General features: G+C 38.2%; 3 protein-coding genes across 6 annotated transcripts; 1 reads left to right on the top strand and 2 right to left on the bottom strand.

Annotated features, from left to right (window-relative positions):
* Window positions 1-1,024: 1,024 nt before the first annotated feature.
* Window positions 1,025-68,472, top strand: PPP4R4 (protein phosphatase 4 regulatory subunit 4). 2 transcript variants are annotated; one of them, XM_017829837.1, is made up of 25 exons: window positions 1,025-1,237; window positions 1,719-1,792; window positions 26,612-26,714; window positions 35,003-35,150; window positions 35,834-35,907; window positions 36,348-36,454; window positions 39,000-39,107; window positions 43,424-43,545; window positions 44,567-44,689; window positions 46,896-47,065; window positions 48,075-48,194; window positions 49,694-49,771; window positions 51,164-51,247; window positions 52,506-52,688; window positions 53,419-53,524; window positions 54,295-54,442; window positions 56,724-56,868; window positions 57,733-57,774; window positions 57,866-57,940; window positions 59,941-60,016; window positions 60,462-60,542; window positions 60,867-60,960; window positions 61,397-61,467; window positions 62,246-62,384; window positions 67,320-68,472. In XM_017829837.1, the coding sequence occupies exons 1-25, from the start codon at window positions 1,124-1,126 to the stop codon at window positions 67,342-67,344; spliced, it is 2,610 nt and encodes an 869-aa protein (XP_017685326.1). In that variant the 5' UTR covers window positions 1,025-1,123; the 3' UTR covers window positions 67,345-68,472. The 2 variants fall into 2 exon arrangements, with proteins under 2 accessions (XP_017685326.1, XP_017685325.1); XM_017829836.1 differs by having other exon boundaries at window positions 62,208-62,384.
* A 2,348-nt stretch (window positions 68,473-70,820) lies between these two features.
* On the bottom strand, window positions 70,821-79,542 carry SERPINA10 (serpin family A member 10). The gene is made up of 5 exons (XM_017829838.1): window positions 79,257-79,542; window positions 75,625-76,365; window positions 74,408-74,681; window positions 73,534-73,681; window positions 70,821-71,105 (listed from the first exon to the last, which is right to left on the bottom strand). Exons 2-5 carry the CDS (start codon window positions 76,331-76,333, stop codon window positions 70,914-70,916), a joined length of 1,323 nt encoding a protein of 440 aa, XP_017685327.1. The 5' UTR covers window positions 76,334-76,365; window positions 79,257-79,542; the 3' UTR covers window positions 70,821-70,913.
* A 16,993-nt stretch (window positions 79,543-96,535) lies between these two features.
* LOC108504621 (alpha-1-antiproteinase 2-like) lies at window positions 96,536-106,161 on the bottom strand. 3 transcript variants are annotated; one of them, XM_017829841.1, is made up of 5 exons: window positions 106,055-106,161; window positions 100,567-101,232; window positions 99,351-99,621; window positions 97,400-97,547; window positions 96,536-96,789 (listed from the first exon to the last, which is right to left on the bottom strand). In XM_017829841.1, the coding sequence occupies exons 2-5, from the start codon at window positions 101,213-101,215 to the stop codon at window positions 96,595-96,597; spliced, it is 1,263 nt and encodes a 420-aa protein (XP_017685330.1). In that variant the 5' UTR covers window positions 101,216-101,232; window positions 106,055-106,161; the 3' UTR covers window positions 96,536-96,594. The 3 variants fall into 3 exon arrangements, with proteins under 3 accessions (XP_017685330.1, XP_017685332.1, XP_017685333.1); XM_017829843.1 differs by lacking the exon at window positions 106,055-106,161 and adding an exon at window positions 105,467-105,568; XM_017829844.1 differs by lacking the exon at window positions 106,055-106,161 and adding an exon at window positions 105,189-105,319.
* Window positions 106,162-122,427: the final 16,266 nt, after the last annotated feature.

The raw sequence follows: 122,427 nt of genomic DNA, 5'->3' as shown, positions 1-122,427 counted from the left end.
ATAATTTACTGCTATGGATGTAAAAGATTTTTTTCTTTTTTTTTTTTTTTTTTAAGATTAATATAAAAGCATTCATTGGAGGAGGAACCTGCTTTGGACTTTTCTTTAAAATCAGCTCATCTAGAGGTTTGTCCTGTGTAGTTCTATGAGAGCAGGGCAGGACACTGGTGCGGGGTCCCAGCACCACTGGCGGGGGACACCGCCCTGCTGAGGGGATGCCGCGCCCCACCGGGGAGGCCGCAGCAGCGGACGAGGAGCTTCAGGGAGGCTGCAGCTGTGGGAGGGGAAGCCAACAGAAGCCACAGCTGTGGACAAGAAGCCCCGCAGCAGACGGGGGAGCCCGGCGGGGCAGGCTGGGCTGCGGCTGCTGGGGCACCCCAGGCGCGGTACCGGCTCTGAGGGGGCGGCGCCCCCCGCGTGTTCCGACGGTGCCGCGCTCGGGCGCTGTTCTGCCCCGCGGAGGCCGCGGCAGCGCCGCGTTGCCCCGGCGACCGGCGAGGCGGTGCTGGGGCTGTCCCGGCCGGGGTCTGTGGCGCTGACCCCCGCGACGCCGGGGAGGGAGCCCAGGGGGCCGCGCCGCGGGACGGGGGCGGGGAGCGTCACTGCACCACAGCAACCGTCCCTCCTCCCGGGGCGGGGGGGAGAGGCGGCACCCGGGCGCCGCGGCGGGGCTGCTCCGCTACCGCGTCCTGCCGTGCCCTGCCGTGCCGGGCACTGCCGGTGCGGAGCGAGCCCCGCAGTCCCGGGTGCTGCGCCGGGGGCTCCGCCGTGCCCGTCTGCCGGCCGGGGGCAGCGCGCTCCCTGGCCCCCGCAGCGGGCAGGCGCGGCCCGCGACCAGGGGAAACTTGGCTCGAAACTCCCGCCCGCCGAGGCACCAGCAGCTGCACCGGCGCTCCCGGGGCTGCGGGTGCCGGCCGCGCTCGCTGCCCGCCCGGGCCGAGCGGAGAAAGTTTCCCTGCAGGAGGCTGGGCGGAGGCGGGCGGCGCGGCGGGCGCTGCCGCAGTGAGTGCGCCGAGCCCGGGCTGTGCCGGCGGCGGGAGCGCCCGGAGCGTTCGGTCCCGCCGCCCGCAGGGCGATGTGAGGCTCGGGGACAGCGTCGGCTGCCGAAGGCTTTAGGTGTTACATGCGTCCGCTAACCTTCTCCAAAATGGATTTTAGTCAGAGCAATCTGTTCGGATACATAGAAGACCTGCAGGAACTAACTATTATAGAGAGGCCAGTACGCAGGAGCCTGAAGGTATATACCTCAAAAAAGAAGGATGCTTTAAAATCCGTTTTAAATTGTGTCTGTTTTATTTATGCACAGCTAAGTGAGTAGACAGTCTATTTTTTTTTTTTTTTTACGACAGCAGGATACTTAAACATTAAACAGACTTGAATACTACAAAGCAGGGACTTAATATTTCCAGTATAAGAAAATTAAACTGGGAAAAAAATTGACTAATTTAGGTCTTTAGATTGATTTATATGTGATTTGCTTTTACTTTAATAGTGATAATGCCTGACATGGAACTGTACTGCTCTAACGTTGCATCTTTTCCTGGTGAAAGATTTATTTGATTGAATTTGAAATGTTGGCTAGAGATTTCATGGATAAATTCAAGTAACTCATGAAACTGTCCCTGGATATGTGGGGAGGAAGGACTTGTTTTAAGAAGATCAAAATAGTGAAATAATAAGGCACTGGCAACTCATAATCTCTATTTCACGCTTGACAGACACCAGAAGAAATAGAAAGATTGACAGTTGATGAAGAACTCAGTGATATTGAAAGGGCTGTTTATCTACTCAGGTATTTCCTAAAATATTGCTCTGAAACATTGCTGACCATCATGTTTGCATACAACTTTTTTTTTGTCTTTCAGTAGTTTTTTTTACCTTCCACTATGTTAAACATATAGACAAGATAAAAATAGGTACTGTAATTTAAAAAAAGCCACCCTGGAATAGGGTGCCTGTGTACATGTATAAACATTGCTGACTTTTTAATATGGCCTTCACCAGCACAGTTGTACTTAATCATCTTTTTCCCTGCAGTTGATTTTGCAAGATTTCGTGAATATTAACGTTAAAAACACCAATCATTCAGGAAGTTCATATTCCCTCAAACTGCCCACTCGTGGGCAGTTACCACAGGCTGAAAGCAGAGCTGTTCTAGCACCCTATATATGTTTGGACTTTCAGAAGAGAAAACTTGAGAGATTAGTTTTATAGTCCTTAGGAATTACTGTAGAAGACACTGTGTTAATACTTCTCACTGTTCTGGTTTTTCATTTTACCTCCTTCTTCTTGTTGAAGGTATTGATTTGCAGCTACTTGAATAACTTAAATTTTGGTAGTTTAAAATACAGATCTTTCAATTACTGTGTAAGTCATCTTTGAAAGTACAAATGTTCTGAGGGATTTTGAGTTGAATATGCATTTTTAAACAATACCTAGTAATTGAAGAACCAGCTGCAGCTACCTCTCAGTTTGCTTATTCTGCTATGTTAAGTGCTTTTCTGATCTATGCCTGTGCTCAGTGTTTAGAGTTTTGGGGTGCATGGCGTTATTTTTAGGTAAGCATTTTTGTCCACTAATACTACTTTTGATATTGTGTTTTGTTTATATATATATATTTTTCTAATGCTGGAATTTACTAAATAGAGGATTTTAAAACTTGTTGTGCGTTTCTGTAATCAGAGCAGTCTGTTGACTCTGGGGAAATTCAGAGAAAACAGTTTGTATGTTGTGCATATCAATGCATATCAGTTTTGGTTTTTACCTCACAACAATCAGCATAGCTGACTTCTTTTTCTTTCCCCGTGTGGCAGCAAATTTCTTTGCTCTTTTCCCAATTAAAGATCCTGTTTCCAGCAATGTGTGTTAACTAGCTCATTCCCTTGTTAAATGATGAATGTTCCACTTCATATCTTTCCTCTTGACAATTGCTATTCAATCTGGCCTTGACCTTCTCCTGACATCTTTATTTGCTTTCTCTCTACTTGAGCAGCTGTTCTGGGGACATAACATTCTTTTTCTTTTGATGAAGCTTTCATTTTTGCCTCTGCATTGTTCTCATTGCTGAAAGGTAGCTTCAACTCTGCTTGATAGGCATTTTGTAAGGTAATCAGTTGTTTTCCAGGTATGTTAATACAATAATCGAGTGGAAGCTTTTGCTGTTCAATAGTATATTGCCTTCCTGGTACTTAGTGGAGTAAAAACAAACAGTTGAAAAGCTGCCTGTAACACAGTATCTTTTACATAATGTACAAAGGTATGTACTTTTGGTTTGTCAGGAATTTTTTAATCTATTGTAATAGCCTGTTGCTGTTTGACAGTAATGTCAGTCTGGTCTTTTTGTGCCTTATTTTCTCCAGCAGATGCATTATTTGCTGGCCTTCAGGTTGTCCCTTATGTGGGATGCTCCTTGATATTATCCAAAAAGCCACTGCCTTTTCCGAAAATCCAACTATAAAAATAGCCTTGATGAGATCGAAAGGAATTGTTAATGATGACTGTGTTATAGCACATTTGAAAAGGACAATGTTATCTCCATATACATTAAAAATATTCAAGAACAATATTAGAAGGTAAATCTCTTACCTTTAAATATCTACAAATAATATCAAAATACTACTTCCGTCACAGTGTCATTTATATTGTCACTTATGGAAGCCTAATCTGCAAGTTGAGTCAGAATCACAGAATATTCTGAGTTGGAAGCGACCCACAAGAATCATCCAGTTGAGCTCTAATGTGAATGGCTCATACAGCGATCAAACCCACAACCTTGTTGTTATTAGCAGTGTGCTCTAACCGAGTTGAAGATGTTAAATTTACTGAGAATATCTTTAGTGTTGCTTGTACAGTGCATTAGAGCTAACTAAGCTGAATAAAACCTTTGTATGCTACAGCAAACCTAGTGTTTACTAATGTTTTTCTGTTGAAGTTCAGGAAGAGTCCACACACTTTAATGGCTTTCATTCTGAAAGAAAAACCTCAACCACTTTCTTCTCTTTTCCCATCGTTTCACTTTAAAAGCTGCCCCCAGCTTCTCCTCCCCACCCCTGAAATTGAATACTCTGGTTTCCTTATATGCAGAGTTGTTCTGTGTTTACTAGGTACTTGTGTTTTCTAGAGTTCTGCTCCTGCAGTCTTTTACTATTTAAGTCTAAAAAATGGGTTGACATCTGAGTTAGAATAGTTTTCTTTTTTTTTCTAGCGACTGATTCTTGCTTTGCTGTGTATACGGGAAGGCAGAGATTTCCCAGCTGTCACTGTTTCATCAGTTCATTCTTCTTTTTTGACTTCTTGTGCTCTTCACTTCTCATTTGCCAGTAATACTGTGGACTTTGGGGCATGGTCTTTTGCTTCTTGATATTGCAAAGTTAATTGTTTTACTCATCTGGTATTTATTTGTAACCATCTAATGATTATTTTGTATTTCCACAGTGTCTTGTCTGTGTCTAGACATGATGTGTGGTCACAGATTTTGTAAATTTCTGTTCATTGTCTTCTCTTAAATATGACATAATTATATACCTCTGAATGTTTTTAGCTCATGGTAAGTACCTGGACACAATAATCCTGTTTAAGATCTCACTTTCATAGGACATGATTTCATTTTGATTGTTTTTTATTGTTACCTATCACAGTTTGGTTTCACATTCTAAAGTGATAATAGTAATTTTGATAATCCTAACAAGTTTCTCTGTCTCTCTTTAATAGTTATTTGTAGCGGATGACTTTGCTTTCAGTCTTCCCTTTTCTGCTGGTACTGTTTTTCAGATCACTGTGCAATGAAGTAGATTGATAAGATGATCTAGCTAAGGCTGATCGTTTTTAGTGACATTAATTTTCAGCTAAATCAACTCCTTGATTTGCTGCATCATGGGGATGTAGAAACAAGCGAAAGGAGAGGACGTAATAGCTCTCCTGGTGGCTAAAGTCACTTTATTGTGACAGAGTGAACTTCTGCTTTAGATCACTGATGCCTGGAGAACTCAGTTTTAATTAGGTGACATTCTGCAGTTAGACTGAGCAAATCCTAATTAAATAAAAATGTGGTAACAAATTGGACTGTCATCTGTTTTAATCTCAATTAACCTTAATTCTTGTTGAGGAACTAGGCTTCCTTAGACCCAATTGTCAGGGATGTTTATGAACTTCCCATTGAAATCAAATGGATTTAGGTACCTGAAGAGGGAGAGGCACTGGAGTGTCTAATATCGATGTTTTAGAGCTTCAACCTGTGTGTTTGGTGGTTTCTGGAGGGTCTAACAGGAATCACCAGAGGGTTGTATTGTGCCGGTGTTTTGCACACTGCTGGCCCAACAGAACAAGAAGGACAGCAGAATAACTGTGCACCTCAGCCATGTCAGTGTCAAGATTGATGGCTTATCATAAAACCATCAGCAGATTAAGACAGGATGCCAGACTACACTGAAACAATTGAATAGTTTGCATTCCACCTCAAGGCATCATGACCTCTGTCAGGACAGTGGCAATAAGCAACTCAGGGACAGTAATTTTTATTCCTGCTGTGAACTTTTGGCTGTAGTCTTAATTTCCATGTTTTCTGATGTTTGATTCATGTTATTACTTATATTAATTTGTCTAACTGTAGCTCATTGTTTTGGGGTATACGGCCAAAGTTATGTATTCTTTGCCTGATGTGAATCTGGTTTTGGATACAAGGATGCTTACTGGCATGTGCACTGCAATGTGGCTTGTTTTCTGAGGGCTTTCCTGATAGATTTCCCTAGGGCTTTTACATTGTTGTGTTGTATTATTTTGTAGTCAGCTACTTTTTTTTTTTCATTTGTGCCTGTTCAGTGTTAAAGCTTCTAGACCTTGATATGTCTGTCATACTCAAAATAACAGGGCGATAATGAGTTATCAAGGTGGAAGATTGAATTATTCAACCTTTTGGGAACATAGTGTACTTTGGGTTTGGAGAGATCCTATCTATTGGTGTAGAAAATAACACAGCGCCTCTCCAAAATGGTTTTTGAAGACACAATAGATACTCTATCTAGACTGGAAAGTGTTCTATGCCTCTAAACTTAGCACAACTTAAAAAAACCCCCAACAACAATAAAAAAGTTGTACTTTATTGTGGCCATGCTTGATTAGCTAGAGTATTCTCAAATTCCAAACATCATTTAATACATTATATGTAGTTAATTGTGAATGTCAAAACCACTACTATTTAAAAGTTTCAGATTTTTATTTTTTTGTCTAGTTTTTAGTCATCATGTTAGTTTTGGAAAATTTCTCTGAAGGTGAAGGCAACTACCCTTTGATTTTAAATGAAAGCTCTCATTTAAATGTAGCTTTAGAAGCTGATTGTCTACACTGTGTAGGTTTTTTTGTATTATATAATCATGAAAAATGGCTACTCCATTCTGATTATACAGCTTCTGGTCCTGATGCATACATGGTGTACTGGAAGATCCAGGTATGATGCTAAGCATATTGGAAAATTATTCTTCCATCTATACTGCCAAGCTGTAAATATTAATGTAAAAAGTATTTCTTCAGTCTTCTTCATCTTTTATTTTGTAAATTGCAACCTAAATTTTATGAAAGTTTAATTCTGATTCACTTAGTTGGACAAATAAACTATTTGCTTGCAATTGACAGTGTTATACAAGTAAGTTAATGTATTTGAAATTGATTCTTTCACCCTAAAGTGAAAGGTGTACCCACAGGCTCCTAAAGTGTTGTAAAGTCACATACTTTTATTTAAATTTGGATTTGTGCAAATACTTCTGTTAATCATATTTGCTGAGTTGAAACTGCAGCTGAGGAACCAGCTGTGAATATACAGAGCAGAGTTAAAACAGTGCTTTAAGAAGCCTCAAAAAAAAAAAAAAAGAGAGGAGAGAGAAAAATCTACATTTCAGTTTTCTTTCTCAGGCCCCAGTCAGTGCAGGAAGATGGCAATGCCACTCCTCTCCCTTTTCTAGTGATTGTGCTTTGTTTGCACTTGTGCCTGCACAGCGCATTGGGGAATTTATCTGAGGCAAACCCTGAAAGTGATGGTTAGTTTTAAAACAGATTGATTGCGTGATCCAGGACTTTGTGCACTTCAAAAAAGACCAGTGCCAGCACAAAGGAATTGGATAGCATCATAGGAACAATGCTCATGAGTGGGTGAAATGTCTTTGAGACTTAGCACTTAATTTGACTGGCTTATGGTATTTATGAAGCTACGGTTTCCTGGTGTCTAGTTTCACAGTCAAACTCTTGTCCTTTCTTTATGTGACTGCATGTTCCTGATAAGTTTTGTGTACCGGCACTAGTGTTGTTGCAGCCACGGTCTCGGTCAGATTAGGGATTTGATGCTAATTCTAACATTTTTCAGATGCTTGCTTCCAACAAAATGTGGAACAAAATACAAGCAAGTGCTCACGCTACCATAAGGGGGAGCATGAGCAGAGAAGTCACAGCTGATAGATGGCTCTCCCATCAATAGCAAAGCAGATTTAGTTCTGATTACTCTAATTTTGAATGTATACTTTGAATTTGTGAAGTCAAGTACTGGTTGAAATGACCAGAGTATCAACTGTAGTGTATTTAATGAGCTCTTTGACATTAAATGGACTTTAAGAATCATTAAAGTTGGACGAGACCTCCAAGATCATTGAGTCCAACCTTTAACTGAACACTACCATGTCAACTAAACCATAGCACTAAGTGCCATGTCCAGTTGTTTTTTAAATGCTTCCAGGGTTGGCAACTCCACCACTTCCCTGAGTAGCCTTAACCATCCTTTCAGTGAAGAAATTCTTTCTGATGTCCAACCTGAACCTCCCCTGGCACAGCTTGAGGCCTTTGCCTCTTGTCTTGTTACTAGTTGCCTTGGAGAAGAGGCCAACCCCCACCTGGCTACAACCTCCTTTCAAGTAGTTGTAGAGGGTGATGAGGTTCCCCCTGAGCACCCCTTTCTCCAGGCTAAGCGCCCCCAGTTCCTTCAGCTGCTTCTCACAAGACTTGTGCTCCACACCTTCACCAGCTCTGTTGCACTTCTATGGACATGCTCCAGCACCTCAATGTTTTTCTTGTAGTGAGGGGCCCAGAACTGGACACAGGATTTGAGGTGTGGCCTCACCAGTGCTGAGTACATGGGGATGATCACTGCCCTGGTCCTGCTAGCTACACTTTGCTGATACAGGCCAGGATGCCATTGGCCTTCTTGGCCACTTGGGCATACTGCTGACTCATGTTCAGCTGCTGTCCATGAGCACCCCCAGGTCCTTCTCTGCCAAGCAGCTTTCCACCCACTTGGCCTCAAGCCTGTAGTGCTGCCTGGGGCTGTTGTGACCCCAGTGCAGGACCTGGCACTTCACTTTTTTGAACCTAATACAATTGGCCTCAGTCCATCAATCTGGTCTGTTTAGATGCCTCTGCAGAGCCTTCCTACTCTCCAGCAGATCAACACTCTCAACCAACCTGATGGTGTCTGCAAAATGACTGAGGGTGCACTTGATGCCATCATCTAGATCGTTGATAAAGATATTAAACAGGACTGTCTCTTGAGCCTGGGGACCCCCACACGTGACTGAATGTAGCACCACTGACCACCACTTTCTGGGCCTGGCCATCCAGCCAGTTTTAACCTGGCGAAGAGTGCACCTGTCCAAGCCATGAGCTTCTCTGGGAGAATGATGTGAGAAACAGTGTCAAAGGCTTTGTTGAAGTCCAGGTAGACAACACCCATAGCATACAACACCACTAAGTGGTTCAGCTTGTTGTAAAAGAAGATTAGGTTCTGGAAGTCTGTGTGATAGCTTTGATATGTGCGTTCAGTAGCTCTTCCTTATGCAATGTCAAATTCTTCTCTGGAGATGTCAGTTGTGTTTCAGAGCATCTTTACTCATGACATAATTAGGAGAAGCTAGGTAGCTGTGGGGATGTGTTTTTTGATATTAAACACAGTTGGAAAATCTGTGGGTTTTCTTAACTTCTAAAAATTGTACTGTTGCCCTGGGAAAATCTTATCATCCTCTCCTAGAAATGTTCTACACAGGAATATCCAGCTAAATATTTCCCATGTTTCTTTCTTTTTACATGACTGATCCCATACAGAAATAGCATGTTGCTTAGCAGGAGACTGACTTTCTTCTGTTTTTGTTTAGATGAACACTGGCATTTAATAAATAACAGCTGTATGGTTCATTTTGAGATGGCATATAATTAATGTATAAGTATAATAATTCTCCTTTATATCACCTTCCTTAGAAAGTTACAAGTGTCTGTAAGAACATTTTGTACTTCGAATGAGCTTTTATCCTCATGCTTGCTAAGTATTACTAATTTATGCTTTTATCCTTTGCCTGATTTGGCAAGAGATGATAGTATTGCACTAGTTTATGTCAGGACCTGGAAATGCATCCAGTGGAAACTCCATGAAGGTGTAGCTGGGAAAATGTAATATTTTGTGTTAGAATACATCAGAGGTACAGACTCCTCAAACAGTAGGTCAAGCTGTCCATTTATGGCAAGTCTGAGTACGCTTTCACACTATGATGCCCTGTAAAATAATGACTGTTGTATGCAAGTGGTTGAAGCAGTCTAGCCTATTTTCATAGAATCACAGAATGGTTTGGGTTAGAAGGGATAAAAGATCATCTTATTCCAGACCCTCTGCCATGGGCAGGGACACCTTCCACTAGACCAGTTTGCTCAGGGCCTCATCCAGTCTGGCCGTGAACACTTCCAGGGATGGGGCATCCACAACTTCTCTGGGCACCCTGTTCCAGTGCCTGAGCACCCTCACAGTAAATAATTTCTTCTTAATATCCAATCTAAACCTACTCTCTTTCATTTTGAAGTCATTTCCCCTTTTCCTATCACTACGTGCCCTTGTAAAAAAGTCCCTCTTCAGCTTTCCTGTAGGACCCTGTTAGGTACTGGAAGGCTGCTATAAGCTATCCCTGGAGCCTTCTCTTCTCCAGGCTGAACAATCCTGCTTCTCTCAGCCTTTTGTCATAGGAGAGGTGTTCCATTCTTCAAATTGTCTTTGTGGCCCTCGTCTGTTCTTGCTCCAGCAGGTTAAATGTCCTTTCTCTGTGGAGGAACCCAGAGCTGGACGCAGTACTCCAGGTGAAGTCTTACTAGAGTGGAGTAGAGGAGCAGAGTCACCTCGACCTGCTGGCCACGCTGCTTTTGAATCAGCCCGGGTTATGGTTGACTTTCTGGGCTGTGAGTGCACATTGTTGTCCAGCCTCTCATCCACCAGCACCCCCAAGTCCTTCTCAGCAGGGCTGCTCTTGATCTGTTCATCCCCCAGCCTGGATTGATACCAGGAGTTGCCCTGACACAGGTGCAGCACTTTGCACTTGGTCTTGTTAAATCCTGCGAGGTTCCAGCAACACTCAGCTTGGTGTTGTCAGCAGATTTGCTCAGGGTGCCCTGGATCCCTTTGCCTGTGTCATTAATACAGATACTAAAAAAACCCTGGTACCCGTACTGGTCTCAGACCTCTGGGGGACACCACTCATCACCTGAGCCAACCACCTCTGGATGCAACTATCCAAACAATTCTTTATGCACTGAATATGTGTTTCTTGCAAATTCATTCTGGTGTTTTGAGAACCATGTTGTAGGCATGGGAAGTCCTTCACATGTCATGGTGTAATGCTTCCATGGCTTTGCGCTCTGACTCCATTTGTTGCTGACAAAAAGGAGAAGCTGCAGTTAGTACTGGTCTGGCTATTCTTTCCCTAAAAGCAGTACATTATCATGTCCCAAAAATCTGAATACTCTGAGACTCTTCAGAAGAATGATTCTGAGTGCTGATAAACCACATACTTTTGCATTCAGATCTATTTAAATGCTCTTCTGAATCTCCACAAGGCAGAGCAGATAATACTCCATTTTCACAGAATCAGAATATGCTGAGTTTGAAGGGACCCACAAAGATCGAGTCCAACTCCTAACTCTGCACCCATTCCCAGGAGTTACACCATATGCCCAAGAGTATCATCCAAACGCTTCTTTAACTCTGTCAGGCTTGGTGTTGTGACCACTTTCCCTGGGGAGCCTGTTCCAGTGCCCAACCGCCCTCTGGGTGAAGAACGTTTTTCTAATATACAACTTTGCCCTCCTTTGGACGCTCTCTGATGTCTTAATATCTCACTTACATTGTGGTGCCCGAAACTGCACACAATATTCAAGGTGAAGCTGCCCCAGTGTAGAGCAGAGCGGGACAATTCCCTCCCTTGACCAGCTGGCGATGCTTTGGACAGGACATGGTTGCCCCCCAGGACATGGTTGGCCCTCCTGGCTGCCAGGGCACTGCTGACTCACATTCAGCTTGCCATCAAGCTGGACCCCCAGGTCCCTTTCCACGGCACTGCTTTCCAACATCTCATTCCCCAGCCTGTCCATACATCCAGGGTTGCCCCATCTCAGGTGCAGAATCTGTCAGTTCCCCTTGTTGAACTTCAAATGTTTGATGATTGCCCAGTCCTGTAATTTGTCGAGGTCTCTCTGCAGGGCCCCCTGCTTTCAAGGGCATCAACAGCTCCTCTGAGTTTTGTGTCATCTGCAAACTTGCTTAGTGTCCCTTCCAGTCCTGCACTGAAGTAATTTATGAAGATGTTGAAGAGCACGGGGCTTAAGATGGAGCCCTGCAGAACCCCACTAGTGACAGGTCACCAGTCTGATGTTTCCCCATTCACTGTTACCCTCTGTGCTCCACCCGTGAATCAATTGCTCACCCACCACATGATGTGTTTATCCAGCCCTGTGCTGTATCGGATCATATTGCAGCACTTTGTAAACTTTATGTGAAGAGAAGATGCTTTACTGAGGTGAAATTCTGATTGTGATTTAAGGACTTCAGAATTTAGGACTGCAAGCTTGTATCTGTGCCTCAGAAGATATGCTATGACAAAATAATTTGGAATGAGACAAGAAATAGCTTTGTTGAGATTAAAATTAATCCTGTTCTCTGGGGTAAACTTGTAGAACTGTTCATTTAGCTATTTTTAGAGTTGACTTTAGTAATATTAGTATTTCTGTCCTTTTTTTACCAGCTGGTACTCTAAATGCCAACACTGAGTTACCCTGGAATTTGTCAAGCCTTGGAACCCAAAGCTTATTGTCACAGGAAAAAAAAATAGGATTATTTAATCACTTAAACAGAAATTTTTATGCTGGGGAAAGAAATTGGAAATGTAGACAGTTCTGGATACTAAGCAACTCAAGGAGGTCTTCATTATTCATTGATAAATTCTTGAACTTTGTTAGGGGCACCTTATTTAGTCTTTTAGGGGCAGTTTTTCTATAAGAGAGGTTCTCTTTGCCTCTTGAAGACAAACTGAAAAGGAAATTGAAGTTTCTGTAGTAAGGATTTCTATTGATATAATCTGGCAAAACCTGTATTACAGCTAAGAACCAACTGTTTAAATTCTGCACAATTATAGGACTCTGTACTTGAAAAAGAAGGTCGCTTCAGATTCCAAAACTGAGACCAGAAGTCAAAGGCAGTTATGTCCTCAGGGAAAGATTTTTAAAGGTAGACCAGTGAAACATAAGTGCAGTGACAGGAATTGTATGTAATTGAGTTGTTCTTGAAACCCGTCCTTTGAGAATGAACATGTCACTGGCATTCTTACATCTTGATTCTCCTCCTTCCCCCAATGTATATTTACCTTCCTAGATCAGGTTGTGTATGGGCCTTTCCAGTCTGAAGAGTAACAGTATCCTTTGCAGACTTTGAAAAAAAGGGTTCTCTAACTCTTGTGCCTCAGTCTCTTAAAATTAGTTTTACATGGCTATCACATTCACTGCAGTTTTTGAAGTTGCTCCTCTCTCTGTGAATAGCCTTGCTGCTCTCATGGAGATGCTTTTTGACAAGATGGAATCTTTCCCATTGAATGCTAATTCCCTATAGCCTATCAGATGAACACCCCTATATATGGAAGAAAAATGTCTGTCTGCTTTATAAGTAGTAATTAAACAGAATGAGGTAAGAGACAAAGACCCAGTTGGAAACTTCTGCTAGATTTCCTGGATGCATCTGTCTGAGACATGGTTTATTGCCTCTGCCTGATACTTTTACAAAAGTAGGAAAACGTACCATATGTTTCATACACGTGATTATTTGAATGGACTCTTGATGATGCAGGTATTCTTATTTAAATTCTTCAATTTAGCTTCTTTTGCATTCAAATAAATATTTCTCTTTGCAAAACATTACCCTACAAGGGGTTAATGTTAAGGAATAAAAATACCAGGCTCTGGATATATGTCTCCGTATCTTGGTAGCAGTTGTTTTAGCAGCAGTTTTCTTTAGTCCATGTTACGTGACTGTGGGTTCTGAGAATTTGTACAACTCTCATGTACAGATTAGCTGAGTCATTCCTTGTCGGTTGTATCAATTCAGAGCAGGACCAAGGGGAATTGCTATACTTTATTGAACTCATTAACTATAGTTGGAAATGTCTTGCCCATCTACCCCTTACATACTAATGGGATTTAGGTAACTACCCCTTTCTAGCAGACTGCGGATAGACAGTACTTCTTAGTCATTGCTTAATTCCAAAATTACAATCACTTTGTTTACAGAAACGTGCTACAGTGTGATTTTAGCCCCAGTGTTTCTCTGTAATGCCTACTTTTGTGTTCTTCCACTGTTCTTAAATTTACTCTAGCATAAGAAAGATTCAGGCACTGTGTAAGCAGGGGTAGATGAACTGGCATGAATGGAATTGCATCATTTTGAGTGTGTATGAATCCAAGTCGAGTATAGTAACTAGGGGTTTGTTTTATTGACTTAATCTACTTCAAACAGCCAGGAAGGTGTTTGTAGGACTTCAAACATTTTTTTTTAAACTTACATTTTTTGTAAGATTATATAAATAGAGATGACCAGAATAAGTCAGAAAAATGTATAGTGATGAAGAAAGTCTGAAGCCTCAAAGAGCATAGTCTTCCATGCTTTCTAATGGGCACAAAACTTAATTTATGCATTCTTCTTGTCCTTATCTGTTTTTCAATAATCATCCAGTTTAAGAGAATACTTCTGGCTTTGCAAATAGATCAATACAGATAGTTTTTCCTAAGGCATTTTTCTCATAGGTTTTTAAAATTAAATCTTCTATTTGATTTTTTTTCTTTCCCCAGTGTATCTTAAATCAGAATGATAATTTGTTTTTATTTCTTTTAAATGGCAATGCCCTGTAACTTTGAATAAAATTACAGGAGTTCCCACAGGGTTTTCTGTGACAGTCCGGGTGCGTGAGGAATGGTATAAATGGAAGATCTTGAAGGCCTTGTTTTTTTGGCTTATGGGAGTAGCTTTGTGTCCAAATTGTCAATTATGGTTCTAGTAAGAAGTCTGCATTTCTTGAAGTAAAAACAGTGAATTAATTTGGGTAGCTATCAATTAGCTTCTCCCCCTCTCCCCCACCTCCACCCCATAACTATTGTTGAACAACAAAGAACATTAAGCAGTGGAGCCACCAGTTTATGCTATGATTAAATAAAAGTTACTCAAAGCTGCTTGTGTAACTCCAAAACATTTCTCTTTAACAGGGAGAGCAGGAAAGTTGGATTCAAGGTGGATCAAAGCATTTGATGATGCAACTGATATTAACAGAGCTGCACAGTAACAGCAATGTTGCACTCAATAATACCATTCCATTTTGCTTGCTGTGGTTTATGTTTACAAAATGGGATAGTTTACTGTTCGTCTGTGCTGCATGAGAAGTGCAGCTGACCAGCTTGTGGTCTGACTTTCCGAAGTAGTATATATTCTTCTTTTCTCCTCCCTAGTGAAATTGCTTAGTAACTCCTGTTACCAAGAGTATATTGAAAAGGCTGGACTAGGGACAGGAAGAAAATGCTTTAAACATGATAACTGTGTTTGTGTTGTAAATGGAAATTGATTGTATTGTCTCTGACAGAATAAACATATGTAAAAGAGAAATGTGAAAGGTGTCTGCTTTAATATGCTTATTTACATGGTAATATTATTTACATTGTTGGGCAGGCTTGGAGATAAAAATGCTGTCTTTAAAGGGAGAAACAGAAAAGATGCCATTTTCACTGCTGAAATTGTAACTGAGCTTTTTGAGGGGGAGGATTTATGTCCATATTAAATAGCAAAACATGAGTCACTGCCTCATTGCTGCTTGCACCAAAATTCTTATGTTATAAACAGTTAATCTCTTTTATGTAATTTCATTTCAAAGCTCAGAATTAGGATACCTATTTCTCTGCCATTTTGGGAGCTAGAAGTTAGATTATAGTCTTCAGGGTGAGATTCACCTCTTCAGGGTGAGATTTATTTTTGGTTTTCACAGCTGCATCAAGTGCTACCCATTAAATCAATGGAGAAAAGAATGACCATTTAAAATGAACATGCTTCTTTACTACAGGTTTTAACCACCATGTGGTTACTTGTAACTTCTTTTGAACCTTGCATGCTTCTTGTATTATACACAAAGAAAATACTTGCGCCATGAGTTTGTAATTATTAGGTGCCTACTTACATGGAAAAATCAACTCTAAGGACAGATAAATACACTTATGCTTTAATCACTTAAACATCCTGCCTATTGAAAATGATTTGTTAGAGAGTATATAGACCAAAAAAATTAATATCCAGATCTTTCTGTCTTACATAATTAGTGCCAATTACAAAGGTATTCATAAATACTTTTCAAGTGCCTCATCTTACTTCCTGATTAAATGAAGAAAGTGTTTTTGGTCTTTTTAAATGAACAATCGGAACGTGGCGGCTTTTGGATCTATTGTGTGTAATGCCCCACACCTGTAAGACCCATGAGTTGAAAAAAATTCGAAGTAGATTTTAGTACCTTACTAGGTCATTTGAGATGTTCATGACTCACTTTACCTGCTTTTTGGTGAAGGATGCAAGTATTGGGGTTTCTTTTTTTGATTCTTTTGCTCCCACTTTTTAAGTCCACCATACAAAAGACTGATCTTTTCCCCAAATGCAATTTCTTCCCTTCCATCTTATTTTCCTTTTCTTTGCCCTCATCCCTATGACTGAGGGTTTGCCTTAAGTTCATCATCTTCAGGGCACTACACACTGGATACCAGTTGAGATGGTTTGTATGACATCTGTGAAGACTGTGTTGGCCTATGGTACTTGTATAGAACTTCGGAGTTCTTTATGCACTAGAATAACATTGGTATCTTGAGCCCTGCATGCTGTGTTTAAGGTGAATTCTGCCAGTAGATATCCATTTGCATGAATGCCTCATCCGATACCTAATAAAAGTATTGTTCGTGAAAATAATATGTTGTGTTAATATTCCGCCGTGGGTTTATACTAAAAATTTATTGTCTCACACCTTTCAGTTAATGATATTCTTCTTCGGTTAAAAACCATAGGGAGTAGGAGGGGAAAATGGTGTGCAAATGGTATTGCATCAATTGTTGCCTTTTTCCGTGTAACTTTTTCTTCCCCAGAATGATATTGATACTAACACAGTAAATAGATAAGCCAGATATTTCTGGTGGTTAACACTGAGTATATACTATGAAGGATCTATGCATGAGCACATTTGACATGCATTCAAAGGAAAGAGATATTCTTTTCTTCCAGAGATGATTCTGTACTAATTTTAGTAAACGTGGGTGGAATTACTGGTAAATGCTTTTATTTATTCTTTCCACTGCAGAACGTCAAACTCTTTTTAGGATAATTGTACCATTAGAAGTAAGTTAAAATATGAGTATGCGAGGAAAAAATAGTCTAACAAAAGACTATTTAAGATTATTGTAGTGATTTTGAAGGTAGGGAATGTTATTAGGATTATAATTACTTAAACATAATTGAGTAGTGTCATGGTTTAACCTCAACAAGCAGCTAAGCCCTATGCAGCAGCTTGTTCGTTCCCCTACCAGTGGGATCTGGGAGGGAATAGGAAGGGTAAAGGCAGAAAACTTGTGGGCTGAGATAAAGACAGTTAAATAGGGAAAGCAAAAACCGCAGACACAAGCAAAGAAAAGCAGGGAATTCATTCATGGCTTCTCATGGGCAGGCAGGTATTCAGACATTTTCAGAACAGGGCCCCATCATGTGTAACGGGTGCTTGGCAAGACAAATGCCGTCACTCCAAATGTGCCCTCCTTCCTTCTTTTTGCTCCCAGTGAACATGATATTATATGGTATGGAATGTCCCTTTGGTCAGTTTTGGTCAGCTGTCCTGGCTGTGTCTCCTCCCAACTTCCCATGCAGCCCCAACTGCCTCGTACTGTGTGGCAGTACAAAAAGCAGAAAAAACCTTGGCTCTGTGCAAGCCCTGCTCAGCAATAACAAAAACATATCTGTATTATCAACACTGTGTTCAGCACAAATCCAAGGCACAGTCCCATACTGGTCACTGAAGAAAATTAATTCTAACCAGCCAAAATGAGCACAGGTAGTCAGGAGGATTCTGATGGTATGCTCAGAATGATTTTAACAGGAATGCAAATACAGATTAGTTATCTGTATATGTAACGCTCATTTTTATCTACTGTTTGAAATTATTCTGCCAGAGAGATGGAAATTTGAAAGACTTGTATCATCATTTCAATTTGTTTATTATGTTAATTGTATTATCTATTTTGATTGTCTGTCCACTCCAAGCTATATGGAACAACTCATGTATTTTTGAGAAACATGACTCTGACTCTTTCTTTTCATTTTAATTAAGTAGCTGAGTTTCATCCTGATTCCCAAAGTGAACGTGAATCAAATAAAGCACTTTTTTGTTTGACAGAACATGAATCAGCAACAGCTTGAAATTGAAGCAATTTTTTAGTTACTTACATGTTTACCTCAGAAAGCTGCCTTTGATTGATGGTTACTTCTAATGGATGAGAAAGCAGCACTAGAGTTACCTTTTTGACATTGTAATGCTGATGCATGTAACTGCATCAGTCTGAAGTAGATGTACAATACTGCTTGAAAATATGAATCAAGAGCTTTAAACCCTTGGGTTCAGTCTCTTTACCCTTTTTATATTTATTTTCCATGTGACTTTTCATTTATTCACTGTACTCATACACTGTACTTTCATTCTGTACTCAGAGTTATGTCTGTATGGGTCTTTTACATTTGCATTTTCTTTTGATCCAGAGTGTGTGATTTTGAAAAGGGCTGGTAAACTCGTTTATGAAGTATGTTTTATTTACCATTTGTCTGTGTTTTACTGTTTGATGCAGCAAGTTAGATTTTTTTGTTATGGAATTTATAACCCTATTTTTAAAGTTTGAATTTTTTGAAAGACGGGTAAAAAATTCTACTTGTACTTTAATTCTTAGAAGGTTATGATTATTTCAGGCTTTTACTGTAGTGTTACATTTTCAGATTAATTTTATTCTATCTTGTTTTCAGCAGAGTTACAGAAGCCTAAAAATAAAGTTTCTTCTCTTTATTTGCTCTGGCTAGACAGGTAACAAAGAAAGAGAGGGAAGGAGGGAAGAGTTAAAAGATGGCTGCCTGATGCTTCTTTGACCCCATCACAGTCTTGGACTTAGGCGGGTTTATAGCCCTAATCTAGAATTTCCATAAATTTCATACATGTAAAGTCTTGTATACATAAATGTTATAGTGTATTAGTACGTACAGAAAAAGGCCACTGGCTTCTAGGAAAATTTAAATTAGTTTTTAGGTTGATACCAGTGGTGCCCAGCTAACTGTGATCTTCAAAAGGTTTTCTGACAAAGAAGAAAGTGCCGCATTTACAGTTTAGGAGCCCACTATTGTATTTTAATACATAACATTAGTTATATAAAACAGTTAATATGATACATAGATCTATGTGTGTGTGTGTGTGTGTGTGTAAATGAATAATGTTTTTTAAATTCTTGCACTAGCTTTTTTTTTTTTTAGCATTTCCTGTACAATGCCAGAACTATAAGCAATTTGCTACATGAGATACCTGATTTTAAAAATATGTCCCAAATATTGTGTGTTTGCAGTTTCAAGTACTAGGGCAAGTTTTCAGATAAAAGGTCATTTTGATTCTGGATACTTTTTGTTTGAATTAGCTACATGGTGGAGGATAATCATACTGTACAAACAATTTTGTATAGCACTTATGGTCTGTAAAATCTTGTTTGTAATATATAGATTCAAGACTATGTTAATAATTGTACAACTCACAATTCTCTTTGTCCAACTGAGGCTCTTAAAGGAAGTTATTTTAACAAAATGACAGATCTTTCCATGGGACTGGTTCTATTTATGATATCCTTACTACAATAAATGTCAAATAGATGTTCAGACACTCCTGTTACATAGTTTATGTTTAAAGAAGTATAATTGAAAAGTAAGCATACATAACATGAAATAAAAGGAAAGTTACTGCTTTACACCAGTGTAAAGAAAGGATTGTACTTTTACAGAAAATACCAGATTGTATTTTATCAAAGGAGTATTAACCTTAAAATAAAATGAAAACTGGTCTTAAAATGACACATCAATATTTGTGATTTCAAGACATTTTTCTACTTTCTAGATTTCCCCCTTTTTCTTACTAAAAGCCTTATACTATCCAATCAAAGACAAAAATCAAGAAAAAGCACCCTTGTAAAAGTGTTAACTTTTACTTAGCAAGAGCAGTACCTAGAAAGCAGTGTAATAAATTTTAATTCTGTGTCTACCCACCTGCATAGGAAAGATTGCAATGTAAAAATTTTCACAATAAACTAAAGGAGATTCTCAAAGGAAGTCTTATGGGCCATGCACTTTTATGCTATTGACAGAAATACTTATCTGCATTTCTAGTTTGCCTTGGCAACAGTAGATTGTACATGAGAACAGAAATCCTGGAAGAAAAATTGAAGTTGAATCATTCTGAATAGGGTAAATCCTGTTAGATACTGAGCTTTTATACACATAGGAAATTAAGTCTAGGATTTATGAATCCCAGTCACAGGATAGTTTAGGTGTCAGAGGACCCCTGGAAGGCATTTGGTCCAAAGCCCTGCTTAAAGCAGGACCGACTTCCAAGTCTGATGTAATTTGGTGTTAGATCAGGTTGCTCAAGACATTGTCCATGTGAGTTATGAATGTCTCCAAGGATTCCCACAGCCTCCAGACACCCTTTTTCAAGTTTCAGTGTTCTTCGTGAATTTTGTTTTCCGAATACCCAGTTAGTTACTGAATACTTTATTCATTTTTTTAATCTTACTATTCTAAGACCTCACTCATTGAAGTTGGTAAATTTTTACTTCTGTTTTCAACAAATACAGATTTAGACAAACAGAGAACATTTTAGAATCTTGCACTGAAAATAATGACATTTATGGAGTACTAACACTGTAATCTCCTGCAGCTGTCCATCAGAACTTCTAGGTTTATAAAACTAAGTTACACAAAGCATGGACTTGAGTTGTTGATTCACCAATGGCTATTTAACAAGTCATTTTTGCTGAAGTGGTGTAGTTAACCACAGTGTTAAAGAAAAGTCTGTTCCCAAATGGGGCTTTAGTTAGAGCTTGGGTAAACATTGTACCTCAGTCTTCTTCACAATACTGTATTCTGCACCTGTCATTGAATTTTTCAGGCTAGTGTAAATAAAGGAGAGATGGAAATCTAGCTTCTTTTTTTCAAACTCCTTTGTGGTAATATTGTCTTGGGGAACATTCAGTGACTAATCTTTCTTCATGCTGTAGAAGGAGCTGTAGTCCCTCCATCCATTTCCATTTCCAAATACAAATGTTTCTAATTGAGTACCCAGGGACTTTTTAAATTTTCTTTGTTATTTCGTAGAATCTGTTTTGAAAAATGCTTTAAAAATTAGTCTAAGAAATCTTATTGTCTTCCTTGAGCTTGATGAAAGTTTGCAAAATTGGAAACACCTATCTTGAATGTAATCATAGTATAGTTGTTGTGGGAAGGGACCTCTGGAGATCATGTAGTCCACCTCCCTACTCAAAGTAGTGTCAATTAGAGCAATATATTCAGTCTTGTCCTGAAATCAGGATTTTGAATCCTATGAATGGAGACTATACCACCTGTGTGGGCAACTTATTCCAATATTTGAACACAGACATAGAAGAACTTTTGTTTTTTAAGGTTTAAGTGGAACTTCTATGTATTGAATTTTTTCCCACTGCTTCTTGTCCTGTCACTGGGCACCAATGGGAAGAATCCACCTCTGTCTTCTTTACTGTCTGACATCAGATTTTATGCATATTAAATAAGGCCCCTGAGCTTTCTCTTCTCAAGATTAAAAATCCCTGTTGTCTGAGTTTCTGCTCAGATGTTAGGTACTGTAATCCCTTAATTTTAGTGGCCCTTCAGTGGACTCACTGGTGCCTGTCTGCAAGATTCTTGTGTTGAATAGAGAAGAAGAATCGCCTCCCTTGAGCTGCTGGTGATGCTCTTTTACGTGTAGCTCAGGATGCTGTCAGCTACCTTTGCTGCAAGAACACATTGTTGGCTACTGGTAAGCTTTGTGCCCACTGGGACCTCCAAGTCCTTTCCTGCCAAACTACTTTCCAGTTGGCTGGCCTCCAGCCTCTACTGGTGCACAGGGGTATTCCTCCATGGCTACAGAACTTGCATTTCCTTCTGTTGAACTGTGTGATATCCCTGTTTTGTTTCTCCACCTTGTTGAATCAGCACAGTCATGTGGTCTGTCAACTGCTCCTGGTTTTGTGTCATCCGCATATTAACTGAGGGTGCACTCTGTCCCATCATCCAGGTCATTAATAAAAACATTAAACTATTACCCCCAGTAGACGCATGAGGTAAACCACCTGTGGCTGGCTTCCTTGCAACTCACCACAACCCATTAGGCTCAATAGTTCATTCAGTTTTCAGTCCACATCCCTTTCCATTTCTCTAGGTTGTACTTTATCAGTTTGTTTATGGGGATATAATGGGAGACAATGTCAAAAGCCTTGCTAAAATAAGTTAAATTCCATCATCTCAGCCAGTCATCATGTTGTAGAAGACTGTAAAGTTAGCTGGTCAGGCATGATTTCCCCTTCTCAAATGCAGGCTGACTACTCCCAGGGGTTTTTTTGTCCTTTGTATGTTTGTCAGTGGTTTCTAGGAGGATTTGCTTCAGTCTCAAGGCAGTCCCAAATATCATGTGGACTTCATTTTATGAAGGTTGAAGAAATAGGTAAAACCAAACGCAGGGGCTAGTGGGAGAGGGTTAGTGCTGTGCTTGTGCTCGAGAAGTGTTCAAGGAGTGCTCTTCAATGGGTCTTGCAGTTAGACCAGCTCTGGTACCGCTACCCAGCAGTGAGCAGCTGGTGTTGCAGAGGCAGTAAGTATGAGGACAGAAGTGTTCAGACACGAGAACTTTCCTCCCTGCTTGAGGATTCCCAGCATTGGAAAGTCACTGAGCTCTCCTGTAGGATGAACTCAGAAGATGAGTCTTCGGGTTTTATATTTAAATGATATTATGTATGTGGATTTTGCTAGCACAAAAGAGGTTGAGCTAAATTGCTTCTAAGTATAGGGCTCTGCTGTGTTCTTCTATAGTTAGCACTTCATTATATTGAGCTTACTGTGACTGAAGATTTAGCATTTATTTTAACTTGTTTATTAATACAAAATGTCTACATCTGAGCATTTAGCAATAATTCACTATCATTCTAAAGTCTTCAGTGTTTAAAGCAAATCTATGGTGCAGCTCTTCTGGTAGAAATAGAAGAAAAATCTTCTGCAGTTGGAAAGTTACAGACTGTGTAGGTGTTGAAATGCCTCCTGCTTCATATTCTTAATTGGCAGCAAGCCAGGTACTGAGAATTTCTGGTTTAAAGAATTTCTTTACATTACAATGAATAAAGGCAGCATTTTGGTTGCATTTTTTAGCAGTTAGGATTTCCTCCATCTCGATACAAAATGAATAAAATTTTCAGTTAAATAACTCCATCAAGTTACCTTGAACTTGAGCATGATTACACAAAGGTATGTATTCCTTTCAAGTTTTATCATAAGAAGTTGTGGGCCTCTTCCCATCTGTGACCCTTTTCCACTCTGGGTGCTCTGGATTTCTCGGTTCTGCTTTAAAGCTTCATTGGAATTAGCATGTGATACTCAAGAGAAATTTTCCATGAACATGAAAGACTTCAGAATTCATGGCTTTAAATTAGTTAATAAAATGACTTTGAATAATGCATTTCAATGTTTCAAGTTGTAAGTATATCAGTTATTAATCATTAACTTAAGTTCATTTTCAGTAGTTGACAGAATACTGCCCTTTCACTGAGTTTAGTCATTACTGGGAGAAGTTTTTTATTGAGAGCGCTCATACATGTTTACCAGTAAAGATTAGGGGGATGCTAATATTAAAATCAGTCTGAAAAATCTAAACTCTCATCCATTCTTGCTGGTTTTGAATGGCATTAAAAAGGGCTTTGGTGTAGCTTTGCCCTATCAAAACTGGTCAACATTTACAAACAACAGTTAAACATATAGTGGAGTGTATATAGTTACTAACCAGAAAATTGGTTCCTAATGCTTTTTAAGAAAATCACATCAGCTTAATTTTACGTAAGTAGGTAGTCTTAACAGAGGATTAAACCACGGAAAAAATACTGATGTATTTTCTCTTGGAATACACACTGTATTAAAACACTACAGTGTTGGATTAGCAATTTTGTGTATTCCTAAAGTAAGATAAATACTGAGAGTAAAGATAACCCATATTCAAAAATACAGGAAATGGTGATTGTTTTTATGCTTTGTCAAGCCTTTTTCTCTTCCCCTTGAAATGATATATCTGAAATTTGTCTTGTTTTCAGCCAGGTTTTTTAATTAATATTTTTGTTACTACACTCTGATATTGTGAATTTCAGTGTAATTTTTTTTCCATCTGTGTTGAGCTCCATCCCCAGCTAAAATTTTTGTTTGCTCTTTATTGTTGTAAATGTATAGGCACAATAAAGGTGAAGTGTCTGCTCTTGGAATGATTTCCAGATTTTGCTCAGTGGCTCAGAATGTCGCAGCCTTGGTGACAGCAATGTGTGATAACCTCAGTACAGTGCTCACAACTTTCTGCTCACTTGTTACCCATCTTAGATTTAGAATAAGTCTTCTATTTGCATTCTTATTTATCTAATACTTAAGGTGTATATGATCCAAAAGAAAGCAAAGGCAAAAATACTAGTTCCTCGCATTCATGGTGTGTAGCATTTTTATAGAACAGTTATTACCATTACTAGGTTTTTAGTGGATTTGACCCTAGATTAGTTCAGTTGGTTAGAACGTGATGGTAATAATATCAAGGTTCCAGGTTTGGTCCACGTATGGGCCATTCACTTAAGAGTTGGACATGATGATCCTTGTGGATCCCTTTCATCTCAGAGTATATGTGATTCTTGATTGCTCTGGGAAGTAGGAGTGTTTCATTTTGTCCCAAATTAATTATGTTAGCTGATGTAATCACACGAGCATTTGTAAAGATGTTACTTCGCGTTCAGTTTAGACATAGGAAAAGGTTCTTTGCTGAGAGGGTGGTCAGTCACTGGAACAGGCTCCTCAGGGTGAAGGAGTGGTCACAGCACTCACACAGGTGGTCACAGCACCAAGCCTGTCAGAGTTCAAGGGTCTTGACAGTGCGTTTGGTCATATTATTTACTTTTAGGTAGTCCTGTGAGGTGCAGGGGTCGGAATTGATCCTTATGAGTCTTTTCCAATGTGAGATACTGTATGATTCTAATACATTACTATGTGAGAAATCAGTGGAACTACTTGCAAAGGTGAATCTGAGCATAAACCTGAGCACCTGTAGGACTAAGGCTTGTAATGTGTGTCTGTGGGTAGGAGCCAACATTTACTTACAGTGCTGCTATACACACGAGTGCTAGTCTTTGTGTCAAGTGATAAAGGGAAACAGGCACTGCAGGGGCACTGTCCATCTCATCTATTTAGGCTGAGATAAATTGCTTTTAATTGTCTTATTTTTCTCCATTGATTGATTATAAAGGAAGTTTATCTTAGAGGCAGACATGCACAATCTAAGATGAAGTTAATTCCATCATATATGCTTTAGTCACATACTGTGAGATTACAGACACTTTGTGTTATTCTGTACAAAAATAGAAGGAAAAAAAAAGAGAGACATATCTGCCCTTTCTGGAGGGTAAAGGTTTTGTTGGGGCAGAGGTTTTCCTATGTTACTGCCCATATACAGAGTGATAGTTTGTAATTGGTGAGTTAGGTAATTACACCTGTGTGCAGAACGGAAACCTAAAACATAAGTGAACTGGGGGGAGGTGTGACTCTCCACCTTGCAAAAAGGATTTGAATTCCTGCCATCAAGCCTCTACTTAATCTTCTAGAATGTACTGCCTTCTAATGTGGAAAATTATCTTTGCAAGGATAGTAAAGAATACTGCCTTTCAAAAATTTTTACATTGAAATTGAAGTTTGCTAGATACGATTAAGTTAATATTGATGATACCTAATTGCAGTTTGAAATTATAGAGTGCAAAGAAAAAAATCTTTCTAGAAAGATATTACAGTATTTTGGTTGGAGTATTTTAGTCTCTGTAGATTTTAAACAAAGATTTTACTTTTGTTTCTGGCTTATTATACAAATATATCCTTATTTTTAAAAGCATATTTATATATATTTAACAAAATAGGTCTAAATTGGCCTGCTTGACTGTACCTGTAATTTCATTTGAGCTTCTGAAAGACATGAATGTTGAAGATGATGTAGAGCATTAATGGAATGTGTAAAGATCTTTTCAGCTCTAAATGCTGCAGAAAGGCTTTACACCTTAACCATGAATTCTCTAATATGCTTCAGAGACAGAACAAAACTGGAAGATGATCGTGCAAATCTATCCTGTGACTATTTATGTATCTAGTCCCTTCCAGAGGTCATATGTTTCGCTAAGGGAAAAAAAAAGGAAACGGATGTGTTGATGTTTAGTTTTATTTTTAATTTTGGCGTCCAGACCCTTTCTGTTTCTGATTCTATTCTAGAAGTTTATCCACTTTAGTGATCTTTATTTTCATCTCATGCTTTTTCTCCATTGTTGCCTACCATTTCCTTCCTATCCTACTTTTTTTCTTTTCCTTTTTCAATTGTGGGATACCATTGAGAGAGACAGGATGGGGAGAAAGGTGGAAGATCTGTAACCAAGTTTTTACTTCCTTTAATCACGATTGTCAGTATGCATCATCTGATTATATCTCTGATTGTTTTCCCTACAAAAAGGAAAAAAATGATAGATTTCTGTTAAAATGTTGTACATCATGTGTAGCTTTCATGTATATCTTCTATTTGTCCCCTACCTATGGTTTATCCCTTTTATTGTTATAATACAAAAACTTCCACGAAACCACTGCCTTGATCATCCAGTTTGAAAAGATCTTTTGAAAGTTTTATATTTTTCTTCAAAGCTATACTAAAATTAAAACATTCCATGTAAGGAACTATATATAACAGCTTTTATGGTTGCTGTTTTTTAATGCTGTCTTCTGCAATGTATTTTGTAAAAAAAAATTCCTCTCTTTACTTACATGAAAAACCAGGGTAGGGTAGGTTTGTTCTTGTTGGTTTTTTGGTTTGTTTTTTTTTGTTTGTTTGTTTGTTTGTTTGTTTTTTTTAAATGAAAACTGTGAGTTTTTAATCATGATACAGAGTAATATATTGTGTGTGTTTGTTTTTGTAAGTTCTGGTCAGGATATCCAAGGAACAAGTGTGGTGGCAAATCTTCCAGTCCTGATGCGACAGAATCCTGCTGAAACACTTCGTCGGGTTTTACCAAAAATCAGAGTAAGTTTTGTGAAATGAGGTTTGAATGTGTCTTTTTCTGCAAGTATAAGTATTTTAACAAAGCCAAAAAAAAATCCCACTTTTATTGCAACTCACTCTTCAGGAGTGGTATGTCCAGTAGGTCTTCCACATTAATTCACTGAATTTATGAAGTATTAACAGGTATTATATTTTTTTAAAAAATGTTACAACTGGGAAAAAACCCAGAATTAATACTACTTATGTGTTCTAAAGGTTTAACAATATTTTGACAGATTTTTGAGAATTCTTTTTGGGGACCATCTGGTCATAATGGTTCATTTTGACCTTCTCGATCTCCTTCCATCCAAACATTAAGATTTTCATGCTGCTGTCCAGAAGAGTATAGTTTGCTTTTAGCTGTCTGTGAAATGTCACATGCTGCCCTCCCCACATTTTTAGTTAGTTGTGGTAGAAGCATGCTGACCATGTAATGTTATACAGTAATTTTATATACAGATATGTTTGTATAAAGGATACTTGGGTTGTTCAGTCTGGAGAAGAGAAGGCTCTGGGTAGACCTTATTGTGACCTTTCAATACTTAAATTATAGGAAAGATGAGAACAAACTGTTTAGCCTGTTGAGGGTAATGGATGTAACTAAAGGGTAGATTCAGACTAGATATAAGGACGAAATTTTTTGCCATGAGAATGGTGAAACACTGGAACAGGTTGCCCAGAGAAGTTGTGGATGCCCCATCCCTGGAAGTGTTCAAGGTCAGACTGGATGGGACTCTGAGCAACCCGGTCTGGTGGAAGGTGTCCCTGGTCGTTGCTGCGGGGGTGGACTAGATGACCCTTCCAACCCAAACCATTCTATGATTCTGTGATTTTAAGGAACATGCATATCTCTCATGTATTTCTGCTCTGCCTCAGATATGAACCCTTGGCTAGAAGAAATGTAGAAGTTCATTTAAGGTGTGGTTTAAGGAGCAGCTTCAACCAAATCTGCATCACAAATACAAATGCAAAGCTTAATAACTCTATATGAGGCTGCAGTAGGAATTATGACTTTGATAATGTTAGCCTGCCTGTCAGAGTGGTTTTCGGTGATTTTTAAGGCCACCAGCTGGGTGGAAAAAGATTTGTTTTGGCTGTCAAAATATCTCAAAGTTTATTTTGGTACACAGCAAATATCTGAGTTGTTTTTGTTTTTTTTTTTTTTTTTTTATTGGATTGGTCTTCTACCAGTACCATTGGCAGATTTTATGTGATTAAATCAAAGTTTTGATTTAGAACAGTCTCTTAACCTGGTCTCGTGCAATTGATCACTTTGATATAAACACAGTCCTAATTTATACAAATTGTCAGCTGAAGGAACATTGTGTTTATTAGCAGTTATTTCAAGATTTTCAAAGCATTGAGTTATGTTAGTAATTTTATGGACAGATTCAATTTCCTTGTTCCCCGTGTATTTTCAGAGATACATTTGACACTTTCAGTAGGGTGATTCAGCCATGATTTTACCAGGACACTTTTCGAATTCAGTCAGGTTTTTTCCCATATAATTTTAAATCTCTCCCTTTTTAACACAATTTGCCAATAGGAGTGTTATTTTCTTCTTGGAAGCAATTAATGCTTAACAAGAATATTTAGATCACTTGAGATGGGAAGAATTTAACTAGTTACTGACTGAAGCTAAATAATAGTTTGATAATCTAAAATACATTGAAATGAAATGTAGAGTTATTTTAAGAGTCTCCTTGCTATGTTGTCCTTTCTATCTCAAGAACATTAGAGTCGAGAAGAAATTTTCTGTAGTAGCTGACGTGAGTTTTCTTGCTGTATCTGTATCAAATTCTCATTGCCAGGTATAAGAAAGCATTTATTAGTAAGAAGAGTGAGATGGCTGACTCACATGCTTATGTTATACAGTTTTCTATATACTGAGGAGATGTTTACTAAATAGCAGAGTGGGCCCATGCAAAAATTATATTTGTTTGTTTCACTAAATTGTCATTTTGTTTCATTGTTTTCTTTGCTGAAGTTTTCAAAAAATCACTGCTTTTGTTGAAAACCTGTGTGGATGTGTATCTCTCAGCTTTTTTTTTTTTTTAAAGGTAGATATCATAACATTATATTAATAAAAGAATTAAAAAGAGTCATATTATGAAAAATTACTTGGTATATTTCTTACTGCCTGCGGAATTGGTCTTAAACTGAATCCTCCCTCTGTCTCCTAATGTTAAGGAAGAGGCTGCTCCAGGGACAATTCAGTATTTGTGAAAAACTAATATAATGAGTCATATCCTGCACATTGTTATGAATTGATAGACTGAAAGATGAGGAACAAAAGTCCTTACCATGACTACTTAGCAAATATTCTTCTGTAGGGTACTTAAATGCAAGCCCTGATGGAGGGAGGACTTAGGTTCTGTGTGGTAGATGTACTCCATAAAGTTCTGTGCGCCAGTATGTGCTGGGGATCACCGAGCTGGAAGGCTGCTTTGCAGAAGAGCACGTGGTGGTCACCAAGTTGAACATGAGCCAGCAGTGCTCCCCTGCAGAGCAGGGCTCCCCGCAGAGCATCCTGGGCTGTGTTAGTCAGGACACTGTGAAGAGTTCAAAGGTGATCCCTCCCCTCTACTCCACGTCCTACTCTACTCCATCTATAGCACTTATCCAGTTCTGGGCTCCTCATAACAAGAGAGGGCTGAGACTGTTCAGAAGACCCCTGTAGAAGAAAGGCTTGAAGAGGATCTTATCAACATATGCAAATAAATGAAAAAGCCAGACTCCTTGCAGTGGTACCCAGTGACAGGACCAGAGGCAATGGGCACAAACAGAAACACAGGAGGTTCCTTCTGAACATCAGGAAACACTCTTTCACTATGAGGGCACTTGAGCACTGGCACAAGTTGCCCAGAGATGTTACTGTCTCCCTCCTTGGAGGTATTCAAAAGCAGTCTGGGCATGTCCTAGCTCTGGGTGGCCCTCCTCAAGCAGGGGGATCAGACAAAATGACCTACAGAGAGCCCTTCCAGCCTCAGCCATTCTGTGAATACCAGACATCATCTCTAAACTTCATATTATCTCCTGAAACTTCTGTGATCCCAGGGAGACTCTTATTTCTTAAGGGGAACTAGTCCATTTTTTGTCTGATTATTTAAATTCAGTAAATGGTCAAGAAATAGCTCTCCTCAGAACTAAGGATTAGTATAGACTAACAGATTGTTTAGAAAACATTGAAGTGCTTTCTAGTTATGTTCTGTGCTATAGGAGGCAGATTAATATGCATTTTGTTTAAATATATATGTGTTTAAAAATGTTTTAAGAAGAATGACTTGAAGTTGCAAAGTAATTGGAAACCCTTCAACTTACATGAAGTATGTGCAGTTACTGCCACGTTATTCTGACGTAGGTAACGCAATCTTTCCTAAAGCAACCTAACTGGCTTCAAGAAAAGTTGATTTGGTTTTTTTATGTTTAACATATTGAATCCATTTTTTGCCTGCAGTGTTTCTACTTTGAGAGCAGAATTCATCTTGAAATGAAGGAGAAATAAGAAACACTAGGGATTTTTTACCCTTATTTTTCAGGGTGTAGAGAAGTGCTGGTTTTGGCCTGTCTTCAATAAAAAGTCTAATATGGGAATACATTTTTTGATTCTAGTCTTATTTTTTTTTTAAATAGGGATGGAGGAAAAATTTAAAAGTGTGATCATTAGCATGAAGAGGGCCTAGGGCCTGGAAAATATTTGTATAGTGGGAGTTGGATCTCAGTGTGATCTTAGATCAGGTAGTACTTAATGACTTTGTAAAGTATCTTTCTGTATAACATTAAAGAACATTCAACTGAAAATAGTACGTGAAGAAAGAAGCATTAAGAATATTAGAAATGAAGCAGACAACTTTAATAATAAATGCAATCAATCTTTGATCAAATTACTGAGAAAAGTAGTGTGGTTTTCATCTTACAGTGTCATTTAAACCCAAACTGGATGCCTTACTAGATGATGAATTAAATGAAACCTAAGTTAATGGGCTCCAGGCAGGGGTAAAAGAGTAAAATGTAATGAGGTCAGTCTAAATCTGAGCTCTCCTTTCAGGTTTAAACTTTATAAATTGAAACTTTCTGATATGAGTTAAATTTCTTTCTGTGGCTTTTATAAAGCCAGTTTTTCAATGGTGTTCTGTTATCTAATATTTATTTAATCTGCAGTAGAAGTACAGTTCTGCAGCCATGTGCATTGCACTTTTAACTGCAAAACAGTATTTGGCATCATTAACTTGATGTATTTTTTTTTCTTATCCTTATTTTTATTGGAGGAATTTTCCTGACTATTAAATGGAAACTTTAATAGTCTGTAGAGGCATAATTGAACTCAACTGCGATTAGAGTCTTGCAAATGTAATCTGACATTGCAGGGAAATAAGCTGATTTAAATTACTGCACTTGGTTCCACTTCTTAAGACAGGGAAAAATCATTTGTGAATTCGTATTGGCACATGAAAAATGAATTGTGTAGTAGTTTCAGAGGGCTATTTATTTGAAAGTATTGTCAGCATATAACTGCATAAGGAAACCAATGTACTTATTCAGGATACTTGCAGAAACTCAAAGCAAAAATAAATGCTGTTTTTATTAGAGCTGAGAGTAATGCAGAGAAAGGAAGAAATAAATGCAAGGAATGTTCCGGCTGGATACATTACAAATTTGTATTTCATTCATGAGAAATTGATAAATATGGTTACTTCTATAAATATAGAAATGTGTATATGTAAAATCTAATTAAAATTATTTATGTCAATGGCACTTTATATATTTAACATAATTGTATCAGTATGTCAATAAATATGACATAAGTGATGATTGAATTAGGTGTCAGTATTTTGGGTATGCTAATAAAGCAAATACGCTGTATATAATTTAGATGTTAATGTAGGAATGAGATTATGAAATATTTTTCTTTAGTTCTACACTTAAAATGAAGTGGCATCCTTGTACGGGTTCTTTTGTATAGAGGACCCCACTCTGGATTTCTGCATGCACCTCCTCATGAACTTTGGAAGTCATTGAAATGCAGATTTAGGGAAAGCTTAGACATTCTTATCAACATTTCTCTTCCTACACCAGATGGCTCTTTTCAAATGATGTTAATAGTATTTTCCCTGTTTTCCATCCTTGGGATCTGCAACCAAAAGTGGTGGAGGGAGATTGCAGGTATATCTGACTAATCTGACTAAAAGAGATTTTTCCAAATGCAGCAAGCTATGGCTGTTCTTGTTGTAGTGTATACATCAAGCTTTATTTAGTGTTGTCTGATTAATTTCAAACTCATTTTCACAGTTACTTATTTTCCTAATCTGTCAGTCTCTTCTTGAAAGCTTTTCTTTTTTCATAATAGATTTTATTGTTTAGGAAGAGGTGGGGTGATTTTCATCCTTCTTTATACCTAACATTGGTCTTAAGGTCCATTCTCATTGTATCCTTGAGTTTCTGTAATTTTCATTATTTCTGTGTCTTTTAGTCTTAAAGGAAAATTTCTGTCGTATCAACACAATTACTAAAATGGTTTGACTATGTTCCTGCTTGCAGCATTCTTTAAACTAGAGGTGAATTTTCTTTTTTTTACAATTAAAGGAATAAACCAGGCTTTCTAAGTTTTGCAAGTTTTGATGCCTGAGTTTAACTTGTGGACATTAGAATAGTCAAGAACATGCTAATAGTCTTAAATTCCATTAAATACACTGTCTGAATAAGATAGGAAAAGCTTTTTTCCTGCAGTGAAAATCTGTGGAGTATCCATGTGTAGAAAAATACATTACCTTCTAAATAAATACATTTATATTAATTAAATTTAAGTTATCCAGCTTGAGTTAAATGAAAATGGAAAGAGGAGACCCATACATTTTCAAATGCAGTTCTGAGTGCGAACATCAATGCAGACAGGTATGTAAGCAGTCTAGAAATTTACATTTCAATGTCTCCCGAGGTCCATGAGAAGGCACATCCAGAGAATGTGTTCTCACACATGACTATCCAGAGTTGTGTGGATCTGTGGAGGAGACTATTTGGAAACTTTGTTTGTTGGTAAGTAACCCTGTTTGTATTGCGTACAAAGCAAATACGTACGTAAAACTGAATTAAAAGAGTCATAGAATCATTTAGGTTGGAAACAACCTTTAAGTTCATCAAGTCCGACTCTTAACCTGGCACTGCTCCATTATTTTGTGATCTCTGTTAGCTTCTACTGTGTGTAGATAGTGCTTTTGGGGATGTTTTTTTGAACAAGTGTAAGCCAGAATCCCGGAACAGTATGGACAGATATTCTGATCCTAAAAATATTCAAAATACAAAATAAGGTGTCCTTATTCTTTCTTGCCTGTGGATGTAATACCAATGGAGGAACAGGGACAGAGATAGGTTGTGGAAATAAGAGGGCAGTCTCCATGGCTATTGAATGCCAATATTTTATCACACTTCGGTAAGCAGCTCAATGCTGTTTCTTTTTTTCATTTGGGGGAGTAAGGACACAGGGAATCCTTTTAGAAATAAACATGGCCGTAAACTGAGACAGATCTTGAGAGATAAGTAATGGTTCTCCTTGAAATCAGATAGACTAATAATTGCACATTTGCACATACAAACTGGTTGACGCTTGTGGAATGAAAACTTCTTGTTTTTTACCAAATCTGCTAAAAATTTCTCAGATGTTCTTTACAAACCCTTTTGTCAGAAAATTTCCTCTGCTATGTAATACCTAGAATCATAGAATCATTAAAGTTGGAAAAGTCCTAAGATCATCGAGTCCAGCTGTTTACCCAGAACCACCATGTTCACCGTTGAACCGTGTCCCCAAGTTCCATATCCACATGCCTTCTGAATACTTCCAGGAATGGTGACTCCACCACTTCCCTGGCGGCCTGTTCCAATGTCTGACTGCCCTTTCAGTGAAGGAAGCCACTTCCCAGGCACTTTGCCCCAACCTTTACTGCTGTGTGGGGTTGTTGTGACCCAAGTGCAGGACCCAGCACTGCCTTGTTGAAACTCATACAGTTGGCCTTGGCCCATCAGTCCGTCCTGTCCAGATCCCTCTGCAGAGCCTTCCTACCCTGCAGCAGATCAACACTCCCACCCAACTCGGTGTCATCTGCAAACTGACTGAGGAACACCACTTGTGACTTTCTGCAAGCTGGATCTAACTCCATTCACCACCACTCTTGGGACCCAACCATCCAGCCAGTTTTTAACCCAGCAAACAATGTACCTCTCCAGTCCATAAGCAGCCATACACTTAGGTGCATAATGAATATTTTCTTAATCTGATCTAGGCTTATTTTTATTTTAAATTAAAAGACCAGATTATTTTTGATTTTTGGCAAGTGATCTGAGAAAGCAGATCTGTTCATCTCAAGCACTTTAAAAAAGAAACAAAACCACATATATAATATGTTATGTAAGAAGTATGGGTTTTAAACTCTTACAGAGTTTGGAGTGACTTGTAAAATGAGTGTAATACTTTAGTGGTAGAATAATGAACTTTTTATTTTCTCATGAAATAGATACATTTAGAGAAGTAAACAAATGGAATGTTCATGTAGTTGATATTTACAATTACTACTAAAAATGAATGTTGTGTCATAGATTGCATCGTGTAAGTTCTGTGCATAAATCTGAAATTTAAAATGCAAATTGTCTTTTTGTTGAATTCAAAAGAATTAGTAATATTTCATCCCCTTATTTTCTTTGTTTAGCTTTTGAATTGATGGTTTTAAAGACAGCCTAATTAATTATATTCTTTTATGTTAAAGCTCATAAGTACTAAATGCTGAGTTAGCTAGATAAATATTCTAGTCCATTTTGCCTTGTTCTTAGGACTATATATATGTGCTTTTTAATTTGCATTCCATGTTAGTTGTCAAGGGATGAAATTTAGGTTGCCTCCTGCTATTTTATTATCTCTCACTGAATGAATGAATTACTTCTTTTTAATTCATGTGCATAAACAACAGAAGTGCAATTGTTGGTTGATCTGTATTCACCCCTCATTCTGTAAAGTAGAAAAATCCACACATACACATTGATGAAACTGGAAGTCACAAAAAATATTATAATTAACTTTTTTCCTTAAAATATCCATACTATAGTATAAGAAAATCTAATATCTGCAAGAAATTGCTGTTAACAGAAAAAATAATTTTACAGAGAATTTTGTAATTTACCCAACTTGTTGCATTTTAATTCTAAAAGTAAATGCAAGAATTTGGGTGTTCTTTCAGTACATTTCTGCCTCATGCTTTATATTGATATAATTTGTAATTATACAGGAGGTTCTGCATGTTGCAGGAGTGGAAATGCAGTTAACAGCTGCTGTTTCATTTTTGACTGTTCTGCAAGAGGAGTCGGTGTCCATTCATACATACTCCCACTCCTTCCTACACATCATTCTCCAGAACCTGGAACACAGAGATGCAGGTCAGAGCTGTACAGCTACTCTGATGACCGATGACTTCTATATGTTTTGTTTCCTTAGTGACCATACAATACTGGGTAAAGCAGTGAGTGCAATAACTGTGACTTTGTATCTAGACTTGCATGAATGAAAAGATGACCACTTACATAATAATATTTAAATGTAATTCTGATTGAAGCAAAAAAACCCCACTTTGACTGAAGGACTAAATCCAGAAGTTGTTACTGGGTTGGAGCTTCTCTTGAAGTACCAAAATTTTGTGGCTGAAAAATTGGAGGGAGGATGCTTGACATTTCTTCTGTGTTGATCCGTTTTTCTTAATTTCTTTGACAATATTTTTAGAATACAAAGGAAAAAAAGGCCTTTTGTAAAACTAGAAAGTTTTAGTGGGCTAAGGACAGAATATGCTTCTAAATAAGGGGAATTAGCTTTACAAAACAAACAGGAGCATTATTAATTTTATACAGGAATTGAAAAGGTACAAGGAATGGGGACCGAATTTGCTTCTCACCTATCCTACTTCTTAGTTTGAAGTCTTGGGTGTTAATTTAGTGGCTTTTAGACACATAGCTCCTTGAAGAGATGTGTGTGAGAAATTAGAACAAATTTTGTAAAACTGATGTCTGTTTTGTTGTATATACAATATAACATGGATTATAAACTTATAACCATTTCTTTGGAACAGGTGTCAGCAATGCATGGTTAGAAACTCTTCTTGCTGTAATAGAAGCTTTACCAAAAGAAACTGTCAGACACGAGGTAATAATAATCTCTCACTTATGCTAACAAAAATAAGATTAAGATTGCAAGTTTTATTACAAGTAAATTTTAGATTACAAGTTTTATTCACTTCTGTAAGATTTGTGGCAGTTCTATACCTGGCAAAATGGTAATGGTTGTGGAACATACTGTAAGAGAGGAATGTGCTGTTATAGAGGATCTGTGGCTGTGATTTGAACCATAAAATGCTATTTGTGCCAGTAGAGGAGTTTAATATTTTATAGTAGCACTGAATATTGAATACAGGTTTCCAATAGACTATTAACGTACATGGGCATCATTGCTGTTAATATTGATTAATTCCATTAAAAGGTTAATGACATCTGGGATATGTTTTCCTGGGGTTTTTTTAAGAAGAGGAATACTTAATTTAATGCTCACAGTTCTTCTGTTCATGTTTCTCTTTTTTTTTCATATAGATCCTGAATCCACTTGTTTCCAAAGCACAGCTTGCTCAAACACTTCAGTCCCGTTTAGTTAGTTGTAAAATCATGGGAAAAGTAGCTAACAAATTTGAAGCCCATATGTAAGTAAACTGAAAATATATTTTCATTCCTTAGTATAAACCAGTATTTCTTTGTTAATGGACAAAAATTACTACAAGAAAAGTAGACTTGTTGAAAAAATTAAATGCTTTCTTTTTATAGATCCCTTTATAATTAATTTTATCAATTAATTATTGATAAAAAATGTTCATTATGTAACTAGCATATTCAGCTATGCTTATGTTCATCAGTTCATAACTTCAGTTTGTATGTTCTCCCACAGGTTTGAATGGATATGCTTTTCATGCCATTTTTTCATATAATTTTTCTTGCTAAAAATAAGCCTAAGAGTGGATTTCTCTGCAATTTACAGGGACAAAACACAACTTCATTACCTTAGAGTTTCTTGTCATAAACAAAAGAATTCCATTCCTCACTTTTTTATTATCTAACCAAATTTAACATGTAGGGGTTTTTTTCTTATCCCACTTATGTGGAGATATATTCAGGAACCACTGTTGTTCCCAGATATTGTCCAGCCCTCAGATTCAGTGTCTGTGGTGGTGAAGAGGGAAGTAATGATGAAAGTAAATCTGAATAACTTACCTGCCCAAAGTAGTTGGTATGGTATGGTAGTTGATATGGTACATTCCTTGGACAGTTTATCCAGGCTTATGGTAGTAGGGCCATTTCACCAAATGTGTTTCCCATCCAGGCGGTTGGCCACATGTGATTTTGAATTACAGAATAAATCCACTGAGGGCTACTAAATGCACAGAAACCGTGTCTAGCTGAGGAAGTCCACTCTAATAACGATTGTGATCTGCCCCAAAATGTAAGAATTCAGCATAGCAGAAAAGAAGAACAGCAGGATGATAAGACATTTAGGACTAAATTTCTTTAGATTATGTTTTTTTTGTTCAATAAAAAAGAGCTAGAAGCAGCCAAAAGGAACCTATCTACATTTTCATTTGCTATTTACACTACATTTGTTGGACATGCAAATGTTAATGAGCGTGCTAGAGTAGCAGTTTTTGACAATGTTACCAAAGTCTTCAAAATCTTTTTATTCCAAATTTATAGAATTCTGTCAGAATAGCAGTCACATTTATTTATTTGAAGTTACATTCTCATGAAAATAAGTAACTTTGCAGATAGCTTGGAATCTTACGTGAGAATATAGGAGTATTAAGCAGTAGCTGTAATAGTCATACTTTCTTTTGTTGGGTTTCTTTAATATGATTCCTTGCTATTCAGAAGTAGAAACCCCTCATTTCAGTGAACAGATAATAGCTCCTTTTCTGCATTGCAGCTACGTGTTAAGAAGATGGCTGAAAATTTTCTGGGACATATTGTTCATCTGGTAGAGAGCTCTGAGTGCAGTTCAGAGGGCTGAAAAGAGACGTCAGTCCCCAGGTTTACAGTGTGGCAGACTAGGATTCCTGACACACTCTTGTTCCCCTTGCAGGAGGGCTCTTGGTACAGGCCCAGGAGACATACCTGTCCTCAGGAGTAGGCAATATATAAGCATATCTTCACATTCTTCTTCAGAATAGCACAATTTTTCCTTGTAAAATTTATACTGTAATTAAAAACTTTGTATTTGTATTTCATGTTAATCCCAGGTTATTTTATAGAGTATTGAGAAAGTCCTGACCTGATTATATAACATTAGTTTTTCTACCCTCTGTTCCAGAGTTCCAACAGCTAATTACAAATTTATTTTTTTTTAAGTAGCCCTTACTTCAGAGTATTCTAAAATGCCAAACTTTCAAGAATTTGTACAGTTTTTGAAACGTAAGGCCAAATTTTTTTGTAAGAAGTAGATTAATTTTCACTGGAATGAGTGGAGGATGTGCAGGCTGGCTTGAAAATTTGCTTGTCTGTGACTATTTCTCTTGAGTTTTGCAACAACATAAGAATTTATACAGAGATATTTTAAGAATATTCATGACAGCATCTTGGGCAATGAGAGGAAACACAATGGCTGATACTGCCAAGTTGTAGTATGTGTTTTTACTTAAATAGAAATCAAAATTGTTATTTTATATCTGCCATTGATTTAACATGAATACTTGATCTGCTTGCATGAAGGTATTGCAGTACTCGAGCTTTTAATCTTAAATTCTTTTTCTCCTTTCTTCTCAATTACCTCTTTGGTGATACCTGCATAGCAAAGATGAGGTATTACAGGCATTTAATTGGGATTTGCACTTCATTTATGTAATTCCTTATATTCTTTCAGTGGCTGTTCAAAATTATGCTGAAGATGGTTATTAAATGAGGACAACATCTCTAAGCCTATCGACTATTTTTGTAGTTTAGAAAAAAGTAGTAGATGAAATATGAGAAAATGATAATGACAGTAAATAGTCGTTTTCCTGTTTCTTTATAGCATATATTAGTGTCCAATGTACAGTATTCTTTTATAATTGCAAATTCTCAGAAAATCAATTTACCATATGTGATAAATTAGTTTTTTAAAAATTACCATTACAAGTAATGTATAAGTAAAATTCGAGTACTGCTGGGTGGATTTTACCCATTCTTGTTCTGTATATTAATAAAAGGTGTTCACATTTTTAGTATTAAAAGAGAGGTTCTTCCACTGGTGAAATCACTGTGCCAGGATGTGGAATATGAAGTTAGAACTTGCATGTGTCGGCAACTGGAACATATAGCTCGAGGAATAGGGTGAGTACAATTTGCCAAACTGAGTCTAAATGCAAAATCTTTCTCTAAAATATTTAATGGTAACCTAAATCTCCTTTTAAAATTGCTGAATTCATGCATACTCAGTAATGAATTTGGAGTGTACAGATGTGTTCTTAGGAATTGGCTGTTGGCAGTTGGCTGTTTTCCACTTTTAGATTTTGCTTCCTCTTTTATAGTAAAATTGCTGAACCATAAAACTGACAGTTTTTTGTAAATAATGACTTCATCTATAGCTTCTTGAAATCATCTCAGTTATCCATTGATGGTATTGGGCTTATTTAAAAATGGAAGAGGATTATGGCAAGTATTAGCAGTTTCTAATAATTACTGTGCAGTTTTTTGAGAAAAGATGCTAAATTGGTTTTGTAAGCAAATTTCAGTTCAGTATCACTTTTACTCTAAGATTAAAGACCTTCAATATTCACATATAGGAATGGGAAAAGTCTGGAACTTTTATTTTAATAAAGAACATGTTATGGTAATAATGAACATCTTAACTATCCACATGGAATTGGTCTCTGAGTGAAAAAATATTTAAAAATTAGAGGTCTGTACACCTATTAGTGTGTCAGGGAGTAAAAAAAGCAATAACTTCTTGCACAGACTTGAAGAAGTTATCAAGAAGGTTCCCTACCCTGTGTTAGACAGCAGGCCTAGATTAGACCTTTAGTGTCCCTCTGTTTATTAAAATTGTAAATGCATGAGAAAGTTCAAGGATGAGGATGAAACTGAAATGTAATTTGAAAGATGTGGCAAGTATGTACTTCAGTCTGTTAGTACAACTGTTTGCGAAAAGAATGCCTTTCTGTAGCTGTGGAATGATTTTTTTTTGTTGGGGACTTCCTTTTTGCTTTGGTTTTTGGTTTTTTAAAAAAAAACCACCAAAAAAACTCCCCAAAACAAAACACCAGAAATTCCTGAAGCAATGTGATTTACTTCTCAGCCATGGACTACTGGAAAAGTGTATATTCGGACTGTTTTAGCTTACTCAGTTATAGGGAATTCACGTCAAGAACTAAGCTTTGCTGTCATGTGCTTAATTTGACTTTGTTTTAGTAAGGTCATGCAGGTTAGTAATTTCTAGATTCCTAGAAAAACTTGGTTTTATTGTATACAAAATAATCTTATATACATGCATTAGGCACCTCTTCTGCAAGGTCCTTGTCCTGCAGAAGTTCAGAGGATGTTATGACTCATCTCAGTAAAGCTGCACATTTGTTTTTGTATGTATTCTCTTTTGTATCAAAATGTAGGTTAGCATGTTAAATCATTCTAACATTTGCCATGTTGAATGGCTTTGAATATAAAAGAACTTGTGATTACAGAAAAGAAAGATAATATTTGTCGGTATTGTTGATATTTGTAAAACAAGAAATTTAACATGCGTTTTACTAAACTGAATTACTGAATAATTTGAACTTGCATTTCTTTTTACTGTATTCATGTGTCTCATGTATCTTTATATATCACAAAATTCTGTTTAATGAGAGATTAAAGATGAGAGAAAGAGAGGGTTCTGTTTATTTTCTGGGAGTAGCCTGGTGTTTTTATTCCATAACTACTGAGTTTCAAAGGGCAAGATGGTTCTACCTGTCATATTAGTTTGAGGATTTTTGATACCACCAAAATGGAAATCCACAGAAACATGTTTGCAATTTTTAAAAAATTTCTTCCTCTTCCCCCCTGTTTCTGGGTTTTGATTTAGGATGTTGTCATACCCTTTTCTGCCATGACCATTCTTAGGCTGTATATTTTTGTCTCTGTCAGTCACCTTTGTTCCTCTTTTCTCATTTGTTCTTCCTCAATCCCAGGAGATTTTTTTGGTGTCTTTTTTGAGATGCTGTCTCCGTTTCCACAGGTTCCTCTAACTTTCTCAGTTAACCTCTGCTTTAGCCGAGACCTGAGAAGTAAGCATATGAATTTGGCTTTGAAAATTATTTGCGATGCATAATATGGCAGTTTATTTTTTTGAAACAGTAGGAGTATGTTATTCTCAGTAAAGTACCTCTTATCCAGGATATGCATATAGTTAGAGAATATTCTTGACAGCTAAGAAAATTATTTTGGTGGTAACCTTAAGAAGCACTAACAGTTTGTACTCATCTGTGTGACTTTGCTTTCAGCAGTTTTATTTTACGTTTAGGATAGGTTTGTGTACAGTCAGGTGTTAAAATAATGACTAAATGTTATTATTAATAATATTAATAATAACTAAATTTGTGTTATTTTCCTCAGTCCTTCTCCAAATGCAGTTTAAGTTCAACAAATACTAAACCATGTTAAAGAAGAAGCAAAAAAGTTGTTTTCATTTGTAACAAGGTGACTATATCTTATACTAATAAGTGGCCTTATTGGAACCAAAATTTTCTTAAATTTGTTTAGTGTCTTTACAGTCAACTAAATTTCATTTATTTTATGTGAGAGATGAAAGTTTTAAAACAAGATAGGTGTTAAGCAGTGTCAAAGGACAGTATTACTGCTAATTTACCTCATCTTAAAGTGGTGGGTTTGATAGGGGCAAATACTTTGTTATCAATTAGTGGTCGGTCCTGTGTATTTTAATTTGATTCTTTCTTCACCAGCTTTTATTTTTACCATGGATGTATAGACTGTTCTCTCTCTGAGGTGTTTGTCTGATCCTGTCCCAGTGCTTTAGATGCTTTAGTCTCAGAAGAAATTGTGAACATTCAGTATTTTCAGTATGAAAGCTATTTCAGTGTTTCATGTGGAGGATGAATAAGTAGTAGGTAAATAAAGACAATTAACTAAACAGAAATTAGTATTGTTTAGGTAAATGTTGAAGGTATAATGTGACAACAGTCCCAATTATTTTTACTAGTTAGTGATATTACCACTAAATAATGCATCATTTTATTGTAATTTTATTTGAACATTTAATCATTTGTTTCGAAGAATACTGTTAAGGTACTGCTTGATTTGCTTGTAATAGTAATAAACTGTAAGGTGCAAATCACTTTGGTGATGATTATAAACATTTGAAAGTGTTATTGTTCCTATTGATTTACAGAAGGGACAGCTGTTACTTCTTTAGTCAGATTGGAAGGGATGTTTTGGCCATATTTATTTCAGCATCCTGGAAGTTGTAATCAGTTCAGTATTAAAAACTGTGATTGAAAGATCGAAATGACGGTCTAAGCTCTACGTACTCAGTTGCTCAAAGTGTCGTATGTAGTTTCGTTTTTGTCATCTTGGTTAATGCTCGTGCAGCGTAACTTTATCAGAGTGTTTCCCTGTAGTTTTATGTCTTGGGCAGTACAAATGTTGAGAGCCAGATCTCTTGCTATTAGAAGTTGCTGAGGTCCCATTCTTGAGGTGTGGCACTTCAAGTCCTTTCACTAATTGACAAGCAGACCAAGAGCTCGTCTGTGAGAGCAGGACAAGGTGGCCTTCTTAACTCAAATGCAGACAAAGTCAAACACTGGAACTTGACTACCATAAATAAAAAAATGAGCATGACAGAAAAAAAACCAGTGAAAACAGTGGATATGCCTTCCTAGTTCTTGATAGTAGGGCTATACTAGAAAAAATTTTTCTGGTCTCTTAGAGTAGCCAAGAATCAGTTATACACTGGGACATGGAAAATTATGCTGCTCAGTAGCTTTTACAGAAGCTATACTTTTGCTCCAAGAAGCAAATCTCTTTTCATCTTCTTAATGCCAGGAACAAATTTTTCTGTGTCAAGAGTATTTCACTTCTCCTCCCTGACCTCTCTGATTAAATTTTGATTTCTAAGACAGTCCCTAATACAACAATCTGCTGCCACTTCACTGATTCCAGTTCACAGGATTATCACACACAGAGGCAATACCAGTAATTACCAACGTAAAAAAAGGCAAGCAGAACCCTTTCTCATCTTTGAAGTATAAGATTTCCAGACACTTCAGTCCAACATGGCTCATACTTAGTAATTTTTGGCTTTAGACCATCATATTGAGCATATTTGATCAGGAGAGTTTTCTTAGTGAAGTACCCATGCTCCTTTGATTTTTTTTTCAGACTACATTTTCTCTCATTTATTTTGAGCTAATTTGAATGCTTTTTTAGTGATAAAGTTTTGCATGTTAAATTTGCAGGTTTCTTTGGCTGACAAAGAAAAAAGTCCTGAGATTGACTGGAGGTTTTTATATAATTTTCTTTTCCGTAGAGCTTTGTCAATTTTTTCTTCTTGACTCTCCAAAAAATAGCTAAATGAGTATTTCAAGGAAGAATTCTGTTTTGCTGTAGAATATTATTTTACTGTAAGTTTTCTTTTGACTGCTTGCCTCACGTTGCAGGACAGAACTAACAAAAACTGTGGTGCTTCCTGAATTAGTAGAACTGGCAAGAGATGAGGGCAGCAGTGTGCGCCTCGCAGCTTTTGAGACATTAGTGAATCTGCTTGATATGTTTGATGCAGGTAAGAATTTAATTTAGGCTCACTAGCCAAGTTCTTAGTGCATCTTATAATTGTATTGTTCTGTCTGTGTTCTTCAGACATTTCTAATTTGATTTTTTTATTGTTTTATCCTTTATATTTCCTTATATTTCATGTCTTGCAGTGCTTTATACATAGAAAATTTTAAGGGAGGTGAACTAGTTGTTAATAAAATCAGTTATCGTATTCCAAGTTTCTAATGTAATGTGGCTAAATGGAATGAGTAAAATTACTGCATAAATTACAGGACTATTAGGTTGTTTGTATTTAATTAATTTAATTAATTTAGTACTATTAATTCACAATACAAAATGTTAGCTCAAAAAATATTTACTGTGTGGGAAGTTGGTATGAATTACTACAATACATTGTTGCATTTTAAGCCATATGAAGTAGTAGATAAAGAAAAAATAAGATCGTTTTGGGGAAAATACCATAAATGGACTTTTTGCAGTTAGTGTTTATATCAGTAAGTATAATAGTAGGCTTATTTTCAAATAATTGAGCCTCTGGGTTGATGCTGTCAAGTTTGTGCTTCTCTTCACACTTCTTAGTCTTCACTCCTCCTCACCCACCCCTGATTGCTGTAACTACTGCTCTAAGCTATTGTAAAAAGCTTAGAGAAAGCAATCAAGGGTTATCTACAGGTTTTTAAGGAATATGTTTCTAGAAATTCGGGTTGTGTGGTTTTTGCTTTCATGGCTGAACTAGAAAATGAACATTTTTGAAAGTAGATGACCCAAAATTATATCCAAGGGTTTCTTTCCCACAATATCAAAATATTTCTTCTACTTTGTTTAGCCATAATTATTTGATGAATTTTGTTATTGATATATCATTTAGAAAATCCTAATCCCTTTAAAACTTGAACATTTTAATGGAATTATTTTATTTAAATAAGTGAAAATGCATAAATTTCTTAACTAACTACATAAGTTCAGTCTCTGTCCTCTTTTATAAGTGTTGACAAATGGATAACTGAAAATTTCTTTTTATTTTTCAGATGACAGGAGTCAAACTGTTCTCCCATTAGTGAAATCATTCTGTGAAAAATCCTTCAAAGCAGATGAATCTATCCTAGTTTCTTTATCTTTTCATTTAGGGAAACTGTGTAATGGATTATATGGTATGATTTAATTTCTTTTTAAAAAACCTTGAAAATGGGGGAATATTGGAGAATATAAACCCCTTGAAAAACACAGATTTGAGTGTATCCAGTGAAATGGCAGTTAGTAAAGGAAATATGGAAGTAAAAGTTTGACATCGTATGTTGCATAAATACCGGATTTCGGAAATTTCCTCTTTGGGTGATCATCTGCTTATTGTTTGTTGTTGTTTTTGTTTTCTTTGCATATGATCAGAGATGGAAGCATGGTGGTTTATGTTTACTGGTTTGACTGATTTATTTGGGTATTCTGGAGCTTATGATTTGGATGACTGAATTTTTGAAAATAGAGACATTTGAAAACCATATGATGTTAATTTTGTGTGTGCACTTGATCTCCTTTTTAAGACACGGTACAGACTGTGGCCCATAAGGAACTTCAGAGGAGAAAGGAGACCTAATGGCATGTGGATTTCCCAGCTGCAGCTGAGGCTAAATCTGCACCCATAATTTTTGTGCCCATAATTTACGCTCAAATTTTCACTTGAGCACAACAGATCTTTCCTTGATAATTCTGCCCACCGTATTTTACATGTGGGGGGACAGCAGAGAATCATAGGTTTACATTAGAATTTCCCCTTAGACTCTTTAAAACCTTTGATCTTTCTTACAGTATTTGAAATAATCATTCATGATCAAAAGTGACCATTGCTTCACTACAAATTACTTGAAATGGCTGTTCCACAGTGTCAAACTGTTATTTCCAGAAACAGAGAGTTAGGACAGTTCATCCTGTATTTATCATGTCTTTCCAGTCTTCTTTTCTCTAGGTTAAATGACATTAATTGCTATCTCTCTTCACCTCTGAACTCTGTCTGGCAAGTTTGTGTTTTTCTTGAAGTGTTATGCCTTGGGACAGCTGAACAAAGTGGAAGGGTTACTTCATCTGTCTTGCAAGATGCATTGCTGTTTACATTTTTCAGTATGAAAAACTGCCTTTTTTGTTTTTTTTAATAAATCTAACAACTAGTTAGTCTTTCTCTTTCCTGGCCCTATGCAGGCGATGCAGATCAGGCTAAACGTGGTACCTTAGTGCTGTCCTAATGAAATTATATAAGGCCCTATGTCCAGTTCCTGAAGATCTTTTTAAACTCTGTGTTCTGAAGAATAAGTGGTCTCGGTCCTCGGTTACTGTTATCAAGACACAGAATAAGCAAAGTCTCTTGCTCAACATCAAAAAAATAAATGGAAATACTGAATATTACCAGAACTAGGTAGACCTTTATACAGTTGCCTATATTGTCAGTGATCTATGGGTAACTTTCTCTTAGTTGTTTTTCCAAGCAGTTTTGGAGCGCCTTTGTAGTTCTTAATCTTTTCTTCCCATTCCCTTATTTTGCTTGTGAAAAACATGATCTTTGCTGCCTTTTTCACTTCACAGGTCCTGTTAGCCCATACTAGAAGGAAACTGAATCAGTTTGACAAATTTGCCTTTTGCCATGTTGGCTACTGCTGTTTTTTTGTTTTCTTTTTGGTATTTAGAAGTAGATTTTTCAAATTTTTTTGTGTGTGTTTTCAATTTTTTCAAAAAAGTGAAAGTAACCTGCTTATCTGTAATGATATGGCTTGTCCTTCCCCTCTTCAGCTATTAAATGTCAGTACTACTTCAACCCTTTTCTGTTCTGTTACTTGACGTATTCAAGTTTTCAGCAGCCTGTACTTAAATACTTGTGAATGCTGGAAGGAAACCCATCTGACTCTGCACATTTTGAAAATCTTTCATGTTTAAGGATTCACTGATCTGTTCCTTCTCTACTTAAAGCTTGAATCTTTGTCACAGTTATTAATTGTACGGAGATTGATGATACTAGTGGAATTTCAGAAAGAAAATAAAAGCTTTAAGCATTTCAGCCTTCTTGGTACCAATCACTGATAGCTTTCTTCTCTCTCTTGAGCAGAAAATTGAGCCTGTCCTTGATTAGTCTCTTGTTACTAATGCACTTGTAATTTTTTCATTTTTCTTGATAGTTGCATTCCAGTTTGTTCTGAGTACTTTGTGTACTGATCATACTCTGCTAGGCTCAAGGTGGTGGGAGAAGGGATAAAATTGACATATTTGATAGATTTTTAAATGAGATTTGTTTTGGGGACATTATTAATAGCATTTATAATGAGGAAAGTTTGTTGTTTTGTTTTGTTTTGTTTCGTTTTGTTTTGTTTTTTTGAGGCATTTTTACTCCTGAACAGCACTTACGGTTTTTGGAATTTTATAAGAAACTTTCCACACTGGGTTTACAGCAGGAGAATGGACACAATGATAATCAACTACAACTTCAAACTCTGGAACAGGAAAAGAAGTATATTTCAGTGAGGAAGAACTGTGCTTACAATTTCCCAGTAAGTAACATTAAGTTAAGGGTAAATAACTTGTGTCATGCATATAGTTTACTAAATAGGACTGCATGAGTGATAGAGAAGTTATTTTCGAATTGTTCATTGTTATCTAGACTCTATCTCTCTCCTGCACAGTTCAAGTTAATAAGGTTGTCCAAAAGAGTTACCTGGAAAGATTACTCTTTGCAATGCCTCAGAAAGTTATTGGCAAGTTTTGAGTTAGCAAATGCTGTTCTAAGAGGTTACTTTTTCTTGTTGTTTCCTACACATTTTCTCCAAACTCTGACCACAAAGGCTTCAAGAAAATGGCTGTGAAACAGTCCCCAGTTTCAAACCACCCAAAGCTACAGTTTTGCGTTCACTGTGTGTCTTGTCATCCCAGGGAGTTGAAGATTGAATCTGAATGGTTAGATTCATGTTTTAGTCATGTTCCTGCCTGAGTACAGGAAGTGTTTTCAATTTTATGTGAGGTCTTTAAATATACCAGTCATGTTTCTGTAAATCTGTTTTGTGTTTTGACATTCTGCATTTGTATTCAAATAAAATATGCTTGTGCCAAGAGCCAGTAGACAGCTATTTTTATTCCACCTTTTAAAGACAAGCAGTCTGTGCTTATTTGAGCAAAACCAAGGTATATACACACACAATCGTGTTGAAATTCAGATTCTTGCTTTGTTGCTTGCTAAAATGTTCTGTGTTTTTGAAGTAACCAGTTGCAGCTTTCACTAGTGTACAGAAACGTTAACAATATTTATAAAACTAAGATTTTATATCTCATGGTTTTAGTCTATGTTGTAAGAAAAAAAGCCTGCAGCATGTCTGGAAGATAATATAAATTCAGTTTAGTTTTCAACTCCAGATTTTGTCTGATGCCTGTGTTTTAACAAGGCCATCAAAAACTCCACACTTACTACTTAAAATAACAACCTGTTTTCTCTCAAGTTCATCTGATAATCTCTGGTAGTGTAGTCCTTCAGCTGTATAGTTAATAAAGGATATTATCTTTCCACAGGCCATGATTGTTTTTGTGGATCCAAAGAACTTCCATTTAGAACTATATTCTATATTCTTCTGCCTTTGTCATGACCCTGAAGTTCCTGTCAGATATACTATGGCCATAAGCTTCTTTGAAGTAAGTCCACAGTGGTTCTTTGTTACTACTTTGGTGGTTTTATTTTATTTTGTTTTCTTCTTTAAGCTTACAGTTTACTGGTGTATGCTGGTTTTCTATGAGGGATATTTAAGTTAAATGCTCAATTTAATATGAAACTACTTGGAAATTTTTGCAGATGTAAAAGCATATATGCTCTTATAATTCCATTCAGTTTATGTAAATTCTACTCAGTTATTTTCATAAAAGTTAAAAAATGTACAAATACATAGGTGATATTAGCTATATGGGGTGAATTCCAGAAATTAAGATACTATTGCCTGAATTTAGAAACCCATACAGGGAAATCTTCAAGGTTTTCAAAGTCTTGTACTGAGAATCCTTGTGTTTCAGTACTTGAGCTTGGCTTTTATCCCATTTTGTTGCTGGGGAAATTGGTAAATCAAGCAGTTTGCAGAAAACATTTAAGAAACTAGTAGAGGCACAAATGGCTTTATTTCCACCATTGTAGAATGGATGGATTTCCAGTTCTCGTTACCTGTTGATGCCTTCTTTTAATGAATGATAATCCAACATAATTGTTGCAATTGTAAAATTAACATCTAATTCTACATAATATTTTGTGTTAGATGTATAACACTATTAAAGGACTGCCTGAATATAAGCAAAGTATTTTAGCTCATTTAAAAAAACCTGCAAAATTATACTGTGGTCTGAATGTACGTTTAGTTCTCGTTGATTTAATTTTAACAGCATAACTAGGCAACCACGTGACAGCCAAAAATGAGTAGTTTATGGCATTCACTGCTAGGTGGGTTATTTAAAAAAAAAAAATGAAGTCACTGTAGCCATTTCCTTAAAGCTTCATCTTGATTGGAAGTAAACTTTTATTTTCACTTGGCTTATGTAAATAAAAAAAAATTAAAAAACATCATCTAAATATTCCTTACAGCAAAAAATCTCATTTCTCAAGTTTGTCTCATGTTTGCTATAAAACCTTTTTAACAGTGTGGAGATGGACTGTTAGTGTTTTTTAGAAATTTACATGAGACTTGTGAGTCACAGTCAAAAACTCCAAAGAAGTAAGGAGTAAAAACTTCAGAAGGAAAGGCTGAGGAAACCTAAATCCAGGCTAAGCCAATTTTTACATTTAATCTTTTGTAAATTATATGGCAGGTTGACTTTTAACTCTCCTGAGGTGCGTGACGTACAACATTTGAATATTCCATAAGGAATTTTTCTAGCCTTTCAGTACAGCCTTAAACATTTCTGGTAAATGTGAAATAGAGTTAATTCTAAAAGCATGTTTCATAGTTAGATAATAGACCTGTTTCTTGACTCATATTCTTTGTATAAGTGTATTTTTAATGTGATCAGTGGGAAAGCACACAACTTTAGGAGGCTGATATTAAACAAATTTTTCTGCATCCCTTTTTCATGCTTGCTGCAAAGTAAATATGTGTTGTTCTGCCATGAAACTAAAGAATGTTTCACCTTGCTATCTTACTGTCATTTTTTAGGTTGCTAAGCTTTTAAATTCTGATGTGTATACAATACATAAAGAACTGGTTACGCTATTACAGGATGAGTCACTGGAGGTAATACATTTTTCTTGGAACTTCCTTTTCCTTGTTACATTGAGGCAGATTATCTTCATGTTTAAGAACTCTGCTGTAAGACAGTAGAGTAACAATTTGAAATGATCAACAGCTTTTACTTTTGTTTCACAGATGCTGTATAAAGATGACAGCCTTCTGTGAATAAAAAGGAGGAAAATAGGGACGTGTTTGAATTTAGTAGACCCACACTGAATTTATTAGCTTTTAAAATATTAATTCTAAATAGTTTTAATTGCTGTATTATTTATTACCTTGCAAATGCTAGAAAGTTTTGGGTTTGATACTATATTATACTATATTATAATATACCATATTATAATAATAGGTGATAGCATTCAAGGTTTTTGCTTTGTTTTATTTTCATTCTCCAGCAGAAAAGGAGATGAAGAAAGCTGTGTGTGGTTCAAAGATCAAGATTTATAGAAAGAGTTTTGACCAAGGCAACCTGCATAAATGAATAACTTAGCTATATTGGAGTCAACATAGTGAGATTTTTTAGATTGAAAAAAGAAAAATATTTATGTTTGAGAAAAAAAGTACCATTTCCTCTTCTACCAGTTACTCCAGTACTTGATCTTTTTTGTTTTCTATGAGGATCTTCGCATATGGCATGGAAAAATGAGTTCTGTATTCAGGTGCTCCTTTTTCTTTCAGTACCTTTTGCTAGATGTTTTCAAGGAAATTAAAATTGTTGATAGAACATCTACTTACAATTTATGAAATTCTGACCCATATTAGAATATTTCTCAAGTTGAACACTTGAAAGTTGAGACTTAGAAGCAGCTGGTGATTTTGAAAAATTACTTGTTTTGATCCCTGAATGTTTATTATATGAATAAGAACAAATATTTTGAACTTTATCTTATATCCATTATGAATTGTTGCAAAGAATGTTTAGTTACACACTTTTCTAGTCAAGTTTCAAGTCTCACAACATTTGAAAGGAGGGTTATTAATGTAAGCTATGTATGCATTTTTTCTTAACACAGGAAAAATGGCTTTTAAGATGCAGCTGACAAACATAAAAAAGCATGTTTTTGTTTGTTGTGGCTCTTTGCTGCTGAAATATAGATCTTTGTCAAGGATTAATCTTCATTTTAAGATACTGTATGCTGTGGATAGTTTAGAAAACATCGTCTGATCACATAAACCAAAACTGAGATCTGTAGTACTTATATTACTTACTAAATTAAAATACCAGTTTTAAATCTCAGTCCTCATCAATGCAACTCTAGTGCTTCTCCTTTTTTTTTTTTTCTCAACATGAGAGAGCAGTAACATAAGAGATGTCAGCAGGGATATGGTGGTGAGAATTAAAAATGGATTCGGGTTAATTTACAGACCTCTTTCATGCAGCCTTTCTTTAAATAGGTGTTAGATGCCCTAGTAGGTCACCTTCCTGAAATCCTTGAACTAATGGCTAACAGAGGAGAAAACAATGGATCAGAAAGCAAGGTGGGTATTCTCATGGTGTTTTTTTTTAAATTTCCTTTCTAAATGAAGGTAGTAGCAAAGCTGGGACACATTTGGCATTAAATGGCTTTCATGATTAGTTTCTGCTTTGGAGAAATAAGAAGTTTCTGTTTTGTTTTGTTTGTTTTTTTTCTGATTGGTGACTTTATAAACTGTACAATAAAAACAGGGTTTTGAAAGATTAGACTCAATATAAAAATGAAGAGTTTATCCATGCTCTTTTTTCTAATTAACCACAGTTAAGTGAAAACAAAACTTGGTTTCATGCTAAAGGAGTGATAGCTAACACCGAATTTTAAATCCTTTTTATATTGATGTGTCAACTGCCCATGGTTGCCATTTTCAGACACAGCTTCTGCTAGAAGGAAATCTATTTCATGAAGCAAAGGCATTGAATTAGGATTTAAGAGATCTGTATTCAGCTCCTAGCTTTGCTAATTTAATCGCATATGGCTCTGGATGATGGTTTATTCCATGGCTCCTCACCTGTTAGATGGAAAAGATAATTTCTTGCTTCAAGATGCTGTTTTGAGCATACTTCCTAAACATAGGGATAAATTCAGATATTGCAACAGTACAAGAACTGAATAAATTTATTTTCTTGTTCTTTATGAACAGAAGTTGGGAGTGTAGTTTAAGATTTGAATTTGTCACATGTTTACAGCTGTAGATACATCTAACATACAGCAAATGCAATGTCAAGTGTGGCAGTCTATTGCATTTTTCTTAGTGCTAAAGAGAATTTAGCTTTGCTACTATAAATTATTTGCCTCCTACTGAGAAAAGGTGTATAATTCCTACTAAAATTAACTAGGGAAGTGAAACAATAACTTCAAAGATTAAGAGGATAGAAGAAAAATGGGTTTAATTTGGTTTGAGAAAGAGAAGACTGAGGATAGTTGGTGTAAGTCTTCATATCTGTAAAAAGGTATTACAAAGAGAACAGTGTTTAGTTTTACTTTGTCAGGAGAAGGGGTTGGAGATGAAAATGTGTTAAGTACTGCAATAGCTTTTGGACTAGTAAAGTGGAATTTACTGCTTAAACCTTCATTACTTTTTTTTAAGAACAAGTTAGACTAATATCTACTGGAAATGGTCACAGTTGATCCTGTCTGAGCAGAAGAATTAATTGACCCCTTAAAACCTTTTCCCTTCTTATACTGTTGTGATGTGCTTTTTTAAGCATCACATGACACAAAGCTGGACAATGTAAAATTAATGTTTGTATTTCTGTTTCTAGTTACTCTCCATTCCTGACTTGATTCCTGCATTAACAACAGCAGAACAGAGAGCAGCGACTTCTTTAAAATGGAGAACGCATGAGAAGTTACTACAAAAATATGCATGTCTCCCTCATATCATATCAAGTGATCAGATTTATTACCGTTTTCTTCACAGAATGTTGACGATCATTTTGACAAATGTGAGCCCACCTGTCACGTTCTCATTGTTTTTTGTTTATGCTAGTTAGAGCAATGACCACCAGATATTTGCTATGTGTAGTACTTTATATGTTCTGTTGATCTTAAAGTACTATTTTTCGTTGTGTATGGTTTATCAAGCTGTGTTTTTTTAATTAAAGTCTGAATTTGCTCTGAAAGCTTCCCACCATCTGAGGAGCAAAATTTGGACTGACAGTTTGTCATGGTTTGCCTCCTACCCAAGCCTTTTTTCCTTTCGTTGTGTTCATTATCAGTTTGTTTCTAGTTAAATGCAGACTTTTTCCTCTGAGATATGCCTTCTTTATCCTGATTCCATACATTTCTTTACAGTGAGTTTGTTCTTTATGAAAGAACACTGTATTCCTAAAATAAATGGTCATTTAGAGTTACTAGTGTGAAATTTTACTGAGTTAATTCAGGAATAAAACTGTTGTTTTATTTTCTGACACCTGCAATACAGAAGGTGCCATGTAAACATGGAATACTTTAAGTTGCTTATGAAATAGTTTAATATACAACTTGGGCAGAAGGAATAAAGAAGTGTCTCATGAATTGGCCAAACTTCCTTATTCTCCTGACATTATGAGAATTATTTCAAAATCTATAAAGTTAGGCTACTTTCTAGCTTTTTTTTTACTTCTAGAATTTTTGTATGTTTTTAGTCATATTCTTTCAGATAGGTTTAATTGTGATCCCTTTATTTCTTTCAAGAATGTCCTGCCAGTCCAAAAAGCAGCTGCTCGAACTCTCTGCATTTATTTGCGGTACAATCGCAAACAAGAACAGAGACATGAGGTTATTCAGAAACTGATTGAACGTAAGATAATTTTTCCTTGATTACTTGGAGATGCAAGTTAGTTTTGACTGCAGATCTATTTAGAGTTATATTTATTCAGTGTAATTTCCTTCCATCATTGGAGGGATTACACTTGGAAGACATTCAGTTGCTCATACTATCACCAGGCAAAATGTACTGTGCATATGTGAGGACTATATCTGAAGCTAATGTAAAGGGATTGGGAAAGAGGCAGTGTAGGAAATTGATAATATGCTAAGATCCCTCCAACCTACTTCTTGTATCCAAAATTGCTAAGCTGTAGGTGCAGCAATATACAAAGAAGAATTCCTCTGTAGAAGTAAAATTGTCTAGAGGCTTCAGCATAAGAAGTGCTGAATAAATCTCAGAAATTAATGTATTAATCAATTAGTCACCTTAAGTTGACTTTTTGGTGTATGCTATGTGTTTTAAAGATAGGTTAGAAGTTTTAACAGTTACCATTAGCATTTCCTTAATGCTAGTAGTAATTTTGATATACCTGTGACATGGTTTGAAAGGCATACAGGTCTTTGTTCAACACAGTAGCTAGTTCAGTTGCTATTTTTGCTTTTTCAAGTGCTCACTGACAGAAATGGTCATCGAATTCAGAATGTTAGTTTTTCACTAAAAGGAAGAGTTGAGATAGGCTGAGAAGTTATGCCTTTTGATGTGCATGTTTGTTGTCTTCGAGTCAAAGGTCAACCTGTGAAATGTTTTCTATCTGGCATTGAAAACTTGATAGATAATATCTGTGGATTTTTATTTTTCAGAACTGGGCCAAGGAAAAAGTTATTGGAACAGACTTCGTTTTTTAGATACCTGTGAATTCATTATGGAACTGTTTTCAAAATCATTCTTCTGTAAATACTTCTTTCTACCTGTGCTTGAACTTACACACGATCCAGTGGCAAATGTGAGGTATGAAGAATATGTAGCAGTGTACAGGAAAAAAAGCTTTAAATAATATATTAAGAAATATTGTTAGAGGTTTTATGACTTTTTTAAATAATGGGACTTGAATAAAAAAGTAAAGAGCCTTCAGGATGATCAGTATTAAAGGTGTAGGGGAATATGGGAATGGTGTTAGAAAACCACAGGAGCAGGTCAATCTGAGTGTTTGGGGACTGATCAAAAGCCTTAGGGTTTGGGAGTGAGGGGAACAATGAGGCAGAGGAGCCAGCTATAGATGAAAAGATTCATGAGTGTAGGGGAGAGTATAACTTCAGTCTCCATTATTTTCCATGCGTTTCACTGTCACCACATGTAAAGTGAAACACTCAAGGAATTCCTTCAGTGGTGTGAGCTTAACAAGTTATAACAGGTTTTACCTTATGTAAAAGTGTATCTACTTCATCTAATAATAATGCACAGATTTACATAAGCATAATTTGCACATACATGTGTGTGTTCAGTAAGCTTCACTGCATACTGTGTACTACTGAGTGAACTGTTTAAATAGACACTCTTTTAGTAACTATGACATCTCAACTCAGCAGGATCCCAAAAACTAAGCCATTTTTTGCATATGGCTTAACATTCATGTCTCATGTCATTAAGTTATTAAAACAATAAACTAAATTTGTATATAATCTGAAGTAGCTTAGTGCTTTTAACAAATATTTTAATTAAAAGCTCTATTGATACAATATTAAAATTTAATAGAAACTTGAACCAACTTGCAATCCCTTAGCTAGCATTAAAATTCATTTTTTCATAAGTATTTTCTGGATTGTTCTCTAACTGCTTTTACAAAAGGAATGCACTGTCTTCAGGAGTGAAGTTTAGAGGTCAGACATAGTTGTTAGCTGATGGTTTTAAAACAAACTTAGGGAGATATTATTCTGGCTTTCTACAGTGTGGTGTAAATCTGTAGTGGGAAATGGTGGAAGTTAAAATGGAAGGTATAAAAATGGTAATATGAATTCATATGAGAAATTTTTTTGAATGTTTATAATCACAAAGTTACCATCTCTGGCACAGGAATGTTTCTGATCAGAAGGCAGTGGACTCTGAGAACAACAGAGCATACTGCCACATATATTTCTTGTACCTCCCTCAGTACCCTCAGGTGGATTCCGAATGGTCCCATAGACTTGTGTGTGTCTAAGTGGTGTAGCAGGTCACTGGCCATTTCCCTTTGGATTATGGGGACTTCATTCTGCTTCCCATTCCTATCTTCCAGCTTAGGGGGTTGAGTTCCCCGAGGACAATTTCAGTCCTCAGTACAAGACAGTCATAGTTAAATTCACCTAAGTACTTTATGCCATACAGATTGAAAGCAGGCAAAGCTGAGTTTCACAAGGGCACTCTAGTGATAAAAATGTATCCACAGTGTCTGTGAGCAGCAAGATATTAAGTTTGAAGTTTCTCTTCTTTGTTATTTTATATGAATAATTTTTCTCTCTGAATTTACTGCATTTAAAATTGCTTCCTCAGTCAGTAGAGCAGCTTACAGCTTCTTACCCACGGTGTCCACCCCTTCCATTGCCTTGAGGGCTGCTTTTTGGGCCTTTTTCTAGGCTGATTAAACTCACTAAACCATCAGAAAACTCTTCAGTTTTTTTACCCTCTCCCTCAAGTAAGTTAGTCTCCTGTTAGGTTAGTCAGTTGAGTGTTGGACTGACTGAGCTGATGAAAGGTCCAGTCAGTAGCAGAGCCAGGACAAGCAGAGGCAACTTCTAGATAGAAACAGAAAGATAAGGTATGGGAAGAAGGGCTATCTCTTCTTAGGACCCAGTAAATAGTTAAATCCTTTTAATCTTTCCAATACATCTTCATTCTTGCAGTTGTATGGAATTGCAGTAACATGATTTTTGGTGCAACTTGGGCTCCTTTGTCACAGTGGACCAGATCTGCAGGATACTTAGATAACTGATTAAGTTAGGTGTGTAGAAATCCAGAGGAAATTTAGGAAATCCAGAGGTCTGCTTATTTTTCCAGATTAAGAAAAAAAACAAACCAAAGACATGCTTATGGACTTCAAGACAGAGGACTGTAGTCCTGGTCTATGGCGAAGTTTTTGAAAATGTTACAGTATGTCTGGAAACAACACATAAGCAACAATCACTTCTGAAAAATAAGAGCTATTACCTTAATTATTTTGTGTCAAGTGTTAGCATGCAATACATTGAGAAATCGATAATGTTTATTAAACATCTGCATTAAAAAGAGAATATTTTCCTTTTTTTTTTTTTGGTAGAATGAAGCTATGCTATTTGTTGCCAAAAGTTAAATCTACTCTGAAGATTCCCACTGATAAACATTTACTTCAGCAGTTGGAATTATGTATAAGGAAACTTTTGTGTCAAGAGAAAGATAAAGATGTCTTGACCATTGTGAAACGAGTAAGCATTTTTCTTTTTCAGCAGTGTTTTGTCTTTAGGGTAATCATTAAAAGTTAGGATGACTAAAGTTATGCTCTTTGTTGATTTTTTTAACGTAAGAACAGGAGATTAAAAAATTTCACTTGTCTATGATGCAATTTTGAACAATTAAAAAGAAGATGTAGTATAGTGCCTTCTGTGAAATTTAGTAGCATTGATGTTTCCTTGGTTACTTATATTGCAGTTATTTTCTAGTAACTGAGATTCAGTATTTTGGCTCAATGACCATTTATGAAAAAATAGCAGATGACTAGAGACAGGATTAAATGTTGATCCTAGTAAAACTGATCGGGTCTTTGAGATAGTGATATCTTGTTAAACTGTGTTATACAATATACAGATAAAGCATTGCAGAATTTTGAAACGTTGCAAATGTCTTTGTAATGTGAATATTCAAAAAAAGTGCATCTTTAAGGAATGCCCATACATTCAAATTTAGAAACCATGAAGTGAAATAGCTAAAGTAGGTGGCTTCCTTACAGGGCCAATCTGCAGCAGAGGTTGGATGAACACCTGCATGGAGCCTTCTGAGTTATTCACAGATTCCTGAGTTGTTCTTTTTCAGTCTAGGTTCCTAAGCTTGTGCTCTAGCCATTCTTGCTTCAGTGCTTGAGTGTATTTTGAGTTCCATGTAGATATTCTATGATTTTATTCATTTTGAGTCTCAGCAGGGCTCTGAGAATACTCTCTGACAGTTTTTAACTGTGTTGTAGCACAACAATAAAAGCATAGGCTTCAAGTATTTAAGAAGAAAGGACAGTTTTTTCCTTAAAAGCATGGCATGCTCTTGAGTAATAATAAATAATGTTTTAATTTTCTTTATAGACAGTGTTAGAATTGGACAGAATGGAGATCTCTGTAGATGCTGTAAGTATTTACTAACTTTAATACTTACCGACTACTTTAAATTTCCATTTTCATGTAGTGATTTTTTATTTTTATTGATTTTATTTTGAAGTTTCAGAAAAGATTTTACGAAAATGATTTATTGGATCAAGAAAAAGAGAGACAAGAGCATCTCCTTTTGGAAATGGTATATTTTATCAGTACACTGTCATTTTTTTAACAGATCGTAGCTAAATATTAATGAAGCAATAATTTTAAGGTAGGGGAAAGGGATATTAAGGAGAGACCTGTTAGTTTCATAATCTCTGTGAGGTTTCATTTTACACTTTACAATAAGATTAAGTCCTTCAAAGTAACAAATAACATCCTTTTCTAACATCCTTTTCTTTACTGGCTAAATTCTGCTTATCAATTAGAAAGGCAAACTGGAGTTTCTTGAAAAATACCACGCATAACATAATAAACTGATTCCTGGAACACCTCAGAATTCACATACAGCTTCCCTAGGCAAGGAAATTAATGTCATAACTTCTTTTGTCCCAAGGAGGCTGAAGGAGGCTCAGTCTGTTACAGGCTTTGTTGTTAGCCAGAAAAAGAAGAAAAACAAAAGCTGCAGTAGGCACTTCACCACATAGCTTACATCTTCACCACGTACTACATTTTCACAGAGCCAAGATTAGATTACTGCGGTGCTCTGTGTCTTCCGTTCTGCTGCCTCCTCTCCAGCCCGAGGTGGGAGAAGCTAAGAAGCTGATAGGATTTAGAAGATCCTGAATTTCCTTAACACGATTCCTTTGACTTGTAATATATGAACTTCTCTATAGAGAACCAGAACAGATTCAAGACTGTCCAAACAATTTAATTGTTTCCTACATTTGTGGTCCACTTTGATTTCAGTAGGTCCTGCAGGTCTTCTCTTGGACAGCTAATTTGCTCAGTATAAATACACCTGATTTATGTCCTTCCTGCCACCTCCCATTATCACGAGCAAGCAGTTCAGCTTTGTTCTCAGGACCTGCATACACACATTCAAAGTCTTGAACTTAGCTTTAACAGTCTTCAAGTTGATACAACGAATGCTTTTATAGTGAAGGCATTTGGGGCAGTGGAAAATAGCCTCTGGTGTGCTCTGTGTTACTGTGTATTGTATGATAACATTGATTTTTACACCGTTTCTACAGCTACACTTTAGAATTCCTGTGATATAGTCCATTGATAGGGGCAAACTTTCTGTATCACAAAGGCCTCAGGCATTGTTTGTGACAGGCATGCTTTTGGGGAACCTGAGGTGTACACAGGAAATTGGGACATGTTGCAATCCCAAACAGATGAAGAGCCATTCAGCCCACTTAAATGTATCTGACTGCTAAAGCTTTAATACTGAATATGTTAATAAGTTTCCTTAATTTTAGTAGACTTTGTAGAAACTATATTCCAGAAACCTTGACCGTAATTAATTACCTCTTCCTTTTTTTTTTTAACTTGGGTACTAATTAGAGTGACATGAAAAAAAAATAGAGTAGAACAAATATGGTTCACTTAACAGTTTTTATTTATGAAGATGGTACAGAAAATAAGCTAATATTATATAATTTTTTGAAGTTGGAGTGATATCTCTTCACCAAATAGAAGATACTTTAAGGCTACCTAATGTTACAGAAAGGCAAATAAATTCCGTGACCGTGAACAATTTTACATAGCTGATTTTGTTTTGCATAAAGATTTACAAACTGTAGATGTTAATTTGAGACCTTTATAATATTTGAGCATGTGACACACCTTTGAGAAAAACATTTTCATTGAATTGTATTTCATTTAATTAAAAATATTGCCAGTTCTGTTTTCAGAGTATTTGTGTAACAGAAAATTTTTACATTGCCAGCTGAAAATTTCTGTATCTTTTTAAATATAAAAAAACCCAAAGGCCAGGCATTATTTTAATAATAAGTTATAGATTTGAACTTCAACTCTGAGTTTTTTTCAGAGTGTGATTTTTATGAGCTATGTAGCCTGATTTCTTTCTGTATTGTTTATTTGGTTCTCTGGATATTCACTAGGGGTTGTACTACTAGTAGGAGAGAGTAAAAAAAAACCGTTATCTGAGTGATTTGGAAGCAATCTCTCGTTGAAACACAATTTATTTACCTTTTCCTGAGTAATATTTAAGAAAATTATTCATTTTTTTAGGAACAATTAGAAAAAGAGAAGCAGCAAACTGAAGGAAGATCTACAAATATTAATGATAAAATGTTTGAAAAGAAGCGTAAGTTTATTTATTTGTGTATATATTGTTTGTGCATACCTTACTCTTCTACAAAGGTAGTAGAGAAAAGAACAGAAAAGAGATGCTTTACACCATAAATAGAGTTTAGGAAAGTGGCAATAAAATTTGCTTCTATATATTTCTAAAGTTATTTATGAAAACTAGCATCATTATATATTATATATAATAGTATACATATATAATAATATAATAATATATGTATTACTTTGGCTTTATTAGTAAAATACATTACAATTTAAATTCTCTGTTATTTTTCATTTTGGCATGTAATTTAAATACTCTTCTGTGGTATTTCTGAAGTGTTAGTAGCCCTGGGTTAGATATTTATTACTGTTTGCCCCAGGACTGTGATATGTTATGTCCTCTCTTTTATATAAATCTAAGTTTTAAGAGAGAAGCAATTATACCGGACTTTTTTTCGTAGGTAGAGACAGTAAAGCATCATCAGTGTTGGCAAAAAGTATCAATCTCTCTGTTCCTGGAAGCTCTTCTGGTACATCAGCAGGTAAGAACTGTTCTAAAAACTCTCCTAGAATGCTTTGGTCTCTCTGCACTGTTGACAACTGTGGACCAAAGTTTCATCTACTATACAAAGGAAAACATTCCACTCCTAGAAGTGAATGTGTTTTCTGTGGTTTTTAGGTTCTTTTTTTGTTCTTTAGTATATAAATAGTGACCCGAGGTTTGGGTTTTTTTCATTATTAAAGTATTTAAATCCATTTCTTCAGCTACCATGGGTTGACAGAAAACTATATTTAAAAGTGTTCCTAATTATTGAGGAAATGCAATGATATTGATATTAAAAAATGTTTCCTCTTTATAATTTTAGGCAAAGAAGAAAAAAAATCCAAGTTGGTTCGAAGCCAGTCTTTCAGTACTCAAGCACTTCATCCAAAATACAGCAACATAGACAAGTGTCCTAAGTATCTTTATTATCTTCATTGCTTACCTCATAGGCAACTGTGTACTGATAGACAGCTGTTATGAAATTATATGCACATGAATCTATGCAAGTAATGATGTGCTCACTGAATTGTGATCTAAATTTTCACCTTTCTCTGTAATTGATTGACTGAGGGAAGAAATACCATCTAAGGCATGCTGAAGCCTAAAAAGTTTTGTGAATTCCTTTTAAGTTAATATATGTCACCTTCTCTCATGTATTAAAAATAATTTTTGATATGAAATGCTAAATCTAATTTTGTACATTACTGAAGAGATTTCAGCATAACTTTCTCATTTAATTTTTTCATACAAACTCAGAAATAACCTCCAAGATTATTAAACAGCAGTATGATACAAGTGAGAGGAGCACTTTCTGAAATAAGCAATTTGGTTTTGTTTTGTTTGCTTTTTAAGTAAAAGTTCTGCTACAGGATATACATCTTCAGTATCAGGAATGGGAAAGAGTTGTATGTTATCCTTTAGTGGTAAGTAGGTTATTATGTTATATTTTACTTTAATTTTTTGTGTGGATGTTGAATATGTCGGCCCCATTAAACAGGCATGTTGTAAAATGTCATTCTACTAAAGACAGCAGCATATAGATATCCAGTGCACTTGAACATTTAAGTGCTAGTGTAGTTAGTCTGTCTTTCAGGCTCTTCTTTTTTTTCTTAAAAATTTGCTTAAAGTTGCATTTAAAAGTAGTAAAAATAAAATGAGTTTGTCATGACCCAATTGGAATTTTGGATACCATAAAAAGGTTGGATTTGCAGTTTTCTCCCACCTTTTTTACATAAGGAAAAGGAGTATTATGTATAACTTCTACTGAATTAAGAAAGAGAAATTGCTGTTTGCATTTCTTTCCACCAGATGTTGAAGAGTTTGGATGATTAAAGATAAGAATGAAATGAATGACTTCCTAGAGGAACCTTTCTTTCCATTCACTACGAATGGCCACTAGACAATTAAATTATATTAAATATCTACATTTTAAGCAGCTAAAGATTGGCCAAATAAATCCTGCTATTTTCATACATTAAATGTATTAATATTTTCTTTAAAAATGTGTATTCTCATTATTTATTGGTTTTATCATAAAAATACTTGAAGAAATGTTAAATTGAAGCCATTCCCTTAAAATTTTGGATTAGTGCCATAGGAAATATGCCACTATTGCCACCGGAAAAACAGCTCATTCTGTTTACTCTGTGTTTATTTTTTTCAGCCAAAATTCTTTGTCTAAGCTGCAATTCTTTATTTCAGATGATTCATTCCGGACTCATTCTACTGGCAGTAGTGGGAATGCTGCCTTCCTTTCTAGTTCTTCTTCTCGCAACTTATTTAACTCAGCTGACCAAAAGAACAATGGAAATAAGGAGAGTCAGTCCCGAAGGATGAGCATGTAAGTGGTTGACGAGAGGTTAAACCAAACTTATGGGGAACATTTTCAAAGGGAATTCAAAGGAGCCATGTAAAATTCAGCCTATATTTATGATACTGCTGCACACAGATTTTGAAACACTGAAATAGCAGTGTAGAAATGTGATGTATGCAATTATAAGTGTTTCTAAGATGGCATTACCTTCTAATTAGTCTTTCACATTGTTTTCTCTTGCACATGTTTGCATTCAGCTGCTAGATTCTGGGGAGGGTAGAATGGGACAAAGTGAAGGTTAGTGCCTTTGATATATAATAATTACAGTCACAGTGATTTAGCTGCCTGTAAATGGAGAAATAGAATATAAGTATTTTTAGACTACTTAATTTTTCATCGTCCTTCTTTTTATGTGCTTATATAGTTTATGTATCATTATGTAACAATTTAATGATGAATCTTGAGACTTACAATGAACTGGTACTGTTACTTGTTATTAATGCCTTCTTTGCCTTGCCTTAGCCATTTAGATAAATCAAAAATTCAGTGCTAAGCATCTGCCTTAGGCTGGTTCTCTTTAAACATCAGCCTAAACTGTTCAATATTTTGCAAGAACAAAATCAAGAATGTATTTGTTTGCTCGTATGATAAAACTGTAAGTCTTAGAAAATCACTGTGACACATACTCAAATCTCCATTATCTTACTGGCAGGAAATTCCCTGCAGATTTCTTTTACACTATAACTTTTAGGTCTAAATTACTGCCAGTGGACTAACTGTAATTTTGGGTGCTCAAACTGAGACTTTTCTTGGCTAGCAGAGATTTTCAATCGTAGCCAAGGCAGAATGGAGAAGGGAAATGAGCCAGCTGTAGCAAGAAAGCAAGGCTGTTTGGAAAAGTAGATCTGTGTAGTAGAAGCCAAGGTAGGAAAGAGGAAACACCTTACACTGGTTTGCCAGATAGAAAGAGGAAAAAATAGTGTTATCTCTTGAATGGTCTTTTCTGGTGAGTTAAGTATCAGTATGAATATATTTTTCCATTTCAGTATTTTCAGATTCCTTTAAAAAACAAACCAAAAAACGTCCCCCCCACTTTTCTCACAATTTTAAGTTAATAGAATTTGTAAATTATAAAACAAAGCACTCAAAAGTTGAACAAACATGAAAAGAAATTCTCGGAACAGCATTCATTTATCTACTTGTATACTTGAATTTTTCTGCTGGAGTTTTACCATCTTCACTGTACAAGATAATTTTTTTCTGGAATGAAGTCCAGCTTGTGTAGTGATCCATTGTTTTTAAAATTGCATTTTCTTGGTAGAAGAGGTTGGAAGGTAAGTAGTGAATGAAGATGGACTGTTTGTGTTAAGTGGTTTCACAGTAATTTGTCCTTAAGATGCGAAATCACAGTGCCCTCTGTCTCTGTCTTTGCCAGTGTCTAATTCTTTCTCCTTAATAATACCCACAGTACTTCAGACTTTTTATAGGTGATCATTAGGTGGTCACTTATTTCAAAGTGCGTCGTTTCAAACTCAACTATTAGATTAGTAGACATGCTGACATTTTCAGATATTTATAAAGTAAATGGGACATGTACCTTGAGAATGTAAAATATCATAGAGTGCTACGTAGTTTCAAAAATTAGGTGTGCTCAAAACCTCATTTTCTTTCACTATATACCTCTGTTCCCTTGCTTTAAAACCAGAAAATAAGTTCAAATATGATCTTTTTTTTTAGCAATCATTGTAGGAATTTCAATTACTCATATCTCACAAGGATTTGGGGAAAATAAATGGATTAATATTCATAAAGCAGTTAGATGCAAAGGCTAGTTAGACATTTTTTACATAACATAAAACTTTTCCATATTTCTAAGGTTTTTATATCTGTCACTTAAAATACAACTGATACCTTTTGCTTGAATACAAAGGGACAGAAAAAGGCTCACACAGAACAGTTTGCACCTTTGTCTTCAGGCAGGAGAGTGAAATGTAGGAGACTCACCCAGCTTCAAGTCTCAACCTACCATTCCCACATGAATACCTTAACAGCAGAGTATTTAAAAGTTTGTATCTGATCAAACGCAATGATCTGGATGCTTTCTCTGGTTCAGAAAGTCCCTAAACTGCATGGTGTCAGAAGCCAATAGGATATACTAGGGGAAGAAAAACATTTTTGGAGAAAGAAGAAGAGGCTTAGGATGGTGTACATTTAGTTCTGAATAAGAGTTTTTATATTCTGTGTTCTTGAGGGAAAACACATCTCTCAAGTTGATATAATGTCTGCTGTGCTGTAGATTCATTTTCTCTTTTGTAATCTGGCCCAATACTTAATTATTTTCATAAGAAAGTGGAGCAGCTCTATAAGGAGGAATTAAGAGATACAGATAAAGGAATGTTGGGCGGTAAATGCATTCATTTGCATAACCTCATTAATCGCGGATATGTTTGAGTGTACCTTTTATCTTTCTTTTATTCAGAAAGTCAGTCCTGGTGTCAAATATACACATACTAAAATAAATAAATAAACCCAAACATGCCGGTTTCAAGGAAACATTATTTTCTAAGTTGAAAGATGGAAAAAATTGATATCCAAGTATATAAGCAGTTGACAGAAATGATTCTGAGAGGAGAATTTGAAAATTGTACAATGAGAAGTACAATAGAATAGGTGCTCATGAATGAGTGTCACCTTCAGTGGACTCACTAAGGCAGAAAACTTGTGAGAAAATAATAATTGAGTATATAGTTAGACTATATTGTCATGTAAATTTACATATGTGCTAATTAAACTTTGCACTGGCCATCTCATCTTAATTCTGGCAAGTCCTAGCTTTCAGTTTGCTGGCTCTACAACTTGAATAAGATAACTTCTAATATGTTGCTTTGTCTAAGTAATTAGGTGTGTTATGTGGGCTGTAACATGTTGTTTAATAATTAAAATATAATCAGATATAATGAAAGATTCTTAGTTCAAAGTGGTATATGTTTGGACAACATATTGTCTAATTGCTTAAGCATAATATTTTCCATAAAATTGCTCTACTGAATATTGGCAAATGTTCACTTTTGACAATACAGTGCAGTTTGCAGGGATGAAGAATTTCTGATTTCATATACGATGATGCTCCAGGAATTTTTCAAAACTCAAAGTGACTTTGATGGAGAACTGAGTTCTTCAATTACCATACTCATGAATTCAAACATGTGGTTTGTTCCATTTCAGATATGTGAAAACAATGTAGATGCAAGAAAAAAAAGTCAGTAAATCATGTTCCAGTGCTCACAAGACAAGAAAGTGACCATTAGCATTGTTGTAATTTGCTAGACCTTAGGTAATCCTAAAGCAATAGAAAATGCAAGAATTATGCTTCAGATGCACCTGTGTGACTTAATGGTGGAATCACAAAAGAGATCAATATCTGCTTTCAGTACCTTATGGAATAGGAAAAAATCACAAGGAGCACTGGTTGAGTATTTCGTCCCACAAGTGATCTTATTTCAATCACTTTGCAGAGCAGACGTGCTTTTCTGACTTTAGCTTGAAGAGTTGCCAGTTAGATCATGAATCATCCTAGTGCAGACACTGACGTGATTCATGAACACTGCGTTCTGTCAAGTAGTCCAGTCTTGTATCATTGTGCTGTGAAGCTTTATTATATTCTTTTGAATGTTTTCAACTTAGGATAGATATAATCTGTTTAGCTTGAGTTTACATTGCTGTAATATGACTGATTTCAATATCCAGTTTTTTAAAACTATTTAGAAACTTTATAGATTAATCAATAAAAATATCCACCTTATAGACAGCACTTAAGAATCGTGCATCTTGCCTATAGACATACAGATATTGCCTGATATTATTTCCCTTTCAGTTAAAACTTTCTTCAAGAATGAGAGGTACAGGTTTTCCATCCTCTAAAAAGTGGGAGTAGTTTATTGTTGCATAGAAATTAATTTTTTAATAATAAATTGACATCAGTATTTTATAAGATGTCCACAGCCGAACCTTTAGACATCCAATTTGGTGCATGAGCATATTATAGCAATTATATGTGTAAGTATTTTATATAGTCTTTCATCCAGTCATATAATTGCTTAGGAAGTTGAGCACAAAATGAAATAGTTCTGCCACTGATCTCCAACACTTTGAGTTGGTTACTTACAGCTTCTAATCATGTTTTCATGCTGATGTTTAAGATGCTAGGAGTTCTGAGGTCCAGTGGGAATGGCATACGTTTTGCATCACATTTTTATGATTAAACTGGTAGGTATCCTGACACTGATACATTATCATACAATATATGCAGTTTTTAAATATTCAGCAGTTTTAAAAGGGTGAAACAGAACAATATATTGTGTTATATGTAAATGATACTGTAAAATATTGATGCAAATTAATATTTCCACAGAGTTCTAAAAATTAAGCCCCATTGTTTGAAATATTTCTGACCAATACAAACAGTTTTTAATTGACATAGCCATGACTCTGTGAAGCTGAAAACCAGTACATTTAAAGATTAAAAAATTAAGGCATGAAAAATCCAGAAACTACCCAGATGACATTGTGGTCAACAGATAACCTAGAAATCACACAGTGATGAGCTCCAAGTTTCTCTCTCCTCCCCATCTTCACTTTCCCCAGATTTTATCGTGGGTTGGGCTGGAGACCTCTGGCAGTTTTTGTAGCCATGAGCAGACTGCTTGTAATAGCTTAGCCATCTCAGACAGATCTCTGCGGGACCTTCTGTAGACAACTTAATGGAGAACTTCACCCTTGTTGTGAAGAATGCCCACAGAATGTGTCCATTTGGCTTTTTTAGTGGGTGCAGTAGAGCAACTAGTAATTTTTAAAGCACAGCAGCTTATAATTATGTTAAAATGTTGCGCACAATAACAGTTTGTTATGTTATTTAATAATATAGCAACAACAAATTATGTATGTTTCTTCTTTTGTATGAAGAAAAAACAGAAAATCAAACTCCTAGATCATCTGACAGAAAAAAGAGGGAAGCAGAAACTGGTGGAAGCAACGTTCTGGTGAGATAAGTTGGGAGCAGCAGATGGGGCTTTCTAATGCCTGGAATGAATAAAATACATCCTGCGATGTTAAAACTCTTAAATAAATCTTTTAAATAAAATTCCAAGCTGTAAAATATGTTCTGATAAACAATGTAATGGTTGCAGAATTGTGAAATGATATGGAATATAGCTTCAGCTATGTACTCTTTACTGCTGTATCTAAAGAGAAGGTTTTGTTTTCTTCTATTATGCCTTTGTAATTCAAATTCTTAGATTTAGAATGCACATACCCATTATTTAATTGGCTTATCTACAATTTTAGCAACTCTTAGCACCCATGTGTTATGCAAGTAATAGAAAGAATTGTTATGAATATGAAAAAATAATCGCACATTTTAAAGAATCTGATTTAAGACCTAAGTCCAGAACCATTGATCAGTCTATTAAAAAAACCATAAACCTTAGAAGCATTGTGCTGTGAATTTGGAGTTAATGCTTTTCCAAGTACTCAGTTCATAAAAATTCTGTATAAGTTTCAAAGCAATCTAAAAGCAGATGTCTCCAGATGATGTAAAAAAAAAAGTTTTATTTCATAAGTTTTGTTGTATAAACACTTGTTTTGATTTTTAGTATTTCAGATTGTATTTTCACTTGAATAATTTATAGTAATGAATCCAGTTTTTAATCAGCTGTAGTTGCAAGCTGTCATGGTTCAGTGATGTCATCTGCATTTGTTTGTACTAATGCTAATGTTTCTATCAAAATTTCTCTGTGGAAAAACATGCAATCCTATTTTAAAAAGTGCTGTTTATGCCAATACTTGAGAGAGAACCTATGAAGCTATTGTCAGCTTCTCTATTCCAAAATCGAAGCAGCATTACTATATTGATATCAGAAATATGTGGTTTTTAAAATTTATTGGTGTATGATAAAGATGATCTGATCTGTGTATGCATATGCGTGTGTGGTTACTTTTTATAATGTAAAAACATGAACGATGATTTACTCAAAATAAAACCTAGGACAATGCTGTACATGCATGTTCTTGAAAAAAAGTTCTCAGGGCATCTTTTATAATTAAAATAAATAAAAGCGTTTACCCATAGAGGGTATTTATTTAAAATGGTAATAATGCTGGATGTATGCTGTCTTGTGTGAAGTAGAAAATGTGCCTTTGGATTTGGCAATATTTCAGTCTCTGAATTCTTAAGCTTCTTACACCACGGTTGGATTTACCTGTATTCTGACTTAAGTCACAGACATTGTCCAGGTTCTGTGGGAACACTCAAATTTTCAGTTTGTTCTGCAGCCTGGTGTAGGATCTTGTAAATGACAGATTTCTTTAAAAGCTTCTGCAAGTATTACGATGTTTAACGTTCAGTATGGATATAGATACACAGATGACCTGTGCTGGCTTCTCCTGGGTTCTGCTTTTGTCTCATTGATGAAAACAGATACTCCCCCCTCCCCATGGACAACTAACTCATTGTGCCAGCTACAGCTGCTCACCCGTGGGCCACAGGAGACTGCTCAATCTGTTCTTAGTCTGACTTTTGCTAGGGACCAAACTGAGACCAGCAGTAGCCAGCTGCAGAACAGAACACAAAACTGTGTTTGCCCTTTCAATGGCTTTACTAGAGCAATGCAAAACAACCAGTAAGTTCAGAAATGAATCTAAGCTCTTTTTCCCCTTAAAAGCATGTAATGAGTTCTGTATACAGTCTGTCTTTTTGTTTCATATTGACTGTCATTTGTTTGTAATTTTTAACTGATTAATTTATTTAATACTGATAACACATGCTCCACTCAATAACCCTATTATGTAATAAATTCTTGCTATGTAATCTTTAAATGCTCTATTTAGACGTTTTTTGGACTAGGCATCTTCCTTGTGGAATACCTTTGGTGTCTTGTGCATACTTTCATCGGTCCTTCACAATACAGACCTTCATCCAAGCAGTCCTTTTTGGGGCCTCTCACTTCTAGGTTAGTTCTGTTAAATGGTACCAATGCTTTTGAACCCTTCAAAGCATTGGTTTTACCTGCTGATCACCTGTAGGTCCAGAATAACAGCTGAAGGTCAACTTTACAGTGTAATTGGTTGGTTCTCATATACACCAGCAGCAGGAAGGAGTGATTCTCCTTCTGGGTACGTTCATACTGCCTTGTGGAGTTAGGTTAGGTGTACCTTCGTAGTCCAGTCAGATACCAGAGCCTGCCTCTTAAGTCCTTTTGTGAATGTCTTACCCCAGTGTCTGGGCTGTTGTGGGCAGACATCTAATGGTAACTGAGGTGATTTTTTGAGATTTGCCATCTTTATCCTCTAATTTATCTTTTGTATCTTCTCTTGTGTATGCATCTGTCTGTGTGTGTTTACTGATAAGATGTCTTTGAAGCTCCGTGCCAAATAATTTTGAACACTCTTCTGCTCCCTTTTTGGCACCTATTTTGTGAAGGTTGTATGAGCAAGCAGAATAAGACTTAGATCTCTTAGTTATATAAAGCTAGAAGGAGATTTTTGTGTTGTTCTATACTTTATATATAGGACTCTGCTAATTAAAATTTACTGAATATTAAGATTTTGCAGTTCTGTTGAAATCACTGCTCTACTTGAATAAAGGGAATTGTGTTTAGATCATGGAAATATTTTTCTGTAACATTTTGGCAACATATTTTGGACTCTGGGATGAACTCCATGAATAGATTTATTCCAATTTTATGGAGGTATGTTTTTCTCCTACCAAAGTCGGTCATAGATCAGTCATAAAGTCCTGTTACATAGCTCACCCTGGTTTCTAGATGATATTACAGGCAGAAATTCTGGTTTTAGGAGAGGCCCAGCTTGGTGTTATGAAATAGTACATGCCAGATTTTCCACATTCAGAATATCTGTTATTTTTCTGAATTATTTTGTTTTTAACACAGGGAATACTTTCAAAGCAGGCACATCATGTACTCTGAGAGAATGAGGTGATTTGATACTCTGCATAAACACTTTAAGAGGTCACACTCACAGACAATGTAGTAGACTTCATGATAGACTCAGTGCAATTTCTTCAGTTAAAAAGATCTCTAGAGAGAGGCTATAAATTCTGTATTAGGGCTTGATACTGCTTCTGTTTTTGTAAGTGGCAAAAGTATGCTAACACTGAAGTCACTAGGCTCTTAAGTCTCTGCAACAGAGGATAACATTGAGGAAACTGCAGTGTTTGGGAATATTTTGGCATATGAATCTGGGGTTTTATTCAGACATCACTAAAATACTGATTTTTGAGAGTTCAGTTCTGTGGTTTTGTTTTGTTTTGTTTTGTTTTAATTTCAGACAGATTTTAAAAGTCACATTTTTGCCACTTTGAACCTTAGTGAATTTAACTTGTTACTTGGCATTAATAATTACTAGGATGACCTGCTGCTAGCTGGAGAGACAAAACAGGTTTTCACATTTCATATTTCAATGTCTTTTTATTCTAATAGAAATTAATACGATAAAAGTAATGCCTCTTACGTACCAAAGAATAGACACTGTTACCTTTATTCACATTTTTGTTGGATCAACCACCCTGCCAATGAACAGTAATGTTTTAAAAGTTTCTTCAAAAATCATAAAAAGGAACGGTCGGTCCACTTTGATGACAGGAGGCACCGTGAATGCAATTATTTCTGACCCACTGGCTGCTGCGGCCTCAGTTCCTTCTTCATCCACTTCAATTACTGCCTTTTGGACAACCTGAAGTACAAGGTAGAAATAAAATATGTGACAGAAATAAATATTAACATGAAGAATATTTTTCCAAGTGAGGCATTCAGTTGAAGTAGGCTTCTGTTAAGGATTAAAAATGTGAGTGGGTCAGTGCAATCTAACTCTGCTAGACTGGTAGACCCATGCGCTGTCTACTTCAGCAAAGATATTAGTGCAGCCACCATGCCCACAATACTCACATTGTGGATGTGAGTTCAGGAGTCACTGTGCTTTTCCACGCTTCTGAGCATAGACTTCACTTAGAGATTGGGGTTTTTGTTCTTGCAGCTGGTAGCATGAAGCAACCATTGCATTTGTATAGTGCTCCTCTTTGACACCTAACTGTGCAAGGGAGAGTTTCTCAAAAATAGGGAGTGTTTTCAGCAGTCACAAACGCTGGCTGGGTATGTCATCCACAGCTGATTTTGTGAGAGCTTAGGGAAATGGATCAATCTTGGCTTTTTTCCCCTGTATATTTCTAATTTGTTCGTTTTATAGCGCAGATTAAATATGTGCAGCAATGAGATACAATGCTGGCTTGGTTTGAGGACCTTCCCACTGAAATCACAGCCTGGCAGAATCTGATTCTTTTCCATTTTGTTCTTTCAGCCTGCATATACTTTTGAGTGCTTCCTCTGTGTTTGGTGAACTGCCTGGTCAGCTAGTGGATTTCCAACTCCCATACTCCTAATTCTAGGAATTACTTATATGAGACAGTAAAAGGACTTCACCAGTGTTGAGCTCTCTGTTAAACATTCTTAAATAATGAATTTGGCTTTCATGATTCACAGGGACAGGATGCTCCTTTGGCACTTTGCAGCTGATGCACATATTGCTTCTAATACCAGTTAGCAGCTACTCTTAAAGTGTGATTTTTTTCATAACACAATAGAGTTAACTGCTGAGAATCAGTACAAAAGTTATATGATCACAAAGAAGGGTGGGAAAGTGCTGCAGATTGCCATTGTATTTCCTAACAGTGAAATAGTTTATAACAAACTGAAAATCACTGCAATTTTCATCCATTAAGTATTTATTCTTAGGATGTTACATTTTCCCAAAAAGGTTGCTTTGTTAAGCCAGCACAATTTTGAAAACCTGTAGGTCGGGCATTAGAGTTTTTGAAACTTATATAGAGGTGTTTATTAAACCACTCTATTAACTGGCCAGTCCCAAAGGCTTCTACAAGGATTTGGTGTAGGGAGACTTGTAAGAGCAGCATCTGGATACTTCTTTCTCATAGGATACAAATACCTCAAGGAAGGATGCAAAGAAGATGGAGCCAGGGTCTTCACCTTACATAAGTTTATAAAGCTATGTTTTCAAATCCTGTGTCAGATCAGTATCATTTGGGTCTTGTTTTCCTCAACTGTTTATAAATTCATTTTGTTTCAGAAATTTTGTTAGTTCTACTCTAATTTAATTTGTATTTAGCATTAATTGCATTTCATCTTGTTCCACACACTCCATTCTTAAGGTACAAGTTTCTCTGTGTAGTATGTCTTTTACCTCCTTTCTTTGATCATGCCTTTTAATTTTCTATCATCAGCAAGTTGTCTTTTCTATAGACTAGCTGCTTCTTTTTCATAAGGCATCTCTTGTCACACAGACCTGATCTTTCTTGATATTGATGTGATTGTGAAGTCCTCTGTCTTCCATTTCTTCTGCTTCTCATTCTGCCTCTGTTTTCTAACAATCTATTGAAATAAATCTTTGCTCTCCCTTATGTAGTGGTACTAAGTAGCTCCTCCTCCTTTTTTTCCTTGGGGCTGTGTTCTGTCTTTTTGGCCATTCACTGTTCTTGCATTTGCCTGTTTAAAGATCTTTAAAAGTTCCAGCATATGAAGTGGAACATCTGTTTGGTTGGAGTACAACTATGTTGTGCCGGTGCTTTGCTATGAGATTCTGGTTTTAATTTTCCATGGTATGCAGAAGAATAGGCAGGACTGCTTTGATTTCTCTTTCTCACTGTTACCTTTTTGAGATTTTATTATTTGAACTTTCTAAAGTTCTTTTTTTTTTGAGAATTATACCTGTCTCTGGACTGTGTATGATGAGTTCCCTCTGGGTTTCTTTCTGTGCTCTGGCTTTTACCATTTGACTGTAATTTACAATGTCTTTCTTGTTCACAGTTTTTGTGCAGTTGTGCTCCTTCTCTGTCAACCATATTCCTCGTGAGGCAGAGCTCTTCTCCTGTGATGGATTAGCTTTGGGAGGTGTTGAGCATTTGTGAGATATAACTGTCCCTTACTTCTATACACCTCATACTTGAAGTGAGATCCATACTGAATAAGGTGTGTAGATTGCAGATGAGGTACTTTGGTATTAGTGTCCCTATAAATGTGTATGACAGTCTCTTGGCTGGGCCATTTATCTACTATTACAATCCAAATAGCAAGAATTTTGGAAGGCTTACCTGTGAAACTGCTGCATATTCTTGATCTGTGAGATGACTAAGATCTGCTGTACGTGTAAAGAGATTTTTAATTCCAAGAGCATGAAGCAGTTTTTTCATCTTGTATTTTTGCTGTAGTTTGAACTTTGGAACTGAAATATCCACTGTTCTGTTAAAAAAAAAAATCAGTGCAAACTTGGACTATGCAGTAGGACACTTGGCTGCTGAAATGCACACTACTCAGGAATTAAGCTTTATACAGAGAAAGAAGGGGCAGACACCGAAGAGTCTCTGCTGGCATTTAGTTTGGCAGAAAATCGTCTCTGACCTGTTAACTGCCAGTGATCCAAGAAATCATTTCCTTCTCTGTATAAAATAATTCCAGTGGCACTTAAAAGTGCCCTGATAGCAGGATGACACACTTATTTATTGACTAGTGAAAATAATTGTCGCTTCAGGAATTACATTCCACAGGAATAATTTGGGTTTACATTTTCATATTCAAATTTACCAGTCACTCTGGATTTCCTCTGGTAAGAAATGTGTAATAAATGTGCTGCATGTTTAGATTTATTGTGGACTTTGCCTGTCAGTGCTATATTTAAGGAGAGAGAATACCCAAGGAAGAATATGGAAAGACTACATTGACTATGCCCTCAGAAAGACAGACACTTCTGAGATGAGTCAAAGATTTGTCCTCCCAGAGTAGAAACTTTCATGTGACACTTGGGCTGTGGACAGGCCATTAAAGAACCTTTGCTCTGTAGATACCTAATGCCACAGAGATGCTAACATGTGAAAAGGCTTAGGAAGACCAGCTAATCTTTGTTGAGCTTTGTTACTTTGCTGCAATAGGCATCAAAGACATTAGGGCCCATGGGTGTCAAAGCAGTACCTGATTTTCATGTTTCCAAGCCAGGATTCCACAAGCTCTGTAGACAAATGGTCTTCAAGTGAAATGTAGTCTCCCTCTTTTTCTGGGATAACAATCAGCATGTGGGCATTCCCTCTGTAAGGTATCTTTATCACAGTGCATCTTAAGTTCTCATCAAAAGTTGAATTAATTTTATCTGACTTGAACATCATGGGTACCTGTACACTTCTGTATTTATTTATGTGGAAAGTCCCCATTTCTGTGAATTTGGAATTAAATGGATAGACCCACTTGCCTGAGGAAAGAAAGAAATTAAATCATTATTTGCATTTAGATTTGTTTAGAAAAATGTTCAGAAAAGCTTAAAAAAACTATAGGATATTTTCTGTATCTAGTTGAAGTGGCTGTCAGTTGTATCTGGGAAAAGTGGATGACAATTTCAGTACATGAAATTATTAATAGAATTTTTTTACATCAGAAAAAGGAAAAGGAAGTAACCCACAAACTCCTTCATTTGCACAGAAAGAAGGGAAATATTTTTCTAAGGTTGGTTAGTTTCCACTCAGGTTCAGAATTGATACTCTCTTTGTTTATTAAATGCCTGGTGAGCCTCTGACCTTTATTGACATGTAACCTTCTTTGAAATTCTCTACCAGCTCTTCAATATCCTGTATGTAATTTAATTATACAGTCCTTTGGATGGGGATTCAGTAATGCACTGACCTCTCCACAGAATGGTTGTGCCCATCACAGCTATTTCTTTCCCTCCCCTCATAGGTAGTATAATGGAGTAGCTGAGTTCCTCTGGGGAAAGGGATTCTTGATGGAAATAGAAAAATTATTTTTGTTTCAATGATTTTGTGTACTATGTAAAATTAGTCCATAATTTTATGCCCGGTATCCAGCATTCAAGAGTATTGTGATCAAGGCTTTTTCATTTTGGTGGACGAATGAAAATTAAACATGCTTTTGAGTCAGAGAGATCATTTGGGGATGTACTGAGGTAAGGGGTTTTTTTTTGCTTTGAGACTTTTGTATGGAAGAAAGCGTAGAATTGTGGTTCCCTATCATAAAAAATAATTTCCTATTAAATAAACCTAAAGGAAGGAAGTAAATCTAGATAGAGACACAGAGAAACAGGACATCTGAATTCATTTAAGCTCCTCTTAATGTAGCTGAAGTTAGAGTTTTGATTCTTCTAATAAATAATAATTTTCCAATATAAAACCAGCTATTACCTTTAAAGACAATGTAGTCCACAAGTAGCAATTTGTTATGGCGGTCAAGCTCTTCAAAAAGATCTGGGATTTTTCCTTTGGTCCTCTTGTAAATGTTTTGATTTATGAGAAGTTTTGCCTGAGTAAAATTTTCAAAGTCCACTCTCAGGAATTCCATATCAAAGTACTGCTTAGATAAATTCAGGAAAGACTCCTTGAGTCTGAAGTCCTTTTGGATAAAAGAAAGAGTACCTTGCATGAGGAGAAGTTCTTGATTCAGTGTGAGTTTATCTGTCAGTTGTTTAAACAAAGCTGGTAAATGTTGGTGGTCCATGCTGTCCTTCAAAGCATGGAGGTTTAGACCTTTTACTATTTGTCTGTATGTCTCCCCTTTGGCTGCCAGCATATAAACAGTCATGAGAGCTGATACAGAAAGGGGAGAGATGATCACATTATTATCATGTGTCATTGCAATTTTTCTGTAGAGGTTAAATCCAAAATTTGCAGTCTTTTCAGTGAAGTTGTAAAGAGTGAAGTCTTCAAGACCTTGGTCTTCAGGTGGCTTAGAGATATTTTTGTGAGGATACCACTCTTCAGAAATACTGACATTTTTACTTCTTTCCAAGAAATTATTGTCTTTTTCCTCCTTTGAAATGTTAGGTTTGATGCCAGCCTTGATGAATTCAACACATATTTCACTTAAGAGGAGTAGGTAAATTCCGTTTTTCATGTTGACATCCAGTAATGAGCTCTTTTTTTTCTCTAGAAAAAAAAAAAAGGCAACACAATGACTTTTTAGTTTGTTCTCTTCACAAGGCAAAAGGTCATAGATGTAATGAAGTGGTCTTTCTGCCTGTTCAGGGTATATATTCTAAATCTAAGATCTCATTCCTGTCTGATAAGTCAAATTTGGATCAGTGAAAGAGAGGAGTTTCAAACATAATTAAATTAATCCAGAAAAGATATCATGATCTTCTGGTATTGGTGATTCATGTCAGGAGTAGTTCACTGATTTGCCATTGCTCACTTGTATTTTCTTTACAAAATGAAACCCAGATTTCAAGCACAATATGCAGCTCAAAGATGAAAAATGGAAAATGAAAGATGAAAACTGAAAAGCTGTGTTGCAGCTTTCGTCCTGGGAAATTGATGTCATCTGTAAGCACAAGAATTCTAGGCAGCATGTGGTGGAAACAATATGCTTGACCTTCATAATTTCATTTCACTTTTCCTCCTGTTTTAGTTTGTTTATCACTCCATTCAGATCGTTCTCCTGATCACATGCCATAGGATTCCCTGCTCTTTTGTACTTCTCTGTCCAGCAAATGCTGGTCCATTGGTGCTGTTTCCTCCCTGAAAATAGCATGTTTCAATGTCAAATAGCAAAAGGATGAAGCAGTTGTTCTATGCTTAAAAATACAGTATTTTGCACAAGTTTTGATTTCTGAGAAAAGTTAATACAAAGTCTCTCATCTGACCAACGAAGCATTTGGAGAAAACTGGACACATCTTAGAGGAGACCTCAGGCAAACTTTAGCATCAGACATTAATGGTGTAAATTTGCACATGAAACACACTTTTCAAGCATGAAATGCAAATATGATTATCATCCATCTTTCCATTAAAGCAATATATGAATTCTTTCCCATACAGCAGTGTGGAATTGCACCTTTTGGAAAAATTTTGAATGGCTGCAGTCTTTGGAGATGCATTTTCTCATTGTAAATTAAGCAGGATGTCCAAGATTACCAAGCCTGCACAGATTCCTTTTTTATAGCAGTGGCATGCAGAGAGATAAATGAGATGAAAAGATGGATTATATGGTCCATCTTTAAAGTAGTAAGTGATTCAATAGTCTAGAATCACATGGCACTGTAAACTACTCCTTTTAAGTTAAGGATCTGTACAGCAAATTACGGTCATTGTATAATTTGTGATTTGGCATATGGGAAAACTGCTTTTATTCAATTTATTCAGAGTTCAGCTGAATTTCACAGTTGGCTAATTTAGACTGTGGGAGTTAGTCCTGAAAAGGTATGTTGATGTGAGTACTGAGATATTCAGGTGCCAAGTCACAGGGTGCTTTTGGCAGTCAGGTGGTGTGCTATTTTCTTTTGAGATAATAGGTCACGTTCTGTACTTGGTGCAACACAGATGGGCTGTCATGACTTAATCGGGAGGCAGTGAAATCCTGAATGTTATGCCTCCTCTCGAGGCATAACATGGCAGACAGAGAACAGAGTAAAATATGCAGCGAATATTTAGTGAATATTTTTTCTTTATTTTTCTTTCCCATTAACTCTTGGTTTATTTTCAATGAGATTCTCAGTGTCTGGATTTTGCAGGACTGGAATAGAGAAGAGAATGACTTTACTTCAGCTCCTGCCTTGCTGTTCAAATGGTGCATGTGATTTCTGGACAGTTGGGATACTCACTGTCCACTGATGGACTGCAAGCAGTGCAGTTCAGAGCTATTGCAGTAACTTCTGGGCATTTCTGCTGTTTATGTAGTGACCCACTTCTGTGGGAAGTAATACAGGCACAGAGGTCCTGTTCCTGCTGCAATGCTGCGCCTGCCCTGCCAGCAAAGAAGGAGGTTCTTTCCTCTGGGAGTCATCCCTACTTCAAAGAAGGATCTTTGGACACTGCCGAGTCAGCTCTAGCACAGAAGCAGGGATTGGAAAATATTGCTTTTGATCACGTTCAGTCACAGAGGAAGGGTTTTCTGCTGCAATCCATCCCTCTAAAAGAGCATCAGGCCTAACTGCTCATTAGGCATTGCAGAGTGCCAGCACTTCCTCATCTTTTCTAGGCATAGTGCAATTCCGGTGCAACATGTGGCAGTGTTGCGTTTGGCAGATATCACTGTTGCGTCTCTCTGAGAGGTGGGGACAGTACTTGGTTTGAGTGGGCCACCAGCTCCTCCATGAGATGTAGAGGGACTGAATGGGGAAAGTGATGAGCTGCCTTCCAGAGGGCTCTGCCATCCCAACACAAATAGGTTTCAGACTGAAAGGACAGGGGAAATGTGGAAGCTCTTCTTTACAGGCACATCCCAGACCATTCAACACTCAAAAGATTGATAAAAGCATACACAAATAGTAACATAAACAAATGCTACTTATTTGGGTGTAATGAACATCACAGGAATAAGAACTTTGCAGTTGCACTAAATATTCCCTGCAAATCTGAGATTGCAAAAATTTAAAGTTAACATTACAGCAGCTGTATCATTCACCTCTACTAACAGTTAGAAATAAAGCATGTCCTCTAGAACCAGGAAAAAACAGTTCTGGGAACAATAAGGTGGAATTTTTGAAGATTATAGACTCATATTTTTAGACTCAAGTAAAGCTTACTGCTAATTTTAGGTAACTCACTTTATGCATAGACAGTTCATTAATAAACTGTGTTAGAACAAAGTGAACATTATTTCCATTTTAAGAAATACTTGTTTCTAGTAGTATCAGTATTAAAGAAGTTACTTGTGCAAATGCCTTTTTCTTCTGAAGACATTAGAGCATTTAAAACTGCACATCTAGAGGCTCACTGGTAAATATGTAAAATTGCATATATATATATATATATATGTATGAAAAATATAATAATCCTTCCCTTTACAATCTAAATGCTTCATATAAATCTTGTCTTACCTATTAGGTAGCTCCTCTGTTACTTTTCTCAATCAGCTGTGTTTAAAAATGAGAAGAAGTTGTCTGTCCCATATAGAAGTTTTTGAACAAATATTTGCCCTTCCAAAGAGTGATAATCTGGTTTTGTCTGTTATAAATTAACTGCTTTATAAACACTGAATTTTGTTTCCCATAAATGGCATAATGAGGGAGGGTTATATTCCAGTAAATATATTCTATTTTTCACAAGAAATAAGAAAACAAGAAACTCTTTGCATCTAGCGCTTCGTCACCCTGTCAGGATGTGGCCCCACAGATCCAGTTGTCCATGAGAATTGTATTACAGGCAGGCTCTGAGCTACTCAGTGGTGGAAGCAGTATCCAATCCTGCTTTAAATACCTCCTTACATAAAAGGCTATGTCACAATTCACTGAGGCAGGGGAAGCACAAGGGAGGGAGACTGGGAGGGAGGGAGAAGGTACAGAACGTTTGTAGGGGTGTTACCAGCTCCCTTGCCCTGCCATTTGGCCATGCTTTTGGAGGAGAGGCCAGGGCTCCACTCGCTCTTTCAAGAGCATGCCAGCTATTTGGTGACATATCAGTATGCCAACATTAACCAGCTGATAAGTGCTGAGGGATGTTTCTCTTATAAAATACAAAGTGGGGGAAGCTGATATTCCCACTAAAGTTATACAGAGCTATGGGAGGTATGGATAAACTTTTTGAATTTTCAGTTGGTCTTGCTTGGATAGGTTTGACAGGCTGATTTTGGCTGTTCAGCATTATTATTTGGGTTAGACACATTCTTTAGGGCAGTTTATTCAGCAGTTTCTGTAGCATGGTGTGAAGTAAGGTAACACACAGTTATCCCTGAAATTCCAGGCAGTGGAAGGATTGTAGGTAAATTTATTTCCAAAGTCAAGAACACTAGACTTAAAAGAAGATTATCCGAACAGTGCTCCAAACAGTGGGCATGAGAAAGACACGCCCCCTGTTCTTCTCACAGCTTTTATAATTTCTGTGCCCCCCTCTGCGGGAAGCCTTCGACATGTCTGTGGACTTATCTTTTTCTCATGCCAGGGAGTGTTTCTCTGGAATGCAGGAGGAGAAAACATCTGAAACTCTCTCTGGGGAAAGATGCCTCTCCTAGGCAGGAAAGCTTTCTTACGCGAAACAAGCTCTGATATCTTCACCATAATTCTTCCAGAAAGTCATCTACCCTTATACATGAGCATGATCTAAACTCTTCACTATTTTGATCAGTGGCCTAATTCCAAATAGAACATATACATGGAACTCTTTATCTTCCCCTCATGCTCCTAAATTACTTTTGAAAATATTCCCAAATGAAACAGAACACTTCATTTTGATTTGGATTGTAAAAGAAAAAGAATTTGGCCCTAAAATGTGAGATAAGGGGTCTATTCTCTAATTTTTGGCTGAACTGAAAAAAAATACGACGTGCAGTGTAAGTGGAAGTATTGGACATTTTAGAAAGTCCGTCATGGACTTTGGCATCCAGGACTCAATGCAAAAAGGCTTTTGTTTGTTGTTGATGAGTGTTGCTTCTATAAAGGGGAAAAGAGTTTTTGCTTTTGAAGTGCAAGATTTGATTAGGAAGGGCTTAAGACCTGAATGCAGGCCCTCCATGGTCTAACCAGGTTTGTATCCTCATTGCAAGGACACATTACTGGAGGGCAGTTGTGGGTTTTATGCTCTTAAGAAGTTTGAAAGAGGGGTCACGGGCTCTAGCTGCTTGTGTTCTTCCTTAGTTTAAATTGGCTTAAAATATTCTTCCTTTTAGAAACAATCCTGGTCATAATAGGGCCCCAGTGTAGGCATTGTATTAAAGAACACGAGAACATAAGATGGGGTTACTAGGCAAAGGCCCTGCTCTAACATCAAGCAGTCTATTCCCTAAGCATAAGAAGGTCCACTGTGAATGCCCTAGTGACTTCAGAATTTTGGTTCTCTGTTCAGGTGACTGGACTTTTTTTTCCCTACCTCCTAGCCTATATTTATTTGTGTTTAATTCAGTTGGATTTGAAATTCCAATGTCTTCTCATTGCATGGAAGAAATTTGCATCTGATATGGTTGAACAAAGCTGCATTACTGTGATGTGCCTCTAAATCTGTGTGTCATGTGCAGACTGTGGTACTGTGATTGTGGCCCAAGAAGAAAATACAAGGAAAACCTGATGTGCACAGAAGCCAGTTTTTGTGCTCAGCAAAATTAGCAGTTATTTGCAATGACAATAGCGACCAAGCCTCTTCCTCCTCACACCAGGACTCTGACATGTGTGGTCACTGCTGGAAGCCCTGCATGAGTTAAGATGCGCAACATTGATGTTTAATATTCAAAAGATTAAGTCTTGTTTATAGATGGTACTGAAAAGAAGGGTTTGAAGAAATCTTAAAATCTGTGAATCCCTCAGTTAAATCTTTTCTGGACCACAAAACCCATATCAGTCCTCTTTTACCTGGAGGAAAGACATATTGGCTGTGTACAGAGAACTGAGGGAATTTTCCTTTCTAGTTACTCACAAAGCCCATGCTAGTTTTTCTCCATACACTATCAGGAGTAACGTATTCCTCCCACCAACTACTATTTATATTGTCAGTTGCCCTTTGATTTCTACAGAGCTTTCTGAGCAGTGAAACGCCACACAGCATATGGGTAACTCTCTGCCAAACTATACGTATTCGCAGAGTGAGTTGCTGGGAGAGGATTGCCAGTTTGTCCCTCTGGCAAAATTGCACTTTTCCACAGTTTAGGACAAAACCACCTCTGAGATCAGAACCATCAAGGCCAATACATGTGTACTGCTGCCCCCGTTGTGTCTCTGCTGGGACCTTGTGCCAGCGCAGTGCTGAGGCTGGGCAATAGGCAACTGATAGGTCAGCAGTTGAGCTAAAGACCGTCTGTTCTCTAATAAACAACTGTTTGTGGATGCATATGCAACTCTGAAAAATTTGGCAGTGATTATGTAGTCCAGGTTCTCACCAATCTGTTTGACAAAGCCCTGTGACTCTCGAGTACCTGGGGGTAGATATTGCAGAGGCAGATTGAGCTGCTTGTTCCAAATATTCAGAGGGTTTCTGTTATGAGTCTTTCATCCTTTTGTAGTTTTTCCTGTGGGGCTGGCAACATTTCTGCTTCAGTGGCTGCTTCTCCTTTTACTTACTTTCCTCAATCTATTTTAGGAAACCTTCCCTGACCATGAAGCAACTAATCATCCTAATATTTGGGTTTTTTTGGCTTAGATTCCCTGTGCTAACCATGATTCCTCCCAGTTACAATCTCCTTGGTACAGCAATAATGCTTGCTTAAGTAATGCCTCTCTTCCACATGCCATGACCCATTTTAGCAGTTTGTAACTCAGCCACAGCTGAGATTCAAAGTGGGCTATGAGATATGATAGGCATTATTGCACTACTGAGAGCAGGTTCCAGGAAGGAGACAGGTGGTTTAATTAATTGTGTCTGTACCAGGTTCCTGGTAAGAGATTTTTTGGAACTGAGTTTCTTGCCTTGCTCAAACAAGGTAGTAACCAAACAGATATATTTCACTCAAGGCCCTGCAAATTTCTGTCCCCAGCTAGTGGCTACCCATTTGCTTTCTCAAGGGCAGACACAGGATATTTACACCTGTCTTGATGGAGCTAGTTGAAATCAGTCAGAAATACTGTCCAGGCTGGAATCTGATGAGAGGAATAAAGGTAAAAAGTGTCAATTTAGGAAAGTATTTTTGCTGAATGTGATCTAACATCTTCCATGTTTTTTAGACTAAACAAAATACCAGTATACCACAAGTAGTTCAGGAGATACACAGGAATGATTTTCAGGGATCTGTATTTCTTCTGAAGTCTCACTGTGAAATTACTCATAACACATAAACTAACATGCTCCAACAGTTATAAAACAGCTCTTTTTATGGTCTCCTGAACATGCTTAGTTTGTTAACAAGCTGATTCATCAAGGTTGCTGCTTCTCCCACTCAAATAACACACAATATAATTGAAATAATCAGGATGCAAATGCCTTGTGGCTCCAGGCCTACTCTGTTTATAAGCTTGGCCCTTCTGTAGAGAACTAGGCCTATGCCACTGTTCATGTGACAGGATTCCTATAGCATCTTTGGAAGGTACATATTCCTTTATCTCACCTGAGGTGGGATGGGTGCATTACTGTACAAGATGGACAAAGAAGTAAAACTGTAGTATTTCATAACACAGGGCTGAAGTATCTCCATTTTATTTTCAACTTCATAGTCAGGCACTGTTTAACTGTCAAATAAAACTATAATTGTCTTTTAATAAGACATCTTACTATGGAATCTTTTATAGGAAGTGCAAAAATGATGAAACAGGGTAGCAGTTTGCCCAGAGAACTACTAGCAATTTTCAGTAAGAGGTGAAACAGTCCTCCATGAGGTTTGATGAAAGTAACATGGACCCCTGCTTTATTCCAGGGGAAATAAATGACCTTTTAAAGGTCCCAGCCTTGTTTTCCTGTGACTTTCTGACTTGCAGCAATGGAAAATTTTAATTTGCAATAATTTATTTATCCTGTATTTTTACACAGAAGAATTGAAGTGGTGCAGCAGGGACTGGCTGGTGTTTGCTGAGTCCTCGTGGAGCCAGCAGGTGTCATCAGAACCTTTAGTTCTCAGATGGGAAGAAGGATAATTTTGCGTGTTTGGACAGCTGTCCTTCTCTGTGCCTTACTAAGTTTGTGTCATGAGACAGGATTTAAGCAGGCAGGATACACAAACTTAAAAAAATGGCACTGGAAGATATATCTGTTTTCTTGGGAAGTCATGTCAAAGTTTCTCCAGTAGATGTAAAAGGCAAGTGCATTTTTATTTTAAATTCCTGGAAAAAATTCAACTTGAAAAGCAGGAGTTAAAAAGTGTCTAAGAGGTTAGTATATCTAAGGGGGAAACCCCTTTATTATTACACCTTCAAAATGGTGGAAAATTTTACACTCAGTGACTTCTGATGACCTGAACTTGAAATATGATCTATTTTCCCACAATTTCTTATCCAAATTCTATGTTTACATGCACTGTACATTCGTCTCCTTATTGCTGTGATAATCAAGTTGTGTTCCTGAGACTTGCAGTCTGGCTGTCTGGCCTGAAGCAATTACCTGATGTAATGAAGAAATGTCTGCACTTTGGCCTCTGTAACAGACAAGCAAAAAGTACCTTTGGGCACTTAGGAAACGTGCTGAGGGTTACTAAGTACCAAATGGGTGCGAGTTAGTGCTACCCACATTGCCCACAGAGAGGCTGCCCAAGAGCTCTGCATTGTGGGGTTGGGTACTTGTGTTTCTTTGGGGTTCTGCCATTTGAACAGAGGTATTCATACAGGTCTGGCACTGAGCGTGCGCTTCCTGTGCGAGGCTGCATGTGGTAGGTATTCAAAAGCCACATTTTTTCCTCAAGAAAGTGTGTTATCTACTGGCTGCGCTTACATGGAGTATTGAAGCAGGCATTAGTTTTCATATAGGACTTGGTGTCTTTGTTTAAACTGCTTCAGCACTTTACGCTACTTGTTCCTCCATAAGTCAGTGTCTGTGTGTTTCTACCCATTTCTTGTTACCAGGCCCTTCTTGAGGTTTTCAAAGACAATATCTGTGTTTACCTGAAAGCAGTAAAACTAAAGTGGAGAAGCAAGTGCAGATAAACAAATCTTTAAGATGACATTCATGTTGTCTTCAAATAACATATGAAGCTGTTATATGGCAACAACACAGTTCTTGTGAATTTGAGTTCAAAGGATAATAAATGGCATCCATAACGATCAGTCTCAAATGTAAGGCCAGAGACACTGACATACTTGTGTCTGTAACTCGATTGTATATATAATATTAATTTTCAAGAAAAAGACATATTATACCAAAAAACCACTATAAGTTGAAAATTTGTAGCCAATATTTCCATTGGTTCTTTCCCATAAGAAAAATTATTTAGACAGTGAAACAGTTAAGTGGACAGCAACAGTTAAGTGGACAGCAACCAGTGTCTGTGAGCTGTGTAGGGACTCAAATATGGCTTTCTTTATGTTTCATAAGAATATTGCATTTAATATGTGGGCAGTGCCAGATGTGAGGTGTGAATTTTTCATTTCCTTGATTTAGGTGCTAATACCACTTAGCAACCTTACACATCTTTGAAATAAGACTTCTTAAGGATGCACTTACATTGCTAGTGAGAATATAATTTATATTAGGAAAATTACTTGAGAAATAGAGCAAATGCATGAACCTCTTTCACTCCTGATGGAAACCAGGTGCTAAGTTTATAGCTCTTTTGAGAGGTTTCCTTTAGACAACTACAGGACTTGGTTGCTTTTCTCAGTTCCTGATTTTTTTTAAAGTGCCATCCAACTTTGCAACTTGGAGTCAGTGAATTTTCAGCTTGAATTTTTTGAGAAAATTTAGGTTGTATTTTCTCTGTCTCATTCTCTCTCTCACCTTCTCTCAAATCCATTTTATATATTTTGAAAGTATTCTGTTTTTGCATCTGCTGGGACAAAATGATAAAGGTCTGAAGCATGCCAAATTCATGAAGCTAAATGATCTGATCCAGGACAGATACTTTTACAGCCTGCACTGTAGGATGTGGTGATGAGCTTGTCTTTGCTAGACATCATGTAATGCACACCAGAGAAGCTATGGAAACCAGGTTTCACTGAATCTGTAGGCCAGATAACTATTCATATATACAAAAAAAGAGCAATATTTATCTTTTTGCTTCCAAGTCAGGCCCATCAACGTGTGGAAGGCAAATGAAACCTTAATATTAACTTCCTGGATAACAAAGAGTAGTGAGGTATGTTTATGACAAGCAGTTTTTATGTAAGTATCCATTCCTATAGGGTGGTAGGACAGCTGGAAGAAGAGAAGAGAAGGATGGCAGTCAAGGCTGCAGAAAGCTGAGACTTTACTGAACAGAGCTCAGAAAAAGTAACCTTGGAGGCACTCAAAACCTGGCCCAAGACTACATCAATCCATGAAATGTAATTGGCCATTTGAGGTCTGTTCCTTGGCTGGCAACAGCATTTTCCCATGTGGGAAATGCAGTCTCTTTGGACCCTGGATCACTTGGAGTGGAAAGCTGTTTTCCCAGAGGATATGTACCATGGGTCAGCTCAAAGCACCTTCACTGTGAGAGCCCCTGTGGAGATTCAGCTGTAGGTTAGTCTTGGTTTTCTGTGCTACAGCCATAAGCACAATATCAGTACTTTTCTCTGTGCCTTTTCTTGGAAAGATTCCCAGCCTCCTACAGTCAGGATTTTGTGCCAAACTGAAGTATTTAAAAGCCTATAATACACTGTGTTATATATTACTTTAAGGAGAGTGGTGTCTCCAGTGTGGGAGCAGTCTTACTTCAGACACTTCCTGGGGCTGTGGCCAGATCAGAATAAGTGACTGAACACATCCAAGACATCCTTCTTACCTCCCAGAAGGCCTGATCTACCATCTTCATTTGTTCCTTCTCAGTCATTTTTGATTGAAAGCACCTATTTTGCTCCCTGTATAATGAAACAATTTTTGGATCCCACTGAAGTCACTCTATAGTAAATGATAGTAACCTTGGCCAGCATGTGATTATAGAATGAATGTGAGATTTCTGCATCATATAATTTGCTTTTGATGGAGGTATTCATTTTTCTTTTTGGCATTGTAATGAGCATGGAAGCATTTGCATTGACAGGAGGTTGAAATTAAAAGCCACCACCCATTCTTCTTCAGTGAGCAGTGGTGTCTTCAAGTTCCAGTCACTGTCCTCCTAAAGGACAGCCAGTTCCTGTGGTCAGACTTCTTGTCAGGCAACATTTCTGTTTAGTAGAAGATAAGCGTAGGGTGAATATGATATTTCAACTACATTTTATCGAGCTAGCAGCTATATTTAGCAAGACTTTGCTCTCTCTGACCAACAGGCAAACAAGTGCTCTTGCGAACGCACAGTGCAGTAATAGCACAGAACTGAGGATTCTATATCAAGAGACTGCTTGAGAAAAGACTTTAGCCTTTAACATCATGGTTCATACACTTGCCACTCAAACCCATATCTTCAGCTTGATCATAGTTATCTTATAGCTTAGGCACAACGTATCCGTAATATGCATTGGAAGATCTAACTTCGGACACAAAGATGTTCCCGTTCTATAGGAAGAACACAGTCATTGGACCTATTTTGATACTTGTGGAGGGTCAGACCCACTGATAATCCACCTTGCCTGTACTCCATATAGGTTGGACTGGCAAACACCATTGCTTTTAACATGCTCCAGATATCGGGTTTCAGATCCTTCTTAGACTTGTATATGCATAATGTGGATCAGGTGTGGCAATGTGCTCAGATGCTCAGCCTACTGCTATTGTGTACCAATAGGCTAGTACCAATAGGCTATTGTGTACCAATAGTGCTATTGTGTTATGTATAACACAATGGGCACGGAAGATCAGGCATGCTAGAGAACATGAAATATAGAGAACTGATATTTTTCATCTGAAGAAAGAAACCTGTAAGATACAGACCATTGTAACAATGAAGAGAGGAAAACGAGCAGTCTTTTCAGTGTTGATGTGTTTTACTGTTATATCAGTAAAATTTAACTTACATAAGGATGTTTGCGTGAAGAAATGATGCGGTGGAACAGTGATGGGAAAGTGTTACTACCTTAAATCCTTGTGTGGACTTTCATTCCAGCATGAGTGACTTCTTGGTTGAGCTCTAACTCTTAAACTCTTCAACAGGTGACAAAAAAGGATTTCTTATGCAAGAACAAAAGTTTCTGTACAGAATACTTTCAATCTAGAACTATATTATTTTAAACCAATCCTTTAGATCATAGCAGAACCTTGTTTTTTTTCTGCATATAGTGTAATGGAAGGTGGAATTATTCAGCACATCATTGAATATAATTTTTGGAATTGATAAAGCTGTTTCTGCCTTTTGACCAAAATGCAACATGTGAAGCCTTGCAAAACTCACAGCTTCCGCTGTGAGTCATGCTAACTAGCATGACAAGAATAGGTCTTTTGCCCTTCTGTGGCTGTGTGACTCCCATACTTAGCTGACTTACAGAGCTGCTCTTACTCTAAGCATACCCAGACGTACCACAGTGTGATAGGTTTTGAGTTCTCACTGAGAGCTGAGCCAGTGAGAGATTCCCTATAGGAGCAATTGAATCAGCCCAGCTGTGCCCGTAACAGCTCATGCTGCTCAGGGGAAGTGGCGCAGTCTCTGTATAGCAGTTGTATAATGACATAACCGTGTTACTTCACTACGCAGGCTGAGGTTTAACTGTCCTTGCTCAGGCAAGGACCGTTTTAGTAATTAATTATGCACATGCTGCAGTTTATGTTGGTAACAGTATGTCTAGTTCAAGTAGATATGATAGATGCAAGTGTTGAGGAGAGTCCACAGCATGATACTGAAAGCCTGCAAGCAAACGAGCTCTAACAGATGAGGTTGCAAAAACAGAAGCTGAAGCCAGGCTGGAAGTTTGATCATAAGCATGCATGAAATGCAAATGCCTCATCTCTTTTTCAGTTCTGCTGAAAAGAAAAATGAGCTGTGTAATGGAGTCTTTGCCCAGAGTTTTATCTCCTAGTTTAACATCAAGCGATAGGGAGTGAGAGTGGAAGAAGTATGCAAAGTCAGCATGCTCACTGCAATGCAAACATGAGCGTTATCTTAAATTTGCCCTGAGAGAGTGGAAAACAAAGGTATAAGCTAGCAAAGCATTTTCTCATAGAATCTTCTCTGTTCACTGAAAGTGTCTTGTCCACAATCTCCTTTAGAGTAATTTGGTTTAATTATACTAGCAGGGTTAACACTTCTGTGTCCCCAAACCATACGACAAAGATGAGTCAGTGTGTGCAAGTGTATCTGTGTGTGAATGCGTCTGTAGGACAGAAATACAATGAATCTGAGCATAGCTAAGTGCCAGGACATTAAGTGAACTGATGCAGAGCTGGAAGGACCTGGGCTGTGCACCTTTGCCCATTAGCCAAGGTTTGCTCAGGAATGGTGGCAAATTGCAGTCACCCTGAGAGCAGATTTCGGGAAGGAATCTGAGAAGGCAGCATGCCTTGGTGGAATACAGCCCACTTAGGGAGCCCTGCTGGCATGTCAAGCAGCACCAGCACTGCTCAATGGTGTGGGGAAACGGACAGGGGGGAGCAGACTCCTAAAATCCCTTTTGCAGTCTCAACAGTGATGCATTTGAGCTAAGGAGAAATGTATGTTATTAAGTCCTATTATCACAGTCTCCCAGTAATCTCAAAAATGTTAAGATTTCGTGCTACCTTGATGTATGGTTTTGTGCATGGGGTGTGAGACTCGCCTCCTCTTGAAGCACTTCAAGAGCTGTGAAAATAGACGCTGTGTGGGTCAATGTAACCTCTATTGGTTACAAAATTATATACATGGTAGGCAGAGCGAGCTGAAAGAAAATGTGCTGGCTGTCTTCAAGTGTCTGTGGTTATATCAGTTGTCATATTCTAAAAATTGTGTGTTTTGCTCATATCAGGTTAAAGGGGACATTTGGAAGTTGGTATATTTTTTGCAGGGGAGATCTTGCCTACCAATATGGCAGCAAACCCACTTGTACTCCTGACTTCAGACTTCCAGCTTCATGGAAGTCTCTTCTTTTCCCTGCTGTCCCCATCTGTGCTACCCGGAGAAGGACAGTACACTCAGGGGCACCAAGTGGATGACAATGGAACTTTTGCATCAAGGTCAGTGGCTCACCACTTGGCAGTGAGGCTAAGAGCTGCAACCCCATGACTCCTTCCACCCGAACTCTCGTTATATTCAGCCCTTACTGTAGGAATATCCCTGTTTTCTCAGCCCAAGTGGCCTCACGTGTGGCCAGGCTCGGCCCCAGCACTACCAGTCCTGGTGGCCATCAGCAGAAGCAGAGTGGGCTGACCTCCTGTGCTAACCATGGAGGCTGAGCTTTTCTGCAGCCACAGCTTAGACACACCCTTTTGTTCTTGAACCTTGCTTTTATATTTTACTAAAGTCTGGAATCATTAGAAAATTTTTCTTCTGTGACCAAAGGATGCCACCTTGACAAAGAAAAATGCATACAAGATCTGCCTGTTTGGGAAGACTGCTCAGTCAGCCAGGTTTCCCTGACTGGTGCCAGTGGGCTACATGGGATGGCATCACTCCTGCTGCCCAGCATGCTGAGCTCATTTCCACTGTAAAGCATATCCAAAAATGTGTCGTTTTCCCACTACTGTATGAGGAACTCAGGATATATTTTGAGAATATTGAGAAATAAATCCCTTAGGTATGTATTGTTAAAGCTTTCGTTAAAGTTTTGGATGCTATACAAGTATTAAGTCACACTAGACTTTTACCTGTGGCGAGACGTTACATTAGTTAAACAGTTATTTCCCGTGCTTCGAAGCCAGCTATTTCAACACGTCAGGTAGTCTGATAATCTCTCAGCTGCACCATTTAACAGGCAAAAAGCTTCTCTGTGTAAAAAACCATAGCAAACCCAGGGATATAAAATAATGGATAGAACTAGATCAAGCTGTAATACAAGTGCTTCAGATTATACTTAGATTGGCTGGAGAGTGATCACGTATACAACCAGATTCTCATGCTGGTCTCCTGCAATGAATAACCCACACACAACATTCACACCTGGCCTGCAACAAGTTGTCCTTAAAAATGCTGGCTGTTGTCGGTGTCCCAGCACCAACACCACTGTATGTTTCAGTGGCAATTCTGGTCAGAGGCTGGGCGCTCTGACACACATGAATGAGCCACAGCAACTGTCACAGGACAAACAGTCATTTACAGCTGGGAAGATTTGTTTTAAAATAGACTTTCCGTGTAACCATGAAGAAAGCAACCTACAAGTGTTTTTAGCTGTGATTTTATCTCCTCTCAGTGAGCTGCTCTCCTTTGTCAGTGAGTAGAGGCATGCTGATGCCTTCTACTAATCAGTAGCTGACTGGCTCAGCTAGTGAAGATAAGACAGAATAAATAATGATGAAATCTTATTTCTCATAGCTATGGGGGGGTGTAAAAAAGTGCTTTTGATCAAGTTGCTAAACATCTAGTGACTGAATAACAGAGTATCAGTATATCAGATAAGATAAGGAGGCACAGAAAAAGGAGTCATACTGATGCCCATTGTACTGCCGCCTTCAGTTTCTGGACTAACAAAGTGGTGTGAAATTCTGTCCATGGGAACAGAGCAGAAGGGAGCCTGTTAGCCCCAAAGTAGGCACCTGGATGGTCCCTGGGCTGTGGATCACAGCCTCCTGCCTGAGGGTGTCCCTTTGTGCTCACAGTCTCCAGATCTTGCCCCTCCTGGATGTGGCTGGCCCTGTGCCAGCCTTCCTCAGGGTCTTGCTGCCCAGCTGTGGGGAAGAGCTGAATGTCCTGTGGTCCAACACACACCAGCAGGCTTGACAAGAGGGCATTGAGGTCTTTGGAGGAAGATGGGGATCTGACTGCCACTTAGGGCTGCCTCCTTGCCTCTAATTCCTCTTCTTCCCATTGCACCAACTTTTGCCTTTTCTCCCACATTGGTCCACAAGGTTTTAGCCACTTGGTAGCTGGCAGAGCTCAATGATTGACTACAAAAGGGTGTTTTGAGGGGGTTGCTTTCTTTCCAAAACATCAGTTCTTCCTGTGCCCCCATCAACCAGGCACTGGGAGAAGGGACCTCTGGTATCACCCTGTCAAGCTGATCTTGTGCTAAAAAACTGCTTTTGGAGTATACCCATGATATATTTCTGCTCCAAATACCTCAAAAGCTTTACCATCCAGGGAAGCTTTACCATTTCCTTTCTGGACCCAGCATGTGGCTACATGTGAGTCTCATATATTTCATGAGCTTCTGCCCCCCTTTTCTTCTCAGTAACCTCTGGGAACATCCTCCTGTAGCTGGAGTGCTGTGTTATCTTGCACTCTATGAGGTATTTTCATATTGCATATAGGAAACAAGAAAAACATAGGGCTGTTTGGTCCTTTGGCTCTATCAAGGTGTACGGGGGACTCACTGATAATAACAATTATTTTGCATCCAAGTAGGTGGCTTGGATACCCACCATATACTGAAAATCTTGTTATGACGGAAAAACACGTCTTGTATGCAAAGATGAGAATTTTTCAGTAATGTATTTAAAACCTTAACAGTTTTACCCAAGAATCAATAGCTTGATCACAATACTAAGACTTACTGTTCAGATTATGCATAGTTAAAATTTATACAAACAAACTCTTTAGTACCTTCCCCGTTCCCTTGTTTTGTGCTCACCCTTGTTTTATGCTCACCCTTTCTCTGCCCCACTCCTTCCTCAGGTTGATGGCTTCAGCCCTAAGCAAAGGCGTGGCAGGATGGCCACATACTGCATCCTTGCTGGGAGGAGTACAAGGGTGGTGGATGCAATCTCTGTTCTCTGGGATCTGTTTGGGATCATTGTTACACATTTGCTCGCATGCTCTTCCCATTGCTTTTCCTTCATTTGTTCACAGGTTCACAGTGCACCTGAACTTACTACCTGTGCTGTGTTTCACATACACTGTGTTCTCGATCTCCATTCTCCTAGTTATGCCCTAAACTGGTTTCACTCAGCTCCCAAGTCTGCAATCCTTTGATGACCAGTAACCGAGCACTGGCAAGATGTTATAGCTCTAGCTCTAAGGTGTTCAGTGTCATCCCGCACCTGTATTCTCCAGTCCTCTGCTATCATCCTACTATGTCTGTACTCCTTCACTTTTCATTCTATGACCAAACACCATTCAGTGCAGAACAACTACGTGTTCTTAATATCTCCTGGTTACAGATACATCTGTATGTGTATTGATATGTAAATGTTATACCATACAATCATATGAAGGTATGGAAAAATTTAAGCAAATTAGATAATAGCACCTGATTGCTGGATAGTTACTGTTACAAATAAAGAAGCTAAAACAAAACTCCAGGCAGGTGAGGACAGGTTCAAGCAAAGCCTGACAAGTGCAGAGACCCAAGGCCTGTGCTGTTAGTTTGACGCAAAGCGGGTCGCTGTGTTATAAGCAACAACAAGGCTGCTGCATTTGCAAAGTTAGAGGTTACACTGACCCATGTCTTTCTTTCTGCTAAGCAAGAGCTATCAGATCACACCTGCCTGAAGTGTGAGTTTCTTCATTGACTCATCTTTGTAGGGGGGCTAAAGGATGTGGGGTGGGAAATGGGGTGACTTTCGGTTCTCCTTCTCCAGGTACAGTCTTGGATAATGGTGAGAAAAGAGCAAAACCCCAAACTCCTCCTTCCACAAACACTGTGTGAACCCAGGAGGCTGTTACAGTCTTGGGATGTGGTACTTGGAGGACTTGGAGGCTGCTGGGCTACAGCCAATGGTATTGCCCTGGTGCAATCAGTGAAACAGAGCTCGGCATCTGGCCAGGAGACAAACAGGTTACCCAAACCTGGGATCACTACCAGCACAGCTGTAAGTTCCATCCTCACACTCTGTAGTTGTGTCAGCTGTGTCAATGGCTAATGAACCTGGTTGTTAATTGCTCCCAAGATGCATCTCTGGCTCATTTATATCCCCAATTGCCCATCGCACCAAATAGCAATAGCACAGTCACCTAAAGCCCTGTCTTTCTGCCCAGCCTTTCTGGCTCTGCTCAAGGTGGTTTGTTGAAGGCAGGGAGCCCCATTGCCTCACGCCTCCCATTTTTAGGGAAAGAGAGGAGGACTTGCTGGTGGAGAAGGCACCACAGCTGAGCCGGCAGCGTTCACCTCCTGCGTGAACAAATGGTGCCATCAGGTGGGAGGGATAAAATGTTAGTCTGCGGGAGGGAGAGTGGGAGGCTGTGAAAAAGAGCTGGTGCAGAGAGGAAACGAGAAGAGTGAGTGTAATAGGGAAAACCTCTTTTGTTGCTTGCAGCAACAAGAGCAGGATTAGGAGAGTAGGACTTGGTGGATGGGGGGGAGAGATGAGAACGGGCCACATAACAAACAGCGCAGCGCAGCATGGATGTAGGCAGGGAGCAAGCTGTCTGCTGCTCTTTTGTGCTAAGTGTGGCGCCTGCCTCTTCTTAACACTGTCTCTGGCAAATCCTACAGTGGAAAATCACAGCATGATGTCAGTACACCAGGAGCTATTGCCTGATGAAACAAGTCTGGCAGACGGCTCCTGGACACCGATCTTGACATTGACAGGAAATCCCCTGTGGGAACGGCAGACTCCCCTCATCACCACCACTCTGTCCTCCTGTGGCTGGCGCATATATACCACACCACTCACTGTCCCTGTATCCTCCCCAACACATTTTACAAACACAAATCATACAGGAGATGCAGTGAGAGGAGAAGCACAATCTGTGGAGTGTTGGTTCTTCGCAGCAGCCTGTCTGCTCCTGTACCTCCCTCCTACTGCCCTGTGGGCTCTTTTTCCTGGAATATGTGAGGAAAACAGAATTCCTACATCCTGCTTCCGAAGGGGGCACATGTCTGTGAGAGCAGAGGTACTAAGAGTAGGAAAGGAAGGAATCCCCTTCCAGAGTTATGGATTAACAGCCTGCAAAAGCTGATTTAGCTGATGTGAGAGATTCTCTTTGTCTTCACATCTCTCCCAGAACCACATGGGGACAACTTTCCTCCTACTATGCTGTATTTCTGTGTTTATGTCTTCATCCACTGCAAAGTGGTTTACAAGGGAGTGAGCAATATTTAGTCTTGTACAGGTAACTGTGCATTTGCAGCCTCCATTCCTTTATCATTTCTTGATGTAAACTGAGAATTACTCTACTAAAATCAATTATGTCCGACAACTCTAGGGGATTCAATACATAGCTGAAGATCTCACCTCTGAGCTCTCTCCTCCCTAGAGGTTTCACTGTTGCTTTGCTGAATGCCCATTCCTTAACAGAAGTTAACAGTAGCTGTGATAACAGCTGAGACTGATCCCATGTAGGCTGCACCCTGCAGTTGTATGTCAGGGAGACAAGAATCCTCCACAGGTAGAGTGCCTTATTATTTGCCGCTTTTGGGCACTGGGCCACAAAGCCACCCAAACAAATGGAGGAGAGTTCAAGAAGGCACCAAAAATGTACTGTGTTTAGTCAAAAAACACCATCAAGCACTATGTATGAGAGTTAACGGGGGGTATTTACTAGGAACAAGAGCAGAAAGGGGGCTTTCCTTTTGATTGCAATAGGGGAGACAGTGCTTCGCAGCAGACTAATAAAATCACACTTGCTCTTAATTTCACGGAGGGCACACAAGTCCTGGCTTTGGCTATGTTAGCTTCCCAAGCCATTTGACTGCTCCTAGCGTCATTCCCAATGCCAGGACACCATTTCATCTCTTTCCAAACTCCACAACTTTAGGTAAAGAAGGGGCAATTGTACTCTTTCTGGTACCTGTTGCCAAGGCAGGCCCATTGAAAATGGTTACCAGTCAGCCTTCAAGCTGCCCTGTGATCTACCTAGGTGCCTGTCACCACTCCGTGGGTCAGGTGATGTGCTTATTGAGTGCTCCCTACCTACTTTTTTGGCTGTAAAAGGATACTATTTGAAACATCTACCATTTTTTAGAGCCCCATTATAGGTTTTCCACGAATCTCAGCTTGGGTACTTGCCATCCAAATACCTCACTTTCCCATTCATCTACATCTTCCTTCTCACCAGTGATGGATACATGTATGAAAAGCAAGCTACTCCATCTAAGTCTGTCAAATTGGCAATACATGGTTGAAAATCTTCAGGTTCAAGCGCAGAATTTGATCCTCCAGTTCTGTTTTGAGCTTTAAGAAACTCAGGAAGATTTGTTACTAGATTAATACTAAGAATGATAAAATGGTTCTGGGGCAGAAAGCAGAATTTTTGGTGAAAGCAGCTTTTCACATTCCCAGTGCTGTCTCCATTAGAAGCTTCCTTTTCCTGTGATCCTGCAATGTTGATCCAACTATTCCCATCTCTTGTATGCTTACATGTGGTAAATTACAGCCACTTCTGCTTTATTTGCAAAAATGTTCATAATTTTGTCTGCTATTCTGGCTGACAATCACATATTAAGCAGGAGTCTTCCACTGAAATATATATGTTTCTCTCTGAATGCTGGCAAATCTTGGGTCTTTCCTTGACCTTCAGTAAAGTAAAAAAGGCATTCTTTACTAGCTGAATTTAAAACATTTTCCTTCCTTCCTCTTCAGCAATTGTCATGGTCAATACCAACAGTTTTTGACGATGGCATAAAAATGAAAACTGTTGCTGAAAAAGAACAATATACACTCTGGTACAAATGGAAATGAATCATGTAATGCATTTTCATATCTTTAATTGGTAATAGCAAACAAAAGTCATATTTCACTTCAGCTAGTGATAGTTGGGTTAACTATTTTTCCTATGAAGAGTGTACTGTTTGTATCTCTGTCAAAAATCAGCATGAGGAAGGGACGGTTGAATTCAATGGTAGGAGGAAGAGACACTGCCATTATTTCAGCAGCAGTTGCTGCTGCTGCCTCAGTACCTCTCTCATCAACATCCAGAGAAGCCTCATGAACAACCTAGAAAAAAAGAAAATACAGTCATTCTGGGCAGTCAACAGCCACCTGAAGGATGAATCAGCCTCCTTTTAAAGCAGCCCTACTTTGAGGCATCTACTGAGGAGTGAGTAGAGGCAGAAGAGCTGTATTGTTGTAGTCATGGCTGCTTTAATGAGGACCAGGATGGAGCTACATAAATCCCCTGAAAAAAAAAAAGAAGTCCAAAAGATTGGATGAAGAATGGAGGTTCCACCTGTAAGTGTTTGCCTGCACCTCCAAAACTGAGTCTCCAAGGTGGGGAGGACAGGCTGTGGTGTGCCTGGAAGCATTAGCAGTTCCTGTCAAGGAGCCAAGGGTTGATATTCCTCTCATGTTTTAGTTACTGCCCAAAAAATCTTGGCCAATACCGGTCTTTGAAAAAACAGACATGCAGTGATCTAATCTGATCTCCAGTGTCACCAGAGACCAAACTCCTCTTGTAAGCTTGCGGGCTGAGGCCTAAATGACCCCTGTTGCAGGCAAGCTGGGAAGCTGGGAGCTGTATTTAGCTGGTGTTTCAGGATGCTGTCACTGAGGGGTTTTCCTCCGTGTTTGTGAAAGAAAAGGAGAGGGCCAACAGCCACAGACTTACTTTGGAAACCTTCAGCTCTGGGGTGCCAGTGATGCCAGAGAGATCTGCCTGGTTGGTGAACACATCCACAATTCCCATCTTCCTAAGGGTGTTACTTATTTCATAGCTCCCAGAAATAGAAAATTTGGGGAAGTAGAGATCCATAAAGCTGTTAGGTAGAAGAGAAACAAAGTGGGTGATGAGAAGGATTTTTCACCAACATAAATGATAGTGAGAAAGCTGTGCAATTCCCATGAGTGTCAAACCCCAGGAATTTGGACTCTGAATGTACAGTGGGCACTAATTCAATTGCTGGTGCTTTTCATGCTGATAGAAGCACTGTCATTCTTAATCATAATAATAATAGTAATCATAATAGTATTTATCTGGTATTTTGCTTTAGGAAATCGGAGAGCACTCTGCTAAGTAGGACAGTAACAAGGCCCCTGCTTTACAGGCAGAGAAGATGAGGGCTGAGGTGACAGCTCATGTCGCTCAAGAAGGTGGAGAGCTGAAGTTAAGTCCTGACAAAGTCTGCTTGGGGAGAAGTGTGGCAAACCCCAGCACTTCAAAGCAAAGAAGTATTTTTGGCATAACTGTGGCGTTCAACATGGCTCAGGAAAGGTCTTGGCCCTGCTGTCTGCATTTTTGGATGCCATGTCCTCTAATTGGACATGGCCATGTCCTCCTGTGGACTGGCCATGATCAAGTTTGCCTTTGACTGTGAGCTATTTGTAGACAGCTCCTGCTTAGTATGCTTTCTGCTGGATTTCTTTTCATGCACTGTTCAGGGATGCTCAGAGCATCCAAGTCACCTGCAGCAGTGATTACCCTTTAGGTAGTTCAAGTCTTTTGCTGTCTTGCCCAGAGGCAGCTTGGGTTGAATAGCAAAACAGACAGGATCCAAACTGGACTTCTGTAACCTTTGTGTGATACTGCCCAGTGCATTGGAAGAGGATGGGACCTCTAGCACTGGCCTCAACAGCAGAACGGAAATTGCCATTTGGTTCTCACAGTTTCTCCCATGAAGTACTTATTCCTGTGTTTATCTTGAATGAACGTGCACCACAAATTAATTTAGAGAAGGATTATCCTGATATTACAGCTGAGAATGACACATTTTTATTTTTGATATTTGAGGTATCACATTATTAGCTTATATCCAATTTGCTACCCATTATGTTTTTACAAACTGTGCTGGTATTTCTATAATGATGCACTGAGATACATGGGTGTGAACTGCACAGCCTTATTAGTTGTGAATCAGGGCAGAGCTTGGTAAATTAAGCATGTATTAACCTGATATTACTCATCTGCTGTTGCTAAGATCTCTTCTCTCCCAGACAAACAAGGTTGTAAAACATGTTAGCTGATGTTAGTGTCAATGGTTGAAGCTAACTGAACCTCATTAGATTTTTATAGTTTCAAAACAAAATGCCAGAAAATCGGGATATTCACAATTAATCACTTGCCCATTCTAACAATTGCTGAGTGATGCAAGGGTTTCTGTAAGGAAGATGTTGGTGTAGGATGTATTATGTATGGATGCAATACTACAAACTGTAAAAGTTATGGCTCATTTGAGGTTTAGACATGGGCCTGCATCATGGTGTATCGGTGATATATGAGAGGTAAAACACATTAGCTGAAATCTCGGTATAGAAGATTTGCCTTAAAATTGCCACCATTCCACTGACTTGATGGAGTATTTTAGAAACACCTATCTAGGCTTGCTATTCGGAGCTCCTGGAAGCCCATCAGGATACTCTGGTTAGGAGAGCAGCAAATCACTCAAGCATCAACAAAAGAATAGTTAAATACAAACCAGCTGTAAGATTTTTACAGGTAGGGCACACAAGCCAAAAATAACCCACTCGTTCCCCAGAATCACCAAGTTCATAGTCTTTGCATTCCCAAAAGAGTAAAATACTATAAATATAGGTGCTGCTGCAGCTGACTGGCAGAAGATTACCTCTGGAAGAGATGATCTGACCATTTCTGGATGGTTTCCTTGTCCAGAGTTTGCTCCAACTGCTTCATTTTCCCTTTTGCTGGCAGAACCAGAAATGCAGTAGCACTGCCATTATAATGCAGCCGTACCACAGTGCATGACAGCTCCTCATCAAAATAGAAGTCAAATCTGCCCGTTTGGTACATCATAGGGACTTTCACAGTAGTTTCAGCGTCCACAAAGAACTCCCTTTCTTCGGTATGCTCTGGCTTAAAGGGCTTTTCCCAGTTGCCTGATACAAAGAAGGAGAATTTAACTGAATATCCCATGTTCTATCCCATCATAGATTAAATTTTATATAGCTCATAATAATATTCACCTATTCCTCCATGTGTTAAATACAGAAGTTTCAAACATAACACTTTAAAATGTATATCACAGTAAGACAAGAATCTTTTTACCTGGTCAAAAGAGTGCATTGGATTCCAGTTTCACTTTGTGTTTCAGATGCCAGTAATGAAATAATTAGGCATTTTCTTTGTGTCTACCACTGCTTTTCTGTTCAGGTGATCTAAGTGGCCTTTCTGTAAACATAATCTATGTACTCATGTACTGCATGCATTTAATTTCTATTGACTTTAATCATAAGCCTCAATTTGTAGATGTGTTATATCAGGCTTAAGAGCACATCATCTAACCCACATCAGAAATGCACAGTGTTTCCACTTCTTTCCTTAAAATGTTCTTCCCCATTCATTACCAGCTTTTTCCATATATAAATATTAGTGTATATATAAAGGACTCTGATAGGGGAAAAAAAGGAGTATGCAGTAAATTAGGCCATTGAATCATGCATACTTTTAAAAAGAAGTATTAAAAAGATTAGGTCATGTATGAGTCTCAGTGCCTTTACTGAAAATCAGAAGAACATGGGGCAATAGGAGTTACGGTTAAACCCACGAACACGCGCTCAAGCTGAACACACGGGCAGCTGTGGCTCGGAGCAGAGCTCCTGGAGCTGTCACAAAGACAACCAAGCCTGTGTGGCCCACAGCTCCCTCCCCATGCCGAGCAGGATCCTGCCATCTCTCCACCACCTCCACTATACCATGAGGGGATCCTCTGGCCCAGCAAAGATCATTTGAAATTCTTCCCAGACCAGCTTTGAAGTGAGGCAGCTGACATTAGGGCTGTTGGTAAGAATGAATCGTGTGAATGCGAACCCTGGAGTGCTTACCTTTAAAGAAAACATAGCTAGCCAGAAGCATTACAGTCTGTGGATCCATGTCCTTGACCAAATTAGTAATTTTCCCGTGTGTTTTCCTCTCTATATAATCATTGATCTGCTTTTCAGCTGTTGGGGGATTGTTAAAGTCAGTGGTAAAAGCCTCCAGCTGATACAGAGCTTTGGCATCATCTAAAAACTTTTTTAGAGGTTTCAGCTTCTCTGTTACAAAGATGGCATTCCCCATGTTGAGCTGGACTCCACCCTCAGGATGGCTCAGCATATGAATTAGGTTGTGGAAGCCTTCATGTATCTCTTTCTCCTGAATCTCTGTAAGGTTAAAGGCAAGTCCTTCCAGGATCTGGGTCTGAGTGGCTGATCTAGCCCCTAGGGCCAGCATTGCAAAGGCACTGGAGATGCTTACAGGAGAGAAGAAAATGTTCTTATTAGGTGCCTCCAGTGTAACCTCTTTAAAAAACTGGAATGCAAAGTCAGCATTATTTGGCACAAGTTTGAGGCAAGCAATTGCTTCACCTCCATGATGCATGTGGTGTTCAGGATCGTTTGGATCATGTCCATTGTGGTGACTGGGTGAGAGCTGACTATAGGCAACAGCTTGAAACCCAGCCAGTAGTAAACTTAGGTAGAATGAGTTCTTCATCTTCTTGTATTAAAATCCTATGAAAAAAAAAGAAGATATTTCTAAGGTAAATAAATTAATTAGGTAGAAATAGTTATTCTGTCATTACCACTGAATAAAAAATCATATCTCTTTCTTTTGTCCTCAGTTTCCATGTTCTCCAATTCTTGCCAGATTTTTCTTTTTATTATTTTCCCAGGCCTCCAGGCAAGTCTCTGCCAACTCTTTCTGCCACCCTCACCCTAAATACCCGCAAAGGCAAAATTCAGCATGGATTAGTTGAATACACAGCACCCTCAGCAGGCTGAAGAATGGAGCATATCCCACCAGAAAACACACCATGGATAATCACTAGAAGACTGCAGTACCACTGTGCTTTTGACACCAATGGTCTAAATAATTTCTGGAAAGCTCATCATAGAAGTTTGGATGTTCTATGAGTAAAAGGAGAAAGAGGAAATTCATGCAAGTGAGTAGCAATTAGTAGCTACATACAAACAGCATTTGAGCAAACAGGCAGGAAGGACATCTTTAAATAAAATTTTGGTCAGATTGATAATGCATCCTATTTCAAGAAAGGACAAATTAGTAGTGGCTGTTCTTCAGCAGCAACCAAATATAAACCCCTACCTCTCTAAGGAACAGGTGTTTGGTTTTTTTTCCAGAATAGAAATAATGTAATGCTTTAAATAAGAACCTGAAACAAAGTGCTGTCTTTTCACAGACCAACAAAATCATTTGAGTGGGTTCATTTTCAGCTCACCAGAAGCAGTCAATATCATTAACAAAGAACAAGGCCTTGTTTTTATCAGGTGCTCTACTGGTAGAAGGGCAATACATTTATCAGTGTGTTACACGTGGCTGTCATAGCTACATTTCATTGCAGAGCTGATACCCTGCACTGTATAAGCTCTTACAAAGGGACTTTGGAAATGGGAATATGACTGTCCCAATAGGCCTCATTTCAGAGTAGGAATGTAGGGCAAAGAAATGGTGAAAAAGTTGCAAAGGATTTGGGGAGATAATGAGCCATATTTGCTAAAATTGTGCAAGGAGAGATATATTACAGCAATAGCACCTTTCATCTCTGGCATGATTCAACTTGAGAGACTTTCTGTTGTCAGAAAGTGCTATGCTTACAGTCTAGCTTTATCTATAACATCAGAGGGAGAAAATTATATTTGTAGTTGAATATCCACTTACAGTTAGACTTATAAGAATAACAAAACATTTTCAAGCTATAATCAAATATTCAAACATTTACATATTTGTTATAAGTAATTCTAAAAAGCAGGCCTCTTTGCAATAACACCTACAGTGCTACTGACAAGTGTAAGAACTATAAGGGTTCTTGGTAACTTCATTTTCAATTACTGTACAAGGTAGTTTTAAATTATAGTTTGGTCTCCTCTGATTTTGACATTGAAATGATACTTCTCAATATATCCAGTTACTTGTAACTCAGCATAAGAGGTCCAGTTCTGAATATTTAAAACCACTGTCAGTGAGCCAATATATGTCAGACTTTGAAAAGAAATCAGCTCCCAAACAAAAGCATCAGAGCTAAGCTTAATCTATTTCCACATATCCAGCAGGCTGATTCAGAACTTGTCTCTGGTTAAATTATTTACTATGAACTATTTACTCAGCTGCAGTCATAATTTATCAAGAATAACATGAATACCAAAAAATGAAACATTTTATTTTAAACATAAGTTGCTACTTGTTCCCTATCTCATCACATTCAATATTTATTACAAAATATAGCAGATAGATGGGCTTTTCTATGTACACCTAAAAATGCCAACTTCTATTTATTTGGAATACAAAGTATACAAGGTATTTAACTGACTTGACCTCAAAACTGTGGCTAGTGGATATAGCATGGGTTTGCTGTAAGGGTTCTCTAAAAAATTGGTTACCATTTTCTGAAGGGTATTTTCCCTATCCTGATATTTTTGCTCTATGTAGTTATGACATGTTCACATTTTGTGGTTAGTTTATGTACTTTCATGGAATTAATTTCCTTTTATTACAACTCTGAATTCACAGATAATTAAATACAATCTGAATCTGAATCATCCATCTGTTACTCAGTACTGGCCAATCAGAAACAGTCAAGAATCGTGAGTCAGCCCTCACAAAAATCTTGATAATGTTTGGTTTTAAAAGCACAAGATTATAAGAGATTTGGCAGCTGCAGTTTGTAGAGGTCTTTTTTTGTTGTTTAAGCCTTGAAGATACAAATGACCCACTCCATCAGTCCCTTCTTTGAAACATAAAGGTACTTTTATAATAAAATTTCCATCATCTAAGCCTTCATAATATCATTAGGGATTGTAACTTCATACTCAATACTTCATACTTAGTATTTCATATGATATTATTGTGGCTTCTAGGTTAGCAAGCGATCAACCAGTGACAAACTGACAACAGAGACCCTTTCAGCATAAAACGGAAGCCGCAGATTCTCATGTGGCCTTAATGATTGAGGGATTTTCCTACGAAGCATACTTGCTAATGATTTATTAAAATGCAAAGAGCTGAGAACACGAGCTATAAAGCTCTTAAGAAATTTCCTTAAGGAGCTAAGTTTGCAGAAAGCTCCCTATTTTAAGACCTTTACTCATATAATCTCCAGAAAAAACAGTTTGTCCATCAACATGGCAATAGAAGTGAAAAGCACTTCAATTCAAAATCCAAATCTACACTGACTTGTTGAATAACATGGAAAAAACCACATTTACCTCTGCCTCTTTTCTTCTCTTTGTGTGTGTTACAATGACAATACATTTGTGGTATTCAAGAATATCTTGCTTAAAGAAGAGCTTTCAGTTGAACCAGATAATGACACAAGCGCATGCCAACGCTGGGAGGACAGTGTTTTCAGCAATTTATCTGTAGTAGACTTGGTGATAACACTTGCTGAGTATATTACCTCTTCCCTCTCACACAATCTTCCCTACCATGCAACTCAGCAAGAAAATGGAGAATACTGGGATTAGCTGCAGCTACCCTAGAATAACTCCACCAGAAAACCTGGAAGTGAGCTGGACTGAGTTTTCTGACTGACAGAACTTGCTTCTTTGTGGATATAGCTAATTTATCCGTTTGGGGGCTGATTTTATCTCTGTGATTTGGAGAGACAATTCTGAAGGCAACTTTCTGCCTTTAGAGTCCCATGTAATATTCCAGGAGATGAATATTCATCCCATACTTCTCCCATAAGGGGTACTCCTGATAATCTCATTTCAGTTAACAGGAAAACTTGCATTACTCAAAGACATATGCAGGCATGAAATAGAAAAGCTGTTTGCTCGCCAGATGGTGCTGCTACCCTCCTAATTGTTTCTGAATGAGGAAATCTGAGAAATTTTTTTCCTGAAAGCTGCACTATGGGAGCATCAGGTATATCAAGACACAGCACCACCACTACCACCATCAGTGGGGTCTGCTGAACTAATATCAGCTACTCAGAAACATATAAAAAAATCACCCAAGCACACAAAAAAAAGCCATAAAAGAAAGACTTGACTAGCCATATTTGTGTGTGAGAACATGACCTCAGGATCCTGCTGTAGGACTAGCTACTCAAACAGCACAACAAACTCATGTGTTTTCCTGACTGGCCAGAAAGCTTTCTGCATACTTCATTATATGCACCTGGACATGATCAGGGCCTTTTCCAGACTGATCATCTAGACATTTACTTCTCTTGTCATTCAGAGTTTTGATGCCTCTATGCCTGAGGCCCCTAAAAGGTTGAAGACACAAGCCAAGGGCACTGGAGTCTTCACAGAAGCTAACCACTGTATTTCATTAAAAGTAATTCCTTTCACAGCAGAAACATGGAAGCCAAGTTTACATTATCCTCTAGAAATGTATGTGACTATTCACAGAGCTGTTTTCTGTTTCTTCTATCTTCTCTAAGCCAGTTTAGCATTGTGGAACTCACCCAGAGAGTGGCATCACCCACTTCTAGGCCTCCTTTTACCTGGAAACAGGTGAACATGAGCTCTCACTGTTCTACCAGGCCACCATGTGTATTTGCTGTTGAACCTGAGTTAATGCACACACTCAGAGATGAAGCATTACTGAAGCCAGAGGATGAAAAAGCAGATAAAAAAGAATGAGTGCAGTGGTTAGGGAAGTCAGGTGAGACAGCAGAGATTTTCTTCTCTCTGCAAGAACAGATCAGACCAGGTTCCCAGTTTCTACTTTCCAGTGTACACCTGACCACAGCCCAGTCTCTGGCTCATTGAGCGTGTTGACCTCACTGTGATCTTCACTCCCCTGAGCACGTGAAATTCACCGTTTTCTCTCCTTCCCTCTCAACGGTCCTGTAACCTGATGATTAGTGCAATAATGTCTCGTCTGAAAGGGAAGCAGATAATAGCTATACCACCCCCTAAGCAAAGTATTTCTTGTAGACCTTCAGTACAAAAATCAGCAGAATTACTTAAAAAGAATCACTAATACATTAAAAAAAAAAAAAGCCCTAATCACCCACCCTCAGGCTTTTAATGTAGCAGAGCCTATTTCTTCTAGCAGGGGGTACATCAGGGAAAGTCCCACTCTTAGGATTTCTTGGGTCCAGAGATCACCTTGCTGTCCTGCAAGGCAACTAGATACCCTGCTCTGGTTTTTAGATTTTTACTACTTCTGTCAGCCACCTGACAATGTGTAGGCAACTCATTGTCTCAGTTGTGATGCCTATGTCCTTTATATCCAGTTGACCTAATAAAAGCCTCTTTATCTAGGACAGATTTCAATTTAAGATGAAAAGATTTAAAATCAACTGCCTGCAACAAGAGGAGACACTTTTGAAGTCTCTATAGGAAGCAAAAAATCACTACTTACAGCAGCTTCAAAGGATTCTGCTGTCTTCACCAGGACTATCCTGCAGCTCCCTCTCTTATTTATACTGTTAAATAGCATTATGAAAGCAAAGCGTCCTCTAGAAAACATTAACCAGGGCAGACAAGTGTTACTACTTTAGAAATGGTGCAGAGTAAACAGTGAAGACAATTTTTGGGGGCAGGCATCTGATTTTTGCTGTATATGCATGGCCAAACCCTGCCTTTGCTTAGAAGAGTCATAAGAGTCCTCCTGCATTTCTACACATCCTCCTGCTGGGAATCCAGACACTACTCACTCTACCAAATACTTCACGTGCATCATTAACTTCTGTAAACTGCATGAGTTCATATAGTAGAAGTACTGAAGTGAGTGAAATTAAACATACATATAATACTAGACAGGAGCCTAAGGAAAAGACAGGTGGATGAATGTTGCAGCCAGATCTCAAGTTAGTATTTTGCACAGAAATATTTTCCTTCCTCTACACCAGACTTTTAATTGCTTTTCTTTGGCATATTTGTTTAAAATTATACACTATTTCTTAATTATCTACATTGCCATTAATAAGGGCCAATTTCTGGGGACATCTCTAATAGTTATCTTAAAATACAAACTGATGTTTGTAGTGGCTGAGGGTTACTGTAGGGATGGCAGCATGAAGGCAGAGATGGGCATTCAGGAGCCCATGGTACCCAGCCCACCTCAGCCAGACTGGGGTCACTCTTTACCTCATGCAGCAACTGGTTGAAGGACAAACTGCTGTGTTGCACTCCACAAGTGTGAGCTGGCACAAGGCGCAGACACTGCCAAAGGGCAGGCAAGGAAGTGGCAGGCCAGTAGACCAGAGCATGCTTTCACACAGAGCTGGACCCATGTGGTCAGACCACCCGTGTTTTACACGATCCCCCTGTAAGGGTGCTCCTGCAGCACCCATGGAGGGGCAACCACAGGGGTTGTGCTAATGTGGGTATGGACTGGAAAAACTTACAGGTCAGTGCCCTGGTGAATGCCTTCCACCGAGGAGGAGCATTCCCTTGGGAGATAGGCAATTCAAGGAGAAAAGGTGCTATACTTAGTAGGATCATAGAATCATTTAGGTTGGAAAATACATCTAAGATCTCTAAGTCCAACTATTAATCCAGCACTGTCAAGTCCACCACTAAACCATGTCCTTAAGTGCCAGATCTACATGTCTGTTAGATAACTGCAGCCTGTTCCAGTGCTTGATAATCCTTTCAATGAGGAAATTTTTCCTAATACCCAAACTAAACCTCTCCTGGTTACCTCAGCAACTTGAGGCTGTTTCCTCTTGTCCTATCACTTGTTACTTGGGAGAAGCCTCACCTTTCACGTAGTTGTAGAGTGATAATGTCCCCCCTGAATCTCATTTTCTCCAGGCTAAACACCCCCAGCTCCTTCAGCTACTCCTCATAAGATTTGTGCTCCAGACCCTTCACCAGTTTTGTTTCTCTTCTCTGGACATGCTCCAGCACCTCAATGTAGTGAAAATGTCTTTTCTTGTACTACAGTTTCAAGGAAGAGTCTTTCAGAAAGAAAAGCTTTATAATAATGGGATAAATGTTTTGGTAGGCTTTTCCTATGGGTTAGGAATAAAGGTAAGCATTATGACTGCACATGCAAAACTACTAGTAGGTTCAGCATAGAAGGTTCCGTGCATATTGGGCTGTTGGAGCTGCTGCCAATCCTTTCCTTCCTGGCTTCTCCTCTCTTTCTCCTCTTTTGCCTGCACGAAGGTGAGCAGAGCAGTTCAATACGAGTTTTGGTCCAGACTGCTATGAAACGTGTTTGAATTGTTTACAGGCTGACAAACCAGCAGCTGGGCACATGCAACCTGCTTCTCTGTAAACTAACAAATGAAAACAGCCTCTGAGGTTACATAGACTTACCTAGAACATATTCAGACTGAAGATGAATAATACTTGCACCAAGAGACAAATGAGAACACAATTAAAAAAAAAAAAAAGTGCAGCTATGAATAAAGTTACAGAGAAAAGTGAAGAAAAAAACAATCGACCTAACATGACTTCATTTAAGAGCAATTTGGTCTTGCAATTGAAAGTGCCCTTCACCTACTGATGTTTCTGTGGGAGTGCAAGAAGGAAAATGAAGTAAAAAAAATCTAATCTGTATCAATCTCCAGTGTTACATGCAATGTGAAAACTGATTTCTTTTTCCTCATATATACAACAGTTTCATTCAATCATGTAAGCCATCTTGAAATTTGCTGAGACACTGTTTCAATACTTGAAATTAGAATATGTTGCATATGAACTCTCAGCTCTCTCTTTGTGCAGGCAGTGGGCTTATGTAGGCAGTGCTCTGATATTCTGAAAGACAGGAATCCTTCCCTTTGGTCCTCTTGGTCTGAAACAGTAGATGTTTTATTACTTTGAACCCCAAGTTACTTTGGAGTTTTTAAAATATTATTATTATTAAAAGATCTTAATAATACTATTTAATTTTTTAGTAAATTGGCAACATTAACAAGAGTCATCCAGCATGAATTCCCTTGGAAACAGGCTAGCCGTAGTCAAAAAAGAATTAATTATTTAAATGAGAAGAACTGTATACTTGCTTTTCTAGTACAGAAACATTTTTGTATTTTTAAAATATTTAGCTAATTTCTCTAAAAGCCTTTTTAAAACACAATGAATTGTGTCTGTTCTGATAATGCCCTCTGGAGTACAGAGAGCACAGAGTCCCTCTTACAATAGTGCTGAATGTAAATGTCAGCATGGAGCTGATGAAAGCTGTATCTTTCTCTGCACTGCCAGGCCATGTTTAATTTGTCGAGCTCTGTTTCTCACCATGCTTCAAAAGAAAAGGTTAGATGGAACAAGTGCCAATACAGATCAAGTACAACTGTGTCAAGGGGCTGCTCCAGTCCTTCCAAGTGACCATGCAGCAGACCTTCACCTTTAAGTTGCTTCTTTGTTTTTCGTGCTTGCCCCCTGCCAGCCTCCACAGTAGGTCTGGGCTCACTCCAAGGGGAGTGTCTTGCTCAGATGTTAATTCCACCTCCAATTAGGGAACACACACGGTATGGTCCTCTGAGACAGTGAGTCCCTTCCCTTTTTTCCAGTCTAGCATCAACCTCTTCCTGCAATACAGTATAGACTCTCTGGGTCCCAAGGAGACTGTTACTTTCTATCACTTCCAGAATTTGGCTTGGAGTCTGCTTCTTTCTTTTCTCAGGCTGTGGTTTCACAATTGTTTTAACCTGACCAAAGTGCAGGATGCTGCTGCCAGACATATCTCATCCTTCTACATCCTTGCTGTCTCTTCGAGATGGTTGATGGCCTCTGGGAGCTGAAGCCCAGGACAAATGGGGAGAAGCTGGAGGAGCAGGTTTTTTTCAACCTGCTGAAGGCAAAGGGAGAGGCTGTACTTGCTGTTCTCACCTACATAATGGGCAATGTTAGAGAGAAGATGGAGCCAGAGGTGTGCACTGGTAGTGAGTAAGGCAGGGAATGAAAGCTGCAGCATGATAAACATAAAAGAGATGTAAGGAAAGTGATATTCACAGAGAGGTGAAATACAAGGGCACATCACCATGTGAGGCTGTGAAATTGTCATCCTTGTAGACATCCAAAACCTGGCTGGACATGGCCCTGGGCAACCTGAGCTAGATTCCAGGCTGGTGCTGCTGTGACCAGGTGGTGGGATTGAGGTGCCTTCCAAAGTAAATTATTCTCCTTTTATAATAAAAATTACTGAGAAACCATGCTCTCAGGAGTCCCTGTCTCCACTTGGACTGCAGGTTTGCATTTCACCCTGCAAAGAGACTCCCCTCTGCTTCTCACCACATGAGTACAGAGGCTTTTCCCTGGAGCACTCAGCCCCCCAGGAAGGTGTCATCTCCCTTGTCCCCTGGTATGCCCCAGCACAGCCAGCACAGGGTAAGCAGACAGCCTCTGTCCTGGCTGCCCAGGCACAGGCTCAGCCAGAGCACAGCACACAGTTATGCACACAGGGGACATACAAATCTGGTGGACAAATCTGGTGGACCATCTGCCACGCTCCCAGCATGCCACAGCCATGGCATGTGGCACACATTCCTCTGTGATACTGCGCTTTTCTCCTCAGAGACTTCAAAAGTTTCCAGCACTGACTGGATCTCAGCAGGATCCACGTAGCTGCCTTGATTTCTGTACATTTCTGAATTACATGCCTGTAATTCAGGCCAGCTACTGATACACTTCCTAATCGCCTATGTGGTGGGGAGAAGGAAACTGTTGAACTTTGGAACAGCCAAACTTGAATGGGCTTTTTAAAAGTTAGAAGTAAGTTGCTACCAAAGAAACATTTGATACTGGCATTTTCCTTCACATATGTCCATTAAGATGGTAAGTTTTAGGATGTGTCCATAGTGGGGTGTTCAAGAGGTTGCGTTTTAAATCCATTTGCTTCCTTAGTGTGCAAGAAGCATCTCCAAAGAGGAAGCTTTTGATAGCCATTGGGAGAGCTGTCTCTGGTGACAAAATCCTTTAGCACAGAAGAACAGAGTTTGGAAAATGTTCAAACGCATGTTTGATTTTGCACATATACATTTATTATTATCTGAGTAGACTTATACTCTTCTTTCTTGAGCCATGAATAAAAAATATATGTGATTGGGTCTGAGAACACATGTTGATAGTTCTTTACCTTTTATGTGGTCAAATTGCCTTCCTGTCTGTGTTTGTTTGTAGTTGTTCCCTCTGGAGAACTGTGGGGAAGAGGAAGATTCAGTGAACCTGTTGTTTCTATGCTCTAAAATTATGTCATCTGAACATTCTCAATGTTAGATCTTTTTTTGATAATAGTTGTTTTTTTCACTGAAGAAAAGCCCTAGGCTGCTGCAGGTTTAAAATGTCTGCATGCCTCCTGCCCTGAGCTGTGAGAAATATGGTCCATAAAAGATTTGAACCTTGGAAGCTGCTCAAGGGGGTACCAACTTCTGCACATGCCCTGTGGAAACATTTTCTTCTTTCAAATACCTCCTTAAAAAGCACATCACCTTTTCCCAGATGCCTTTAGATCTCTCTGAAATGGCTAGGAAGTTGAAGACTGGCCACTTACAGAAAGACCCAGCAGACTGAAAACTAGCTCATTATTTAGTTTGATTTTAAACCCCATAAGTCTACCATCTCCTGTATGTTAGGCTGATTGCTCCAGCATTTGCATTGCCTTGTCTTCCATAGAATCTCATTTTCTGTCCCATCCACCATCTGTAGCAATTATTATGCACACCTCAGAAACTGGTAGTGTGGGATACTGCAGGTGATAAAGTCTGGGACTTTTGGATGGGCTGTCACATGCCAGGCACCTCAGCAGGACATATTAACTGCAAACTTCTACTGTTAGAAAATGCTAGGATGAAGGTGGTTGTGCTGTGCTTTTTGGACTGCTGGGGTCCTGCCTGCTGACACTGATTTGACATTACATTTCCAGAGGAAAAACTGGATCCTCCATAATCCTGTACCCAGCTGCTCTATCCTGCCTCTGGGCTCCACTCTACCTCCCCCCACTGTCATACCTGGTGTTTTATACCAGTGATAATGAAAATGTTGAATCAGCCTACACCCAGAGCATACCCCTGAGAAAGCCCAAATTTTCCTTGAGGCTGGATCACTAAAACCTTTGAAAATTGTTTCCAATCTTGCACTAATATTGTAGTGCATTTCTGTACCTTATGTAAGAATATGTCATGTAAGACAATAATGTCTTACTGACCCTAAATATAACCTTGCTGTTGCTTAGCTAAGCTGTACTTTAGCCCAACTATTTCCTAATGACAAGCCTTGTTACTCTGCCATTGGAGGGGATTAGGTTGGTCTGATGTGGTTTGTTTTTGACAAAACCATTTTCATTTTGTCATCTTTCTTTTTTTCTTGCTATTTATCATCTTTAGATGCTTTCCTAATATTTCCAGCATTTTCCCAAGCACTGGAGTTGAGCTGAGCAGCTTATAATTGCCTAGCTCTTCTTTTCTCTCTCTCTCTCTCTCTCTCTCTTTTGTTTTAAGAAAATTTTTTTTATCCTTTTCCAATGCTCTGAAAAATTTTTGTTTGTTTGTTTGATTGGTTACTTTGTTGCTTTTTCTTTAATGTTGGCTTATTTTTCACTTCAAAGCACAGAGTTCTCTGACCCATTGTTGGACCTGAGAGGGACCTGGGACGCTCAGAGGAGCTAAGAGGTATCTGTAACTGGGGTGGGGAGCTGAGGGAAGCTGTAAATATAAATCCAGTCCAACTGTCCAGTCCAACCCAATATTTTTAAGAACATTGTCCCCTGAACAAAGCAAACAGGACTGTTCTTGCACTCTTGGTACTGGAAAATATCTCCCACCTGTGCTGTGTAAAGACAGTGAAAACGCCATGCACCATAGGAAGGCCCAAGCACATTGCCAGGCCTGTTGCACACATCAGTATCCCCACAGATGGATAACATAAGCATAGTGGTTCACTCTCATCCTTAATTAAAGAAAGGAAAATAAAATAAATCTCATTCTGACAGACAGCTCTCTGTCTTTGGTCTAATTCAAGCAACCCATGAGACAGTGCTGTGGATTGTGTAGGCATAGCAGAGCAGGAATTGTCTTGCTGAGTTGAGCTGAGGGCTGGGGTGAGAGCCAGTGGTGACACACCCAGGCACAGAGAGGTTGCTCTTGTCCCTGGAGCATACGAAGGTTCTTAGCTAGGAATGATGCATTAATGTACTTTTCATCAAAACAAGAAGAAATTGCTTGGGTCTGGGTTGATGAAATGTCTTGTGGGTAGGCAGACCCTTCCTGAAGGTATATACAGAGGTATGTCCAGGCATTGCTCATCAGCTTGGAACAGCACAGTTTCCCTTCTGAGTAATTCCCAATAAGCATGGGCTGTTTTGATGAATATTTTGTTCCCATTCATTCTCCTGAACAGGTCCATTCACTCATGTCAACTGGACAATCTTGGGCTACACAAGCATTTGCCACTGTTCAGGAAAAGAAACCTCTAATAAAGATTAAAGCATTTAAGTGACTTTACTGTTTTAAATATTATAGAATACTTTGCATCCACATCAACAAAGTCTTTATTCATGACCACTAAAAGTTACTGTTTGTATTGCTCAGGAGACTGACTTGTTGCAATATCTGGGACTTGTACACATTATTAGGGTAACTAAGTGAAGATTTTGGCACAAGTTAAGTTTCACTTCTTTGTACTTGTGACATGTTTAAACTGGTATCATCTTACACAGACTACATAATCACCCATCTGCTCTGTAGTTATTTGTAGCAGATGTTAAATACTGTATACAAATATACCTACAATATATAACAATATAGTTTTAATTCTATCACATGTATGCAACATAGCTAGTAATCCTCTGCTGGGTCTGGTTGTGAAAGTATCTGACAGTGAAATGACCCTGAACTCTTCAATAAATATTCAATCAAAAATCTCAACAATTTTAAAACAGTATAATTATGTCTTTGCAAGTTACTTACAACTTTTTGCACTAAATTGTTTTTAAATAGATGATCAGCCACTGGAACTCCAGATACTCTTCCTTGGGAAAAATTTTCCTGCTTCAAGAATATTTAGGCAAATGCAAAAACTTTTTGAATTGAGACTACAGGTAGCATCAGAAATATGACACTCTTTTAGTCTTTTACAAAGCTTTTAGGTGGATTACTGGTATTTTTATCATCAATAGAGTTCAAAACCTTATACCCACCATAATTACACTTGTATGCTTGCAAATTAATATCTTTTAGAAGTACCTTTGTCACTATTCTTGCTGCAAATGACAGAACAAAATTGGCCAAGACATCAAAATTTCTGTATGCTTTTTTACAAATGCACCCTAGATCTGCAGGTCTCAGAGACAGAGTGACTGCACTCAGATGTTCATAAATGCTCGTCAGTATGCACTATGTTGCAGCTAAACACTGCATGATCTCTCCAAAAAGCCACAGGCTGATGCCTCTGGAGTGTATTTCACACCACACTTTGTGGTTTAGAGAGCTCTCAGCACTCTTATGGCTTTACATAAGTGCTGGGTTAGGAGTAACAAGCTCACTGAAGATGTTTCTTTCCTCCCAGGTGTTCCAGGGCTGCAGTCCTTGCTCATGGCACTTGCTGCTGAGTGGGGGTAGCATCACACTGTGCCCCTAGGACCTCTCTGGCATCACAGAGGTGACTGGGAGAGATGAATGACATCACTGAGTGAGATGTGGCAGGACAGCACATACTATTCTTGTATTGTGCTTCCTACAATGAGTAAAATGTTGTTGACAAGAATTATCACTTTGCCTATGGGATCAAAACCTTTGGCTTCATAAGTGATTTTCTCAAATGCTTTCTGCTTTTTGTAGTCACTGATCTGCTGGTCAGTTTTGGTGGAGTATCAAAGGTGACTACAGAAAGCATCTGTTTCATAAACGTCTTTCACCTCTGTAGTAGCTGCAGTCACTTATCTGTGAACTTGACATTTCCCATATTTAATTTTATGAGAATATTTTATGAACAATTTAGCATCTTAATGAGATGACATGAGCTTTTTCTTATCTCCCTTTCCTCAGCTCTCTGGCAAATTAAAGAAAAAGCCTTTTTGTGTTCAGCTCATCCTGGAAAATCTCTTACCCAACACTAAGACTGCAAAAACAGTGGAAGTACTGATTGTGAAGAAGAAAATATTTCAGAAAGTATTGTGGTTTGACTCACAAAATGTGCATTGTCAGGCTGGTCTGTGTCTTTGTGATGATCAACCATACCCAAGCTACTGAACAGAAGGGATGGTAGCAGTGTAGGATCCTGTGATGCCAAATAGCCTCACAGACACTAGAGTTTTCGGGCTCACAATTTGCTATGGATCAGGGAGGCCAAGACAGGGAGTGGGTTTGCTACTAACATGATGTTGTTTCCACAGTATCACAGCATATTTCAGTTTGGAATGGACCTTTAAGAGACATCTAGTCCAATCCTCCCGCAAAAGATCAGGTTGCTCAGAGCCCCATTCAGACACATGAATATTTCCAGGGATGGGACATCTACCAGCCTTCTGGGCAACCTGTTCTAGTGTTTCACCACCCTCATTGTAAAGAATTTCTTCCTCATATCTAGTCTAAATTTACCCTCTTTTCTTTAAAACCATTACCCCTTGTCCTATTGCAACATGACAAAAGTTTGTTCCCATCTTTCTTATAAGCCCCCTTCAAGTATGGAAAGGCTTCAATAAGGTCTCCCTGGAACCTTCTCTTCTCCAGGCTGAACTAACCTCAACTCCCTAAGCCTGTCTTCACAGGAGAGTTGCTCCACCCCTCTGATGATATTCATCTCCTCTGAACTTACTCCAACAGGTCCATGTCTTTCCTGTGCTGAGGACTCCAGAGGTGGATGCAGCACTCCAGGGAGGGTCTCATCAGTGCAGAGTAGAGGGGCAGAATCCCCTTCCTTAACCTGCTGGCCTTGCTGCTTTTGCTGCAGCCCAGGATACAATTTGCTTTCTGCAAGTGCACATTGCCGGGGCATGTCCAGCTTTTAATCTACCAGTACCCCTAAGTTCTTTTCTGAAGAGCTGCTCTTGATCCCTTTTTCTCCCTGCTGTATAGATACTAGGGCTTTCCTGTATTTGTTCAGGTCCTGTTGTGGGTAAGAAGGATTTCACCTCCCTCTATTAAAGGTTTTTGCTGTTGGCTGGTTGCCTTCCTATAGGCTTGGGGGGAAATGCTTCTTACATTTCTATTCAGCTCTTCCTGCCATCTGTGTATTCCTCTGCCATGTTCTCAACGGCCTGTGCAACCCATGACTTTTGGCTTTCCAGCACGACTCCTAATTTTTGACTCTAAGTTGTATAGATGGAAAAACTCAACTCTGTGGCCTCAGTCTCACTTTCAACCAGAGATATTCATATACTGGAGATAAGCAATATCCAGCATTTTTTTCAATGTAAAAATAAGGTGCCTTCCCAAAAGCAGATTTAAAGATATCTGCATAGGTGGTCTCGAGACACATTTGTCGGGGCCACACCAACTTCTGTATTTCCTAATATGTAAACAGACAGTTGTGCAAATTCAGCATTGATTTAGCTCAGTTTTTAGCTGACATTGATTATACTTTGTTTGCTACTATTTACATGATAGTGATCATGGACATGTAGCAAACAGACACAACTTTTCTTGACCATCACCACGAGTAACCTGGGCGTATACAGACATATCCAACACAATCTGGCCAAATAGTGCACTGATATTAGCAGATGAGAGTTACCTTATGTCTTTGGGTGAAGATGAATGGCCTGAAATACCTCTTATTCACTAAAAATGCAGTTTAATGCCAAGTTTCATTGTTAGTCTTGTTTTGCTTATAACAAGAAGATTTGTGTGGTCTTATTTTGACTTTAAACTTCCTACCTTCCTACCTTCAGAAACTCACCCAGATTTTGGGAGACCGTGGCCATGGAGGGGATAGGAGACGACAAGCTAAAAGGAACAACTTGGTCTTTTGGACCTCCGAAGGTTTCAGTTTATGGAAGCTGTTCAGTAGCTGTTCTAAATCTGGCCATTTGTTGGAGATACATATTCCTGCTCTAGTCAATTATTTCCAATGTACATGGAGAAGGTCAGAGAAGTGGATTTCTTTGAGTCTGTCCTGTTCTTCATATTTCTTCAGCTGTTGAACAATGTTATAAACCCACACTGTATCAAAAACATTAACCAGACGAGGGACAGATAATCATTCCCGAGGAACAGCCAATAATGTAGATATTGCCTGTGTTTCTTTTGTCATAAACACCAAGGGACTTTCTGCTTAGGGGAAGGTCAGCTGCATGGTGAAGAGGGGACAGACTTTGACAGGGTGAAATATTCCTGTCAAAACTCTTCTTCATTCAAGCATATTGTGTCAGGTTGCCCAGAGCAACTTCTGAAGCCTTTGCTGAATCTGCTGAATAGTTTCTCCCCAAATACTTTTTAGATGAAAAACTAAAGCATTTAATTTTGACAGTTTCTGAACTGGAACAGTATTTTAAAAGCTTCTTTAAAATGTTGTCTGACTCTTACAGTACTTCCTCTAGCTCAGTAGTGCACTGCTTTTCAGCTGGGGTCAAACAAAACATGCTGATTGCTTGGAGAAACTTTCAGCTCATTTACTTAGAAAATGAACTGTGGTTTTCTGACAATGTTTTTCATCCAAAGGGCAGAATTGAAACTGGTTGTTAGATCTGCCCTAGCATGGTGTTTTGTTCACTCAGGAGCAGATCCGGGGATGAGATCAGTGGGAATTAGGGAAGGATGTGGAGGACTATGTACAGGCACCAACCTGCCTCCAAGGGGAAATGCTCCCATCCCACACACACTCACTTCAGCAGCAGCTGAGTCCTGCTTCTGGTAACTGAAACTCCTGAATGCCACAAAATTACAAGGAATAGATGACACAACTGAGGCATGGAAAATTCTAGTAATCAATTGCTATGAAATATTAATAATAGTGTTGCTCTTACAAAATCTGTTTAAGTTCTGGAGGTTTTTTTCTTCTTTGTTCAGGTGTGTTTAAGGAGAACAATACTGATGGTTGTGAGAGAGCAGCTGGTCCCAGGTCTGAGGTGGAAATCAGTCACCTTAATCAGTCAGAGGAGGTCCTGTGTCTTTTGGACTCAGGTAGTTTAAGCAGAGGAGGGTGATCCAGCAATGTGAAATGTGCAGTTATTTTCTCAATAAATGAATTCACATTTGGAAAAAACCAGTTCAGGAAGAAGGTTGTGTTTCTGGTTAGGGTCAAGAAGGAAAATTTCCAGTAAAATAGAAGTGGAAGAAAACCAACAAGAAACCAGAGATAGTCCATATGATAATGAACTGTAATGTGGAATCTGCTGGTGTCTAAAGCACATCATTTATATCCTCTTTTGCCCTTAGACATGCAACATAACACTTTGTTACAGTTTCCAACTCATCCCTGGTAAGGACCAGCTGCAGTTGGTGGGTTGTGAGCAAAGAGAAAGGGAAGGACCAGTGGAACTGTAGTTCGTGCAGTGCTGCCTTGCCCTGGTAGTAGGAACATTATTGGACCCCTTGTGACTTCTTACTTGGCAACTCAATGGCCAAAGAAAATGAAAAGTGGCACTTACCATGATCTGTACAGAGAGCAGCGTGGATGTCTATTGATAATACTATTTAGCTATTGTATTTTTTTCTGTGCATAAAGCAAACCAGGAGGGGCAAAGATGTAGTTGCAGACAACAGCATGTTTAGAGCACGTCAGTGGATAGACACCTGTGGCTGCTACACACCCCTATTCCCTGTGCTGCTCTGCCTGTCAGCCCACGCAGCAGCAGGGAGGAAGATGAGGGAAAGTGATGAGCTGGTGGATCTTTTCCACTGAAAGGAAATGTACAAATCCAATTTTAGTAGCACAGGCATTGCAGGGAAAGGCTGAACACAACATGTCTTTTTCTTTTTTATTTTTTTCCTTTTTCCTTTTGTTCCCTCTCCTCTTAAAACGAGGGTGGTGGACCACAAGGGTTTCAGAATCAAAAGAACTGAGCTGATGTTCAGAATGGCAATGGGCAGAGATGTTCTTCATTGCCTCTGAAGTGTTGTTAACTGAAATGATTAATAACAAGCATTTGGAATAAGGAAATCAACAATCCCTTCAAATCCTTCTGTAGCTTCTTAGGTCCCTGGTCCTCAGGATTTCCCCAGAAAGACTTCTGGAAACCTGCACTGAAATTTGTTGGGAGGATCTAATTTTCTCGTTCTGTCTAAGAGAAGAATTTGTTTCCTTGATGAGTTTCCTAATTCTTGAACTCACTTCCAGTCTTCCCAGGATGGTCACACTGCACTAGCTTGGGGTCACAAGGTTGTCTGTTACAAAACGATCTTCCCCCTCTAGGTGTCGTTTGTTCATCTGGATTCTATTCCCTACCAGAAGCTCAAGATGTAAGAAATAATTGTTAACCATGACATCCTAGTACTATTTACAAGAATTAAGGATACTACAAAGTCAACTTTTTCACCTTGAACTCTGTCAGGAATTTCCATGTGTTTGTTCCAGCATGTTGTGACGCCAGTGAGGGCTCCCTCTGTTCTTTCTTATTTTCTCTCTGTTCTTTAATATTTGCAGATCAGCTATCCAGATCTCCCGTGTTTTGACTAGTCAGCACACCGTTGCACATTGGGAATAGAAATGTCTTTAGGAAAAGGTGATTATGGAGTGAAGGACTCTGGGTCCAAATGAAGAAAATTATTATTGCTGTAGAAGTGTTATGTGGAGTTACACAAAGTGGGAAGCTACTTACAGATGATCAGTTAGCAACAGTAAAAGAAGCAGCTACCAGTAGTGTCCCCATGCAACAATCCTAGAATTTCTTGAGGCTTTTGTCTTGGCAGTGTCCTGTATGTATCATGAGTTTATATACAGCCAAGTATGCCATATGCTCTCAGTTCTTCTCAGATAGGGATCCCAAATTCAGGTGTTATAAAGATGAAAGAAATTGAGAGTGGAAAGTGAATGTTTACATGCAACGTTCTTCCAGAAAAGTGCAGTTATTGCTAAGCAGGTTTTCTTTTTCTTCCTGAAGGGGATAGGGCTTTAGTATGGATACTTCTGAGTTAGACATAAGATGGGAGCTGGGAGATATGGTCAGGAGGAAGATTGATTTAGCTGGTGGGTCTGAGCACAGACTTTAACACTGTGCATCTGTGCATGTGTTTAAGCAGATAGGCAGTGGATAAAAGCAGTGGGTGGCAGAAGTCCTTAGCTTCAGCAGAAACCTTAGAAAGGCGTCCCAGGGGATGAAATTCTCCTCTCCCTTACCTGAGGCTGCCCCTGCAGTGGCAGATGTTTTGGGAAGGGTTACATGCTCTCAGATGTGGCAAAGCATCTCTATCCCTTAAATATTTCCATCTCAATTCTCTTTCACAATTCTGCTATTTTAATTTATTCTCTAGGTAATCACAGATTTGTTTTTCAGGCTAGGAAGTTTTTGGGAACCTTCCAAAAGTATTAACATCATGCAGCATTTAGGAACCCTCCAGAAGCTTGTGAATTAGTGATGCTTGGTCATCTGCTGCTGTCATGCTCATTCACTAGCTGGAGGAAACGCTGAAAACCCTCAAGGATCTCTTGCTTCTCCAACTTTTGTGCAGCTGATTCCATGTGGCCATTTTGGTCCCAGGAGAGCATTGCAAAGACCATGGAGATGCTTAAAGAAAGGAAGAAAATTACATTGTCACCTGCTTCTGCTGAGGCCTGATTTTAGAATGTAATGCAAAGTTAGTGTTCCTGGAGGCTGCTTAGGATCAGCCAGGTTTTCACATCAGCCCCACCTTCATTTGGGAAATGTTGCTCTTTCTGTTCACTATGATGGTCAAGATAGGGGCTGACACGGGACTGCAGCTTGGGATATAGTCAGCAGCACACTCTGAAAAAGGACTGTGCTCACTGTCTGCTGTGACCATTCTCTTGGATAATGTAACATTGGTTATGAGAATCTGACTGTGTATTTTCCAAATGGCCAAGTCACAGAATCACAGAATCAACTAGGTTGGAAAAAGACCTCTGAGATCATCGAGTCCAATCTATGACCAAACAGCACCTTGTCAACTAGACCATGGCACTAAGTGCCACTTCCAGTCTTTTCTTACACTTCTAGGAACGGTGACTCCACCATCTCCCTGGGCAGCCTATTCCAATGTCCAGTCACTCCAGTCCTGCTGTTGCTCAATGTCACTATCCTCAGCATGCTTTCATCACCACTTCTTTTTTATCCTCTTATTGGTCTACTTATCCTATCCTCTTTTTTCCCCTCAACTCCCTCCTGTCCCTTTCCACCTCTCAGTTGCCTTCATAGAAAGGGCCCTGACCATCATTATCCACATTGGCACCAATCCTTTCATGCCCCTCAGATTCCTGTTCACTGACCATACCAATGACCAGACACAGGATGTCCATTCATACAAAGCTGCAGATTTGCTTTTGAGTTTCCTGATTCTCTCTGCAGGTTTTCTGCTATGAGACTCCCTGTATCTATTCTACGCTACAAGGCCTCTGCTCTGACAGGCTCTATGTGTTGAAGTATGTGGGAGCAGTCATCTATGTACCAAGGAAATAGATACCCTAGTTATCTGCTAACAAGGAGAACTAGTCCTTCCCAAAAATCCTTCATCTTTCTATAATTTTTGCTCAGTGATTCATGTTTGCCCTATTGCTCTTACTTTAAAAATTTCACTCAAAAATCACCTTCCTGGTAGTGAAAACCTCCTCTGCCTTCTTAGCTGGCTTAAAGAAGAACTTCTTTGTATGGCATAGATTGCCATAGTGAGCTACATCAACTGGGCAAGAATTAATTAAAGTATTGAATGGATTAATCTATGACACAGATAGCTAACATGAGTTTAATGTCCCTGGCTAATAAAATTTACTGGTATTCACTGCACTTCCAGAAGGAGCGCACCACATTCATCTGACCTTTACTGCTTTTTGCACTGTTTTTATATTGTTTGAACAGGCTTACACAGTGAGCACACTGTTATACATTAAACAGAGCAAATAAAGTTCATACGGTAGCTGTAGAGCAAGCAGTGACAACATTGCTTTTCTGGGCACAGATTCATGCCAGCACAAGAGAGTAAAAATAACACAAACTTAGTGTGTCTGGATCCCAATGGCTCCACTGTTTCTTGCTGTCTCCTAAGGCTGATGTCAGAAATGAAAGGTGGGGAGATTTTCACACAGCTTTTCTTGCAAAAAAGGATGTAGTAAATACTCTCCTACCCCTGCTTCTCTGTCTCAAAGTCTTCAGAGGAAAACCAACAGCAGCCTGGCTCCAAATTCAGAAATATAAAGTAAAGCTGTTTTCTTCATAAATCCCAGCAAGTTATAGTACTAGTTGCATGGGACAGATGCAACATTTCTTGAGACATCTTTTCTAAATTGCATTTCATGCTTGAAAAATCCACCTCTCCTTTGAAGCTAAGCATCTCTTTTGTTCTCTTCCCCATGTCTGGTTACTAGAAAGAGATGATATTTCAGTCAGTTAAATTTCAAAATCTAGAGAAATATTAAGATTAATTAAAATAATAATTACAAAGTTGAACCCAACTATACTTCATCTGGTACTTTGAATAAACTTAATGACAGACACTATGCTGATCATAAACAGCAAATCATGTCCATTTTAGTTTATTTAATATTTGAGTGTTGAACAAATTTTCCTAGTTTATGGCTCTAAGATTAATTAAAACTTTAGACCCAAGTTAGCAATGTGGTGTCATGATGAGATGCTCTTTGGTTAAGGCTAAATAGGAAGCCTTTAAGTGGTATATTTGTAAATGAGATGTTTAGTACCCTGAATATTGCCAGAGATGCTTAGGCTGACTATGCCCA

The sequence above is a fragment of the Lepidothrix coronata genome, unplaced genomic scaffold (genome assembly GCF_001604755.1).
Source record: "Lepidothrix coronata isolate B3197 unplaced genomic scaffold, Lepidothrix_coronata-1.0 Scaffold169, whole genome shotgun sequence".
NCBI classification, from domain to species: domain Eukaryota; kingdom Metazoa; phylum Chordata; class Aves; order Passeriformes; family Pipridae; genus Lepidothrix; species Lepidothrix coronata.
This window is presented reverse-complemented; position numbering and strand designations above follow the sequence as displayed.

Bases quoted from the DNA above. Each gene is read 5' to 3' on its own strand.
- PPP4R4 (XM_017829836.1), top strand. From the start codon at position 1,124: ATGCGTCCGCTAACCTTCTCCAAAATGGATTTTAGTCAGAGCAATCTG. The intron at 36,455-38,999 runs GTAAGTAAACTG...TCACATTTTTAG, and splicing joins AACAAATTTGAAGCCCATAT to TATTAAAAGAGAGGTTCTTC. The intron at 56,869-57,732 runs GTAAGCATTTTT...TTTTCTTTATAG, and splicing joins TCTTGACCATTGTGAAACGA to ACAGTGTTAGAATTGGACAG.
- SERPINA10 (XM_017829838.1), bottom strand. From the start codon at position 76,333: ATGAAAAACGGAATTTACCTACTCCTCTTAAGTGAAATATGTGTTGAA. The intron at 74,682-75,624 runs GTAATAGCTGGT...TTCTTTCCTCAG, and splicing joins GGACTACATTGTCTTTAAAG to GCAAGTGGGTCTATCCATTT. The intron at 73,682-74,407 runs GTACTGCTTTGA...TTTTTTTAACAG, and splicing joins CTTGGAAACATGAAAATCAG to AACAGTGGATATTTCAGTTC.
- LOC108504621 (XM_017829841.1), bottom strand. From the start codon at position 101,215: ATGAAGAACTCATTCTACCTAAGTTTACTACTGGCTGGGTTTCAAGCT. The intron at 99,622-100,566 runs GTAAGCACTCCA...TCTTTGTATCAG, and splicing joins TAGCTATGTTTTCTTTAAAG to GCAACTGGGAAAAGCCCTTT. The intron at 96,790-97,399 runs GTAAGTCTGTGG...CTTTTTTTCTAG, and splicing joins CAGAGCTGAAGGTTTCCAAA to GTTGTTCATGAGGCTTCTCT.